This window comes from Dermochelys coriacea, chromosome 20 (assembly GCF_009764565.3).
Source record: "Dermochelys coriacea isolate rDerCor1 chromosome 20, rDerCor1.pri.v4, whole genome shotgun sequence".
In the NCBI taxonomy this organism is placed as follows: Eukaryota; Metazoa; Chordata; order Testudines; family Dermochelyidae; genus Dermochelys; species Dermochelys coriacea.
Window position 1 is genome coordinate 8919898 of NC_050087.2, and position 142448 is coordinate 9062345.

General features: G+C 48.5%; 3 protein-coding genes, 2 long non-coding RNA genes and 1 pseudogene across 6 annotated transcripts; 5 read left to right on the forward strand and 1 right to left on the reverse strand.

Moving 5' to 3' along the window:
• Positions 1–8836: 8836 nt before the first annotated feature.
• On the reverse strand, positions 8837–28050 carry LOC119846041 (annotated as a pseudogene).
• Positions 28051–70130: 42080 nt separating this feature from the next.
• On the forward strand, positions 70131–92334 carry LOC122458331 (maestro heat-like repeat-containing protein family member 2A). The gene is made up of 12 exons (XM_043506397.1): positions 70131–70236; positions 74313–74435; positions 75479–75630; positions 76104–76202; positions 77178–77329; positions 77871–78014; positions 80556–80648; positions 81124–81193; positions 81311–81424; positions 85991–86031; positions 86347–86488; positions 92273–92334. The coding sequence occupies exons 4-12, from the start codon at positions 76130–76132 to the stop codon at positions 92332–92334; spliced, it is 891 nt and encodes a 296-aa protein (XP_043362332.1). The 5' UTR covers positions 70131–70236; positions 74313–74435; positions 75479–75630; positions 76104–76129.
• Positions 92335–92723: 389 nt separating this feature from the next.
• LOC122458367 lies at positions 92724–95272 on the forward strand. The gene is made up of 3 exons (XR_006278386.1): positions 92724–92847; positions 93100–93222; positions 95217–95272. It is a non-coding gene; the product is annotated as an uncharacterized LOC122458367 (long non-coding RNA).
• A 3556-nt stretch (positions 95273–98828) lies between these two features.
• On the forward strand, positions 98829–100259 carry LOC119845988 (maestro heat-like repeat-containing protein family member 2B). The gene is made up of 3 exons (XM_038379035.2): positions 98829–98926; positions 99102–99197; positions 100080–100259. The coding sequence occupies exons 1-3, from the start codon at positions 98879–98881 to the stop codon at positions 100257–100259; spliced, it is 324 nt and encodes a 107-aa protein (XP_038234963.2). The 5' UTR covers positions 98829–98878.
• Positions 100260–111960: 11701 nt separating this feature from the next.
• LOC122458366 lies at positions 111961–119605 on the forward strand. Of its 2 annotated transcripts, XR_006278384.1 has the most exons (4): positions 111961–112061; positions 113188–113350; positions 119159–119295; positions 119496–119605. It is a non-coding gene; the product is annotated as an uncharacterized LOC122458366 (long non-coding RNA). The 2 variants fall into 2 exon arrangements; XR_006278385.1 differs by lacking the exons at positions 119159–119295; positions 119496–119605 and adding an exon at positions 114065–114117.
• Positions 119606–123288: 3683 nt separating this feature from the next.
• Positions 123289–124647, forward strand: LOC122458364 (protein maestro-like). The gene is made up of 2 exons (XM_043506794.1): positions 123289–123609; positions 124497–124647. Exons 1-2 carry the CDS (start codon positions 123415–123417, stop codon positions 124626–124628), a joined length of 327 nt encoding a protein of 108 aa, XP_043362729.1. The 5' UTR covers positions 123289–123414; the 3' UTR covers positions 124629–124647.
• The last annotated feature ends 17801 nt before the right edge of the window (positions 124648–142448 follow it).

Consider the following 142448-nt stretch of genomic DNA (forward strand, 5'->3'; position numbering starts at 1 on the left):
AGTATTTAACATAGTGTTAAATATCAAAATGTGTTTTTAATTTTTAAGGGGGGGTCGCACTCAGAGGCTCGGTTGTTCAAAAGGGGTCACCAATACAAAAAGTTTGAGAACCACTGGATTAGATCCTACTGCATTTCCTTTGTCTAAAACCTCCAGTTATCTTCGCAGAGAAACAGATCAGGTTGGCCTGCAGGACCTACCGATTGTAAAAACCAGGTTGTTAAACAGCTGCTCTGTCCCACCCCAGAGGTGGCTGCATCTCAGTGCTGGGCAAAGGATCCCTGTATAAATAGCCTCTACACCCCACCCCAGAGGTGGCTACATCGCAAGCCCAGGGATGAACTGAGTGACTGGAATACAAGTGACTCTAGTCCTGGGAGTGACCAGGGCTGCTGGGCCTCTTGCCGGGGAAGAGGGCAAGGCCTCACCAGAGATTGGGGCCCTGAAGTGGTACAAGGCCGGGGCAGAGATTCCTCTGTCCGTGGGAGCCCAGTGACTCAGACAGTGCCCCACCCCCAGCGAGCCTTCCCCTTCACTGAGCCCTTCGTGCCAGCCATGGTCGCTCTGAGTCGCACTATGCCACTTGATAGGTCACCTACAATCACACGGTTTCTTTTTGGTGCCTCGACTGGGCAGCAAGTAACGTGCAGTGGATAACGGATTCTCCAGGCCAGGACTATGGACCTGCTCCCTCACTGTGCCAGGGATGCCCCGCTAGTCCCATCTCTGCCTCTAAGAGCCTCCCCCCGCAGTCCCTGGCAGGGAAGGGATTGCCCCACTGCCAGCACCCTGCAGACCTATGTGTGACAGGAGTTTGGGGGTCTCATACCCATCCCTAGGGGGATGGGTCCGTGCTGTGATGGGCATTAGCTGGCAGCAAAGGACTGGCCAAGAATGCCCCCTGTGACGAAGCGGGACTGTTCTTAATGTTTCCTCTGAATATTGTGGTGGTGCCTCAGTTTCCCCTAGGCAGTTCTTAAGTATCTAGGTGGTGGGATAAGGGTGTATGATCGTTGCAGAGCCCTAGAGGGCAGGTGTGTGCAGGGGTCTGGACACAGAGAATGGTTGACACCCTATTTCATGGCAACTGATGGCCTGGCCCTTCCCCCCTGCAAGGTGAGAGCTAAAGGGTTGGAGAACAAAGGAATCCGGTGACCTCCTGGCCCGGGAAAGGGACAAAGCCCAGAGGAGGAGGGGCTGGAGAGAGTTTCAGTTTGGGGCTGGCTGGGGACAAGGAGTGAAGTGCAGATGTGGTTGTCTGGCTCACTACCCCCAAATGGGCCCAGCTGCGGGGTCCTGTTCTCTGCACCTACAAGCTCTGTGTTAGACCATGTTCCTGTCGTCTAATAAACCTTCTGTTCTACTGGCTGGCTGAGAGTCATGTGTGACTGCAGAGTTGGGGGGGCAGGACCCTCTGGCTTCCCCAGGAGCCCTGCCTGGGTGGACTTGCTGTGGGAAGCACACGGAGGGGCAGAGGATGCTGGATGCTCCGAGGTCAGACCCAGGAAGTTGGAAGTTGTGTGAGCTGTGTGTCCTGCAGACAGTCTGCTCACAGGAAGGAGACTTCCCCAGAGTCCTGACTGGCTTCGTAGGAGCAGTTCCAGAGCATTGCCCGGGGACGCCATGACACCCCCACCCCGCCTTCTCGGGCAGGGCAAGGGGTGGGGTGCAGAGTGATCTGCTGTGGGGCCAGGGGAAGGTCTCACACCGTGGCCATTCTGGATCAGAACCGTGTGTGGGGAGACGGGAGCTGAACACAGACGCCCTCCCCAGCTCCCAGCAGCCCCCAGGGCCTCGTCCTGCGATCCCTCCAATGCTGTGGGCACAGGGACCTTCAGCTAGCACCCCCAGAGGGCCCAACAGTAGGGAACCCAGCCTCTTACCTGTCTGGTACCTGCCCATGGCCTTGATGCTGGCCCCAGTTCCAACCAGTTCCCCTACTCTGCAGGGCACTGAAGAAGCCTCCACTGGCAGCTTTGTCTCTGGCACTCTGTGGCTGCTCCAGCCGAGGCCCCAGGGCCCACACAGGGCAATACTGCCCTCCCAGGGGGCTTGTTAGCCAGGGCCATGCAGAAGCCTGGGGTCCAAAAGCCAACCATGGCTCCCCAGCCAGGAGCGGGTTTCCTTGACACCTGGGTACCCCAGGGGGCTAGATCCTAAAGAGCAGGAGGGAAAGATGCAGAAAGAGGAGAGCTGTGCACCGGGCCATGGAGCAGGGGGATGGGACAGAGAGATGTTTAAATCAGAGGGGCGGAGGGTGTGCCCGATCTTCCTCAGAGCCCTGGGCTGGCCTGTGCCCCCTGGCACTGGAGTGGGGGCTGGAAAGTGACTTGCCTTGCCCCAGAGTGCCAAGGCCACTGGCTGTACTGGAGAGGCAGTGCAGCTGCAGGAAATCCCCCCGAGCCAGGCTCTGTGGGGCCGGGATTCAGGCTTGGGGAGCTTTGGGCCGTGTGGAGGGGACTCCAGCACTGGGGAAAGGGCCAGCTCAACTGCCCCAGAGCCCACGGCTTGCGTCACACCCCCATCCCCCCCACCAATGGCCCTGCCCTGAAGGGACCCATCTAGGGACAGAGCGGAGCTCAGGCTCTGTAGCCCCAGTGTGCCAGGTAATGCGGGTGCTGTCCCAACAGGAATTGAACTGAGCCCCTTTCCACAGCCACCACCCACTGAGAGAGACTGCTCCCCTGGGACAGATTCGAACCCGTGCCCCAGAGAGGAGAAACGCCCCCTACCCCTGCCAGCCCAGAATATTATTATTCACCTTACATAGCACTGTCCAGCAAAACACTTCCCAAAGGAGGTCAGTGTCATCATCCCCACTGTACACATGGGAAAACTAAGGCAGAGGGCAGGGAAGGGATTAGCCCAAGGTCACCCAGTGGCAGAGCCAGACATTGCAGTCCAGTCTGCTGCATCCCAATTCAATGCTTTACCACTAGTCCACACTGCCTCCCTTGTTTCAGAGTAGCAGCCGTGTTAGTCTGTATTCGCAAAAAGGAAAGGAGTACTTGTGGCACCTTAGAGACTAACAAATTTATTTGAGCATAAACTTTCGTGAGCTACAGCTCACTTCATCCACTTTCCAGTGGCAAATGAGAAAAGGACAAAGGGCAGAAAAATGGGGGAGGGAGGGATAATTTTTCAAAGGCTTTTTTTAAATTGCTCATCAAAAACCTGAAATGTTTAGAAAGAAGCAAATTTTTTCTACAACACTATCAAGAAAAAGGCCAATTTACCCCCAAAAACCTCAGGCTTTAGTTTAAAGAGGAGCGAACGAAGCAGGGCTGAAATAGGTACAGAATATAATGAAAGGAGGGGGGGGTGCTCCTATTTGCCCCCTCTTTCACCTGCCCCAGTGTTGCAAGAGCAATGGGACGCTCTGTGAAAGCAAATGTCAAGGGAAGTTACATAATTAACCAGGGGAACTCACTGCCCCTAGATGTCACTGACATTGCAAGCCTGGCAGGATTCAGACAAGGATGGAGGGGGGGAGGGGGCGGAGGGAAGGGTGTCAGGACAGAATTTAGAAAACAGGGCACAAGGCCATTGCTGACTGTCAGGATGAGGGGGATATGCCCCCCCCAACTAGTTATGTCATCATTAGCCACTAGGTGGGGGTTCTTGCACCTTCCTCTGAACTAGCTGGGGTGCTGGGGTGGCAGGCCCCATTGATCTGATTTGGGGAAGGAGGCAGCAGGGAGAGGGCAGGGTACTGGGCTAGATGGGGCCTGTGACGCTAGCAGACCAGGTGCTAGCTCATGCCCAGGCCCTTGGGCCTCACTGAACACTGACAAATGCAGAGCTTGACCCAGCCTGTGTGTTAGCCGTGTTAAAACAGCTGCTGATCAGCGTGTGTGGAGTGTTTCGACTTGTGGAATTGCTTGCAGGATTGATCTCTCGCATAACCTCTGTAGCCCGTGGTACAACGTTAGAATGAATGTTTGCATCGTAAACCTCTGTAACTGCTCTACACCACTAAGTTTGCAAGGCAGCTTACATCCACTTAACACTGCGTCTTCACTAAAATTTGGCTCCCGCTGATGTAATTCACCTGCTTTGCCAACTTAATCATGCCACTGCCCCCAGTCAGTGTAGTTAGGTTAGTGCAGTGTCAGTGTACATACTGCATTGCTTACATCGACTGTCCCGCAATGCCCCACACTGACAGTACAATCGATACCACACACCACAGACACAAGGAGCCAGGGGTACACACACACAAGCGCTGTAACTACTATGGCAGCTGCATGCAGGGTGTTTGATTTTGTAGTGTAGCCATGGCCTGTGTAACTCCTCCAAAAAGGGAGAAGCATGAATTACTGTAAAGTGCTGGGCCTGCCCATTGAAACCAAACGAGCCATTGCGAAACATCAAAGACCTTACTGATTGCCTCTGTTGGCAGATATTTCACTGTGTGTGTGTGTGTTCTCCCTGTGTGCTGCCCCAGCTCTGCGTAGACAGCCAGCACAGCAGACCTTGAGTGAACCGCCCAATGACCACAAGATCCGTTAAGGGACAAAGGCACCCGGCCAGGTTTATTGATGACAAGGCATGGTAATAGCACCTGGCAGACTCTACGAGGATACTAAGACATGTATGCCTGTGACAGTGGATGCAGCTCAGTGAATGGCGGGACTTTCCATTTTCCCCCTCGGCTGGCCCAACACATTCTCTCAGAGATACCCTGATACAAACAAGCTTCCCCTCTGACTTAGATACTGCCCGCTGACCAGGCTTGTTATTGTCAACTGTTTTGTACATGTTGGTTTGATTAAAACATTTTTATTTGTTACATTGCTATTTGACCTTATCTTTTAGGAGGACTCAGTGTGTTCCTGTTATCCTTGGAGAATGTTTTTGTGCCATTCTTGATATTGTGGTTTTTGTACCACGCTTCTGGAATGTGTTTGCGTGAGTACTTTGTGCCTAGCACTTTCTAGGAATGCGTGTTTCTGCAATATCAGCACCGTGCTTGCCAGATTCTGGGAACGTGCAAACAGGCAGAGCCTGACGTTTGCTCACAGCCTGACTTTTGCTTTATATTAGCAAAGTTTGCCACTACTTTAGCTTAGGCCTTGTACCAGGCCTTTAATACAAGGGCTTCTATTTTAGGCTCTCTTCCTACTACAGCCCCCATGCCCTTGAAGGGGAGCCAGGTGCCGACACTCGTTCCATCAGTTTGAGCTCTGGGAAAAAGGAATAAAATGCCGGGCCAGAAGGAGCTGTAACAGTGCCGAGCTTGGCACTTGGGGAGGGCAAGATTTCTAAGCATAAGCAAGGGATCCCCAAACAACTCAGCTGGGATTAGCCCGGAAAGAGAAACAGAGCTTGGATGTTACAGCAGCTTCTATTGCCTTTTGGAATCTAAACCTGGGCCTGTCTATCACTAAGGCCGGCTTGCTAGACCGGGGTGCTTCAGGGGACTGTCTGTGGCGGTTGCAGGGCTGGAGGAATTCACAGCCAGTACCTGGTTGCTGTAAGCTCTTTTGAGAACACCCAGCCAGTTTTGGGGCTGCCCTGAGGTTGGCACCCACATCATAAGATGCTCCACACCACATGACACTTAGGGTGACCCGATTTTATAGGGACAGTCCTGATATTTGGATCTTTTTCTTATATAGGCTCCTATTACCCCTGACCCTATTCCAATTTTTCACACTTGCTGTCCGGTCACCCTAATGACACTGGTCAGAGCCAGCGTAACAGGGAGAGGGGATACTGGGCTGGATGGGTCCTGTAGGAACCAGCCAGGCTGAGTTTCCTGCAGGGCAGAGGGAGGTGAGTGGGCCTTGTTAGATGCAGCCTGGGGGGCTGGCTGTGGTGGTGGGGGGTCGGGCTTTGGGGGGGTTCTCTCCAACAGGCTGTCTCTGTAACTGATGCTGATCACACTACGCTGCCCCCTTCTTAAAGCCCAGCCCAGCAGCTGGAGCCCACCCAGTAATTAGGAAATGAGATTTAATTTCAGGCAATGAAATGCCACTAAAGTGGTGGGTGAGCCAGCTTTGGGCTGCACGGTAAGATGATAAGCAGCATCACATGGGCTGGTCGCCTTCCTCGCCTCCCGCCCAGCCCCGGAGGTTGGGGGCCGATTCTGGGGAGGGCTGGGGACAAGATGCTGGGTCCCTGCCCGGGAGTAGGGGTGTGCGCTGGGCATCATTCTGGGATTGCTCAGCCCCCAGCATGGGCAGGCCCAGGGCAGAGGGCACCGGGCTACAGTCCACACCCACAAGGGATGGGCAGGTTGGGGGCAGGGCTGGCTCAGCCTGGGTTTGGTTAACTCCGATCTTTAGATAATATTTGCTCTAGGGCCCATTGGATGCATCAGTGCTGCCTACAGGGGGCACTGCCACTGCATGGGGGTGTCACCCACCCCCACCTCCTGCCTCCCACTGCCCCACCCCAAATCACCCCTGACTCCCCCACCCATGCAGTGTATACAGCTTGCAGTTACTGTAAACCTCTCCCCCTCCCTGATACCCCCACTGCCTCCCCCCCAGCCCTGCTGTAAGCCCCCCAAGTCACCCCGCTCTGCCCCAAACAATCTCCCTCCAGCAGGGTCTGCATGCAGGTCTCTGCAGGATGAGCTCTTCTGCAAGCCTGGTGCAGCGTCACCTGGCCCTGGGTCCCAGCTCTGCCCTAGTCATGATCCCCCCCAATCCAGGCCCAAAGGTCTTGGGGGCCCTGACACAGCTGGCACTGGGAGACAGGAGCATCTTGGCACCCCATTCCCACCAGCCCCCAGGGCTGGGACCAGCACAGTGATCAGCTCCCTCAGGCCCACTGCATGGGCTGATGCGTGCAACCCTCTCCAGCTGCCCTCACCAGGGCCTGGGGCAGAGCATGGCAGAGCCAGGGCAACATCCTGCACTCTACCCTGAGAGGGGCTGGAGGCTGGGCCCACCTAGCACCGACCAGGACCATGGCTGGCTGTCTCAGGCCTGCACCCCCCTCATGCTTCTGGGGACAGGCTGAGGGATACAGCGTGTGTGGCTGGGGTCCCCCTTGCTCAAGGTGCAGGCCCGGGGTGCACACGGAGCCCCGGTGGCAGCCCAGCTGTAAGGGCAGCCATGGTGGGAGCTGGTGAGCCCACAGTTGGGCAGATGTCCCTGCTGGAGCATTTTAATTCCGCGCCCCCAATCCGCCGCCCACCTGCCTGGCAGCTGCGCAGCAATTATCCAAATGGCTGTTAATTGTGGCTGATAATTCCCCACGGGGAACAGGGACGGAAAACTCCGCAGCTGAGCAGATTAGGGCTGGTCCCAAGCAGCAGATCCGAGGTGCCAAGGTCTCTCACCCCGTCCACAGCAGGCATACAGCGCTGGCAGTGCTCATTTGCCCAGAAGGGAGACAAGAGCTGGTCCAGGGGGCAGGGGAAATAGGGCCTGCTGGGCTCTAAGGGACTGACCTGTTCTGGGGCACATTCCCCAGCGTGCTGCGTGTGCAATTATTAGCAGGAGTATGAGGGGAGAGAAGGATGGGCAGAGCAGGGGGGGCTGGGAGGCAGGACTCCTGGGTTCCATGCCCAGCTCTGCCCCCAAATCCATGTGAGTCACCCCCGCTCTGGGTGCCTGTTATTGAGGTTTTGTGTCACACGGGTGCTGCTGGGCATTTTCCAAGCCCCCTGGGGGACTGGGATCATCTTTTGCCAAGCCTGGGGCACTCTGAGGCTGGCAGGTGCTGGGGAGCCATGGCAGGGTGAGATGGGTAGGGGCACAGGAGGGGTGCAATGCAGAGTCTGGGCTGCAGGGGGCGCTGGGCTGGGAAGCAGCCGCCTGCCCCCCCCTCGCCTTCCCTCCCTCCCGTGAATCAGCGAGGGGCACTGGGCTTGAAGGGGGGGCTAGCCTAACGTGGCCTAGGCCAGGCCCAGATGATCACAAACAGGGGCACGCCCAGCCAGGCCGTCCCTGCGCCAAACCTGGCTCAGCCCAGGCCCCAACCCATGGCTGCATGGCCAAGTCAGTGCCCTCCAGCCCCTGCCCTCCCCAACTGCCTGCAATAGCAGTGCTGATCTACCCGCCCCCCCCCCCCGTCCGCTCCACTGGCCTGGCTGGGACACTGCAGGTCGGGGGGGGGAGGGGTCACAGGCAACCAGAACAGTGACTCTGCATCACGAAAATCTCCCGGGACCTGGGTAAGGTGGGTTTGGTCCTTAGCACAGCACAGCTCACAGGCCTGAAGCCTCCCTCCCACCTCATGGGGTGCGTGACCATGTGTGGCTGGCTGAGTGCCCCCTGGGCACCAAGGGAGCAGGGGATGGGCTGGGAGAGGGCAGGAGGGGCCACAGCCTGCAAGCAGGTTGAGAGGAGAAGTTAGACAACCCCCAACCCTCATGAGTGATGGGTCTGATCCCCCACACGGTCACCCCTGGTCTGGGCCCTGATCCCCCATACCCCTCCGGGACCTGGGGCAGGTCCTTGACCTGGCACTGGTCTCTGTCTCCAGCTGGTGGGGGGTGGGGTTGCTGATACAAAAATGTGGATGTGCATCAGCCCGCGATCCACAAGCCGCCTTTTACCTGTATCCGTATCCTCACCGGCAGCAGCTAGCGAGGGCGGGGAAGGGGTCTTGCAGGGAAGGGGCAGCATGGAAGGGTGGGGGCTGGGGGGAAGGGGCAGCTTGGAGGGGGCGGAGTCTCGAGGAGAAGGGGCAGTGTGGAGGGGGTGGGGCTGGGGGGAAGGGGTTTCTCATCATATGCCACTCCTGGGGGGTCATGAGCGTACATGGCAGCAGCAGAGCATGTTGCATCACAGTGGGGTGGAGGGATGGGGCGCCAGGGCCCCGCCAGCTCCAATCCCAAATCCTGCTGCCCAGGAGCTGGTGGCGATACTGGTGCTGCTCAAGCTGCCAGGAAGCAGATGGCCCGGTACCTCCTTGATGTCCTTGAGCATGGGGGGGTCCAGCGGGAGAGCTGGAAGGTGGACTCCAGCCGCGCCTTCCTCTCCGGTCACAGCTGCCCGCTCTGGGGGAGGAAGGGAGAGGGAGTGAGAGGCAGCAGGGAGGAGGTGTGGGGTGGGAACGGGGGGCAGACAGGGAGAGCACGGCCCACCTGAGTCGCTCCAGCCGGGCAGAGGGAAGAGGCAGAGAAAAGAACAGAATGGATCACTGAGCGAGAGAGAGAGAGAGGAGGGGAGAGAGATTGATGGGAGAACATAGCTGCTTCCCCCCATTCGCCACATGGCCACCCCATGCAGTGGTCACCAGCTCCAGCTCCCTGGCGATCTGAGGTCCTGACCCCCAGGATCCTCTGCAGAGGCAGAAGAAGTCTCCCCAGATAGGGAGTAACTCAGGGGTCACCCTCATATGGGGAGGGCATCACCCCACTGTACAGGGGCAGAGGCCACCTCTGTGCTGGGAGTAGGTCACTGCCATAGGGGGGCACCTGCACGATGGTCTGGGCTCCCCTGTGCAGCACAGATCTGCCCCTTGGCATGGGTACAGCTGCTGGCCCCTGGCCCCAGTCCCTTACCCCAGGCATGAGAGAGATGCCCAGGAACTGCATGTTGTGGATGATGTCGCTCTGCTGCTGGATGTTGGCATGTTGGATCAGCTTGGTGAGGTTCTCCTTGTCCACACCTGCACGGGGAGAGACAGGTCAGCGCTAGCACCCCTGGGACGCAGCCACAGCCCAGGCACATCAGTCCGTGGCCCCAGGAGTCCTAGTTCCCCAATCAAATCCTGAGATCCTGCTCTTTCCACCCCTCCCAGAGCTGGGGGTAAACCCAGGAGTCCTGGCTCCCAGCCCCCCTCTAACCCACTAGACCCAACTGCCCTCCCAGAGCTGGGGGTAGAACCCAGGAGTCCTGGCTCCCAGCACCATCCGCTCTAACCCACTGGACCCCACACAGTTAATGATCGAATTTAGGTTCTTGCTGCTCCTCCCTCAACAGGTTCTCCTGGGCGCTGGGGTCAGGGGTCTCTCTAGCTCCTCCTGGCAGTGCAATGGGAGCCCCCGTCCCCATGAGCTGGGCTCCCCCTTCTGCGGCCAGTCAGGTGCAGTGTCAGAGCCGAGGCCTGGCTCTTAAAGGCTGTGAGGCCTTGAGCTAGAGGGAGGGCAATGTGCCCCACCCCCGCCCCCCCAAACTATTTACTGCTGCTTAGTGCAGACAGGAAGGCCTGGCAACTCCACAGCACCCCCTGGCCAGGAAACTGGGCAGCCAAAGGAGCCACATGAGGGCACCCTGGCCTGGGCAATGGGCGCACGGGCAGTGCCTGAGCAGGGTTACAGGAAGGGCCCCAGAGCAGGGCCCTGCCCCACCAAGCCAGCATGGGGCAGGAACCGATGGGGGAAGAGGGACTGTGCCAAGTGTCGGGGTCAGGGAGGTTCCCCAGGCCCTGGTGAGTTTGGGGAAGGGGCTGAATGCAGCAAGAAGCAGGGAGCTGGTACAGGGATGACACAAGGGGTGGGCAGGGGACTGGTCGCAGGAGGCTCAGAGACAGAACATGGTATCTGAACAGCCTGCAGGAAGGGAGGGATCTCCCCCCTCCCTGCAGAGAATGGTCAGGGGGCTGCTCCAGGTGTGTGTCTCTCCATCCCCCCTCCCTGCAGAGAATGGGCTGGGGAGCCGCTCTGGGTGTGTGTCTCCATCCCCCCTCCCTGCAGAGAACGGGCTGGGGGGCTGCTCTGGGTGCGTCTCTCCATCCCCCCTCCCTGCAGAGAATGGGCTGGGGGGAGCGTGGAGGGCGGACACTGCTCGGAAGGCAGCAGCAGGGAGCAAAGGCCGCCAGGTCCGACCCCAGGGGGCAGTGCGGAGCGTGGGCGCGGCGCACTGGCAGGCTCGCAGGCACCGAGAGATGGGCAGAGGGGAGACAGGGCTGTAGAGCCAGGCTGGACACAGGCCCCGGGAAGCGGCTGGCCGGGAGGCGCCCTGCATGGCAGGCGGGCTTGCCAGTCTGAGCAGTGCCATGCCCCACCAGCCCCACAGGCCTGGGCCCCGCCTCCAGGAGCGCCCCCTGCAGCAGCAGCCCCCCAGTGCTCCCCCTGCAGGCTTGTGGCGTTACCATTCTTCAGGAAGATGTAGAGCAGGATGATGCGGATCTTGTCATAGGCCTGCACGCTGGGGTCCAGCAGGACGGGCACGATGATCTTCATGGGGTCTGTGATCTTCTCCCCGTCCCCATCTGTCCCCATGGCCAGGTCCGGGGGGGGAGGGGGCGCACACACAAGGCCCAGGTCAGGCCACTCTGCTTCCTCCCGCCACCGCAGCAGGATGGGAGATGTGAGGGCCCCATGACCCACAGCTCGCCTACCCCGTGCCAGGGCCCCCTCTTCCTTGGGGTCAGCTCCCCCTGCGGTGAGCAACGGGCCCCCAGGGAGTAACCCGAACCCCATGTCCCCCTTCTGCACTCCTGGTGCTGCATGGGGGGGCTGGTCTTGGCTCCAGCAAGCCTGCAGGTCTGAGACCCCTCTCTCTGGGCTGAGTCCATGAGCCAGACTCTGCCCCCCAGCTAGGCTCTGCCCACAGACCCACCTGCTCCACGCTGCACAGCTTCTCCAATGTCTCTTTGAAGTGCCACATGCAGTGCTCGGCCAGGTTCAGGTGCGTGGAGTACTGCGGGGAGAGACCGGGGCACGGGGGGAGTTTACCATATCACTAGCTGGTCCAGAGCACCTGCACCCACCAACCCCCAAGGAGGGCCCCTCGGCCAGAGGGGCAGCCCCAATTGGCTGTAGAAGCCGAGCGTATAGGGATTGTTTTGCCCAGCATTGATGTGCAGCCACCGCTGGGGTGGAGTGGGGCAGCTGGAGGGGAGGATCAGGAGGAGGGAGCAGCTTCCAAAACAGCCCATGGCTTCTCTGTTAGTCACCACGAGCTTGGGGGCTTGGAGATCAACAGGTGTCAGGGTACCTGTGCCAATGGCCAGGAGCTTTCTGTTGGCACATGGCCCAGTGGCACCAGGAGTGGCTCCAACAGGCTGGTTTGGAAGCCCACCAAGGCCCTCTCCCGAGAGCTGCAGCAGCAAGGCACGGGCTTTACCCAAGGGCTGCCCTTGGTGGGGCTAACGTGGCAGCTCTGGGCACTGACAGGCAGGCTGCTGCCCATGGTGCCACACAGCACCTGGGGGAAAAAATGGCTCTGCCCAATGGGACAGGTCAGCAGCTCTCATCAGGCAGTAAAACGGAGTGCCCCAGAGTGCCCTGCCCCCCAGGAGAGTCCCTACTGTCCCTCATCAGCCCCACAGAGCACCCTGCCCCTCCCGTCAGCCCCACTGAATGCCCTGCCCCCGCCCTCTAACAGGCCCAGCCCCGTTACCTTGTTCAGCTCTTTGTGGTACTGCGGCATCTTCTCCAGGATCTGGGACAGGTCGTTGATGTTGGCCTGGAGGGAGGCGGTGGTGAGATCCCGGCCGCTCCCAGCGCTTGGAGCCCCCTGCAGGGCAGAGGCCTCGCCTGGGGACAGCTGCAGCAGCCCAGCCACTTCCCAGGCCAGCTGGAACGAGACGGGAGCCCCACAACCCAAGTGCCCCTCAAGGTGTAAAGCAGCAGTGGGCCGGGGAGATGCTAGCGTTGGCTCCCTGCAGCTCTCCCTGCGCGGTCCTGATCCTGCTGTCTGACCCCGCCCCATGGGCCTTTACCCTCTCCCCCTGTGGGGAGCTCCAGAGCTGAGGCTGGGGGGCAGGGGACTCCACATATACCTCTTAGCCCTTTACAGGCAAACGCTGGGAGCAATGGGACAGCCCCCACCCCGTCAACCACTCCTGGGGCAGCAGGGAAGCCTCCCCTCCCCATCAGTGGCAGTGGGATGGGTCCCCCTGTCCCTCCGGCCTGAACTCCCCAATCGCTCGCTCCAGCCCCCGCCGCACCTTGTCCGTGGTCAGCCTCTTGCTCTCATAGAAGGTGCGCAGCAGCTCTGTCACCTTCCTGCAGCAGGGAGAGGGGTCAGAACGGAGCCAGGCACTGCCTTGGTGGTAGGGGGTGCCCTGTCCTATGCTACAGGGGATGGAGCCCCTGCCCCACGGGCACCAGGATTCTCTGCCTCAAGAGCCTCAGACAGGCTGGGGGGCCCCCTCTTCCTAAGTTACCCCAAGGCAGAGTTCAGTGCACCTCTGGGGGCTCCTGGCGCCCTGCTGGGGAGGCCTGGGGGCAGCAGCAGGCCCAGCAGGAGGTCGGTGAGGGACTCACTCAAGGGAGCTGTAAGGTGCATGGGGAGACCCTGGGATCGGGGGAAGACAGTGTCCAGGAGGATCCCCGAGAAGAGATGTGGACAGTGTCTCTGGAAGGGAGCGCTCAGAGGTCCTTTGGGGTGAGGGGCTGGGTCCAGGGGTCTCAGCACTCAGAGAGGAGTATGTCTGAGGTACAAGCCCCAGCATTGGGTGGGAGGGGGAGTCCTGGCACTGAGCAGGAGAAGGGTGTGTTGCGGGGGGTGGGGGAGTTTCCCTGCACTGGGTGGGAGAGGAGTGTATCCAAGGGGGAGTGGGGTTCCAGCACTGGGTGGGAAGGAAAGGAGAGGGGTGTGTCTGAGGAGCCCCAGGGTGGGGAGGGGTGTGTCTGAAGAGGAGGATGGGGGAAGTCCCGGCACTGGAAAGGAGGGGGAGGGGTGGGTCAATGGGGTGGGCTGTCCTGGCACTGGGTGGGAGAGGTGTGTCTGAGGGGGGAGTCCTGGCAGTGGGCGGGGAGGGGAGGGCTGTGCCAAAGTGGGGGTAGGGGGTCCCAGCACCTGGCAGGGAGGGGAGAGGTGTGCCAAAGGTGGGGGGGGTAGCGAGTCCCGGCACTAGGCAGGGCAGAGGGGTGTGTCCAGGGGTGTCCTGGCATTGGGTGGGGCACGGAGTGGTGTGTCTGGGGGGGGATGGGTCCCGGCCCTGGGTGATGCACAGAGGGGCATGTCCGGTGGATGGGCAGAGGAGGGAGGGGTGCATCAGGGGGCAGGGCTGAGCACGCTCACTCGGAGACCTCAGCAATGTGCATGTGGCATAGCTGCACCCAGAGTTTGTCGTCTTCATCCAGCAGCGCCTCTTTCTCCCGCGAGTCGCTGATGCCCATCGTCTCGTACCTGCAGTGGGGAGATGGGGTCAGGCTGCGGCATCCCTCGCCCGAGCATGGGGGCTGCGGATCAGTGCAGGTGCCAGGGTCACATCCCCCCTGTCTGCCTGAGGAGGAGTGTGGGGCGCCCCCTGCTGGCAGCCAGGCCCTACTTGTAGGCCTCTTTCTCAATGCTGAGCAGGTGGTAGGCCATGGCCTGGTAGGTGAGCTCGTGCAGCAGTGGGGACACCAGGTCGAAGCTCCGGTCCACGATCAGCAGCTGAGAACGGGCTTTGTCGGGGCCCTGGGGCAAAGGAGAGAGAAACCCGCCACCTGCTGCTCTGGCGGAGGGTTCCTGGCCTGGCTTACATGGCACAATCCAATGGGTGGCCTGAAACTTCACCACCCACCCTCTCTGTGGCCCAGCCCCCAACCCCAGGGGGAAGCCAAGAGACACCCCCCAAGCTAGCTGGGACGTGCCCTGGGGTCCCGCCCTGACTGGCAGGGAGAGCTCCCCACCCAGCTGCGCTGCAACGCCCCCTGCAGGGACAGGCTACCTGCCCCTCGTGCAAATAGCAATGCCCCCCTCCCCCAAGCACGTTCTCTGCTCGTGCCTCTCCACCAACGGGAGCATGCCCCTTACAAGGCAGCCCCCTGACTGCCCCCTGCCCCATATGCTGCGTAGGGAGGGGGGAACTACACCAGAAAGGCCTGGCTAGTCTATCATGAACCAACACCAGGCCCAGAGACTCTTTGATACATGGTCCCAGAGGGGGACGATGGGACGTTATCCCTATGCCCCAGCTTGCATCTGAGCTGGGACCCCATATGAGGCTCTAGCTCCCCACTCCCAGCCTGGGTGGCCCCCCAGCATCCAGTTGGACACAGACCACTCAAATGGTCAGCATCTCAGACCCACATCATGGGGAGGTTGGCCCAGCCCCCACTCCCTGCCTGATCAGCATGCACTGCCCTCTTTGTGCAGCAGGTAGAGATAGGAGACCAGCCCTGCGCTCTCATGGCAGACGGCTCTGAAACCGGCTCCAGCAGCCCCAGTGGAAACCTAGGAGCACCTCGGCAAGGGGCTGCTCTTCGCTGGGTAGCACAGACAGTCGGGGGTGGGTGGGGCGGGGACATACAGCCCCTAATGCTTCCCCAGCTGTCCCACCTCACTACTTGGCCCGATTTTCAGCCACGCTTGGGAGCAGAACGTCGGACCAGCCACCACCCACCCGCCTGGCAAGTCTCCACAGCCTCTGGGTAAATGGGTTGAGGCTGATGGGGGAGCACCTCTCTTGGAGGAGTATCGGGCCCCCACCACTGTAGCACTATCATTGCTGCATCCTGCCCCTCCATGCATGTGGTGCTCGGCAGGACTGTCACCCCATTGCAGAGGGGGATGGAGGCCCAGAGAGGCTGGGTGACTCACCCAAGGTCACACAGGGAGTCTGTGGCAGAGCAAGGACATGAACCCAGAGCTGGCGCCATCATTTCTCTCCAGCCCTATCCAGCCTGGTTGAGTTGCTATGCTCAGCTCCACCCCATCCCCCTCACCCCTCCTGGGACTCTGCTCACATCTTTGCCAGTTCGGCTCTGCTGGAGGGATCCCCACGTGCAGATGGGGGCCGGCATAACCACCAGATCACCCCACCCTGCCCAGAGCAGAGGGGTGGTTAGTGGACTGGTGGATGCCACAGCACTGCCTGTGCCAGCTACCCCTCAGGGCTGGCAGCTGGGAAACATCAAGGCAAGAGGAACTAGTGCAGACAAGGCCCCAGGGTGCCGGGATGGCGGGCTGGGTGGCTTTGGAGACCTGACTGCTAGAGACCATGCTACAAGAGACCCTGGGGTTCTTTCTGCGCCAGCTGGCAAGTTGGGGGCACACTGGACTGGCCAGCCGGGATTGTGCTGCATGGAGCCAGCACTGCATTGAGAGCAGGGGCTTGAGTCAGCACTCCCGGCCCTGCAGTGGGGGTGCTGTCTGGAGTCTATTGAAGGAAGCTGGGCAGGCAGGACTCCTGGCTCCTATTTCTGCCTCTGCCACCTACTCCTGGCATGCTGCTTCATGCCTCAGTTTCCCCCATGTAACATGGGGATAGTGCTTTCACCTGTGAAAGGGAGGCTTGGCAAGAGCCTCAGGAATATCCCTGGGGGGACTCACAGGAGTAACAGCAGCAGGGTGTGCACAGAGCAGGATTTTTCCCTCCCCAGCACCGCTATCAGCTCCTGAGAATAGCACAGATCAGACTGGGGCTGCAGGCTGGAGCCAGCTGTGCTGCAGCAAGTAGCTCCGGTGGTTAACAAACATGCTGTCAATCCCTTCCCTGTGTAGATGGTTTGGGCAGCCAGGTGTGTGCCAGGCTCCCCTCTGGAGGCAGGCCTGTGCTGCCAGCTGTGAATTACACAGCATCTGTGCCATGGCAGCCAGCTATCCCAGAGGGGGGCCCCCTGCCTAAGACTGGTAGCATTATCCCCATTTTACAGATGTGGAAACTGAAGCACAAATAGGGGCAGTGACTTGCCCAAGGTCACCCAGCTGGGAATAGAACCCTGGTCTCCTGTCCCTGTCCTGGGCTCTATCCACTAGGCAAACACTGCCTCAGTGAATGGGAAAGTAGAGAGGAACGGTGCGGTCATGGATCCACAGGGTCGGCGCCAGGGCCCCAGCTGTGGAAGTCTCTGGGAGGAAGCCTTTTGCTGTGCCAGACCCCAACAGGTCTCTCTCTTCCTCCAGGACAGGCCACATGGCCTTCCCACCTCCTGAGACAGAACCGCTGGGCTTCACCATGTGAGCCCTGCCCAGCGAGTCCAGCTGAGACAGATCCTGGTAGAGACCCGTCCACTCCGCAGGGCCCGACGCCCCTCAGCCCGGGTGAGAGGGCCACTCACCCAGCGTTGTTAGAACAGTCGGGTTTCTTAGGCACCTGGACCCCAGCCCGGGCAGCCCAGCCCAGCCCAGGTTAAAGGTTAAAGCAAGACGCCGTCCTGGTCAGCCCAGAGCCCGACTGAGCTGCAGCGAAACCTGTTTTCAGGGTCCGGGTCTCTCGCTCAGGGTCTGTCTACATGTAAACCACTTCAGCTGCTCCGCTTCAGAGACGCCGCCTTTCCCATACCCCCGAGCGATGCAGTTGCACCGACCCAATTGCCTCATGTAGACCAGGCCTCGGCCTGACCTTGGTCAGTTGTCAGGCGAGAGCTCCCAGCTTCCCCCACCTATCCCCCAGCTCAAACCTTCCCAACCCTTTGTTCTTGAGCTGGGGGCCCTGCTCCGATTCCCTACTGGGAGCGTCCAGCCAGGAGCCATTGGAGCCGGCACGGTCTTTCTGGCCCCCAGGCTGATCTGGGTTGGATTCTCTTCATTTCACCAAGACAGGGAGGTGACCCTCCCCCCCGCATGACTCTTACCTTCCCCGAGAGTCCTTCCCCTCCACCCCCTGCCAGAGAAGCCATGAAATATATAGGGAAACTGAGGCACGCACCAGATTCATAAAAGATATTACAAACATTCCCAGTTGGTCACAGGTGCACAGTCTCCCAGCAGCTCGGCAAAGGCTGGAAGCAAGAGCAGAGGCAACAGGAGGGAGAGATCTGGGCAGGCCTTGGATTTTACATCACTTTGCTTCTCCTAGGAGGACAGGAGCTACTGGGTTTCCCGTGTGAAAATCCAGGGAAGGGTGGGCTTGCAGCTCCCCTCTGCTGGTGGTGGGACGGGGATGGCAGGAGCTAGGGGAAGCCCACAGGCCAGGGCTGACTTGTGGCTAAGGCTCGGGAGAGCTGGGTTCTATTCCTGCTCTGGCAGACTCCCTGCATGCCTCAGTTTCCCATCTGTAACACAGGCCACCCTGCCTCCCCTGGGAGGCTGAATTCATTAGTGATACCATGGTGATGGGTGTAGGAGCACACACAGACAGGAGTGTCCAGGTGTGGAAGAGGCTCTGCGTGCGAAGCTTAGTTCTGTGACCGAACTGCCCTGTTTATAAACAGAGAGATTGTGCTGGACACACACTTCCCCAGTCAGTGCCTCGGTTTCCCCATCTGTACAGAGGGGATAAGGACACTGGCCTTTGTAGAGCGCTTTGAGATCTGCCCACAGCCAGTGTTAGAGAAGGGTTGGGACCATTAGTCCAGCCACACAGGGAATGCTATTGTTCTGCCAACCCCTCAGGATCTCCAAGGGGGTCTAGACCCCACCCCTCCGCCCGCCACGATCTCCGAGCAGGTTCTAAATCACTCCTCCTTCCTTCTACTTCTCATGTGCTCCCCCTCCCCCGTGGCTCTGTCCTATGGTGAGGGCGTGGCTGACACAGCTCGCTCACCTCTAACATGTTGGGCTCGTATGCCTTGAGCGCCTTGAGTTTGGCCAGCGCCAAGTGGAAGCATGCGCCAAGTGGAAGTTATCTTCATGGTCCCTGCAGCAAAGACAAACCCTGTAGGTCAGAAACAGCTCCTCCCACAGGGGCACACGCACTTCCTGTAGGAGATAACCAGGTACCCTCGCCCTTTGGGCACACTCACTTCCTGTAGAGGATGGCCGGGTACTTCTCCATGGCCCTATAGGGGATAGCTGGGTACCCCTCCCTCCGGGCACACACGCTTCCTGTAGCGAATGGCCGGGTACCCTTCTCACTCTGGGCACACTCACTATCTGTGGGAGATGACCAGGTACCCTCACCCTCTGGGCACACTCACTTCCTGTAGAGGATGGCTGGGTACCCCTTTCCCTGGGCAAACTCACTTCCTGTAGCGGATGGCTGGATACTCCTGCAGGGTTTCACACAATGTGGCAATCTGCTCTGCCAGCATCTCCATCTGCTAGTTCTTTTCGAAAAAGCGGTAGGGGCTGAACCAGTTGTGGAAGGTCTGTGGCCTGTCCAGGGAGTACACCTGGGGGATGGGGGAGAGCAGAGATCAGATCCCAGTGCCAACTGCTTGCAGCCAGGCCAGCTGTGCCCCATACCGCACCCCTAAGATGCGCTGTTGGGGGCGGAGCCGTAGCGAGCCCCTAGTGAGGGAGAGATCCCTTTGCCAGTGCCACTCCTGTTGTGGTAGAGGGATAGCGGCCCAGAGATTCATGCAGCAGCCTGGGATGAAGATGCCCCAGGTTCAGGTCCTTACTTGGCTGCAGACTCCCGGGTGCCGTCAATGTTGGGGGAGTGGGCTTGGCGACACTTCTAGTCTGGCGAAAGTCCCAACATAGCCATGGGCAAACCCAGCATCATGGCGCATCTGCCGCTGTCATTTATTTCACTGGCCGAACAGAACGAGCCATTGGGACAAACATGCTTGGACACCAATAAACAGTATCGGCCCATGAAGGGTTTGCTGGCGCAACAGGATGGGTGAGCCAGCAAAGCCTCCTGACGGACACTCATTTTATACCAGCCAAAGCTTCTCTTGGCACAGCTGGCACCGGTACCCCAGATGAAATCAGATAGAGTGGCGAAAGGACTGCTTTGCCAGCATAATGGCATCTACCCAGGGGCTCTGCCACCACAGCTGCATCAGTTACAGGGATGATTTTTTTCTCTCATGTCCCTGTAACAAACCCATACCAACAAAGCTTTTGTGTGTAGACCAGGCTCATGTCTCTCTGTGCCTCAGTTTCCCCATCAATGCAATAGAGCTGACAACACAGCCCTGCCCCTCAGGGGCATGAGGGTGGAAATCCACTGATGACACAAGGAGGGGATGGGGCAGTTGGGTAAAGGGCAGGTGTGTGGAGTATCGGGCTGTCTTGCAGGCCTGGTATAAACCATCAGTAAGAGCTGGTAAAGCCAAGGAGGCAGGGCCCTCCTCTCCCATACATCTACCATCCCCACCAGGTGCAAGCCAGCGATTCCACGTCTCACAGGGTGTGAGCAGCCGGCTAGTCCCTGCTGCCCTGTGCTGGCGTCAAACCCGGGGCCCTAGAAGGGAAAGGTTCCCCCGCCGAGCCACATGAAACACTAAGGGTGGGGTATCATACGTCACCATCTGCCCCGCGGCCCTGCTCCTCCAAACCCTGGCCACCCCTCACCTGGCTCTCGTAGGGCAGGAAGGCCATGTTGATCTCCTTGAGGGTTTTGATGACCTTGGTGATGCGTGATTTCCTCAGCTCGTTGAACAGAGGCTCAGGACAGGCTGCAAGGCAAAGGCAGTGGGTGGGAGTGACAGGCACAAGGCTCAGGACGCCCAGCACAGCGCCAGCCCCCACGGACAGGGCCAGGATGGGCACAGCAGGGGCAGTAGTGCTGCACACCCGTGGGGAACCTGGGCAAGCCAGCAGGGACACACAGGAGTCAACGATGAGTCCAGACCCCCGAACCAGAGTCAGGCCAAGTTCTTGCCTTCTGCAGCATCAGCAGTGAGGGGGAGCCACAATCTCTCCTACGCAGCCCCTGTCTCACACCCTGCCCTCAGCCCCCCTGCAGGGCTGAGTGACCGGAGTGTACAACTCATGATGATGCACAAGGAGGAACAGGGACTTGGGCTCCCCCTGCCGCTGTAATGGGGAGAAGCAGATGTGACCCTGACACACTGGGTATTTTGGTGGTGTCCCATTCCCCCACCCCAGTTGGGACTGATGGAGCAATGCATGCTGGGAATGGTAGCCAGAGGCCACCTTTCTGGGCACACCCTGCAGGTGTCTGAGAGCCGTGCTGGCTGGAGTCAGGCTCATGGGGGAGAAGGCGGGTAAGGGATAGGTGGGGTCGTTCGTTCTGGCCTGCTGAGGCTGCATCCCCCTGCAGGAGGGCAGAGCGTAATCAGGGTGCTGCGCACTGGCCTGCCGGCAGAGAGAGACCCCCCCACCCCCAGGCTCCAGTGTGCCGCTGGCCAGGCTCCCAGCTGGGGAATCCCCCGACCCCCAATACTCACGGTTGGTGAAGAAGACGTGAGCTGCCTTGTAGTTGAAGGTGGGGGTGCCCTGGAAGTCATTGATCAGAGCCTGCACCGACTGCAAAGCGGGGAGACGGGGGTTGTCAGCACCAGCTGAGGCCCCTCCCTGCTGCTCGAATGGCCCAGCCCATGCCCAGCCCCTGGGGACTCAGGGCCTAGCGTGATGCCATTGGGAGGTGCACTGGTTTTCACCGCCCTGGCTCTGGGCTCCCTCCCTGCCTGGAGCAGAGCTTGTGCCCATGTGCCCGGGACATCCTCAGGGCCCAGCCACGTCTCTCGCTGGCACAGAAGTGTCCATGCCTGGCCACAGATGGGGCCTGGCATTGACCTTGCTGCTGAACTAAGTGGGCTCTGAGCAGTGCCCAGGGAACAGCCGGCTGAGCAGCAATCCCAGGCAGCTGCCATCAGTGCCCGCTCTCTCCCCGGGCGCCATGCTGGGCACCTGCAGCTTCGCCACCCCAGTTAGCCTGGCAGGCTGTTCGGAAGCTGTGCGGACTCCTCGACCGGCCATTGTGACAGGTGAAAACCTGGCTGCCCTGTCCCGAGGCCCAGGCCCAGCTCGCAGTCCTCTCCTACAGCTCTCCCTCCGTGGGCAGCCCCTGCGGGTTCTGGGCTTCATCCTGCTCTGCCAGCGCCCCCTGCCCCTGGTCTCCCTCCACTCGCCTCGCTGCTGCAGTCGCAGGAGCCTCCTCCCCCACAGCCCCTGCTCCCTGAGCCTCTGCCTCAGCGATTCTCCTTCTCTTTGAGTCTCAGCTGAGGTCGCCTCTCTCCGCCTGCGGCACCTGCCCATCCAACCCCCACAGGACTGCACTGCGGAGAGGTCTGGGGGACAGTCTGTGCCTCACGTGGCAAAGAACACGAAGCCCAGCTCTGGGGAAGCAGCCTCTTGGGGAGCCCCGATTGGACCCATTCCCATCCTGACGTTGTGCTGCGCATCCCCCCGGACAGTGCCACCTCCAGGCAGCACTAGGAGCTGCCCTGGGGTCTCACCTGCTCCCCATCCAGCTGCCCCAGGCCCGAGCTCTTACCTCCTCCACTGGGCTGAGCGGGTAGATGGCCTCCAGGCTGGGGATTGGCTCCCGGCTCTTGTTAATGTCTTCCACAACTAAGAGAGAGCAGACACTGGGCGCGGGTCAGTGTGTCCTAGCCACCCGCCCCAGCCGCTCTCCACCGGGATGGGGGGAGGGGAAGCCAAGGGGCACAGCCATGTTTGCTGGCAGCAGGCCGGGGCGTTCCACAGGCTACGATGCAGCAGCCGCTTCGATGTGGGGCCATGGGCTGAGATGCTGCCACAGTATTGAGCAGGGAGGGAATGTCCCTCTGAACTGTGCTGGGGCACCCCGCTAGAGTGCTGGCTCAGCTCTGGGCCCCTCAACCCCAGGGCTCCTCCACCCTATAGCAGAGAGCCAGCAGTCCCCCTTCCCAGCCAGGACCCTGCCCACAGCATGGGGGAGGAGCAGTGAGGAAGGGGAGTCTGAGAAAAGTGGTGAAGAGGCTCCAGGGGCTGAAAGTGCCGGGCTAAGGGAACTAGACCTGGCTGGGAAGGTACCAATAGCAAGGAGGGCATCTGGGCGACCGCAAAGGGGGGAAACTAGATGCAAACATGAATGTAGACAAATCAACTTCCCGACTGTGAGGTGTATCCAAGGGGGAGGGGAGCCCTGGCGGGGGGAGCAGACAGGAGGGAGGGGCCACTCACATGTGATGCCTTCGTCCACAATGTCTGACATCGTGCAGCACGATGAGAGGATGCGCGTGCTGGGGTGGTCCATGATCAGCACCTGGGGTAGCGAGAGGGGAGCGCTCCACTTCGAATGAACTAGTCACTGCCCTGAGCCCAGCCTCCAACCATCATCATCCACGGCACAGCCAAGGGAGCAGAGTGACTGTTAACGGCAGAGCAGGCTCCCGGCCCAGCCCTTCCACAGCAGAGCAGCAGGGCCAGTACCAAGCCTGCACTTGGCTGAGCTGACCGTGCTAAGGACTGTGTGAGGAGCTACAGGGAGAGCAGCTCCAAGCAGAGGGGCAGGTACGAGATGTAGGAGACAAACCTGGGACACCCAGCGATTCAAAATGGTTCCATCCTCCTAGACTGGAGGAGATCAACCTCTTCGCCCAGGTGACACGGTGAGTGCAAGAGGCAGGGACAGAACCCAGGAGTCCTAGCTCCCAGTCCCCTGCTCTGATCCACCAGATACCCGCTCCCCAGCCCTCGGACAGAACCAGGATCAGGGCACAGAGAAATGGAACGAGGGGAGTCTCCATGTTCCCCTAGGAAAGCCCTGTAGGCCATTGGCCCAATATCTCCACCACCTTCCTGCCATGCCGAATGCTCCCTCTGCTGCACCGGCCTAACCCGCTGCTCCACATCCCCCAGCCCAATTCATGTTGGGGGCTCAATAACCTGCCTGCCCAATGGAGCATAGTGCCCCCATGCTTGGTGCTCTCCTGCTCCTCCTCCCACCCAGGCTGGCTCACTGGTCCCAGTGGTCTGATCCGGTGTGTGTGTGGGGGGGAGATATGGGGCTAACTGGACAAGCTGGGTCTGATCCAGTGCAGCGAGAAGGCAGACATACCCAACCCTTGCTGGGGATAGATGATGGGCTAGACGGAGCAGGGATCTGATCTAGCCTGGAAAAGCTCAGGTTCCTAATGAATCCCAAGAGGCTGGAGGGGGAGGAGCACGATATATGGATACAGCATATCCCCACGGGGACACCAGGCTCGTCCTGCTTACCTTCCATTCTCTTTCCTTCTTCACGCTGTGAAGGACAACGCTGAGGATCTCTGCAAGGGAAAGAGACGGGGATTAGTGGTGGGGCTCGGACGGGACGGCTGTGCCCTGAGCCAGGACCCACTGGCTGGTGGAAGGACCCCCTCGGGGAAGTGGCTCAGAGGCTGCTTTCAGGCCAGCTAGCGATGTGCTCCTAGCAGATCCGCCAGTCAGCGATCGTGGTGGGGTGACAGGCTAGATGGGCCATGGGTCTGATCCCCCTTCCTTTCTCCCAGGCTGGATATGAGCACAGCTGAACTAAGGATCTGGCCCCGTGCAGCAAGAGAACAGATCCTGTCCAGCACCTCTTGACTGAAGGGGATCCAGGGACCTTCTACTGTGTGTGGGGGACAACAACACAACAAAGACTTCAAATTCTGAGTCCTGCACATAGAACCCCTCCAAGGCATGCCCCGCTCAGGGAACTGCTGGCCTGTCTCCTGGGCACCTTCCATGGCCAAACTAAGTGTAACCCTTCTGCCCGTCAGAGTTGGCAGCAACAAGGGCTGGGTTCAGTATCTAGGGGTTCCATTCCAATAACACAATGCAAAACCGGCTCGAGCCCCCACCCAGTGACCTGGGACAAATATATACTACCCCGGCTGGGCTTCTTGCCAGTCAGCCGCATTGAGCATGGGCAAGGGAGATTGGTCTAATGCAATATAGTTCACTGAAGCAGAAGGCATGCATTCAGGGGGCAGGCCCAAAGGCAATACTTCCCTTCTCGCAAGCACATAGCCCGAGTGTAGCAAAAAGACTTTTAATAACAGAGAGAAACAATGTTGCATTATGTTGGAGAAACACCACCAACAGGATTCATAACACAACCCATGAGCAAAAACTCACCCCAAGCAAATTGGGGCGTGTCATTTCCCTGCATCCGATGAAGTGAGCTGTAGCTCATGAAAGCTTATGCTCAAATACATTTGTTAGTCTCTAAGGTGCTACAAGTGCTCCTTTTCTTTTTGCGAATTCAGACTAACACGGCTGCTACTCTGAAACCTGTCATTTCCCTTTGGTTCTTGAGTCCAGCAACCCAAAATCACCCAAAGTTCCAAAAGTCCAAGGACCCAAAAGTCTCTGTCCCTGGTCAGGGCAGCCCCAGAGTTTGAAAGTTTATCTGCAGAGTTTTACCTCCCAACCTGGGTGGAGATGGGGGGGGGGTTAAGGAGCACCTTACATGATCCAAAGCTGATTGCCCCACCTCTCCATGGGGCTACTGCTCTGCCAGCAGCCCCCATGAGCTGCTCCAGGCATCTGACAAACTGCTCTGCTCCACCAGCCACTCTGCTCACCATCCTGCAAACTGCAATGCTCTGCTCTGCCAGCTGTCCTGCAAACTGCTCTGCTCCACCAACCCCCTGCTCGCTGTCTGGTAAACTGCTCTGCTCCACCAGCCCCCTGCTCTGTGTCCCACAAACTGCTCCCCCATATATCTTCAGGCTCCCACACTACACAACACTCAGTGATTTCAGCTCTTAGTAAGTTTAGCTCTTTTGTGATATCAGCTTGTAGTAAGGGAGCCTCAGCGCTGGTGCACCATTAGCCCAAAGTGAATTCAGCTCAGCAGCGTGCAACTAGACACCTAATAGAATCAAAATTAGCTCTGACATTCTACAGTGAAAAGAGAGAAAAAAAAAAAGCACAATTAGCATATAAGATTTCAGAGTAACAACCATGTTACTCCCAACTACTAATATTTACTACTAGCTTCTTTCCATTCACTGGGTTTTGGAACCCATGACCCTTGCCTAGCAAGTGCTGCTTAGTTGATGGTGAGTCCCTCCATCATAACAAAAGCCGAGTATAGTTCCACTGTCCTTGATTCACATAATCAGGATAATAACAGTTTATTCCTGTCCCAATAACAAAGAAACTGGGGCTCCTACAGCAGCCAAAGTGACCATCTAGGCAGGGTGGGTGTGCCTATGCAAATGAGATCAGCCCCTGAAGTTCTTTTCCACAACCCACCATGACCTGCCACCAGATGTCAGGGTAGAGCTCATCCTGACTCTGCTTACATCAGCAATTAGATAGTCAGCTCTTCGGGCCAAGCACCATCTTTTTGTTGTGCCCAGCACAATGGTACCCTGACCCATGACTGGCACTCCTGGGTGCTACCATAATACACCTAATAAATAATCACAGGTTTCAGAGTAGCAGCCGTGTTAGTCTGTATTCGCAAAAAGAAAAGGAGTACTTGTGGCACCTTAGAGACTAACAAATTTATTAGAGCATAAGCTTTCGTGAGCTACAGCTCACTTCATCGGAATGTACAGCACCCAGCACAATGGGGTCCTGGCCCACGACTGGTGCTCCTGGGCAATACCGTAATACATCTAATGAATAATGTACAACACCTTGTAAAATGGGGTCTTGGTCCATGACTGGGGCTCCTTGGTGCTACCATAATACATCTGTTTGTTTCACCCCTATGAAGCACCGGATTCTGGCTGGCCCCATAAGGCAATAGCCCCGAGACCCTGACCTGTGCTCTCACTCTCACTCCCACTCCCGATAACGGGTGCGCGTGAGTGCACTGCCCAACACACTATGTTTCCCCCATAACTCAAGCAATGCCTCTCCCTACCCCACCTCTAGTCCATCAGGACTTGGCTGCTTGGTCCTAATGAGGCTCCAGGGGCTATTCTGCACCAGGACGCACTGGCCTCCCTGTTGCTTTCCTGCAGTTCCTTTACACCAGCAGCATGCAGACGCCCTGTTCACCGGGGCACGTGGGGCTCTAGTGCAAGATAAGGGGCTGGCAGCACAGACTAGATCCAGACATGGTGAAGGCAGACACGAATCTGCTTTCTCCACGCAACTCTGCCCAGGCATTTTGACCCTGAACTGCAGTTACAGCCCCCCACGCCAGCCCTGGGCTGCCCCCACCAGCTGTGCCATTGCCCCTCACTACTGACTGGAGCCCTTTCTATCCCAGCCCTTTCCTCCCCCCCATTCCCAGCCAGTGCCCCTCACTCCTGTCCACAGGCCCCTGCTATCCCAGCCCTGGGCTCCCACCCACTTCCAGCTCCGCCAGTGCCCCTCACTCCTGTCCACAGCCCCCTCCTATGCCAGCCCTGGTCTGTCCCCCACCAGCTTTGCCTCACTCCTGACCCGCAGTAATTTCAGTCATGGGTTCCCCGCCTCACAGTTCTGCAGATGCCCTTCACTCCTATCCGCAGCCTTCTGCTATCCCAGCCCTTTGCTCCTCTCCGATTCCCAGCTCTGCCAGTGCCCCTCACTCCTATCCACAGCCTTCTGTTATTGCAGCCTTGGGCTCCCACCTACTCCCAGCTCCACCAGTGCTGCTGAGTCCTGCAGCTATTCCAGTCCTGGGTTCCCCCCCTCATGGCTCTGCAGATGTCCCTCACTCCTGACCCGCAGTCCCCTGCTATTCCTGTTCAGAGACCCCTCTTGAACCAGGGCAGTATGGCCCACCCCAAGTATTCAAAAGTCACGTGTCAGGCCCTCCTCATTGTGCGATTTAGTGAGGAAAAGCTAAGAGAAGAGCTAAGGGTTATTAACACCACCGGCCGTCCTGAGCTGTGGGCCACTTTTGCTTTGTCCCAGTTCTGGGGGCAACCATGGAACATCAGAACTGAATCCACTTTCCAAGGGTCTTTTAAACCCCAGGTCTGTGGTCTGGATTTAGCCACAGGCCCTGTCCACTGCAGCCTGGGCTGGAGATTCAGCAGTGGGTTGGGCTTCTGAAGTAACACAGCTGTCACAGCGGGTCAGGGTCATGCCAGAAGACAATGACTAACACATAGCAACTAACACCTCAGAGTCCAGCATGCACAAGGCAGCCGAGGCCATGCTGATCAAGTGTAAGGCTTTCACTTGCTCTCTCCTACATTCCAGCTGTAGCCTACGCCAGCTCTATGTTGGGGCTGGGCAGAAGTGTACTGCTTCACTACGGTACAAAGTGGCTATGACGTCATTTTTCTCCTCGTGCGCACCCGTTACCCGTTCTGACAGGCTTATAATACTAACTTTATTAGTTTTCAGAGGTTGTCGGAGGGAGGAGAGGGGGAGGGAGGGGGTACAAGGCGGAAGTTTCGCCTAGGGCACAAAATATCCTTGCACCGGCCCTGGCGGGAGTCATCCTGATGGAAAGAGATGACGACAATGACACCCCCCACAAAGTGCCCCTCCTATGGGAGGGGGCAGCCCGTGGGGGTGGGGCAGACAGCCTCCTCCCCCTCCTGGTGTGTGACAGGCAGGTGGGGGGCAGCTATCTGCTCCGACTGACTCCTAATCCTCCCTGAAAGTGCGACACCCCCAGGAGCACCCCACCCTGCCCTCCCAGGGCCCCCCAACTGGGCCCTGCCCCTCCAGACTCACACCCGACCAGATCCCGCCCCCGACCGGGCTCAGACCCCCCGGCTCTGCACTCACTCTTGCACACCACTGCCTTCAGCCCGGACGGGCCCATCTCTGCCTCTTGCCACGTCCCCTCGAGCCCTGTGGGTGGACGTGGGACTCAGCGGTGCGCGGGGCTGGAGTCAGGATCCTGGGTTCTGCACCGGCTCTGCTCCTGCCCTTGGGCTCGCCCTGGCCTCTCCCTGCCCTGCTCTGGGGAGTGTCTGTGACGCTGGGCGACGGCCCCTAGGGACACTGAAATCGGTCCCTGGTGGACGGGCCCAGCCTCTGCAGTGTCACTGTTGGACGGGCCCAGCCCCCCCGTGACTGATTTCAGTATAAAGCACCTGGGGTGCTGGTGGGTCGATGTCTGAAGGCGGATGACGGCCGAACGCCCCAGCCCCCCACTTCTGGCGCTGCGGGGGCCTGGCCTGGGCACCAATGGGCAGGCGCCTGGTGACAGGGCCACGCAGGTCCCCACTGAACCCCCACCTGGTCCCGTGGGGCGCAGAGGGAGGCGGGGGCCTGGGCATGTTAAAGCGAGGACTGGCTTGGGGTAGGGGGGCCTCAGCCCACGCCAGTCAGGGCCCCCCACTGAGCTGCAAGTCCCCCCTCCAAGCAGGGTCCCCCCCCTGCCGTGTCCCTCGCCCCCCCAACCCCCCTCAGCCGGGGCTGTGCCCAGGAAGAGGAGCGGGTCGAATGGAGCCAATGGCCTCTGCCCGTCTCGTCCCCTCGGGAATGGGGTCCGTCAACGCTGCCCGGGTGCGGTGGGGCCGGGGCCACGTGCAGTCACCGGACCGGACTGTACCACTTTGTGCCCTGAGTGGCGGGAAAACATGGTACAGTCCAAGGCAGGGTGGGAAACAGGCTGAGGTAAAATTGTCCGGGGAGCTGCCAATGGTGGGAAAAACCAGTTGGATCCAGTTGTGACTGGGCCATGATCCCCGTCAACAACAAGATGGCGGCCACAAGATGGCAGCTCAGACTCCATCTTGGATTGCTGCTCTGCCTTTACAAACCCCATATTGAATTGAATATACACATATTTTAACAGACTGTGATCCTACAACAAAACACACCTAACAGTATAGAGAGCAGTATAAACAAGTCAGTGTCTGTATGACATTTTAGTTTGTACTGACTTCACTAATGCTTTTTGTGTAGCCTGTTGACTTACTCCCTGGAAGACCTCTGTGTACCCCCAGGGGCACCTGTAACCCTGTGTGACGAAGCAGGACTGTTCTTAATGTTTCCTCTGAATATTGTGGGGGTGCCTCAGTTTCCCCTAGGCAGTTCTTAAGTATCTAGGTGGTGGGATAAGGGTGTATGATCCTTGCAGAGCCCTAGAGGGCAGGTGTGTGCAGGGGTCTGGACACAGAGAATGGCCAACACCCTGTTTCCTGGCAACTGATGGCCTGGCCCTTCCCCCCTGCAAGGTCAGAGCTAAAGGGTTAGAGAACAAAGGAATCAGGTGGCCTCCTGGCCCGGGAAAGGGACAAAGCCCAGAGGAGGAGGGTCTGGAGAGAGTTTCAGTTTGGGGCTGGCTGGGGATGAGGAGTGAAGTGCAGATGTGGTTGTCTGGCTCACTGCCCCCCAAAATGGACCCAGCTGAGGGGTCCTGTTCTCTGCACCTACAAGCTCTGTTTCAGACCATGCTCCTGTCATCTAATAAACCTTCAGTTCTACTGGCTGGCTGAGAGTCACGTCTGACTGCGGAGTTGGGGGGCAGGACCCTCTGGCTTCCCCAGGACCCCGCTTCGTTGGACTCGCTGTAGGAAGCACACGGAGGGGCAGAGGATGCTGAATGCTCCGAGGTCAGACCCAGGAAGGTGGAAGTTGTGTGAGCTGTGTGTCCTGCAGACAGGCTGCTCACAGGAAGGAGACTTCCCCAGAGTCCTGACTGGCTTCGTAGGGAGCAATTCCAGAGCATCGCCCGGGGACTCCGTGACACCCTGGTTGAGAACCACTGGGTTAGAGAAATGTGTATGTGTGTGTGTGTGTGTGTGTCTAGGAATCAGGACTCCTGGGGTCTATCTTGACTGCAAGCGGAGTGGGGTCTAATGGTTAGAGCAGAGAGCTGGCAGGTAGGATTCCTGGGTTCTAGTCCAGGCTCTGCAATTGATTCATTCTGTGACATGGTTCATGTCTGCTTGTGACATGTGGAGCGCAGAGACCTGCCCCAGCCCTTCCCTTCCAGCTGGGTGGTGCAGGAATTAATGGCCGTAGAGCCTGGGCTCCAAGATCCTGGAGCAAAGCGTCCTGGAGAAGGAATTTGTTCCCCAGGCTTGACTGGCTCCCTGCCCCATCCCTCCCTCCATCAATCAGAACAAACCCCTCATGGCAGAGCTGTTGTCTGGTTACCCACAGTGCAGACCCAATCTATTGTGTCCTGGCTGCTGTTCAGCTCAGGTTAACAGCATGGTCTGTTTCTGTAAACTCCCCCAGAGCTTTCAAATGGAAGTGAGAGTCTTTTTCACATCCTGCTCTAAACTGTGAGTAGTGTCGCTCTGTGTGCTGTCAACAGCTGCTGCATTCCTACCCCAGAGGTGGCATCATTTCAGTGCTGGGTGAGTGAGTAGTGTTGTTGAGTGCTGTTGCACATCAGCTGTGCTCCATCCAGAGACGTCTGCATTTCAGTGCCAGGTGAGTGATCCCTGGATAGTGTTGCTGTGCTGTGCGGGGAGGGAGAGCTCAGTGGTTTGTGCCTTGGCCTGCTAAACCCAAGGTTGTGAGTTCAATCCTTGAGGGGGCCATTTAGGGATCTGGGGCAAAAACTGGGGATTGGTCCTGCTTTGAGCAGGGGGTTGGACTAGATGATCTGAGGTCTCTTCCAACCCTGATATTTTATGACACCCTGCTGCTGCACTCCATCCCAGAGGTATCTGCATTTCAGTGCTGGGCAAGCAATCCCTGTACAGTGTTGCTATGCAGAAACTGCGCTCCACTCCAGAAGCGGCTGCAATTTAGTGCAGGGTGAATGAAAGTCCATGTCTCATTTTGCAAAGCATGGGTTCTCTAAGCAAGGGCGCTGTCTTTCCCATGTTCCTGCTCAATAGACTTCAGATTCTTAGCATCAGCGGAGTTACATTTTGAGCAGTGGTGCAACCAGGAGGCAGCTGGGTCATTGGTGGTTTCACCTTCAGTTATACCTATTAGCTTGAAAAGGCACCACACGAATACCTAATGGCTGCTGAGGGGGGCAGTTGCCCCCTGGCCTGCTATTAGCTCTACTGATTCTTTTTAAATGTTCATTGCGCTGCTTCCAGCAGCCACTTTGATTTCGTTTTGTTTTACAGACCCAAGCAAAACGCAACCGGCAACTGCCTCATGCTGGCCTGGCTAGAAGCAGATCCGTGTAATTGAACAGACTCATCCAATTACTGAGCCTTCCCAGAGATAGGTGCTGCCCTCACGATACATCAAACCTAGAGGACCTGCTAGGCTCCCAGTAGATGCAGCCTAGAGCCAAACACAGGCCAGGCAAGGTGGCTTCACCTATGGAGTTCAGGTCCAGGGATTCGGTAGGGAGTAAATGCCCAGCACTGGATGCTTCGGGTTTTGGTGCCCACCCAGAGATGGCTGGGGGCTGATTTTCAATTACACACCCGTGGCTAGCCCAGGCCAGCTGATCTGCACTGCAAGTAAACAGCTGCTCAGCTCGAGCCCTCTGAGCCGGAGTCAGCTGGCCCAGGCCAGCCGGGGGCACGTAACTGCAGTGTAGACACACTCTAAGTGCCTACGAGCCCCGCTGGGAGCTGCAGGTGTTTAGCACCTCTGAAATCTAGGCCCCAGGTGTCTCAACGCGGGCACCCAAAATTAGGGGCCATTCAAAATCTTCTTGCCAGTGTCCCTATGGTCATGAGGAGGCAGGGGAATCTGCTATCTTCTGCTGTCCCTGCTGGCTACAGTCAGAATAGGTCACACTCTGGGCTTTATCTCCCACTGACGCTCATAAAATCAAATAGCGGATGGGAAAGCCTACGAGGCCACAGATTTCGGGGCTGGGGTTCCACCCCAGTGTCCATATCACAAACCCACTGTTGCCTCATGCTGTATCTGGGCCCCTTGGTGACAGCCCCCACAGAGCAGCAAGGGGCTGACTGGGCCACAGGGGCTGAGCTCGCCTTTTCCCCTAGAGGCAGGGCTGCTGGACAGTTTGTATCGTGGGGGTGCTGAGAGCCATTGAACCAGACTGTAAACCCCGTATAGGATGGAAACCACTTCAGCCAGGGGGTGCTGCTGCACCCCCAGCACCCCTAGCTCCAGCACCTTTGCCTAGAGGGCATCTCACCTGGGTAGGAGATGGGGCTGCCTTTGCTTGGCAGAGCGCTGTGACTCCAGTACCCTTCCCCCCCATGCCAAAGCCCTGGGTTGGGATGGGAGTTGAGCAGATTCAAGGGCCTTCACAGCTTGACAGGCGGCTGCTGTCCCTGCTGGGCAGAGGGTCGCTCTGTGGGTACCAGGGCTGTGCTGGCTGGAGAAGCCGATGATTTGTCTCCCAGCAGCACAAGCTGTGCCAGGCTCTGCTCAGTTAAACCTTGAGCTCCTTCAGCCCCTCTGCTAAGCTGCTGTCAGACCATGCTGCAAAGCTCCAACAACCCTACAATAACAAACACACGTGCAGCTCCTTGCACTCAGGAGCAACCCTGCAATAACAAACCAGTGTATGCAGCTCCCTGCTCTACTGAGCAACCCTATAATAACAAGTGTATGCAGTCCCCAGCACTCCTGTGTGACCCTACAATAACAAACCATCATACATACTCCCACATTGACAGGAACAGAGCAGCATATTCTGCTTTGTACTCCAGGGCAACATTTCTCAAATGCGGTCACCAGAGGCTTTTCGTGCGGCCACAACAGCCTCCTAGGCAGTGATGGGGGGCAGGGGGCCAAGCCTCGGCCCTGCCCCCTTTTTCCTTGTTGCTCCTGGATGCCCTGCCCTGCAGTGCCTCTGGAGAGAGGTGGGGCACAACGCTGCAGGAGCAAGGTGAGTTCTTAACCCACAATGGGGGGTGGGGGTCGATGTTGGGTGGCAAGCTCCAGTGGCGGAACTTCAGGGACCTGGCAATGCGGCCCTGGGCTCTGACCACGGGGCAGCAGGTACTGAACCGTCCCCCTGGCTCTGGCCATGCAACCCTGGCCTCCAGCTGTAGGGCTTCAGCCTCCTGCCCCTGGTTCCAGTTGGGTGGCAGCAGGCGCTGGCTCCCTGTTCCAGTCCTGGGGTCTGACCACTCAATGGCAGGCGCTGGCCACAAGCACCGACCCCCAGCCTCAACCGCACGGCAGTGGGCTCCAAACACGGGGCTTTGGGCGCCAACTCAACCCCTTGCTCTGGCCACAGGGCAGCAGGTGCTGACCCCCAGCTCTGGCCGTGGAGCTTCAGTCAGCCTCTGGCCCCCAGTTCCGGCCGTGTGGTGGCAGGCACCGGCCCCAGGCTCCAGCCACACGGTCCCAGCCCCTGGTGCTGATCCTCTGCCCCAGCTGTACAGCAGCAGATTCCAACCCACGGCTCTGTTCTGAGGCTCTGATGACGCGGTGGTGAGAGATGGCTCTGGATGCTGACCCCTGATCCTGGCTGTATAGCAGCAAGTGCTAGCTCCAGCCATGCAGCGGGACTCAGCTCCCCTGGTCCTGGATGCATGGCAGCAGTGAATGTTATTGAACTAGTGTCACTTCCTGATAGCTCGATGTCCTAGAGGACTTTCCTCCACTGCTAGAAACAGGCTGATATTGCTTTTGAGCCAGAAGCTCTCCGGGGTGGTGGTGGGGGGGGGGGAGCTATATAGCGCATACCAAATTGTATAAGTAACATGTGACCCTAAGGCCTGGTCTGTGTACAGATCTTGTACTTGGGCAATTAGTTCAGTGAGGGGTGTGAGTTTTTAGCACTGTAGTCCCCAGTACCACCCCTAGTGTGGTTGCAGTTCTACATCTTTATACCAGTAGAGCTTATTCCACTTCTCCTATAGGAATAGTGATCCCAGGACTAGCACTCCCATACCACCATAACTACCTCAACACTAGGGTGCATCACTTTAACTGTACTGGTATAGCCAGTGGCTCAACCCTTCTATCTGATGCCTTGGCTTCTGACTCTGAAAACATGGTCGTCGTCTTCTGTAACCTTGACATAACTTAATCATAGCATGTGACATTACAGCAGGACCTGCTGTTTATAAATGTAGTACCTTCCCCGCCTGTATTGTCGTCATTCCTGACTCACTCTCTCGCTCTCTCTTTTCAAAAAGAAAAGGAGTACTTGTGGCACCTTAGAGACTAACAAATTTATTAGAGCATAAGCTTTCGTGAGCTACAGCTCACTTCATCGGAATGCATCTTATGCTCTAATAAATTTGTTAGTCTCTAAGGTGCCACAAGTACTCCTTTTCTTTTTGCGAATACAGACTAACACGGCTGCTACTCTGAAATCTCTCTTTTCAGGCTCTCTGTGAGGCTCTTGCTATGGGAAGGAGCAGCCTGGAGAAGAGTTGAAGCTTTTAAACTTTGTCAATATTTTTAAACTTGTAGATTCCCCAATGGCTGTTTAGACATGTTCTTACTGTCCAGATTGAGAAATAAAATCTCCTTTGGTATAAACAGTGTGATGTTGTGTTCTCTGCTTCCAGAAGAGACCATGTCGATGGCCTGACAAGTGCCCCAATGCGCTTCTGAAAAGAGCATTTTCTATCTACTCTTCCTACCCAACAAAGATGGCTTGGGTGGAATGAATCCTTCATTGCCAATGAGGAGTGATTAATAAGACTGGGACTTTTCAGCTTGGAAAAGGGACGACTAAGGGGAGATATGATAGAGGTCTATAAAATCATGACTGGTGAGGAGAAAGGGAATAAGGAAGTTAGGGAATAAGGAAGAAAGGGAATAAGAAAATTTTCAAGGAATCCCTGTTGAGGTTACAGGGACAAACCATCCCGATGAGTCGAAAGAATAGTAAATATGGCAGGCGACCAGCTTGGCTTAATGGTGAAATCCTAGCGGATCTTAAACAAAAAAGAAGCTTACAAGAAGTGGAAGGTTGGACATATGACCAGGGAAGAGTATAAAAATATTGCTCGGGCATGTAGGAAAGATATCAGGAGGGCCAAATCGCACCTGGAGCTGCAGCTAGCAAGAGATGTCAAGAGTAACAAGAAGGGTTTCTTCAGGTATGTTGGCAACAAGAAGAAAGCCAAGGAAAGTGTGGGCCCCTTACTGAATGAGGGAGGCAAGCTAGTGACAGAGGATGTGGAAAAAGCTAATGTACTCAATGCTTTTTTTGCCTCTGTTTTCACTAACAAGGTCAGCTCCCAGACTGCTGTGCTGGGCATCACAAAATGGGGAAGAGATGGCCAGCCCTCTGTAGAGATAGAGGTGGTTAGGGACTATTTAGAAAAGCTGGACGTGCACAAGTCCATGGGGCCGGACGAATTGCATCCGAGAGTGCTGAGGGAATTGGCGGCTGTGATTGCAGAGCCCTTGGCCATTATCTTTGAAAACTCGTGGCGAACGGGGGAAGTCCCGGATGACTGGAAAAAGGCTAATGTAGTGCCCATCTTTAAAAAAGGGAAGAAGGAGGATCCTGGGAACTACAGGCCGGTCAGCCTCACCTCAGTCCCTGGAAAAATCATGGAGCAGGTCCTCAAAGAATCAATCCTGAAGCACTTAGAGGAGAGGAAAGTGATCAGGAACAGTCAGCATGGATTCACCAAGGGAAGGTCATGCCTGACTAATCTAATCGCCTTTTATGATGAGATTACTGGTTCTGTGGATGAAGGGAAAGCAGTGGATGTATTGTTTCTTGACTTTAGCAAAGCTTTTGACACGGTCTCCCACAGCATTCTTGTCAGCAAGTTAAGGAAGTATGGGCTGGATGAATGCACTATAAGGTGGGTAGAAAGCTGGCTAGATTGTCGGGCTCAACGGGTAGTGATCAATGGCTCCATGTCTAGTTGGCAGCCGGTGTCAAGTGGAGTGCCCCAGGGGTCGGTCCTGGGGCCCGTTTTGTTCAATATCTTCATAAATGATCTGGAGGATGGTGTGGATTGCACTCTCAGCAAATTTGCGGATGATACTAAACTGGGAGGAGTGGTAGATACGCTGGAGGGGAGGGATAGGATACAGAAGGACCTAGACAAATTGGAAGATTGGGCCAAAAGAAATCTAATGAGGTTCAATAAGGATAAGTGCAGGGTCCTGCACTTAGGATGGAAGAATCCAATGCACCGCTACAGACTAGGGACTGAATGGCTCGGCAGCAGTTCTGCGGAAAAGGACCTAGGGGTGACAGTGGACGAGAAGCTGGATATGAGTCAGCAGTGTGCCCTTGTTGCCAAGAAGGCCAATGGCATTTTGGGATGTATAAGTAGGGGCATAGCGAGCAGATCGAGGGACGTGATCGTTCCCCTCTATTCGACACTGGTGAGGCCTCATCTGGAGTACTGTGTCCAGTTTTGGGCCCCACACTACAAGAAGGATGTGGATAAATTGGAAAGAGTACAGCGAAGGGCAACAAAAATGATTAGGGGTCTAGAGCACATGACTTATGAGGAGAGGCTGAGGGAGCTGGGATTGTTTAGTCTGCAGAAGAGAAGAATGAGGGGGGATTTGATAGCTGCTTTCAACTACCTGAAAGGGGGTTTCAAAGAGGATGGCTCTAGACTGTTCTCAATGGTAGCAGATGACAGAACGAGGAGTAATGGTCTCAAGTTGCAATGGGGGAGGTTTAGATTGGATATTAGGAAAAACTTTTTCACTAAGAGGGTGGTGAAACACTGGAATGCGTTACCTAGGGAGGTGGTAGAATCTCCTTCCTTAGAGGTTTTTAAGGTCAGGCTTGACAAAGCCCTGGCTAGGATGATTTAACTGGGACTTGGTCCTGCTTTGAGCAGGGGGTTGGACTAGATGACCTTCTGGGGTCCCTTCCAACCCTGATATTCTATGATTCTATGATTCTAAGTGTTATTTACTCCTTTTCATAACACAAGAACTAAGGGTCACCAAGTGAAATTACAAGGCAGAAGGTTTAAAGCAAACAAAAGAAAGTGTTTCTTCACACAACAGTCAACCTGTAGAACTCTTTGCTAGAGAATGTTGTGAAGGCCAAGACTATAACAAGGTTCAAAAGAACTAGATAAGTTCATGGAGGATAGATCTTAAGAGGCATATGAACGGCCACCAACAACTATTAGCCAGGATGGGCAGGGATGGCATCCCTAACCTTTGTTTGCCAGAAGCTGGGAATGATCGACAAGGGATGGATCGCTTGATTACCGGTTCTGTTCATTCCCTCTGGGGCACCTGACATTGGCCACTGACAGAAGACAGGATACTGGGATAGATGGACCATTGGTCTGACCCAGTATGACCGTTCTTATGCCCCCTAAGATCAAGTAGCCCCTTATAGCCTGACCTAGTTATCACAGCCCAAGAATTTCACTGTTACCCTCATATCAAGCCTAGTAACCTGTTTGACTAAAGCATCTTCCAAAAGGCCTCCAGGCTGGATTTGAAGACGCAGCCTAAGAGAAGAAGAATCCATCCCCTTCCCGTAGGAGTTTATTCCGAGGGTTAATCATCACCACTCTGAAAAACGTGCCTTATTTCTAATTTGAATGTGTCTGTCTGCTTTCACCTTCAGCAACAGCTTCTTGCTGTAACTTTTCTCCTCTGAAGAGCCTTTTAGATCCCAGTATTTTTCCCATGGGAGGCACTCCGATACCTCTCAATTGTGTTGATAAACTGAACAGCCCAAGCTCCCTGGGTCTCACTGGAAGGCACTGAAGGCATTTTCCAGCCCTTGAACCATTTCTAAAGCCCCTTTCTGCACCCTCCTTAATTTTTCAACACTTTTTTAAATTGGGGCTCTTGGTTAACTCCCACAATTAACTCAAAACAATTAATTGCAATTAAGTGCACTGTTAAACAATAGAATGCCAATTGTAACACATGAAATATTTTGGATGTTTTCCTACACTTTCAAATATATCAATTTCAATTACAACATAATACAAAGTAAACAGCACTCTATTATTTTTATTACAAATATTTGCACTGTAAAATGATGGAAAAAATAGTATTTTTTCAATTCACCTCATACAGGTACTGTACTGCAATCTCTTTATCATGAAAGTGCAACTTACAAATGTTATTGGGGTTTTTTTGTTGCATAACTGCACTCAAAAACAAAACAATGAAAAACTTTACACCCTACAAGTCCACTCAGTCCTACTTCTTGTTCAGCCAATGGCTAAGAGAAAGAAGTTTGTTTACATTTACAGGAGATATTGCTGCCTACTTCCTAAATTCAGTGTCACCTGAAAGTGAAAACAGGCATTCACATGGCACTGTTGTAGATGTCTGTGATGCTCTGTACCTCAGGGAACACCCTACATCCCCACGTTCATCTTTATAAAATGATTATGTGGTATCCAATGCAAAGTTTGTCATGTTGGGTGTCTTCAGAAGGCTCTGAGCCTGGTTGTTACAGTAATGTTATATTAAGGTTATAATTTCATGTATATAGTTATGAGGCTGAAAATGTATCCTCATAGCTTAAAGCAAGCCCATGCAAAAACATGAACAGAGAGGCAGTTCGCACCTTGTGAGGGCAAGGATGAGACCAGCCCAGCCCAGCCTCACAGGAACAATGGATACTGGCTCAGACAGCAACAAAATAATCTGTTAGACCAGGGATCTCAAACTCAAATCACCAGGAGGGCCACTAGTTGGCCCAAGGGCTGCATCACTGACAGCCGCGCCCCCTCCACCCCTTCCATGAGCCCCCCCTTTCCCAGCCCCATTCCAAACCCTTCCCTGAATCCCTGCCCCTTCCTCGCCTCTTCTCCGCCTCCTCTCCCGAGCGCGCGGCTCCCTGCTCCTCCCCACTCCTTTCTGGAAAGCGCTAAGCGCAACCAAACAGCTGTTTGGTGGCAGGAAGCACCTGGAGGTAAGCAGACGAGCAGGGACGCGGCGTGCTGGGGGGAGGAGGAGCAGCAGGAGGGGAGCTTGGCGGGCTGCAGGAAATAACTGGGGGAGCAGGGCGGGGAGGTTGGTGGGTTGCAGGAAATAAGCCTAAAAGCTGCGTGTTTGAGACCCCTGTGTTAGACCCTGTTGGGTATCACCCCCTTCCTTTGTGTTGTTTGGGACTGCGATGAGGTAATGCTCACCTGACTCTGAAGGTTGGGGGTGGGGGGAACCCAAGAGGAATGAAAGGACATGATAAAAGGGAGAGACATTTTGCCATGCTCTCTCTCTTCCACCAACATCGACAGACACCACCAAGCAACTGAAGAGCTGATCAAAGAGGAGAGCCTGAATGAAAAGTAATCAGCCAGCCTGTGGTGAGAAGCATCCAAATATGTAAAGACATTGAAAGTGTTAAGATCAGCTTAGGATGCATTTTACTTTTATTTCATTTGACCAAATCTGACTTTGTTATGCCTTAACTTCTAATCTTTTAAATCTAGCTTTATAGTTAATATATCTGTTTGTTTATTCTACCTGAAGCAGTGCATTTGGTTTGAAGCCTGTCAGAGACTCCCCTTGGGATAACAAGCCTGGTTCATATCAATTTCTTTGTTAAATTGTTAAACACAATTGTTAAACTGACAAACCCATATAAACTTGCAGTGTCCAGTGGGCATAACTGCACATGGCAAGAAGGAGGTTCCCAGGGTTGTGTCTGGGACCGGAGATATTGGCTTGTGTCATTTAGTTGCATAATCCAAGGAGCAGCTTCCATGCCAGAGGCTGTGTGTGAACAGCCCCGGATGGGGGTTGTCACAGCAGAGTGGGGTAAGGCTGGCTCCCAGAGTCAAGGACTGGAATGACCTAGTGGATCACTGTTCCAGATAATACCAGGGGAACGTCACAGGCTTCCGCTCTTCCCTAAAGGTAAGTCCTATGGCCTCAGTGCCTCAGACTGAGCCTCTGGGCTCCAGCACGCCTGCTTCACACCATGCACTCTGCCCACGGTTTCCAAGTGAGATAGACCCTCTTCAGACCCTGCCCTTGGCAGGGATCGTTGCACCTCAGCATGGCTTTGTCGTAACCCCAGACAGCCTTTTCTAAAGAGGTCAGAGCTTCTTGTGTGTTGGATCACAACAGCAGGAAGCCTTACGGTAGCACAGCGAAGCCATGGTAAAGACAGGTCAGAATTCAGGCAGGCTGCTGTGGTGGTGGTACCTAGCCATGCTCCTCTCTCTCTGTGTCCCTTTGCCAGTCCCCTGGGGCAACTAGTATGTCTCTCCAAAGGCCAGCCTAGATCCTAGCCTGCTGTCACCCCTTTTCCATTGTCTTCCTTCTGCAGCCCTCGCTGAGCTCACATGTTCCACCTGCCACAAGTCTCTGGGGCGTCCTCTTGTCTGCCTGGGTTTCAGCCAGTCCTTAATAATCTATTCACGTCACTCCAGGCAATTGAGACCCAAGCACCACATGTCTCTTGCTTTGCTGCAGGAGCATTTTGACCCTTCTGCATCCGCTGGATAGCAACCCCTACTCAAGGAAGTCCTCACCCTGCCCCTCATTCGTAAAAATATAACCAAAAATTCCCACTTGGCCACACCCTGCAGCAGGGGCTTCTCTAGCTCAATCTTTTGGTTTTTATGATGTTCAACAGTATCACAAATGCCTCAAATTGCAGAGAGGTGGCAGCCGGTAGGGGTTGAGGCAGCCAAGCAAGGACCCTTTGCACAGTGAGACTTTTCTACAGTTCTGGACTATCGGCCCTGTGCTGATTGGCTGTTTGCTCCAAATGCTTCCACCCACCCTCCCACTCCCCTTCCATAGAGCTGCTCTCCTCAGTCACTCCCCCCTCCCAGGAGAAAAATATCCTGGCACTAACATGCCATTTGCTCCCATTGTCTTGTTTGCCCAGCTGGTGTGTTCTACCCCTTCCCCACCCTGTGTCCATCTGGTCTGCTTAGAGTGTGAGCTCTACTGTGTGTGTACAGCACCTTCAGCACTATTGTTATAAACAGGGCATTTCTCAAACAGAACAGGCCTCAAGGAAATGAACCTGTCTCAAAACAAGCTAGGGAAAGAATTTAAGAAAAATACAGCAGAGGCAGCTTTCAGAGGGGTAGCTGTGTTAGTCTGTATCAGCAAAAACAACAAGGAGTCCTTGTGGGACCTTAGAGACTAACCAATTTATTTGGGTGTAAGCTTTCATGGGCTAGAACCCACTTCATCAGATGCATGGAGTGAAAAATACAGTAGGCAGGTATAAATATAAGTAGATGCAGAGAAATCGAATGAAGTGACTGGCATCAAAAGCTCTGTGAAGGCATCTACAAGCCACGCCTCTAGTGCTCCTTCTAAGGGGTGGATCCTCCCCTAGTGTAAATTGATTCGAGGTGGGTGGTGCAAAGATGCATGAGACAAGCACAGCCTCCTCCAGCTGGTGGAGCTGAGGACCAAGTGGGGCTGCAGAGGACATATCACAGAGCCGCTAGAGACTCATGGTCACATGAAGTGTCATTTTGATGGGCAACTGAAATCCCAGGACATGGTGCTGCTGAATTTGTACAAGTGCATCTTCCCTAAATGGACTTATGACCTGCACATGCCAGAGCTGGTACCGTGGGTGAGAAACGAACAGCAGCTCCCTATGCAGGAGGTGGAGATGGAATAACCCTCCAGGCTTAGCGTGGCTGCTGTGGTTTGCACATTCTGCACCCCACGTGGATGCTTGGGTGTTCCAAGCCCCATGAGAACTAGGGAGAACTGCCCTGGACTTGTTAATGCTGTGTCTTTCCTGGGGTTTGTGTTCAGCATTCACGCTGGCTGCTGCAGCATTAGATCTGGCTCACAATTGCCAATGCCCTGGCCGCCAATGTCAGTTTATTTTAATGGCGAATATATCTTCACTTCAATTAAAGTCCAAGTGCCCAGCTTTCTTGCGGGGGCAGGGAGGTGGCTGGATCGAGTTATTGTGCACAGGGTACTGTGCACATTGGGCCTGCAGGCTTTGTTCATTCCCTCCTGCCAGGCTAGAAACTCCTGAAGGTGCATGAGGGATTGTGTGTTTCACCCCCTCCCCTGCCATTTGTGTGTAACTTGAGAACATAAAAACATAGGCTGCCACACGGGGTCAGACCAGTGGTCCATCTCACCCAGTATCCCATCTCCAACAGTGGCCAGTACCAGGGGGAAAAAAAAAAAAGCTGGAAGCTTAAGGCAGGGGAAAGGCCTCGAAGGGAAGCTAGCCTCTCTAGCACCCCTGCAAAGAACAGTCATGGGGAGCGCTCAGCAAGGCAGAGGAAATGGGATTTCAGAGCTGACCCAGCCCCCGCTTCACAGATTTTAAAGGCAGAAGGGATCCAATTTATGTCATCTAGTCTGACCTCTGGATAACACAGGCTGGGGCATTTCATCCAGGAACCCTGGTACTGAGCCCACCAGCGAGGGTAATATTACGGAACCTTAATATAAAGTGTGAAGATTCCCCCTCCGACTCCCACCAAAAAAATCCCCCTCCCCCAATCTCCCTATCTACAACCTAAGCCCCAGTTTTCACCAGGGCTTGCCCCCTAGTGGGAAGGGTATGGCACTTGAGACAAGAGGAGTGTATGTGTGTGATATTTTTGAATAGAAAAATGTTCCCATCAAAAAATGGTGTTTTTCATGGAAAATATCACTTTTTGACAGCTTCTTCCTCTGGGAAATTTTAAAACTAAACCAATTTTTGTTCCATTTTTAATTGCCTTTTCCATTTTGGGTTTTGAAACCTGATAAACCTAGATTTCTTTTTTTATTGTTATGATTATTATTATTATTATTGTTTCCTCTCTCCCCCTCTCTATTTTCTCCTTTTTCTCCACTTGAAAAAAGAGGGGGAAGGGAAGGAGGTAAAGAACTTAAACTGGGGGGAGTATGATCTCTCCCTTGTCTACTTTTTTTTTTTCTTGATTGGAAAAATATGTATAAATGTATTTGTACTATTGTAGCACCTAGCAGCCCGAGCCATGGCCCAGGCCCCCACTGTGACAAGTGCTGTACAAACACAGAACAAAAAGACAGTCCATGGCCCAAAGAGCTTACATTCTTGTGATGCTGGCAAACCAGGTGCCAGCTCATGTCAAGGCCCCTAAGCCTCAAATATACAGCTGGAAACCAGTCTGGCTTATCTGTGTTAGTATTGTTAAAATAGGTATTAGATTTATAGAGATGTGTTTGGACTGTATGAAATGCATGTAAATTGCTCTGTAACTATGAACGTGTTTGCTATGAAACTGGAAACCCTCAGTCAGGAGAGAAGCATTATGAAGTGTGAAATACTAGTTTACCACAAGTGGTGTCATCTCCTGTCCAATGAAAGGTCTACAGACATCAGGCAAACCATTGTGGAACAGCTGTGGACAAAACTTTGTTATTGTTCCTCCTACACCCACGAAGAGGAGACATGCACAAACACTTGTCCCATCAGTTTGAACTCTGGGGGAAGGGAATAAAAATGCCTGACCAGAAGGAACTTTATCTCTATGCTTTTTGAACATGGAGAGGCAAAGACTTCTAAACATAAGCAAGAGATCCCCAGCCGTTTAGCTTGGGTCAGCCTTAAAGGACACATACAAGGGGGAAAGTCCCGGATGACTGGAAAAAGGCTAATGTAGTGCCCATCTTTAAAAAAGGGAAGAAGGAGGATCCTGGGAACTACAGGCCGGTCAGCCTCACCTCAGTCCCTGGAAAAATCATGGAGCAGGTCCTCAAAGAATCAATCCTGAAGCACTTAGAGGAGAGGAAAGTGATCAGGAACAGTCAGCATGGATTCACCAAGGGAAGGTCATGCCTGACTAATCTAATCGCCTTTTATGATGAGATTACTGGTTCTGTGGATGAAGGGAAAGCAGTGGATGTATTGTTTCTTGACTTTAGCAAAGCTTTTGACACGGTCTCCCACAGCATTCTTGTCAGCAAGTTAAGGAAGTATGGGCTGGATGAATGCACTATAAGGTGGGTAGAAAGCTGGCTAGATTGTCGGGCTCAACGGGTAGTGATCAATGGCTCCATGTCTAGTTGGCAGCCGGTGTCAAGTGGAGTGCCCCAGGGGTCGGTCCTGGGGCCCGTTTTGTTCAATATCTTCATAAATGATCTGGAGGATGGTGTGGATTGCACTCTCAGCAAATTTGCGGATGATACTAAACTGGGAGGAGTGGTAGATACGCTGGAGGGGAGGGATAGGATACAGAAGGACCTAGACAAATTGGAGGATTGGGCCAAAAGAAATCTAATGAGGTTCAATAAGGATAAATGCAGGGTCCTGCACTTAGGATGGAAGAATCCAATGCACCGCTACAGACTAGGGACCGAATGGCTCGGCAGCAGTTCTGCGGAAAAGGACCTAGGGGTGACAGTGGACGAGAAGCTGGATATGAGTCAGCAGTGTGCCCTTGTTGCCAAGAAGGCCAATGGCATTTTGGGTTGTATAAGTAGGGGCATAGCGAGCAGATCGAGGGACGTGATCGTTCCCCTCTATTCGACACTGGTGAGGCCTCATCTGGAGTACTGTGTCCAGTTTTGGGCCCCACACTACAGGAAGGATGTGGATAAATTGGAAAGAGTACAACGAAGGGCAACAAAAATGATTAGGGGTCTAGAGCACATGACTTATGAGGAGAGGCTGAGGGAGCTGGGATTGTTTAGTCTGCAGAAGAGAAGAATGAGGGGGGATTTGATAGCTGCTTTCAACTACCTGAAAGGGGGTTTCAAAGAGGATGGCTCTAGACTGTTCTCAATGGTAGCAGATGACAGAACGAGGAGTAATGGTCTCAAGTTGCAATGGGGGAGGTTTAGATTGGATATTAGGAAAAACTTTTTCACTAAGAGGGTGGTGAAACACTGGAATGCGTTACCTAGGGAGGTGGTAGAATCTCCTTCCTTAGAGGTTTTTAAGGTCAGGCTTGACAAAGCCCTGGCTGGGATGATTTAACTGGGACTTGGTCCTGCTTTGAGCAGGGGGTTGGACTAGATGACCTTCTGGGGTCCCTTCCAACCCTGATATTCTATGATTCTATGATTCTATGATTCTAAGCTTCTATAATGATCAAGCTGTATTACCTTTAGAACCTAAAAGACTGTAACTCATGTCTGTGTGTATGTTTACCTGCTTTAAGCCTGTAAATAACTCTCATTTCTTTTTCTTAACTAATAAATCTTTAGTACATTTATTATCGGATTGGCTACAAGCATTCTTTGATATAGAATCAGAAATGCAGTTGACCTGGGGTAAGTGATTGGTCCTTTTGGACTGGGAGTAACCTGAATATTGTTGTAATACTTTTAGTGTGAGGAACCATCGATCACAAAGGCATGCTTTTTGATGGTTAAATCACAAACCAGACTGACCACATGTCAGGAGACCGGGTTGTAGGCGGTCAGCCATAGTGGTCAGAGTGGGAGTCATGCCTAGTGGTGAGTGTCCAAATGACAAAAGCAGGGGATTGAGACAGGGCCAAAACCAAGAAGGAGGTTCAAAGATTAGAACTAGAGTCAGAATCCAAATGCCAGAGCCAAGAATGAAGTAGGGTGACCAGACAGCAAATGTGAAAAATCTGGATGGGGGTGGGGGGTAATAGGAACCTATATAAGAAAAAGACCCCCCAAATCAGGACTGTCCCTATAAAATTGGGACATCTGGTCACTCTCGAATCAAGAGGGAGTCGGAGTCAGGAATCAGAGCCAAGGGTCAGAACCAGATCACCAGGGGCAGGGAAGACGGGAGCAGGGCTGGTTCTGAGGCAGGAGCAAGGCTGGGTGTAGGACAGGATCTGGGCTGAAGCTGTGGAGGAGCAGAGGAAAAGCAGGGCTTGGCAAGAGCTGAGCATAGGGAGGCAGAGAATCACTGAGCACCCATCGAGTGACTGCTGCTGCTGAGTTTAAGAACCAGACAGCTAACGTCTTCAGCCAATCAGGCAGGGTGGTCCAAGCAGGACAATGTCGGAGGATGGTGTCGTGGTGAAGGTGAGCGGAGCTTCATCATTGTGGGCTTGCTTCTGGACAGCACCGTGCCTCATGGTGCCGGAGGTCTATCTTGCTTGGTGGGAACCTGCGGTGCCATCATGGCAATCAAGTCCCTGGTCACCTCAAACGTATCCAGGATGGAAGGGAGCTCCAGCTCCTCCACCTGGCACTCTCAAGCAGGAGAATCCAATGGCACCAGACTTGACGGATCCCTCTGCAAGCTCAAAGTCGATGGTGCTGATCCCTGTGCAGGACGCATGCCGCTTATGCTGTCAGACCCAGTGCTCTGACCATGGGTGAGCCCATGGCCCTCTATTCGTCTTCTTGTGCTGCTTATGTGGCACCGGTGAGTGCGAGCGGTGCTACGTGGACGCTGCAGGCTTCAGCACTGGGGAGTGACAGTGCTATGGGTCTCTATGCCTAGAGTCCTTCCTCAGTGCCATAGTTTCTCTAACAGAGGCCAGAGCGCTGCGTACAGAGGTGCTTAATGCCAAGTCCTGCTAGCCCAGAGCTGGCAGGGGACGGAGGGCTGCCTCTATAAGGAGTTGTTTCAGCCTGAAGTCCCTTTCTTTCTTTGTTCTCAGGCAGAGAACTTTGCAGATCTTGAAGCGATCTCTTTGATGTGCCTCCCCCAGACACTTTAGGCAGGAGTCGTGGGGGTCACCCATTGTCAACAGCTTGTGGCAGGTCCCGCATGGCTTAAACTCTTGGGATGGAGGCATGTGCCGAACCCCAAGAGGGGAGGGAATTGGGGTTGGGGAAACCCCCCACTTCTATCTAACTAATTACTGAAAACTAACACTAACTAATTAACTATTTACAGGTTAACAGAAAGTCCAATCACTAGGGGAAATGTTTGCGGAGGCAAGAGAGACATACAGATCCGACAACCATCACAGGCAGTAAGAGCAAACTGAAGAGGTGACGGGTCAGCCTGAACCTATATACACTGCCATGAAGGCGCAGCTCCGGGGGCTCCACAGCTGACCCAACAGGTACTGCTAGGGGAAAAACCTTCCTACGAGTGTGCACGCAGCATACGCACACCTACTTGGAATCGACATGAGCAAGCACTTGAAGAACTTGGCAGATTCCCCCACAATGAAATTTACCATTAATCTGTGCATTAGATTGGGGTCAGCAAGCACCTGACAGGGCTGTAGCCATGGGTGGGCCTGAGTGGGCTGCAGCCCACCCACTTAGCATCCAGGCTCACCCAAATTGGGGCTGAAGCCCCCCGAATCCACAGGCTGGGACTCCCAACACCAGGTCAGTGTCCATCCATGTCCCGCTCCTGCCAGCGCCATATGCTGCTGCCCTGGTCTCCAGCCCTGCCCTTACAAGGTACACCCCCACCCTCCCCCAGGCAGCCTCATTGTCAAGTGCCTGTTGAGCAGTAAAGGACGGCTGGAGATGGTGGGGGAGGCAGGTCTCCCTACCCCCAACCGCCCCGTCATTGCCTGCCCAGTTTCCCTGTCCTAGCTACACCACTGCCTGTGAAGCTTTTCCTACAGAAGAAGAGTGCTCTCTTCAAATCACCACTCTGCCAGCAAAAATAGCTGAAGACTGGTTCTTATCACCCTTCCCTTGAAACTTCAGCAAAACCTTAAATACAGGCCCTGGGAAAATTCATCTGAAAGGAGATCCCAACAAAGGTGTAGTGAAATCAAGGGGTAGTCAGTCTGTAGAGCAGAGGGTACAGCTTCTCAACCAAGAAAAAAGAAAAGGAGTACTTGTGGCACCTTAGAGACTAACAAATTTATTCGAGCATAAGCTTTCGTGAGCTGTAACTCACGAAAGCTTACGCTCAAATAAATTTGTTAGTCTCTAAGGTGCCACAAGTACTCCTTTTCTTTTTGCAAATATGGACTAACACGGCTGCTACTCTGAAATCAACCAAGAAACAGGCCTTCTATCCCCAATATTCAGCTAAGCTCTATTCACGCTTCCTCTACCACTACCCAAACACAGAAAAAGTCTCATTTAAAAGAGGCTCTCTGAAAAGGCACCCTTTGTACACTGGAAAGTGATCTCAGCAGGATTAGAATTAAATCCCATTTCCTTTACCCTTTTTAATAACACTAGTACAGCTGTTTTAGTCTCCAGAGTGCTTTAGAAGCGTTCCCAATAGCACCTGTGTGAGACAAGTCATCCCATCTTACTAGTGGGTGAAAAGTGGGCACACAGAGCCTGACACATTTCAGGCAAGTCACTTAATACTGAGAAAACTCTAAAAGCTGCCGTTATGCAATAATGCTGAATTTACTACATTTTCTTTTTCATAACAATAGTGTGATGCCACAAACACAGGATAATGACACCATAGTAGGCTCAAGTTCAAGGAGAGGAAGAACTGGGTTACAGCCATGCATATATATGCAGGTTTCAGAGTAGCAGCCGTGTTAGTCTGTATTCGCAAAAAGAAAAGGAGTACTTGTGGCACCTTAGAGACTAACAAATTTATTAGAGCATAAGCTTTCGTGAGCTACAGCTCACTTCATCGAATGCATCCGATGAAGTGAGCTGTAGCTCACGAAAGCTTATGCTCTAATAAATTTGTTAGTCTCTAAGGTGCCACAAGTACTCCTTTTCTTTTTGCATATATATGCAGAGACCCAATAACAATAATCATATTCAACATGCAAATGCAAGCTTTTGCAGCACTGAGTTCCAAATTTATATACACCCAGAGTCAACAGTAGCAGGGGCATGTCTAAATGTAAGTAACATTTAATAGGTTTTTAAAGAACGCAAATGGTTCAGTTCATAACCAGCATTTCCAAAAGCAAGTAAAAACCCATCGCCCCCTTCTAGAAGGGGAAAAAAGATGCAAACTATTAAGACAGTCTGTCGGTTTTTCACAGCGGGGAAAAAAATATCCCGGATACAATGATTTTATCATTTGTCCATGATGTGTCTTTGTATCTGTGATTTTAATAAACTCACCGTCCAGTCACGGCTCCTGCCCTGCGGAGCTAGGACTGGCTCCCCGCTCCCCATTGTGATGGAGGGGCTGCTCGGCCAAACGTGAGCATCGCTGCAACCCCATGCACCAGGTTGCAGCACCCAGGAAGGGAATCCAGGCAGGACAGGAGCATGGGCGGTGAGTTCTATGGGCCCATGGTACCTGGGCACCAGGAATATTCCTGTCCCAGGGGCCCGGCTCCAGCAAAATTTCCCACCTCGCCCCACCCCACACACACTCCCCCTGTGCTTCCCTCAATCCCATCTGCCGCCCCCGGGTGATTTAAAACAGATTTCAGGCTCCCGCCGCCACCCAGCTGTGCAGCAGGGCTGAGCAGCTTCCCATGCGCTCGTTTCAGGTGGCTGCCGGCAGGTCCTTGCAGCCCATGTGAGGGGGTTGTGCCGCTGCACGCTGCCCCTGCCCCAAATGCCCCTGTGGCCAATGGGAAGCTGCAGGGGCAGAGCCTGGAGACAGCAGCGTGAAGAGACCCGCCGGCCTGCCCCGCCTAGGAGCCGCTGCCAGAGGGGGTGCCCCAGGTAAAGCATCAAACTCCCCCATCCACTTCCAGAGCCGGCACCCACAGCCCCTCCACAAACACACCCTTCAGCCCCCAAATTTCCTCCTGCACCCCCACCCCTGCACCCCCACACTCCCTCCCAGAGCCCGACCCCTCGCACCCCCTCCATCCACACTCCCTCCCAGAGCCTGCATCCCCACCTCCTCGTGCACCCCAATCACCTGAACCCCAGACCCCCTCGCCCACCCAAACTCCCTCCCAGAGCCTTAGGCAGGTGTGGGGGGGAATTTGCGGCGAGGGGGGTTCTGGGGGTTCTGGTCACCACCAAAATTTCTACAAACCTGCCGCCCTGCAGGGTGAATGTGGGGCAGGCTTGTTCTCCATCCCCATCACCACCTCACTTGGGCCCCTCCTCCTTGTTTGTCGTGGCATTTTTGTTTTATAATATCAAAAATCAAACCCATGACTTTACTAAATTTAGCATGATTGTGCCGTGATTTTTGATAAAAAATGCTATGACAAATCTTCAGCACGAGTTATTATTTGAGATGTAATGCCCCCTCTGAAGTCTGTATATTTTTGAAGATTTTATCTATTGAGTTTTAACACAAGTGGGTATTACTCACGCAACTCTTTCAAGAAATTGCTTTAGGAAGCAAATAATTAATTTAAGTTGTTCCTATCCCCAAGAGTATGATTCTATAAAATGTTGAAAAATTAAAGATTTTTAGAAAACAACTGACTTAATGACATCAGAATTTTCCAAATAAAACCAAGAAACACTGCATCATCCTTTTCAAATGAATTCAATGCCATTGGAAGAAAATACGTTGCCAGCATTAGAGAGTAAAGTCTTATTTATCTATAGAACAGGTACAGCACAAATGAGTTCCATGTAACCTTGTGCATGTCTTTGTGAGGAAACCAAGTATCACCAATAATCAGTGCATGTTATAACACAGCGGTTCTCAAACTGTGGGTCGGGATCCGTTTTTAATAGGGTCGCCAGGGTTGGTGTTAGACTTGCTGGGGCCCAGGGCTGAAGCCCAAGCCTGAGCCCTGGGCAGCAGGGCTCAGACTTGGGCTTCAGCCCTGGGATCAGGTTACTGGTCCCCCCACCCCCTGCTTGGGCCTGAAGCCCTTGGGTTTTGACTTTGGCCCCTTCTGGCCCAGGGGAGCTACGGCTTGGGTGGGCTCAGGCTTTGGTTCTCCCTCCTGGGGTCATGTAGTAATTTTTGTTGTCAGAAGGGGGTCGTGGTGCAATGAAGTTTGAGAACCCTGTTATAGCAAGTTCTTATCTTTCTCTATTATCGTTTGCTATCCTAATGCCGTGTGGGAAGTAGTTTTGTTTTGCTGTACAGGGGTGGCTTGCTGCATCAGGGCCTCTAGTGGTGGAGCACATACGGGCTCTGGCTGGGAGTTGAGATGTGGCTCCCGCCTTTCCTTTTTAGAGGCTTAGGGCTGGCTATGCTGGCTACACCCACCAGCCTGTGTAGAAAGGCATCAGGTCTAATTCAGGCCCCTTTGGATTTTGTATTGCTACTGGTGGTGCTAGCACTCCTTCAGCCCTTGTGTTTGAGGTATAAGTTCTTGGCCCTTTCAGCTGTGCTGGTAGATACACGAGAGGGAGGAAGGGCTTTTTGTATCCTCTGTTTCCATTGCACACCCACACGGCCAGTCATGGGGCCTGATTTTCCCTCCCTTCTGTAACCCAGTGGTGAGTGTGTGTTACAGGTCCTACCCTACCGAGCTCTGTGACGGGCCCCAGCTACAGAGCCTTGTTTCTTTAGCTTAGGCTCTAGCATCTTGTGCTCTCAATTCTGGAGATCCCCAAGATGGTGGCCATCACACTTACATGGAATTATCTTGCTGCATGAGCCCTACTCATGAAATAAAGTACTAACTGATGTAAATGAACGTGGCAGAATCAGGCCTCTAATAAGTAACAGCTTCGGGATTAAAATAATTTAAGTATTGTCAAATTTCTGTTCTGATCACTCTGTTCACGAAGACTCTGCCAGCCTCTGTTAGGTAGGGCTCACTTTCCTACGACAGGAATCCATATGGTTTTCAAAATGGAGTTTTGCACGATAGGTCCATTTTCCCGCTCTTTTAGTTCTCCTGGAAGTTGTAAACAAGTTCCAGTCAGAACCAATTTTCCTAAGGGGTTTCCCAGAAGGGCTTCCCGCCTTTTCTAAGGGGTTTCCCAGAAGGGCTTCCCGCCTTTTCTAAGGGGTTTCGTAAGCAAGCCTGTAAAAGGCGGCCCTGGACACACCCTCCAGGCTGTCCATCTGAGTGGCAGCCAGGGACGGTCACGGGTCACAGGTCTTACCTGCAGCCTCATCTGTAAAGAGAAGAGAGAGAAGGAGAAGAAACAAGGCTTACTGTCAGAGAGACACATGTTTATCTTCAACTTATCGCCTTGAACCACTGGTTGAGGCAAGGGTGGGGAATAACTATTTAATAGAACATGCAATTGTTTTGGAAGATATCCATGTAGCAATAGCTTTACTGATACCTGCAAGCACGCTCTATTTGACTTGTTGAATCCAAATCTGTTGGAAATTAAGTGCTATAGAAAGAGTCTCCTCATCACTTTAATACCATATGATTTTCTTTCTACTAAATTCCTGGAGCTGCCCCTTCTGAATGCCCCTTAGGTTTTTGGGCTATAAACATTACTTGTTGGGCTGGTTAGAAAATGGGGGGGAAAATTCACAAAGTCTTTAATTTGCATCAACATTTTCCAACCAAAAATGATTAACTCAATTCTCTGGAATTGTGATAGATCTGTTATAACAATTATCAAAAAGTGTCATGTTTTCTCTAGTGACTTGCTAACATATTTTGCCACCAGGAGAAATATGGAATAATTCTAAAGAATTACCACAGATTTACATTGGTGTAACTGAAAGTATACAGTCAATATCCTGTTTCAGGTTAGTAAAAATAAAATAATGCTGTGGGTTTTGCGGAAGTGTACAAGATGCAGATTTATAAAAGCAACATGAAAACAGGGAGTTATGCTGGGGAAAAGGGAAGCCTTATTGAAGCTGGTGGGCGTACTAGTTGTCCTTTATTCAGGATCAGTCAAGCTCTTTTGTGGAATAGATGGCTGACTTAATAGAAGCTACCATCAAGTAAAACTAGAATAGGAGTTGAGCCATACAGTGGAAGGGGCTTTCACTGGGGTCTGAATGCAATGCAGGGGGATGGGGTTCGGGGGGGAGAGGAAGAGAGGGAGTGTGACACCGCAGAAGCACAAAGGAGCCCCAGAGAAGTTTTTGTAGTGTGATCTCAGAAAAAGCTGAGAGAGAAAGAGCGCTTTTGGGTAGACTGCTGGATAGAAAGAGGTTTGGAATTGTGAGTCAAGAAACTATTCCTGCTGTCGTTAGGGAAATAGAACTTTGTGTACATTCTTTGTAAGTAAACAGGATTGCATCAAAAAAAATACCTGACTCCATCATCCATTTCTCCCCCTAATGGAAACAACTCACAAGACCCAAAATATTCACTAATTGCTCAGGTCAAAAGGGATAACAATATTATGAATTCTTTTGTTTTCATGTTCTTAGATAAAGAATAGACCTGCTTCAGTAAAGAACCATAAACGCTGAAAATACTGTTTTGTTGGCTCAGAGCTAGCTCTCAGTAGTTCTAGAAAATAAGAATGTTTGTTGTTACACAATCCTTAGAATTCAATTATTTGCACAAATCATTTTAATTTTTCTCTGATTAGGATTTCAAAATAAGCAGTTCGATATTCTGTATAGTGCTTAGGAAATCTGTAGGATTAAAATCGGCATGTATTCTGTATACATGGCTTTACCATATATGCAACCTCGCATCTACACTTGTAAGAGGACCACATTTCCTGAAGCAGTTTCAAACCACTTCAAGCTAGGAAAGTTTTAAACTACTTTGTTTCAAATGTGAATGGTGTCCAGCTGTGTCAATTAATTTTTTTAAATTATGACCATGATCTACGATCCACATATTAAGAACTTGCTTACATCATTCATATGCTATGATGAATAGGGCTGCTTTCCTGAACTGTGGTCCAGATTTGGAGCTGTTTTTATAGTTTAGACTCAACCACCCTTCTTAAACAAACAGTTTTAACATATCTGGGCCTCCAAGTATGTTAACTTGAACCAGTTAATCTTTGTTAAACACATTTAGGCCTTGGCTACACTTGCGAGTTACAGAGCAATACAACCACCCAGAGCGCTGTACCTCAGTCCCCGTCCACAATGGCAAGGCACGTACAGCACTGTGTCTTTGCAGCTACAGCGCTTCTGGTACTCCACCTCCCCGAGAGGATTAACAGCTGTTGCGCATTGGCTGAGATGCTTTCCTGATCACTCTTGTTACAGTGTGTATGGTAACACCCATTGTTTCATGTTCTCTGTGTATATAAATCTCCCCACTGTATTTTCCACTGCATGCAACCGATGAAGTGAGCTGTAACTCATGAAAGCTTATGCTCAAATAAATTTGTTAGTCTCTCAGGTGCCACAAGTCCTCCTTTTCTTTTTCCAGTGTAAACGGGGAGTAATGTTATTACGCACTGATTGACCTCCGGAAAGTCCCCAAAATCCTTTTAACTGAAGCGTCCTCTCTTGTTTTGTTGCGAACTCCAGACGTGGCAGTGCCGTTTCAAAGCTCTGTTTTGGGGGCTGCTTATCAAGAAAACAAACACAGTCACTGTTGGCTTTGAATGAGAGAGAGGCAGGCAGGGGGGCTCTGTTTGGAGTACCGACAGCTGATGTTTGCTTGAAGAGAGAGGCAGCAGGGAAGGCGGTTGGGGTCCGTTTAGCGAGTGGCTGCTTCGCTCATCTATGAGGAAAAAAGAAACAGCTGCCATTTGCTTTCAGTCAGTGAGAGAGAGGCGGGGGAGTGAGGAGGGTCTGTACTTACAAGACAGCGTGCTGACACACTCTCAGCACCCCAAAAACCTACTCTCCCCCCCCATGCCTTCTGTCGCACTCCACCCCACCCCCATTTGAAAAGCACATCGCAGCCACTTGAATGCTGGGATAGTTGCCCATAATGCACCGCTCCCAATGCAGCCGCAAATGCTGCAAATGTGGCCACGACAGTGGCAGCTGTCAGTGTGGACGGACTGCAGCGCTTTCCCTAATCAGCTGTACGAAGGCCGGTTTAACTCACAGCGCTGTACATCTGTAAGTGTAGCCAAGGCCTAAAACTTGAAATGATTTGACATCAGATTTAAAACCATTTGAGGAAACATGATTCTCCATAAATATAGAAGGGGATTAATTAGTATTAAACTGAATAGATCAGATTCTCAGGTCAGGTAAATTGGCAAAGTTTCCTTGACTTTAGTGAAATGATATGACTTACATTAGTTGAGCGATTGGCCCTGATAACAAATATAAAATTATCATAGAGCAAGCCAAAGTCAAGGAAATGTAATACAGCTACAGCATGAACAATACTATTGACTTGTACCACCATCTGCTGGAAGACACAGAAAATAAAAGCAGTTGGAAGTTGTTCGATACTCCTTCGGGACCAGATTTACTCTTCTTTACACAGATTTGGGCCCCAGTCACGGGGCGACATACTCATGTAACCGAGGAGCAGAATTTGGCCCTAATATGGGTTTAGTCTCTCAGTTAGGCCTGTCTTTTTATCTTATCTATTGATGTGGCATCCATCCCTAGAGTAGAAGAGCAGCTGTCCCATTTCATACAAGATACATCAGTATCTATATTGTTTATTCACAATGTTTTTATCTTTGTTGTACTGTTCCTTTTGAGAAATAAGAAAATAGAGTAAAAGTAAAATGTACTTTTTATCCCAAATCTAGGTGCCATTCCTGATCTTGATTGAACAGGAGAGAGCATCTTTCCTCTGGATTAAGAAACCAGCTGAGACAACTACCCCAGTCCCACACATTCTACAAGGAAATCCAAAGTCAGAGCAATGGCGTTCAGTGAAGGGTTAGCTGCCCTCTTTGAGCATCCTGATAGATGAAATAAAGGACTGGGGGGTCATCATTAAAAGTACCTTAAATGGGAGCTCAATCCCCAGAGCTATGATTGCCAAATCAGGAAAAAACAAGAAAGTATGTCCTCTCAGGGACTGGCATATTCAAGTTTACAAGAGAAATGATAAAGACTGGCCATGATGTAGAAAAATCAAAATTCAAGTTCGCTAGTAAGAAAAGAGCCTGAGTAATAGTCAACTAAAGTATGGAAGGGAACAGTTTACCAAGGAAGTTACAAGAGCCTTTATTAAAATGGAGAGCTACTTTTGTCATTCTGTCTGCTTGCTTCTGGCAAAGGTTGACTCAGGAATAGAGGGGGAATCTCTTGGGGTCAAGCAACTCTGCTGGCTTGGGAAAGTGTGCACTGCATCACCCACTCCTCCCTGTGTGAGACAATCTCTGTGCCTCTGTTTCGACAGTTCAAAACCCTTAAAAATATCTTTCTTTACAGCTCAATATAGAAATTGCCAGAACCTAGTCCTGTCCTTTTTTCTTTAAAAACAAACAATGAAATGGGGATGTCTGCATGACAATGATGTGAATCAATGTCTGTATTTTTATATCTTTATATGCCCAACAAATATATAAAAATTTGCATTAAAATAACAATTAGTAAGTTTGCAAAACTGAGCAGTGGAAAGTTAGGAAATGCCAGGATTCAGGGAGTCTGAGTACTGTCCACGTGCATTTTGACACAGTCTTTAATTGCACAATTGTACTATTTTTTTCCACAGGCCCCTCATTCAGTGATCATTGAAGTGTTGTTTGTTGTTTGCCTTGAGACACTGCACCTGTGTACATACTTCTGCAACGTGAACTCATCAAGTCAAGTTCCCGGTCGCTGACCTTCTCTTCCAGGGGCTCAGTGGCCAGGGCCCAGTATATCTAAAATATCAGGTAAATCCCTGGGATTAGGATTGTGGCTGACAGGGCCTGTTTCTCAGGCACCATGAAGTTTTCTACTACAAGGATGAGGCTTGTCTGTGCAGGAGATAGAGCTTTCTCAGGGGACAGTCTGTGACAGGAGAACAAACTCCCAAAGGAACTAAGGACCATCACAAACCTTCCCACCTTTCCCAAAACAAGGTGCATTTCTTCAGCCTGGCTTCTCTAATAAAATACAGAGCAATGTGTACACATAACCTCACTCCCAAACAAACGAAACATCAAAGCCCTACCAAAACAAAACGGCACACACAATTCTCCCCAGGAGAAGAGGATGAGAGAGAATGAACCGGACAATGCCAAATGTTATTTGTAAGCATGTTGTAGCCATGTCATTCCCAGGATATTAGAGAGACAAGGTGGGTGAGGGATAGGGTGACCAGGTAGTAAGTATGAAAAATCGTGATGGAGGTGGGGTGGGATTGATAGGCACCTAAACCCCGAATATCTGGACTGTCCCTATAAAATTAGGACATCTGGTCACCCTAGCTGAGGTAATATCTTCTGTTGGACCAACTTCTGTTGGTGAAAGAAATAATCTTTCAAGGACCTCAAGGAGAACTCTGTGCAGTTCTTTCACCAACAGAAGTTAGTCCAATAAAAGATATTACCATGACAGATGTTAGTATATTAATAATATGACTAAGGGAAGCTGCTCAGATACTGCATTGATGAGAACAGTATAAAAACCTATATAGAATAAAGTGAAGGAGAAAGAGAGAGCCTCTTTCTGAGGTTTCAGAGTAGCAGCCGTGTTAGTCTCCTTTTCCTTCTCCCTAATGATCCTATTTGCTAACAAATATATGCATTCTTAGTGCTGTTGTGGCTTTGTGCAGAAGTGTGAATTGTCTCAGTAGAGTCTGATGTATTTTATCTTTTAGCAAAGATATCTAAAACAGGGAATATAAATAACACGTTATGCAAACCCACACCACTAGGTGGAAGCAGATATTTTGAGTTGTCATTTATTGAGAAACTATTTCAAAAAGCAAAGTAATGTTCTTGGAATTCTGCTTTAAGCCATAAGGCCACAGCTAAGCAGAGTCATCTGTAGCATGCTGGATTTTTTTTTTTCCATACAAGAACCTGCTTAAAATCCCATTAATAAACCGTGTTATCTTCACTCTCCTATTTGTCTGTGCTGTGACGGAAAAATATAATTGTCTGTTAATAATGGCTTTTATTTGAAGGAAAGAGTTAGAAAACATTTTTGTAAAATGCTTTGAAGAAGAAAAATCTTTCTAGAAATGCAAATTATTATTATTGTTGTTATCGGGTCAAATTTTACAGTCCTTGCTCAGATCCTAAGAGGTATTTAGGCTCCTAGCTTCCATTGATTTCAGTGGAAGTTAGGAGTCTAAATACCCTTGAGGATCTGGGCCTCATACGCTACTCAGAGAAAACTTTGACTGACTTTAACTCAGCCTAGCACTGAGTTGGGTTAAGCCCAATATCTTACTGTACATTGCACAGAAGCTTCTTGCTAGCAGGAGTCAATCTGCTAGCTGTTTTTTCAGTAATGCATTTTCTGTATTTACCACCTTTGTTTTCTTGCATCCTCAGACATTTTGGGCCTTGTACATAATGTGTATAAATGGAATATTTATCATCCTCTCCGACTGTAATGTGTTTTAAGTGATGGTGTATTGTCAAGCTGCATTCAGTATGGGTTGATCTGTTGATCCTCATTAGTGAGAGAAGTGTATGAATTATGAGCCCAAGACCTGCTATAGGCGGATTCCACTGCTCATTGCTGCAGCTCAACTTGCACTGCTGCAGAACACTATTTGTGTGTGTGCACAAGGCTTGTGTTTTGAAAACCTTGCCCCCTGTAAATACACTCAAAGTCAACCTATGATCTTGTAAAATGCAGCCAGTTAACATCACAGTGACCATGGGTGTAAAGCTGTGGCCTCCTTTTGAGGGTCTACTGTTGCCCAAGATTTAAGTCAAGCGGAGGCAGTGTTTGGGTGATGATGTGCTAATTTATGAGCTCCTTGATGCCTGCACAGTGTTTGTCATGGCTTTGCCACACATACTGTTGTTCTGTTATTGATCTTAATTTGTTCTGTGGCATTACACAGTTCACGGTGTTACTTGTCAACATGCAACATGCATGAACACTCTTCCCATCACTGATCCATCCGTAGTGGACTTATATGTAGATGCCTTGCCCTGATGTTAACAGCTGCAATGAAAAAGCATTATTACAATTACCTGTGCTCCTACCTGATGCTGCATTTTTGAAAGGCCCGACTTTATGGAGCCAGGTGTAGACAGTGAGGGGTGCAGAACACCAGCACAGAGACAGGCAAACTCTCTGTGCTGACCATGCCCTTAGCTTCTTGCAGAGTGGTGCACTGTATATGTACTAATAATGGAATAGGCCTCAACTGTGTGCCTCTGTATACTTTCCATTTTGTGCAATTGTACGAGTCCCCAGTTTACAGAATGGCATGGAACAGGGGCTTAGTCACATCAGACCCCGAATCAAGGAGAAAGTTCCCAAAATATGTAGCATTATATTAGTTATCTGCTGGTACCTGGTCAAGCAGGCTTTTTTGCTTGCTTTATTATCCTCTTGTCTGTTTGTTGTACTGTTAATATGTTAATATTAAGGACCATCTTGTTCTCTGTTTGTACAGGTCCTAGCGCAGCAGGATCCTGGTCTGTGAGTCAGTACTGCAATACAAATAATCATGTACTTTTGTACCATGGCCATCCCCACTGGCTTAAGAGATTAGTCACGGAAAATGGAAGTATGTGAACTTGTCATCTGCAGTTTAACTCAGTCCCTTTGTTTCCTGCACTGAGTGTTCTTTCTGCTCAATACACACTCAATGGTAGTGTTGCTGGCACAAAATGCCCGAGGCAGGCAACAGCTGGATTCGTTGCCCGGTGTGCATCACCCAATAATCACAACGGGATGGAGAAGAAGAAAAGTTTATTTGAAGCTTCAGGCGGTACAGGGAGACAACAATCTCAAATCCTGCACACCAGTGCAAGCAGGTTTCAGAGTAGCAGCTGTGTTAGTCTGTATTCGCAAAAAGAAAAGGAGTACTTGTGGCACCTTAGAGACTAACAAATTTATTAGAGCATAAACTTTCGTGAGCTACAGCTCGCTTATGCTCTAATAAATTTGTTAGTCTCTAAGGTGCCACAAGTACTCCTTTTCTTTCAGTGCAAGCAGTTACACATATTTTATACATTCATTCTTTAGCATGCTTATCCAATAGCAAGCTGTCCTAAGTATCCATATAGCCAATCCGGTATACCGGCCAGTTCCCCTTTTTCCTCTTATCATCTATTCCCCCATATATGGAGTTGTTTGTTCAGCTCTATCTAACATTCCTGTCCTGCTTGACCTAATCTTGCTCCAGCCAGTCTGTGCCTGCAATACACTGTTGCAAATTTCTCAGCCTGAAGGCTGTGAGTATCTCCAGGCGGAAAAGGGAAGGGGGGGCCATCTGGGCCTAGAGCGAGGGGGCTTCATTGACACTCATGGTCTTCCATCCCCTTGAGTTACCTAGTGGCCATGCTCGGTGTCCCCAACAACTCCCTCCTTTGAGAATACTCAAAGCCTTGTCTCTGAGTTTTTTCCCTTGGGCTCTTATCTTTTTATAAGGGGACTTTGCATAAGCACTTTGTGGTAGCCCTGAAGGGAATGCATTACCATGTTTTTTACAAGGGCTGTGACACATGATATTGCGCAACATAACACCATTAGTACGATTAAGACAGGAAGAAAACTTTTCAACAACAGACTAAATAAACCACCAAGCCAAGATGACAAACCCCAGCCTGAAAACAAGGTTTGCAACCAATCACTCTCGGGGGCAGTGTAAGCAGCCTGTGCTCCCGCTTGGGCATGGGCCTCAGCCTGTAACACCTTATCATAAATCTCATAATTGCTGTCATTTACATATACACAACATCGGGACCCGACAAGGGCACAAACTCCCCCTTGGGATGCCAAAAGGTAGTCCAAGGCCAGCCTGTTTTGGAGGGAATACGTTCTGAGCTGCTGTACCTCCTTATTTAATGTTACTACTGCTGACCCTAGATCATGAATTGAGTCCTCTAATTTTAAGGCTACTTTTTTAGGCACCATTTGAAGCCTTACAATATAGGGCCTATGCATGCTATGGCTGGCCCCGTAATCAGTGGCACAATTCCCAGTATGGAGCACCCTGTAAGCTTTTCAGTTGTGAGGGAATTCTTAGCATTGCCCTCCAAGGCCACACTGAGTCACCACAGGGTCTTTTCTCGTGACTCAACAGAGGTATCTCGGGTATTCCTAATCTTTCCTTTGGGCAGTGTGGTGGTTATTGAAAGATGAGGAACTCCATAAGCTATATAACAGCTACCTGTCCAATTGGCTGGCAATACCTTGTAAGCCTTTCAGCCACATACAAAATAGTGGCCCTGTAGGGCTCAGTAAGGACTGTTTCTTAGAGGGATTCCTGGGATATTTAAGGCCGCCTTTCCAAACAATTCATATGCCCCCAGGAGGGCTTCCCATCCTCCTGAGTGGGTACAAGGGGGGGGGTATTCCTAATTGTGCTGTTCAAATTGCACTCACCATAAGGACCGCTGCAAATCCACTATTGGCCTGCTATAGTGGAAATATTAACTGAACGGCAATTTATATTTCCTGACCCTCTTTTTGTGGAAGGATCATTCGTAAGAGTTTCCCCAAAAGGGGAGGAACCATTACATCCACACTATTGACCTCCCCTCTCGGTTTTTATTCAATATCCATCGGCCCACTGTGTAATAACACAGGAGCTCCTTCCCACAGGACGCCTATAGTGATCAGATTGGTTTTGGGTAAAACAAAACACTCCCTCAGTGAGCACTGCAACTGATTCTGGTAGGTAGCTTGCTGCAAAGAGTTCTTATCCCAGAATGGTGAGTCCGTTTGATTTCTACTTTCCTGCTCTTTGGTGGCGGCTAATTCTGCTAGTTAAGGGCAGCATGACAAGGGGCACTCCTGTTCTGGGGGAAAGTGGAGTCGGAGAACACACCCAGCAATCAGTTCAGTTTGTTAAAGTAGCAACTTGGTGCGCAAGTAAAAAAAGGAATTATGTTCCCGATATGCACAGTTTAGAAATAACAGCATAGAAAATAACAGGGTTACACGATTAATTATTAATGGGGTCCTCCCGTTCCAGGGTTTCCAGTTTTTGAGTGGGCCCATTTTGGTGCTAAGGTGCCCGCTGTTTGTGTCTCTTAAACAGTAACTTTAGCCCAAGATCGTCACTAGATGAGGAGTCAACGGGGTTGGACGGTCCACTGCTCTGCTGATGAAGAGGTGGGTACTGCCTTCAGACGCGAGTGATGGATCCAGTTCTTGTGTCCCTCGACCTTTGCTGCTGTATGGGAGATCAGCAGGACGATGTAGGTTCCTTTCCACTTTTCCTGGAGAGGCTCGTCTTTCCAGGTGCAAACAAGCACAGAGTCGCCGGGCTGTAAGGAGTGGACGGGAGAGTCCAAGGGAAGAGGCTGGGAGTCTTTAGTATACCTGTGAAGAGACAAGAGAACAGCAGACAGGGAACACATATACTGAGACAAAAAACCATTACCCAGCTCCCACTCCCCTGACAGAACCGGTGTGCCATTCATAGGCCATACCCTCCCAAACATAATTTTAAAGGGACTAAGCCCTAATCTACCCTTTGGGAGAGCGTGGATGCGGAGCAGGACGAGGGGTAAGGCATCAGGCCATCGCAGGGAGGCTTCTTGGCACACTTTTGAAAGATGTCGTTTAAGGGTCTGATCGGTACGCTCTACTACACTGCAGGCTTGTGGTCTCCAAGGCGTATGGAGTTTCCAGGGGATCTGCAAGGCATTCGAGATGCTTTGAACGATCTTTAATGTGAAATGCGTCCCGTTGTCAGATTCCATCCACTGGGGAAGTCCGAAGTGAGGAATGACCTCCTTAACAAACTTAAGGGCCACCATCCTGGCAGTGCAATTGTGGCATGGGAAGGCTTCTGGCTATCCGCTGAATCGATCCACTAAGACAAGGAGATATTTGTACCCTTGGGTCCGAGGAAACTCAGTAAAATCTATTTGCTACACCCGCCCAGGGCCTGGAGTGGGTTCCAGAGCAGACTAAGCAGTCCGCCTGTACCTGGGTAGCCAGGGGTCGGAGTCCAGAAGTTATAAAGTATTTTTCCATCAGTTGGATAAGTGCTTCCCTGCCAGCATGAGTGGTTTGATGTAATTTTTGTAACACTGGCTGAATCAGGCCCTTCGGTAGAAGGACCTTCCCTTCCAGGGAATGGAGCCATCCCTCCTTTTCCTGGAGACCGAGTTTGTCAATTAGCTGTCTCTCCTCTCCAGAGTACTGGGGGGTTGGAAGTTCCCTCACAGATGGAATATGGGCATGCATATGGGCATTTTCAGTCTGAGGGGATATCAGGGTGGCAGCATGCTTAGCCTCTCTATCTGCCCGGGCATTACCCCGGCCACATCTTGATCTTCCCTTTGATGGACTTTACAGTGTACCACCGCCACTTCTGAGGGGAGTTGTACGGCTTCTAGGAGCTGGAGGATTTGGGGCCCGTACTTGACCTGGGAGCCTTGAGCTGTCAGCATTCCCCTTTGCTTTCATAAGCCAGCATGAGCATGTAGACTCCAAAGGCATATTTTGAATTGGTAAAAACATTGACCTGCTTTCCTTTTGACAGTTCAAGCGCACGGGTGAGGGCGACTAGTTCAGCCAACTGGGCAGAAGTCCCAGTGGGCAAACCCTTGGCTTCCACAGTGTCATGGAGGGTTACGATAGCATAACCCGCCCTCCTTTGCCCATTTAGCACAGTGCTGCTACCATCAGTATACCACTCATGATCTGCATTTAGGAGGGGTATATCTTTTAAGTCCGGGCGGCTAGAATATTGGGTATCTATGATCTTTAAACAATCATGTTCCTGTTCTTCAGTCTCTGGTAAGAGGGTGGCGGGGTTAAGGGAGGGGCAAGACTGTAAGGTAACTTCAGAGTTCTCCAGAAGTTTAGCCTGGTATTTAGCCATCCGAGCCTGTGTGAGCCAAAGGCCTCCCTTTGCATCCAATAAGGCTCGGACCATACGAGGGGTATATATCTGTATTATCCCTCCCAGAGTTAGTTTCTCAGCTTCAGCCAGCGTCAGGGCTGTGGCTGCAACTGCCCGCAGGCACACTGGCCATCCCTTTGCCACTTGGTCCAGCTGCTTAGAGAAATAGGCCACGGGACGTTTCCATGCTCCCAACAACTGTGTGAGCACTTCTAGGGCCACCCCCTTTTGTTCATGTACATACAACTGAAAAGGCCTAGTGAGATCCGGGAGGCCCAGAGCCGGAGCTTCCATCAGCTTTCTTTTCAAGATTTTAAATGCCCTGTCAGCCTCTGGGGTCCAATAGAAGGGGTCATGGTCTGCTCCTTTTACACAATCATACAGGGGTCTAGCCCACAGTCCAAATTCTAGGATCCATATCTGACAGAACCCCGCCATGCCCAGGAAGGCTCTGAGGCGTTTACGATTAATGGGAACGGGAACCTGGCAGACAGCCTCCTTCCTCTCACTGGAAAGCTGATGCTCCCCCTGCCTGTACTTTGAAAGCAGCCAAAGGGTTAAAGGGCACATGGGTATAGACCTGCATAGTCGTGGCCGGACGCTCACCCATGCCAGTATGGGAGATCTTAGTCTCAGTAAGTAAAGGATATAATCCCACTGTAGGGGCCCTATCAGGTCGGGGAATGGGGGCTGAAGGGGACACCGGACCTGCCATCACATTTGGGGTGGGGGTCTGGGGACTAACATTAGCCACTACCAAACCAGTCAGAGTCAAATTACATTGCTGTAAGACATCTGATCGATTACACAAAGCCAAAAACAAATGTGCATTCAGATGTTCATTCCATTTCCCCGTTCGCTGACAGAACAAAAGTAACTGGAGGATTGTATTGTAATTAATTGACCCTCCTGGTGGCCACCACTCCTGGTCCTCTAGTTGATATTGAGGCCAGTCAACTGTACAGTATCGTTTTAATTTATTCTTAGTCATCGGATCCGATCTAAATACCTTCCAATTTGCTAGGATACACTCTAGGGGCGTACACTGTGCCCTCCCTCCCGAGCTCTGTCCCTGTCCCATGCCTACAGGGTAACTCTGGGCGTCCCCAGGTTCAAAATAGAGCAGACAATCCGGATTTCAAAAGGTTCCTACCTTATCCGAAGGACCAGTTCCCCACCGTCGCCCGCAGCACTTCTCCACTTATCAGGCGCGTTGCACCGTTGTGCCCTACGGGGCCGGTTGGGCTATGCCCTTCCGAGGCCCCCAGGAATCACACCGGTGTGCACTGGACATCAGTTGGAGTCCTCACCCACTGGTCCCCGCAAGAGATCCGAGCAAGGCTTATGTTGTAGCCTCTCGCCCACCCAGGGACGCCAAAAACTGTTGCTGGCACAAAATGCCCGAGGCAGGCAACAGCTGGATTCATTGCCCGGTGTGCATCGCCCGACAATCACAACAGGGTGGAGAAGTAGAAAAGTTTATTTGAAGCTTCAAGCGGTACAGGGAGACAACAATCTCAAATCCTGCACACCAGTGCAAGCAAAAAGAAAAGGAGTACTTGTGGCACCTTAGAGACTAACAAATTTATTTGAGCATAAGCTTTCGTGAGCTACAGCTCACTTCATCGGATGCATTTGGTGGAAAATACAGTGGGGAGATTTATATACACACACAGAGAACATGAAACAATGGGCTTTATCATGCACACTGTAAGGAGAGTGATCACTTAAGATGAGCCATCACCAGCAGCAGGGGGGAGGGAGGAAAACCTTTCATGGTGACAAGCGAGGTAGTCTATTTCCAGCAGTTAACAAGAACATCTGAGGAACAGTGGGGGGGAGAAATAACATGGGGAAATAGTTTTACTTTACTAGTTTTCATCCATTCCCAGTCTCTATTCAAGCCTAAATTAATTGTATCCAGTTTGCAAATTAATTCCAATTCAGCAGTCTCTCACTGGAGTCTGTTTTTGAAGTTTTTTTGTTGAAGGATAGCCACCCTCAGGTCTGTAATCGAGTGACCGGAGAGATTGAAGTGTTCTTCGACTGGTTTTTGAATGTTATAATTCTTGACGTCTGATTTGTGTCCATTTATTCTTTTACGTAGAGACTGTCCAGTTTGACCAATGTACATGGCAGAGGGGCATTGCTGGCACATGATGGCATATATCACATTGGTAGATGCGCAGGTGAACGAGCCTCTGATAGTGTGGCTGATGTGATTAGGCCCTATGATGGTGTCCCCTGAATAGATATGTGGACAGACTTGGCAACGGGCTTTGTTGCAAGGATAGGTTCCTGGGTTAGTGGTTGCAACAAAGCCCGTTGCCAACTCTGTCCCCATCTGGGCCTAGAGCGAGGGGGCTTCATCGACACTCGTGGTCTTCCATCCCCTTGAGTTACCTAGTGGCCATGCCCGGTGACCCCAACAGTAGGCATGCCCACAGAATAGGGTTATGAAGATGGGTTTCTGGGAGGGTTTGACTTCCTCTACCATGGGATGCTATTGCAGGAAGGAGGTTTGCTGGGAAGAGATGGGGTCCGTCTGACCAAGAAGGAAAAGAACATCTTCATGCACTGACTCACCAACCTTAGGAGAAGAGCTTAAAAGTAAGTTCAGAGGGGGCAGGTGAAAAAAGCCACCAGGTAAAAAAAGGTGATCTTAATAGAGGACTAACTGTTTGGGGAGAAGTAGATGTGGAAAATTTCAGTAGAATTATAGAAGAAATGAGGGAAATCCATGGGGGCATCTGCTTAACATCTTAGATGTCTATACACAAATGCAAGGAATAATAATAATGGGAATAAACAGTAAGAACTGGGAGTTTTAGTACATAAATCATAACTGAGCTTAGCTGGCATCACAGTTACTTGATGGGATAAACCTCATGACTGGAGTATTGGTATAGAGGGCTATAGCTTGTTCAGGAAGGACAGGCAGGAAAAAAAGAGAAGGTGTATTGCATTGTAATCTTGTTCTGAGGTCCAGAAGGAAGTGAGATGCAGACCAGTTGAAAGTCTCTGAGTAAAGATAAAAGAGGGAAAAAACAGGGGTGATGTCCTGGTAGGGGTCTATTTCAGACCACCAAATCAGGAAGAGGAGGGAGATGAGGCATTTCTAGAACAAACAACAGAAATATGCCAAACACAAATCCTGATTATAATGGGGGACTTTACCTACCCAGACATCTGTTGAAAAAGGAATATGGCAAAACCCAAAATTATCCAATAAGTTCCTGGAATGTACTGGGGACAATGCTTTGTTTCAGAAAATGGAGGAAGTAACCAGGGGGACAGCCATTTTAGACTTGATTCTGACCAACAGGGAGGAGCTGGTTGTGAATGTGAAGGTGGAGGGTGATTTGGGTGAAAGTGATCATGAATGATAGACTTCATGATTCTTAGGAAAGGAAGGAGTGAGAATGATAGGAGAAGGACTGCAAAAAACAGACTTTAATGTCCTCAGAGAATTGGTAGGTAGTGACCCATGAGGAAAAGATCTAAGGCATAAAGGAGTTTAGGAAAGCTGGCAGTTTCTCAAGGAGACAATATTAAAGGCACAACTGGCAATGCAAAGGAAAGAGGAAGAATAGTAAGAGGCCAATATGGCTCCATCAGAAGTTTTGTAATGACCTGAAAATCAAAAAGAAATCCCACAAAATGTGGAAATATGGATGAATTACTAAGGAGGAGTACAAAAGAATAGCATATACGTATAAGGACAAAATCAGAAAGGGTAAGGCACAAAATCAGTTATACATAGCAAGGGACACATTTAGTTGGAATTCTTTTTCCATATGGTTTACTGCAAAGAGTGTCATCACTCTGAATGCTTTAAAGGCAACATAACTTCCAAAATCAAGTGTTGGCTCTACATATGGCCATACATATGACACCACACTGTATTAAACACAATAAAAATTAATTGAGTTGATTTGTTTGGCAGGACGTGGAAATGAAGAATCAATTTCAATTCATTGTAAAACAATATAAAAATCAATATTTGTAATACAGTCCAATAAGATTTCATCAAGCTTTTTGATCAACTGAATTAAAAAGCAAAGGAAACCAACCAACCCTCAAGTGTCACTGTGCATTCTCCAAGGCATTTTCTTCTCTTTCTTTGTTCGGTGCTTATATTTTCTATCAATTCAACCAGGAGCAGATTTTCCAATAAAACCAATATTGGAAAGTGTGGCGAACTGAGAGAGGGACAGAACCAAAATTCAAAATGATTTAGAGAGAATGAGAAATTCTACACTGGAGCAAATTTAGCCACTTATTGGACTGCTTACATGTATGGGCCCAGATATTGAAATGTATTTAGGTTCTTAACATCTCTTGATTTAAGTGCGAGTTAGGAACCTAAATACCTTTGAGGATCTTGTCCATGTAATTACAGCACCTACCTGGTCAGCAGCAGTTTATGTGCTATGTCACAGTCACAGCGATGTCACAATAGTGCTTGCATCATCTTAAGTGGCTATCCTGGACATGACAGCCTGAGAGACCAGCTGTCTATCAGTACTGGAGCTCTTTGGAGAAAGGACTGGAGGAAGTATTGAGGAAAGATTAAAACATGAATAAATTTGTGAGTGAGAAGGAGGTAACCGACAGAGGTAAGGGCCAGCATTGTATTCTCTATATCCATTCTATATTCACACACATTTAGAGAGCATAGGCATACAGATAGTTTAGCTGTAACGTTCTCCATTTGTATGAGCAGATCCTCAGGTGCTGTAAACCAGTGTCACTCTGTTGACTTCCTTGTAGCTGTGTTGATTTACACCAGTTGAGGAGTTGGCCTACAGCCTCTGGACCTGGAAATTTTCCTGAGAATCTGAGTTTGTGGTGATTGTTATGGGGGAGGTCTTCCTTCTTTTCTCCCAGTTGTTTTATGTTTATTATGGGTCCTCATTTTGTGTCTTCTGCATCCATGGAGCCAACATGTAGCTGTGGACTTCATCAGAGATGGGGGAAATTGGAACAAAAAATGCAGAAGGACTTCTCCTCTAGCTGTCTAAATGAAGCTCTGCTAATATCTTAAATGCAGGAGAACAAAGCATGGGATCACATTTCTTAGCAACACTAGTGCTCCTCATGCCACACTATCACTACTGCAGCTAGATGGGCAGTGTAGGTTACAGTTATGATTCCGTTTGTATCTGGGTGTTAGAACTGAAGCATGCAATTTGCATAAGGGATGGGCAATCACCTAACCTCAAGCAGTCTTTCCTGGGAAGGGGAAATCTTGTTAGTTCCTCCTTCATGCTTGGAATGCTGTTACAATGGAGACAGATAAATATGGCATTTCAGATTTCTTGTGAAATATTAAGTCTCCTGGAGAATTTCTGCCCGTAGCTAAAAGATACATGGGAGATCAAATCCTGCTTTTTTTAATACACCAGCTATTTCATTGTTTCATAGAGTTTAAGGCCAGAAGGAACCATTAGATCATCTAGTCTGACTTCCTGTATTTCACAGGTCACTAAATTTCACCTAGCAACCCTACACTGAACCCCAAAACTTGTCTTGGACGAAAACTTTTCAGTCTTTAGGAGACGAAACTGTTGTGTGCCATTGGCAGAGGACAGGGGAGACTGAGGTTCCACCAATGCCTGAGGCCCTTGCAGTGGTCGAGAATTGATTAGGTCAGAAGATCCTAGCAGGTGATCAGTGCCCCACCCTCTCGCCCAAAGGTCCCTGCCAATCTGACCAGGAGGAAATTCCTTCCCATCCACAACTCTGGACATCAGTTGGACCCTGAGCATGTGAGCAGGACAGCTAAGGAAACAGGTTCTCTGAACCATCTTAGAGCACTGGTCCACCCTACCAGGTTTCACATCTCCTGCTATGGTCAATCCCTGATGCTTTAGAAGAAGATTGGAGGGACCCACCCCACCCCACTCACAGCATACACCACACCAATTGTGCATGGGGGTGGGGGGGAAAATTCCTTTATGACCTCTACAGGCAACTGGATGAACTCCATTCCATGTGTCTTCTCTGCAAGTATTTAAAATACCATAAAATAAGATTAAAGGCTTTCTTCAAAACAGGGGGCCTAAAGTTAGGCTTCTAAGTTCATCCTGAGGTCTACAACAGTGGCCTGATTTTCAAGAGATACCGAGCCCCAAAAGTTCCCAACAAAGCCAATAGGTAGATCTGGGTGCTCAGGATTTTTGAAAATGAGGCCCTGGCTAAGCAAAACTCTTAAGCATGCGCTTAACTTTAGCTCTATTTCTTGTCTTAGAGTTAAGCATGTGATTAGGATGCTGAATCAGGGTGTAGGTGCCTTCATATAGATTTAGGAGCTTAAGTTTTTAGGCACCCAGTTTTGAAAATGTTGGCCATAAATTATTATTCTGTACGCTATCAAAACTGATCAATTGAATAGTAAAGAGGGAAAGGAAGATTATTTTACATGGGGATCTACTTGAAAGAAGCAAATTTTCTTCATTATGATTTCACCCCAAGCACATTGGGTAGTTCAGCAAACAAACCTGGTCATCAGGAGGGAGGAAGAGGATTTCCATGATTCTCAGGTCTACTTCTCACAGTGTTTGGGCTCCTGCAGAATCTTTACTGGATAGTGAATTAAAGAGGCCAGCACCAATTTCTACTACCAGTAGTAACCAGCCGAATCCTTTTATTTAATTTCAGGTGTTTACAATGAGGTTGTTTCTCTCCTGGCACATATGGATGACCAAGATAAGGGCAAAATTGCCCTCAGGATTGCCTTTATAGCTGAGACCAAGCTGGCTAGCATTGTGACAGCTCTGCTAGAGAAACTGCAAAAGGATGAGGTAGGGCAGTTTCATGAAATTATATCCACTTTACATGTGTCCACACCAAAGTCTGCCTGACTTCATGGAGGTATCAGGGAATGCATGGGGGTAATTCAGTATAGAACTTGGCCTGGTGCACCATCAGTAGAATCAGTATTCACCCTTCTGTCCTCAGGCATAAACTCATCATGCAAAATGCTGTTATTACAAATCAGGATGATATAATGCTCTATAAAGAGAGCATTGTCCTTTTACACACAGTGGAGTACATGGGCTGTAGATAGTAAAAGTACATGATAGGACTAGCAGTAATCTCTTCTAATAATACTTTGCCCTTCTTTAGCATCTTCATCCACAAGTCTCAAAACACTTCCCTAATACTAATGAATTAAGACTCACAGCACCCTTGTGAGAATGGTAAGCATTATCCACATTTATGGATGATTTGTGTCACAGGGAATTAAGTAACTTGCTCAACACCACTTAGCAAGTTAGTAAAAGAATGTGAATAAAACCCAAGTGAACTGATTCCCTGCTCTAAATCCTAGCCAACACTCCTTTATTATGATGACATATTATTGAGATTATAGCATTGAAGGGACTTTATCTATATATTTTCTACTGGGGGAATTATGCAACAAAAAAATAAAAATGATGCACACAATATTTAAAAAGTTCTGCAAAATTCTGCATATTTTATTTGTCAAAATAATACAATATAATTACACCCATTCAAATTATTTTGGTTATTTACTTCAAAATACCTGTCAGCAAGTATGTCTGTATCAATACAGACAACAAAAAGGATTCAGGAAATGTTTTTTGACAAATAGATTCCTTACTAATCATATTAATACAGAACTCTGAGTAATAATTCATTTAAACTGAATACAGAACTGTATTTTTTGCATCCCTTAGCTGCAGTGCAAAGGCTTGGTAGAGTCAGGGGTAATGGAGGAGCTGAGGGAGAGGGAAGTAAATTGCTGGGAAGGAACCTGGGTGTGAACTTGGAGGGTTGCTGGGTAAGGGTGGGAAAAGTATGGAACAGTTTTTTTGGGAGGGGCGGGGAGGAATTTTTAGGCCGCTCCCCCCATGCAGACCCTGTCTGATCCCTAACCTCTCCTATTCAGTAAGGCACATCTGCCCCTGTCTCCATGTGTTCCTGCACCCCCATGGGTCCTTGCACCCCCTGTCCACGTGTCCCTCCATCCCCACTCAGATACCCACTCCCCCCATCCCCATGTGTCCCTGTACCCTCTCCCCCCATCCCCATGTGTCTCTGTGCCCCCACCCAACCACCCCCTGTACTTATGTAGCTCTGTACTTCCTCCCTCATCACTATGTGGCCCTGAACCTCCCTCCCCCTCTAACCCTGTGCCTCCACTCCCATTCAACCCCTGCCCCAGTCTGTGCTCCCCCACTAGCCCTTATGAGCCCCTGACTGACCCCACCCCAGCATCCCACACTGTCTGTCTCCCCATAGCCCCTGTTTCCTGACCTGGCCCGCTGGGAAGAAGACAGGCTCTCTCTCTTCCTTTGCTGATTGGGAGTTGCTGCTTTGTTCTATTGCCACAGCACCCTTTGGTGGGCAAAAGGTGGAATGGCAGCAGCATTTCAGCAGAAGCTTTTTACTGTGCAAAAAAATAAAAATATGTAGGGATCATTAATTATGCACGTGCACAGTAGTGCAGAATTCCCCCACGAGGAATATTCAGACCCCTTTTTTCCATTGATTAATACTTGCCTCCAACAAAGTCCATTTCTCTATTAAGGGCCAACACAAAAGGCATTTTAGTTTCCATTAAAGTACTACGAGGCCAAGACATGCAGTTCAGTTCAGAACTGAATTGCTTGTCTTGGCCTTCTACTCCTTTAATTATTTGAATTACTCGATTAATTATGTTAATTCATTTGATTAATTACTTGAATTACGTAGTGCTTATGTACTGATAAATTATCAGTTACAATTTTCAATTAAAAAAATCCTCCTTACATTTAAAAATTAATGGAAGGAGCTTCTCCCCAGTGGAGCTGTCTGTTATGATTGCAGTTTGCAGAAGCAGGCCTTTAAAAGCAGAACTACTGGAATGTTTAGCCAGTCAAGAGATCAGATTGGCTTTGACCATTCCAAAGTGGTTTATGACCTTGGCATGCAGGTCACATAGATGTATAGACTCACAGGAGACAGAGATGGAAAAAACCTATTGGATCATCCAGTCCATTTCCCTGCTAATGCAGGAGCATTCCCAGCAGCCATTTTCCACTGTTTTGGCCAAACTAATTTGAAAAGCCCCTAAGGACTGAACTTCTGCCACTTTCCTAGGAAGACTGTGACATAACCTAACAGCCCCGTCTCACAGATGGGGCATTTTTCCTGTTATCAAAGTCTAAATTGTATGTCCTTTTTTAGCTTAATCCTATTACTTCTACTTTTACCAAAATATATTATCCTAAAAAATTCCTCTCCCTCCTTGGTGTTCACACCCTCCAGGTAGTTGTATGGTATTATCCTCTCTCCCTCAGAGTCATCCCCTGGCCGCATCTGACACAGACAGCTCTTTCCGTCTGTCTTCAGAAGTAGGGGTCTGCTCGGGCCCAATTTTTAAGCCCAACCTGAACTGGCCCCAGCTCCACTCACCTCACCCTGAGAGGATTGAATCATTTTCCATCCTGGTCCCAACCCTTCCCCCCAAACCGGATACTGCCGCGGCATCCTGCTCATGGGGCTGGTGCAGCGGCCACTATGGGCAGCAATGGCTCCATCCTCTGACACTGCCCCTGCTGCGCTGGGTCTGTGCTGCAGAGAGAGAGAGATGCTATGACTCCTCGGCATCCTCGCTCCACAGTGCGTGCAGTGCAGGAAGGAGGTGGTGGCTGGCAGGAACACGCAGTCACGCTTGTGCCGATCCCAGGGCGAAAGGAGGAGAGCCGACCTGAGCCGAGCCCAAGAGGGTCCAGTTGTTTTCTCATCCAACCTGACCCTGAGGCCTGTGGTCAGGTCCCCTAGGATTTGGATCAGGTTGCAGGGCTCTATCCAGAAGTCACTTCTGCCAGCCCCCTGCATTCTTTCTTGCTCTCGCAGGAATGACTTCCCATTTGTTGATCTCTCTGGGAATGTGGTGCTAGAAAATGCACTAATCCAGATGCAGTCACAACTCAGCTGAACAGAGAGGAACTGTTGTCTTCCTGCTTTGTGCCATGATCCCTGTGTGTAAAAGACCCAACCCACATGGCTCTTTGTGGTAGCCATCACACCTTGCATATACCTGTTGATTTTGTTTTTCACTGTCACCCCCAGGGCACTTGTTGCTTCCCACTTTTCTCCCTCCCATTATGTCATTTACTTCTACCTCCTTTCCAGATGTGCTAGTTTGCAGTTTTCTGAAATGAATCTTGTTCTCTGCTCAGGTTTTTAATTTCTCTGTGTCCCTCTTTATTTTTTCTCTGTCCCAACTGATCCTACAACTCCTCCATAGTTAGTATCATCTGTGAATTTCTACACTGATGGGCCTCATAAAAGACACCTTCGAATGTGCTATGGTCAGTGTAGATCTAACTGCTGAGCTAATTGCCTCTAGGAGCTGTTGAGGACTTACTGCAGGAGTTGGGTATTTTATAATTCCATATTTACAAATTCTGTCTGGAGTGAATAGAGCAAGGGCAAGGTGCTCATTTTTATTGTTTTTTTTTAAATAAATGAAACTAGGTAAGGGGGCAGTGAAGGATGCTTATTCTGGCTCTTTTCTCTCCAGGAAGATTAAACTATGTCAATTGCTCAGCTTCTTCTGAAGTGCTGCTAAATGCGGTGCTTGTGGAGGGCACGGCATGTTTTACACCAATTAAGCCAATGGATTACTTGTGTGAGCATGCAGGCTGAGGAGTCAGTGTGGCCTAGGGGATAGGACTCTGGCTAATGACTCAGGAGACATGGATTCTCTTCCTGGCCACGGACCTGCTCTGTTATGATAAGACTTGGGCTAGTCATTTCATGTTTGGATTGTAAACTCTTTAGGGCAGGGGCTTATTAGCCAAATTACTGTATGGTCATCAAGAAAAACTTTTCCCAATTCTTCTCTTTTATGTTTTGTCCCCAGCAAAACAGAGTAGACATTTACTGTGTCCTGGAGAAAGTCTTACAGCAGGACACCCAGGGCCTAGAGAGAAGGCTACTGAAGAAAATAATGACACTAGCCTCAAACCACATGAGAGAGACTCAGGTAAGTTAAAAGAAAAGGAGTACTTGTGACACCTTAGAGACTAACAAATTTATTAGAGCATAAGCTTTCGTGAGCTGCAGCTCACTTCATCCAGCTTATGCTCTAATAAATTTGTTAGTCTCTAAGGTGCCACAAGTACTCCTTTTCTTTTTGCGAATACAGACTAACACGGTTGCTACTCTGAAACCTGTCAGGTAAGTTAGTTCTCCCGAGATACTAATCAAAGGATCCAAAGCTTTAACTAATTAAAACTCTCTTTTTTGGGGGTAAACTATATACTGAAACAAAAATGTATTCTTCTGTTAGAGGCCCACACGTTCCTCCAGACCAAAGCCCAGGTCCTAGACTGCACTTGTGTACATGCATAAGGTGGAACAACTCACATGCTGAAAGTTACACATGTGCTTAAGTGCTTTGCAGGATCAGGACCTGAGACACATGATCGCAGACACAGAGACAGGCCTATGGTGTCTTAACGAGCAAGTCTTTTCCGAAGTCTACTAGGGATTTTATGTGGAAGGCGCTCTGATACTATAGCGATAAGTGGCACTATAAAGCCCTAAGACAGACAGAATCTGAGCTATCTCCAAAAGCAGCAGCATTGGATTTAGAATATAGTTTGCCAGCAGGAAAACCCATGGAAAAATTCCTCTCTTGTTCCAAAGGAAGTCAGCCTCCTTTTTGGGGACAGTTTATTTTAGGAAAGCTCTCTGAATATCTTGAAGCTGTCCAGTCTGTGTCTCACTTACCGCCTCAGGGAAGGGCAGGGAAAAATATCGTGTGACTACGGTGACCAGTCATCCACCACAAGTAGCTAATAGTGAATAGTCTAACTAAGCAGCTTGCAAGCAACTCAAAGGCTGAAAACTGTTTAGCCAAATGACTCAATGAATATTTATGACTAATGACTCTATCCACAGAAAGTTGGGTTGGTTCATTCACAACTTGTGCACAGAAATAAGGACTTGACTCATGTAAACAACTTTGGCTAGTGCAACCGGCTTCAGTCACCTCAGTCTCTCTCTTTTTCTTTTTGTTTTTAGGAAGCAACAAATGAACTAAAAGTGGCAGCTAGCAACACCTTAGTGACTGGCAGGCTGCTATTTCAATGATGTCATGTACGAGCTGGTGTATCATCTGGAGCTGCTTGAAGAGTTTATTTTCATTACGTTGGGCAACCTGTCATCAGCCTATGGTATGGTAACTTCCCTCTTTTCTTTCAAAGTTATTGTTTTTCATTTAAGGACAGGGGATTACTCTCTCTACCTAAAAATGTTACCGCTAAACAGAGCTCTGTTTGAGTGTGTGTGTGTGTGAGTGCATGTGTGTGTGGAGAGACACAAGATTAACTGCTGTTGCTAGTTTTGGCTTCCAGATCATGAGCCATCTAGCCGGAGGTGCAAGCTCTAATTTATGCCCCTGAGTGAAGTTCCTTAAGGATGGGAATGAGTGGAAGATCAGGTCTAGTGGAGTTCTTCTCCACCCCACTTCCCATCCCACCCCAATGCTCTCTCTCCTTACTCTGGGAGTGAGTTGGGCATTGGGCACAGCTGTACACTGGTGGAGGAGTCCCATAGCGTCCTGCCCCACAGTGTTTCTAAGTGTGTTGTAAGAAGGCGGAGAACAGCTGATTGTCTGTCTTCCTTCTCTTCTGGCCTTTCTCTGCAGCACTTAAGTGTATCCCTTTTGTGTGAATGATCCTGAACGTCATGATCTCCATGTTGGAGTTAGTCAAGGACAGCAGGATGAGACAAGCATTTTGTGGTGGTAAGTGCCAGCACTTCCTGTAGGTGCCCCAAATGGATATTTAGAGGGTCTTGGTACAGATTTAAGTGACTGACCAAGTTTGCAAACAGGCCCTGAACTGTGCTCCCTTCCCTGGATTGCCCCAGGTGCTGCGTTCCTTGGCTCCGTGGCACTCAATGAAGTTGAGAGTGCTCCTTACTTTGCAGGAGGTGCTGAGCATTTGTAAGTTCAGGCCCTTTATGACTCACGCATATCATTTAAAATAAACAGACACAAAGGCTGAAGCTGCCCATCTGCCAGGAGGCTCTTGGGAGAGGAGGTGAAGGGAGCAGTTTTCATTACTGTACATTTTAAAATCCCGTTTCCCACTCCTCCACCCATTCTCTCTCCTTAGTTTCTTGATCATCATCTCCTTTCACCCTCTTTCTCTGTCTTCTCTTCCTTTCCACTTCTCTCTTCCTTTGCTTTTCTGGTGATGCTCAGTCAGGGGTTAATCCTGTGCCATTGAGGGAAATGGGAATTTTGCCATCCACTTCATAGAGAACAGGATTGGGCCCTAATCCTTCTTAGCAAGGACACTAGATACACCTACTTTTAGGGCAAAGTGCTCCCCACTACCTTCAAATCCCAGTAAAGCCGATGGCAGTTAGGGCCACTGAACATCTTTCAGACAAACTGTAACTCAAGATGAAATCATACAGTGTTCGAGTTAAATAAACAATAACTGCAGAGGACGCAAGTCTTCAGATGATGGTAATTGAAAAAAGATGGAGAGATGTACAAAGAAAAAAGCCTTTTAAGAAACTAGAAATGGAATGGGGGAAAGAGAAATAGCTCCAAATTGATATGGGATTTCAGCATCTAGTCCTGAACTGAGCAGTAGCTGCCATGGAATTGGAGGAAATGATAGGCCTGGGTGTCTTCTCTGATAAAGCAACTTCTCCTCATTACTAATATATCCTTTTCACATTGCCTGTCTTCTGTCCTTCCATGTAGTTCTGGAAAAATGCTCAAGGGCAGTAAATGTATATTTTACGAACTGGGAAAAGTGCCCATTCCCCAGAATGAGTGAATCACAATTCTGCGATAAAATTCTTCCCTTATATTGTCATGTGACCAGCAACTGGCTGACCTGTGAGGAGCTGGAGGTGAGAATTGCTGGCTTTCTAAACCTTTAGCAGAAATTGTGATGTTACATTCTGTGTGTCTGGCACTCTTTGTGATGATGGCATTTAATGGTAGGTCCTTTTGGATGCAACAGATTATCATATAGAACATCTAAAACCCATACGTTTATAATGTCACCACATCATGGAAATTCTGTCTGTACCCAGTGTACATGGATTCTAGTTTTATGCACCTGTGCAGATGAACACGGGATAGTGGGCTAAATTAATTCCTGGTCCATTCAGTCCATTCAGCCCCAGTGGAGTTACAGCAGGGATGAGTTGGCCTAGAATGCATACTAATCTGGGGAAATATTTTATCTGGTTTAGTTGTGAGGTGCATTAGAATATAATCCTGAAATCAACCCTACGAGTCCTGGTTCTTTACCAGGAAATATTGAGATAGGACCGTTCCTATAGTGGAACAAGGGAAGTTGCACTCATTAGAAGTAGAAAAGGTGTGCCCACTGGAAGATATTGAATGAATTCGTAGGAACATAAATTCTGTGTCTCATCTATGGAGCTCAAGCGGGCCATCATCAAAGCTCTTGGTCCCATGATGAGCATCCTGCTACACAAAAAGGAGCAGCAAAATCAGATATTTAAAGAGATCTCATGGCTCCTTGAGCAATATAAGGAGGAAATTGATGTTTTTCACGTCACCCAGGTGAGGTACCACTCATTAAGGTAACTGTCTGTGTGTGTGCATGTATGAACTGCAGGAGGAATTTGCTGCCAGTGGGGTTTCCTGGTCTAGATAGTGACTTGTTAGATAATATACACACAAGTTCTGGATTTATACACATGGTGACCCAGGCAAGAAGATTTGTAGGTAAATGCCTCTTATGAAAAGCATCCTCTGTTTCCTGGGGAGGAGAAGGAGGAGATAAAAAACAAAATACCTACACCCCCTCCCCAACAAGATACTCCCTCCTTGTGATTTGCCAGTACATCCTGTCAACTCTGTGTCTCTCTTTTAGATCATAAGCTCTTCAGAGCAGGGTCTGCCATATGTTGTCGCTGGTCGGTACCAAGCCAACTGTCAATGGTTGAAATTTAATAATAAGGAGGCTTGAGGGTCATTGCTTTGGATTATAGAACTAGATTGATATAAAATCATTGCCTGTCTATTTCATCTACCGTTCTATGCAGTGCTGTTGTAGCCATGTTGGTCCCAAGATACTAGAGCGACAAGGTGGGTGAAATAATCTAATTGAAGATATTGTCTCACTCACCTTGTCTCTCTATTTCATCTATCCCCAGTAATACCTGAGCAAGAAGTAAGGGGCCATATTCTGTCTTCAGTGGGGCTACACAGTTGTAAATGAAGTCACGAGAGAGCTATAACTTCTTGGGTAGTTGAAAGCTATCTTGACTGAAGCTTTCTAGTACAGAGTATGTGGTCACTTTGGGGGTTGAAATACCCATGATTTGGAGGGAACCAATGCATCATGGACTTGTTTGATAGCATCAGGGCACTACACAACTGCATAAACATAGTAAAATATGTAAATGACATCAGAGACATTCTGCAAGCTTCAAGCAGCAAAGGAGAAAAGTGTTTAGATGCAGGAAGGAATTAGATTTTCACCTTTTTTTTTTATCAATAACCTGGCAGAGGACATAAGATCATCACTGATAAAGTTGGCAGATGAGATAAAAATGGGGGAGTGGTAAATAATGGAGAGGACAGCTCACTGTTTCAGAGTGATCTAGATCACTTAGCAAACTGGGCACAAACAAACAATACGCCTTTAAATACAGCTGAATGTAAATGGATGCATCTAGGCACAAAGTATTTAGGCCACACATACATGTCCAGTTCTAGTGCCCACAATTCAAAAAGGGTGTTGATAAATTGTAGAGGATATTGACAGAAGAGCCACAGTGATGAAAGGATTCGAAAACATGCCTTACCGTGGTAGAATCAAGGAACTAAATCTATTTAGTTTAAGAAACAGAAAGTAAACAGGTGTGTGATGGGGTTTAGCTACCCCACATTGGTTCAGCAGGGGTTAATCATACTTTGTGGGCCAAGGAGGCCATGCCCCCTCATCTCTATTGGGCATGCTTCAGCTGGACCCAGGGTATAAAAGAGAGCCGCTCAGCTCAGGCTGGGATGGCTGCCGAAAGGAGCAGAGGCGCATGCAGGCTCCTGCAGAGAGACTCCCAGTGCTCCAGGATTCAGAGGCCAGCCGGACTGTGGCTGCAACTGACCCCCAGCCACCCAATGCCAGAGATGGAGGAGAGACCCCAGAATCCCTGAGACTCCCAGCTGCGGAAAAATGGGTGGGAAGTAGCCTAGCTGGAGTAAGCATTGATCCAGTTGATGTAGCGGGCTTTGACTCAGCATGCTTTGGAAGGATCCCCACTGAGTTGGTGGCAGATACCCCTGGGGCAAGACAGGGCCCTGGGCTGGGACCCTGTGGAATAGGTAGGACCCAGTGGAGAAGGGCTGGCCACTAGGCAACACTTCCCTGCCGCAAAAGGTGGTTCTATTGACTCTGGCCACTAGGCCACATTGCCCTACTGCCAAGAGTGGATCTATTGACTTTGGCCATTAGGCCACACTGCCATCCCTAGAAGGGCAGCCAAGTGACTCAGGCTGTTGGGCCGCGGACCCTCACCCAAGGGCTGCTGCACTGATCCCGACCATTAGGCGATCCTGCCCTAGAAGCCAGGACTGCTGTGGTGACTAGGGAGACTAGGCCAGTTGGGCCGCTCCAGATCTACTTCAATTCCTCCACAACCTGATACCACCCTGACGGGGCGGACCTATCCTGTGACAGGGTGACTTAATTACAGTCTATAATATCTTACATGAGGGACTCCTATTATATAATGAGCTCTTCAGACTAGCAGAGAAAGGTGTCACTTGATCCAATGTCTAGAAACTGAAGCTAGACACATTCAGACTGGAAACACGGCATACATTTTTAATTGTGAGATAATTAACCATTAGAGCCATTTACCAAGGGCCGAGGCGGAATCTGACCATTTTAAAATCAGAATTGGTATGTTTTTCTAAAAGCTCTGCTCTGGGAGTTATTCTGGGCAAGGTCTATGGCCTGTGTTATACCGGAGGTCAGACTAGATGATGGCAAGAATCCGGTCCAGCCTTGGAATCTAGGAATCCCCTGAATCTGCTTCAGTCACTACATATGGCTTCTTTGTGTGCCCACCATCTGACTTTCGCCCTCTGTTGCAGAGTCTGAGCCAGGTCTTGGAGGTCTCTGGTGAATATAAGATCCCTCTACCTAAAGGGAAGTTTCAAGCCATCTGCAGTGCTCTGCACAACCAGGTGAGGGGTGGTTTTGCTTGGATCAGTTGAGCTTAGGCACAGCAGATCTGAAGCATATTAACAATAAAAAAATCGATGGAATAATAGTGCAGAGCCTGGGGACTTCCTCATGCCTTACTGATTTCTGCAGGCTCAAGAGTAAGCAGGGAGCGGTTTCATTTTCTTAGCTAATATCCAGCTCAGTTTGTAAAGCAATTTCACCATAAGCCGATTATCGGGGGGAGTCAGAGTTGTATAGTAAAAACTGTGGCTGTGTCTTGCTTAGGTCAGCTCTACTGCTCAAAACACTTTAGCTTCTCTTCTCTAATGTATTGGTCATTGTGTTTGATTTTTGCTGTGCATGCAGTACCATCTCCCTGGGGTTCAGACCTCTATTTGGACAAGTAGGAGGTGGAAGCTTAGAAATTAACTGAACATTTTTCTTTTCAATTGCTTTTGATTAGTTTTTCTTTGACCATTTCCCTTCTTCCCACAGATCTGTTCTCCAGCTAAGCAGCTCAGCATAGAAAACCACAAAGAGTTGTTCCATTGTGTACTTCTGCTAAGTAAGGGGAAGAGACTCTGAGTTACACAGTGGTTTCCTTGTAACTTCCTTACCTTTGTGAGGTATGGTAAGAATAAGAGTTCTGCAGACAGTGAGGATGTGATTTCTTCCCTTGCAGCCCGTTCTTCTCCGGATGAACTGCTAGCATTTCTACACGAGCAGCTGGAGATTAAGCATGAGGCTGTTCGTGTGGTGTCTTTAGATCTCCTGAGAGCTATTGTTGGTGCTGACTGTAAGTAACACAGGAACAACTGTGCCAGTGCCCTCTTGGCTGACATGCTGAGGGTTGAGTTGCAGACTTTCAGAGCTAAAAGCATGAGCTATTATAGATTGAACTAAAGAACCAAGGCTTTGTAGGCACGGCAGGGCTGTAACAGACTCATCACCTCTGCAACTGGGGCACAGAGGCTCTAGAACACACAGTCACCAGTGGTTTGGAGATCCACTAAGGGACCAAATGCTGCCCTAAGTTACCCCCATATGGCCACACAGAAATCAACAGGTTCAACTAAGTGCTGAATGTAGCCCAAGATATTTGTCAAGGTTTTTTTCAATTCAAATACAGAAGTTAACTTGGGGCTCATGCATGTTAACAATAATCAGATAAAAATAAAAATAGTACTCCTGACTCGAGAGTTGTAAGTATTATACACTATAGACTAGATTCTGAGTTCTGTTATACTGGTGTAAACACAGATTAACTTCAGTCACTTCAGTCTATCAAACCCTTTTATAATATTTCCATCATGGTAGTAGGATGGCACTATTTAGAGAAATGGAATTACTTTAGATTTACACTGGTGCAATTGAGACCAGAATCTGGTCCTATGTTTTCCCCACTGATTCCAAAGTTTAGTACTATTCTTAACTAGGGCCCTTTGAAATCCAGGATTAATTCCAATGTGGAAAGTGAGTGTGTGTGGGACAAAGAAGTACTGTACACCTTTCCTTATCTTTCAGTGCCTGAGACAAGAGTTAAAAAGCTTCTGATTGTGAAGGCAATGAAATCCACTCTCAGTGATCAGAATGCTATGGTAAGATTGTGTGTGGAACAGTGAAATATTTCAATTTTTTTCAGTGTTATGGGATGAATGGATATCTGGGTGGAGCTTTCATTCAGATCCAGATGAGAGACTGCAGAATGGAGAAGGCATGTCATTCTCCTGCCTGTGTTAAATATATCCATGTTTCTAATCCAAGGAGACAAAATCAAAAGCATAAGGACTCTCATAAGGACTCTCATATCCTATCTCCTATTTCAGGCAGAAGGGATAACAAGAACTCCTGTGTGTAATCTCTACCCTTGCAAGTGAGGAAGGCAGCTCTTCATTTCATCAGGACGCTACTCAGTTCAGGAAGTGTGGAGAATTGTGCAGCATGGGATATGGTAGCATATGTTTTCAGCGAGTTCAGTGTGTCCACCAGCAAACTGGTATGGAGAGTCCTTAACACTTAGGACTCTGTCCTACCATTCTTGGATGCTGATTGTTCCCCTTGACTTCAGTGGGAGTTTTGACTCCAGGACAGCTGGATTGAATGAATAGAGCCAGAATCTGATCCATTATATTGCTGTAAAGTCAAGAAGAAAAGGAGTACTTGTGGCACCTTAGAGACTAACAAATTTATTAGAGCATAAGCTTTCGTGAGCTACAGCTCACTTCATCGGATGCATTTGGTGGAAAATACAGTGGGGAGATTTATATACACACACACAGAGAACATGAAATGATGGGTTTTATCGTACACACTGTAAGGAGAGTGATCACTTAAGATGAGCCATCACCAGCAGCAGGGGGGGGAAAGGAGGAAAACCTTTCATGGTGACAAGCAAGGTAGGCTATTTGCAGCAGTTAACAAGAACATCTGAGGAACAGTGGGGGGTGGGGTGAGGGGGGAGAAATAACATGGGGAAATAGTTTTACTGTGTGTAATGACTCATCCATTCCCAGTCTCTATTCAAGCCTAAATTAATTGTATCCAGTTTGCAAATTAATTCCAATTCAGCAGTCTCTCGTTGGAGTCTGTTTTTGAAGTTTTTTTGTTGAAGGATAGCCACCCTCAGGTCTGTAATCAAGTGACTGGAGAGATTGAAGTGTTCTCCGACTGGTTTTTGAATGTTATAATTCTTGACGTCTGATTTGTGTCCCCACTGTATTTTCCACCAAATGCATCCGATGAAGTGAGCTGTAGCTCACGAAAGCTTATGCTCTAATAAATTTGTTAGTCTCTAAGGTGCCACAAGTACTCCTTTTCTTTTTGCGAATACAGACTAACACAGCTGCTACTCTGAAACCTGTAAAGTCAAGGTAACTCCACTGATTTTAGTGGTGTTACTCTGGATTTATACTAGTGTAACAGAGACCAGAATCTCACACTGGGTATTTCCATTTAACAGAGTTATCTATGCTGCTCAAACCTCTGATGAGTCATTGAAAATTCTGAAAACACCATTTTTCAGTGACATGTTCTTGTACAAGGAAGCACATCTTTTTGTTTTAAATAGACTCCCCAGAAAACAGAATGATGCCTTGTTCTGTGGCTGTCGAAGCATACCTAATCTATCAACAAAACACCGAGGTTATGCAGGCTGCATCACAGACTGTCAGGAGCCAGGAAAAGCTTGCTGCATATTTCATTCACTACATGCTCTACTCTACATGTACTAGTTTAAAAATATCTTCAATCCATATTTCTATCCAGGGACACAGCCACGGGCCCAGATACTTTGTGCCCCATGACTGAATCCATGATATGTATTAACATAAACAGTTCAACCTGACAGTAAGTTGTTGAAGATCTTAGCTCTGCCTGGTTCCTTTTCTACAAGGTTGGAGCTTGTGGCAATACTTCTTAAGGACCTTTTTTTCTGACACCCCCAAACACCCCCACCCACCCACACACCCCCATGTTAAAGAAGGCTGCTTTTTCTCATCAGGCCAGTTTTGGTCTCCTTTAAACTGAAATCAGTTAGAGAATTAGGCCCTTTGATAGAATCACACTCACTACACACAGAATGACCAAGCTGGTTGGGGCATCAGAACAAAGAGATTGGATCCCCCTGGTTCTGCATGTTTATTTCCCCTGGGCAGAGTCTGAATGGTTTTCCTCAGAGAGAAAAAGATGAAAGAGTTTTTCAAATGTTAAAAAATTTAACACTGTTGGGGGAACTCTTTTGTGTTCAGTGAATCATTCCCTTCACTTTAGGGTTTTCCTAAGCCTGGGATCTGACCCATCAGTTCGGTGTTTCTATTATTCTCTTCCTTTCAGACGTTTCTGCACTTCCAGTGCAGTACAAAAGCAGGCCTAGGTCAATGTTCAAGATGGCTTTGTAAGAGAAGGACACTGATTCTATTGCCAGTGTCTTACTACTAGCGAATAAGTTCTATATAACTATCTCACCACAGGGTACAACACTTCTCACCCAGGTTGTTCAGGAAGAAAGCATGATCCAAACCCTGTGCATTGACATCCTGCAATGTCTGGAAACCTCATTCCATGGAATGACCCAAGTAAGTGAACTGTTGCTACTGCTTCTTGAAATAGGGACATTCTTCCTTACGTTCCTTGTACCCCTCCACAGTCAGCATAATGGAGGATCAGCATGTCAAATTCATGTCAGGGATGATGTGACCCCTTCATCATGGAGTAAGCGGTTCACGTTAGAGAAAAGATATAAAGCAACTTAACTGGAAGGAATCATGTTGCAGAGATCGTCTCTTAATTCTGTCCACTGTCTGAGTGCAACTTCTCCTTAGATCCCCCATGAATACTTCTGAAATGTATAGTTGGTGATCCTGGATTTGAACAGATATTGGGGCTGCGACTGTGCCTTATATAGGTCTGTCAAGTTGTGGGTCCATGGGAAGGAACTAGGAAATGTGGATTCTGTTCCCAGCTTACTATATAAATATCTCCACAATGCTCTAATGCAGATAAAGAGGATTCATCACTGGGTGAGAGCCCAATTGCTCACCAAACAAGGTAGTGTCTTTAAAAGACAGAGTGAGGGGGCACCGGACAGGTAGAGTGAGATAATGGGGAGAGAGAGATGAGGTGATAGGTTAGGGAAGGGTCAGTGATGAATAAAAGGAGAAGCTACATGACGGAGGGATTCAGACAGCAGGATACTGGAGGTGGGAGTACGGAAATAGCTCTGTACTGAACAGTCTCGCTCTTCTCTGCAGGTGTTATGGCCAAGGCTTCTGGAGTATGTGGTGCCAGCTCGGTACACTGGTACTTTGAAGCCTTTCTGCAGATGCCTTAGGGAACTGGCTGAGAAAAAGCAGCAGGAAGGAGAAGCAGTTGCTTGCCTCGACTACAGTGGTCGAGGTTTATAACAAAAACTCTTTCATTTCTTCTCTCCAGGCACTATGAAACGAACAGGTTCAGTCTGCTCCAGTTCTCTCATCTGCAATCAGGAGGCTAAAATGAATGAGGGATGGTCTTGTGATTACAACACGGCCATGGGAGGGAACTAGGAAATGTGGATTCTGTTCCCAGATTGCCACCAAAATTCTGATGTGACCTTGGGGAAATCACTTGATCTTTCTCTCTCAGCTTCCCCATTTGTGAAATGAAGGAGTAATTAATGCCAACCTCACAGAGGTGCTGTGAGGCGGAATTCATTCATGTTTGTGAAGCATTTTGAGATGCTCAGACTGAAAGCACTATGGAAATGCAAATTATTATCAGCTGTATTCAACATTGGTGGGCATGTTGGAAATGGATAGGTGAAGAACATCAGCAGGACTCTCTGCAAAGCCTGGCATAATTAACACTATTCTGTTTCTTTCCCTAGTGCAACTCCCTATACCCCAGGGGCTGCTGGTGCGACTCCTGGTGAGTAGACCATGAGAATAGGTTTTCTGTGGAATGGGACAGTTAACTATACAAATTATCTATATAGCTAGATGCTTGACTTAGGCTTAGGAATGTGTATGATTGGGTCTGTCTCTCTCCGCCCTCTCCTGAGACACACTGTTCTGCATCCTCCTACTAGCTAGAATGCTTTCTTCTTCAGGAAGGCACTGCAGTAGAAGCAACAACTCTATTGGATGGTCTCCACAATGAGAGGCTCTGAACTATTCCCTCCTTCAGGAACAAACTGGTATTGTGCTGACAAAACTTAGCCTGTTCTTTCTCTCTCATTGACAGGTAGTAGCCTCATCCCCTTATGAAAGAGAAGGACATGGATGTGCTGCCTTGCAGTTACTAAAGGCTCTGCACCAAAATATCCATGCAGCAGTGGGTGAGATGTGGGTAGTAAAGATCCCATCCCTGCTGCAGTTCATTGAAGGTAAAGTGCTAGTTACGAGGAGTGTGGTCCATGGAGCCTAGAAGGGAAACCAGAAAATGCAGCTCTGTATTGAATCATAGAATCATAGAATCATAGAATATCAGGGTTGGAAGGGACCCCAGAAGGTCATCTAGTCCAACCCCCTGCTCAAAGCAGGACCAAGTCCCAGTTAAATCATCCTAGCCAGGGCTTTGTCAAGCCTGACCTTAAAAACCTCTAAGGAAGGAGATTCTACCACCTCCCTAGGTAACGCATTCCAGTGTTTCACCACCCTCTTAGTGAAAAAGTTTTTCCTAATATCCAATCTAAACCTCCCCCATTGCAACTTGAGACCATTACTCCTCGTTCTGTCATCTGCTACCATTGAGAACAGTCTAGAGCCATCCTCTTTGAAACCCCCTTTCAGGTAGTTGAAAGCAGCTATCAAATCCCCCCTCATTCTTCTCTTCTGCAGACTAAACAATCCCAGCTCCCTCAGCCTCTCCTCATAAGTCATGTGCTCTAGACCCCTAATCATTTTTGTTGCCCTTCGCTGTACTCTTTCCAATTTATCCACATCCTTCTTGTAGTGTGGGGCCCAAAACTGGACACAGTACTCCAGATGAGGCCTCACCAGTGTCGAATAGAGGGGAACGATCACGTCCCTCGATCTGCTCGCTATGCCCCTACTTATACATCCCAAAATGCCATTGGCCTTCTTGGCAACAAGGGCACACTGCTGACTCATATCCAGCTTCTCGTCCACTGTCACCCCTAGGTCCTTTTCCGCAGAACTGCTGCCGAGCCATTCGGTCCCTAGTCTGTAGCGGTGCATTGGATTCTTCCATCCTAAGTGCAGGACCCTGCACTTATCCTTATTGAACCTCATTAGATTTCTTTTGGCCCAATCTTCCAATTTGTCTAGGTCCTTCTGTATCCTATCCCTCCCCTCCAGCGTATCTACCACTCCTCCCAGTTTAGTATCATCCGCAAATTTGCTGAGAGTGCAATCCACACCATCCTCCAGATCATTTATGAAGATATTGAACAAAACGGGCCCCAGGACCGACCCCTGGGGCACTCCACTTGACACCGGCTGCCAACTAGACATGGAGCCATTGATCACTACCCGTTGAGCCCGACAATCTAGCCAGCTTTCTACCCACCTTATAGTGCATTATTATTTATTATTGATGTGTGTTGTGCCATTCCTGTTGCAGTACATGGGAACAGTGGGGAATTGAAATTGGGCTTCTAGGCCCACACTTTTCCTTCATCTGGATAACTGTGAACCACTGGGGTAAATCCAGAGTTGAACCACTGAGGCCAATTCAATCAGGGCAGAATCAGCCCAGGAAGGTTTCAGCTGAATGGAAATTTTACAACAGTTTCCCCCACACCTTTGCTAGGTTATTATTTGGGAAGGTCAATATGCATGAAGCTGGAGGTTAGTGAAAGATTCTGGGGTTACATATAGAGTCTGATTTTGCAAACTGACTTTTTCTGAAAATTAAACTCCATGTTTACTTTCAAGGGGGATTCAATTAAAAAAAACACAGAGTTTTTCTTTCTGTAAGGAAACCTGAGCCATAAAAGCTAGGTTGGCCAAGTGGGTGCCCTAGGGAGAATCTAGGTATTGTGGGCCTAATATTGTCTTTCACCAATTTTACAGTGGTATGACTCTATTGACCTCCATGGAAAAAACCCTTCAGTCAGTGTAGGCTGCATCTACACGATGGGGTTATGCCAGCAGAGCTCCAATGACGTAGCTGTGCCAGTCTAGTCTCTGTGGAGTAAGACAGACCCTAAGTGCAGCACAAACCCGATATGTTTCTCATGAACGTCAAACCCCACAATGTTCAAGTGGGTTTGATATTCAAAAAAAGATTTTAAAAAATGAGCTGTATCTTCCCTCCTTGCTGTGGTTGTACAGAGTCCCCAATACTACATTGTGCTGACATTAAAGAAGGCTAGCTTAGAGCTGGACACTCAGAAACAGGGCCAGATTCTCAGCTGATGTAAATCAGTATAATTCCATTGACTTCAATGAAGCTACACCGATTTACATCCAGTTTGGATCAAGTCCAGAATCTCTTATTCTGCAGGAAAGTTTGTATTCATATCAAACCCAGTCTTCTGATGTGCTGAACCGTTTTGTGAGGTGCTCAGCACCCTCAGCTCCCATTAAAGTCAAGAGGAATTGGGAGTGCTCAGCATCTCACTCCTGCTGGGTTGACTGACCCTGAATGAAAATGCTAGCAGGGTACGTAACATCTGATGAAGTGAGCTGCAGCTCACGAAAGTTTATGCTCAAATAAACTCATTAGTCTCTAAGGTGCCACAAGTCCTCCTTTTCTTTTTGCAGATACAGACTGACACGGCTGCTACTCTGAAACAGGATACTTTCTGTTGGTCCAACAAAGAACGTTGGCTTAGGTCCCTGTGACGGTGCAACGACTCACCCCTACAGCACCCCCTGCTGGCCATCTGAGAATTAGCTCTTCAGCACAGAGCACCCTCTGTAGGCCCGTGTCCCTCCCAGACCCCGCTGCCCTTTTTACCCAGGGTGCTGCCCCCTGGCAGTACTCAGTCTCTATGGGTCTCCCCTCTCTGGGGAACACCCAACCCTCTAATCCCCACCTTGCCTCAGTCTGGGCTACTGCCTGTCATCATCAAGCCCCTGCACCCTGGGGCAGACTGCAGTGTAAGAGCCAGTCATCACAGGTGAGGGGGTTTGGGTCTGCTGCCTTTCCCTGCAACCCAGTACCCTTATGGGCCTTGGACCAGGCCTGACAACCTGGGGAGTTGCCAGCCTAGGGCTTCCCTGCTCCTCTGGCCTTTTCCCAGCCCAGCCTCATTCCCAGTACCCTTTCTGCAGGCAATCAGGCCCTGCTCCCTTCAAGACTAGAGAGAAAGACCTTGTCCTACTGGCCCACTGCCCTCTTATAAGGGCCAGCTGGGCCCCTGATTACCCGGCTACAGCTGTGGCTGCTTTCCCCATCAGCCCAGCTGTTGTTAATCCCTTTCATAGATTCATAGATATCAAGGTCAGAAGGGACCATTATGCTCATCTAGTTTGACCTCCTGCACAACGTAGACTACAGAATCTCACCTACTCACTCCTGTGAAAAATCTCTCATCTCTTTTAGAAGGACTGATTGCAAAGGAGATACCTGGGATGACTTTTCTTGCTAATGTAGGTGATATTATTGTTTTGCCTCCTCATTTATAGGAAACAGAGAATTCCCTGGACCATGCATGGTGGGAGCATATGCTGCTTCAGGTACAGGATGGCTTTCAGATGTATTGTCAGTCCTCCCTCCCTTCTCCAAATGTATCAGCTGGGGAAAAATTAACAATAAATTATTCATTATAAGCAGAGCTGGTCAAACCATTTCATTTGCAACTTTTGTTCAATGAAAAATGGCCTTTTTATTTTCATGGGACATTTTAAAATTTTTCAGGGTTTGTTTTTTTTTTGTGTTAAAAAAAAAAACAACAACCCCCACCTGAATAGAAAATGTTTAGTTTTTTTTTTTTTAAACTGAAGTTGATTTTTTTTTCAGTTGCTTTGCTGTTTGTTTCCTCTTCCCCCCTCCCCCCCCCCCAACTTTTTCAGTCACAAAGTGGAAGAGGGGAAAAAAGCACAGGGATGAGGGATAAAGGGAAGGAAAGGGGGAAAACAAAGAATTGAATAATGGTCATTTTTGATTTTGAAAAGCAAAATATTTTTTGTTTTTTCACTTTTCATTTGTGTGTTGAAAAATCCCACTTGTTTTGTGAAATGGACTTACTATTGTTCAACCAGCTCTAGTTATAAATCCCTCTGTATTACCACTGGGAACAACACAAAACTTAACCAGAAAACCAGCATGCTAATGGTGCTAATGCATCACTGGGGGACATCTAAACGATTTTTTTTTCTATTTGCCTCTCAAAAGAAAATTTTGCCCTGAGAAACCCAAAAAGGAAAAGAGACAAGACAAGGTTTGGTGACTGTATCTCATGGAGAAGCCTTTCTGGTCAGAAAGAGCTCTTTACAGCCTCATGTAAATCCAGACAAGGAACATATTTATGGCGAGTGCTGAAAATGAAAGGAACGTACCTAGTGACAAAGAAGCCCCAGAAGGTTTGGAGTTCTATTTGGGGTTGGATTACACTCTAGAATTTCCCATCCAGATCCAGCCTCATTTGAAATTCTTTGGGCTAAAAAAATCATCTAAGATTAGGCTCTCTTGTGAGGTTTCTGATATTTCCTGGCTGCTGTTCAAAATCTGGTCCCTGAAACAGCAAAGTGCTGAGAGTTACTAACCTCTGGCTGACTGCATTGCGAGTTGAGGGTGTGACCCCGGGTCCTTTGGGTGCCCACTGGCAGAGGCCACAGGAGTGCATAAGGTTCCCAGGATTCCCTGGATCTGATCTCTATATCATCAAAGGGTGTCATGTAAAACCTTTACTGGATGCCTGTGCCACACTGCTCCTCATAATCATTGCGCAGGGACTGGATGGATAATGTAGAAGGCGTTATGGTTGTCTACTGAAATTGATGCTTTGAAGGTCTGTGAGTTGGGGCTGGTCACCAGAAGGTGGGGATGAAGTTTCTTTCAGGCAGGAGATGCTTAGCTGCCTGAATGCTGTATGTAGACTGAGTAATTATTCACAGTGGATGCTAATCAATAGAGCAAAATTCTAATCAAGTGATTGCAAAGTCTCCAGAGGAGATTTATACAAGAAAAACAAACAAACAATAGGGGGTACCCTGTTTACAAGTGGACAATGGATGCTTGGAACTATATCTGGAGGTCCAGAGGTATCCTGCACCAGGTATCCTTCACCTATTGGACGAATTGCCAGCTGGCTTGTCTTATGAATGGAGGATCACATTTGGTCTGGGTGTGTCATGCTGGGAGAGAGATTTGGGGGAGCTATCCCTTGTGAGACAGGGGACTGTTTGGTTATTTAAGTTGAAGCTCTAGAAGTCTGTTAGGATTTTATTTTTATGTAACCATTTGTTTACATTAATTTTTCTTGCTGCTTCTCAAGTCTCTGATCTTTGTGAATTAAACTCTACTTGTTTTCACTATCAACGTATCTAAGTGTGTGAAATGGAGTGGTGATGCTGAGGTGAAACTGGTAAGGTGGTGTGTAGCAAACCTCTGAATTCTGTGAGTGTCCAGTGGAACAGGGGCTGGACATTCTGGGGATGCACAGGGGTCTGGGCGGTTGGAGTGTACCGATTGCTTATCTGTAGAAGGACAGTGGAGCCTGGATGGAGTGAGAACGGCGTGCTTGCGTTTCCTGTGACTGGCAGAGTCAGGAGCTGACACTTGGCAGGCACAGAGAAGGCTTCCTCATGCTAAGGGCAGGTGGTGGTGAGGTCCCTCACAACCCTGGGTACCCTCGGGAGGTGTCATAAAGGGTCCATAGCACTACAGAGAAGGTGCCTGGTCCTTCGTAGTCCAGGGCCCTTTGGTCAAAGTTGACTAGACCCATCCACTGGCCAATCACTCCTCAATGGTCAGATGTCTTGGCTCCATCTCATTCTCCAATTCACTGTCCCTCTGGGTTTGGGGACCAAGAGGAATCCTCAGGCAAAGGTTCAAGAACAACCCAGACCTCCTCTGCCTGTTATCGATGTTTATAGTGCTCAAGAGGGAAATAATCTTCCCGTGACACCTTAATATTGGAAAGTTTACAACAGAACAAGGAAACAAAAACCAACCGAACAAACACAACCCCAAACCCTACAACAGCCCCCAAATTCTTGCAATTAACCGTCTGCTTTAACTCTTGTTTTATACTCAGTTCCTAAGAACATCTCTGGAGATGATAGACGACAGTGCCTGGAGCAGCCAGATGACCCTTGAGTTGAGCCGGCAGATGGCCGGCTATGCCAGACCCTCCAAAGAGAAGGTTTGTTCTCTGTTAAGGCTTAGTTCCTAGTTACTTTCCCCTGAAATTCTGATTGGAGGGCTGCATACGGCTTCTCTCAAGGCTTCTTTACTTGATATTCTGCCTATAAAATGTGTTTGTACTTGTTCCTTGCTCTCTTGCCCCCCAGCCCTTCCAATAGTTGCTTGGACAGGCTGCTTGTCTGTACTGCATTGTTGGTTCTCTGGCTGGGCTAGATGATGGGATGTTTCTGCAGCATGGGTGCTTGGACTTGGCTATCTTGTTCCTTCCTGAGTATTGCTGAGCTGGGTCTGTACTGACAGGCGCGCTGTGTTACTGATATCTCAGGGCTGGTCTCTTTCTTTCAGAGCTTCCTGTATAAGGCGCTAGGAATGTCCTTAGCAGTTTGTGAGGACCTGGTCCATGTGAAATCACAGATTCATACACTTCTGACAACAACAGATTATATGGAAGCCCCTGAGAGACAGGTGAGGACTCTGCCCCTCTCCCCATTTTACCAAGTAATCCCTGAATGCTCCCAGTGGGGCTCAGCTCTGAGTTGGCCTGGGACAGATGCCATTTTGCTTCCTATGCTCTTCATTGCTATTTCACTCAGCCCCCGCTCCCCATGTGTCTCAGGCCTGATTGGCACTTTACGCCACTTCAGGTGAAAGGAATGGACTTGTGAGATCTATCAGACACCTGGTTCGATCCTAACCCGTATTTTTCTTGCGTGACAGGGAGTCATTTCCATCCTCGCAGTCTGTGCTGACCGCCACTTGGACCTCACCTTGAACGCACTTCAGGAGTTTGGGGCTGCAATGAGCAAGGTTAAGATTTCTGGGTTCATCAGCCACCTGAAAGTAAAGGAGCCAGGGGGTTCTCTCAAACGTCCTCTCCCTCTAAAGCAGGAGCAGAAGCCCCGCTGAAGTATCTGCTCTGGTCAGCTAGCATTGTCCCCCAATGTATGCGTTCCTCGTGATGCCTGCAGTTAAGCAGAGAGGAGCACAATGTGGAGCTGGGGTTCTCTGAAATGATTTTTATCGTCTGATGTCTCATGGTTTGAGTGCCCCTCCCATGCACAATGTGTTGGATCTACATCAGTTGCTTGCATGGAAAAGCATTGAAGGTATTTTTAGCTGTTTTTTATTCCAGGTTAGTAGCTGGAAATAAGGAGGTGTTGCAAGCAACATGTGGCTAACCAACCCGCTATAGGTAAACCACCAGTGGTCTATGGATGACAATTAAGGAACCTCTGATTCAGAGCAGTGGTTCTCACACTTTCCAGATTAGTGTCCCTCTTTCAGCAATCTGATTTGTCCTGTGTACCCCAAATTTCACCTCCTTAAAAACTACTTGCTTACAAAATCACGCATAAAATTATAAGTGTCATAGCACATTATTCCTGAAAAAAGACTGCTTATTTTCTCATTTTTATCCTAGAATTAGAAAATCAACTGGAATATAAATATTGTTCTTGCATTTCAGTGTGCAGTATAGAGTAGTCTAAAGAAGCCATTGTATGAAATTTGAGTTAGTAACTTTGCAAGTGCTTTCTTTGTAGTCTGCTGTAAAAGTAGGCAAATATCTAGATGAGTTGATCTACCCCCTGGAAGACCTCTGCAGACCCTCAGGGGTATACAAGTACCCCTGGTTGAACACCACTGATCTAGAGGATAGAGCAGGAGACTAGGCCTCTGGGCTTCCATTGCTGGCTCTGCCATTCACTCACTGTGCAGCCTTAGGCAAAACATTTAGCATCTGATCTTGTACACACCAGTGTCAATGACTAAGCTCCTGTGTACTTCACTGCTGTCGGTTCAGCCTTTTCGGCTCTCTGTGTCAGAGTTACCCAGTGGGAACAATGAAGATGGGGCGGTGAGTTCTAGGGGCTCATGGTGCCCGGGCTCCAGCAATATTCAGGGCTCGGGGGCCCAGCTCCACCAATGTTTGGGGCTGGGTCTCTCCCCCGGCCCCACCTGCCTCCGCCATGCACCTCCCCCAGCCCCGCCTGCCTCGCCTGAGTGTCCCCCAGCCCCCACTTGCTGCCCCTGCTCACTGCCCAGATCCTGCAGTTCATACTGACTCTGCTCTGCCGGCTTCGGGTATCAACTGCTGCCGCAGGGTCCTAGTGCCACCCCAAGTCCCTCCACTGGCGCCAGGGCAGGCTGCCCCAGCCCTGAGCCCCTTCCACATCCCAAACCCCTCACCCCCAGCCCCAGCCCTCATCCTCCCGCACCCTAACCCTCTGCCCCAGCTCCACAGCCCTCACCCCTGCACCCCCTCCAATTCCCAAACCCTGTCCCAGAGCCTGCACCCTCACCTGCACACCCACCCCCTGCCACAGCCCAGAGCCTGTCCCCAAACTCCCTCCCACAGCCTGCATCCCAGCCCTCTGCCCTCCCTCCCAAAGCCTGCACCCAAACTCCCTCCTGTACCCCTGCCCCAGCCTGGAGCCTGCACCCCAGACCCCCTGCCCCACCCAAACTCCCTCCCAGAGCCTGCACCATGCATCCCTCCTGCACCCTAATCCGTAGTCCAGGGCCTGCATCCCAGACCTCCTCCCCACACCCAAACTCCCTTCCAGAGCCTTAGGCAGGTGGGGGATGGAGTTGGGGGGGGGGGGTTTCTGGGCACCACCAAAATTCCTACAAACTTGCCACCTCTGGCATGGAGATACTAATAGCTCCCTACCTCACACAGTTATTATATTGTTTTAATACTTTTTGCAAGTGGTTTGAGATCTTTGGCTGAAAAGAGCTTTGCAAGTGCAAGCTGCTCTTGCTGCTGTGAGCAATTCCTCGGTCAGCAGCAGATCAGAATTGCAAGGCCAAATGAATCGGAAGAACTTGTCTAGGACTACCACCATGGGACAAGAGGCAAGACTCGCAGCACCCTGATGCTGACATACAGTAACATGGCTGTCCACGCTCCAAAAGAGCAGCTTCTCTCCCGAATAGAGGCAGACATCACAGGAAACTACCTTCACCATTACAGAACCAGTTGTCAGGTAAGAGCTTTTGCTAAAACTCTCCTTAGAGCAATAATTTGTCACACAACTCAAATTTAAAACTATAATGGATGGAGCGTGAGCTGTCACATGTTGTATCATTTGTTGCTCTTCTTTGTGTTTTCTTTAGTTTTTCTATATTCTTCTGAAATTCTGTCGAGCAAAGCTACACAGTAATTCAGATGCAGTCACACTCAGGCTATTCAGAATAACCCTCTCACTCCCTAACATGTATGTGTATCTAGCTCTATCTTTTGCTACCCAAGAGAGCATGGTGCTAACTTGTATTTAGTTTATTTGCTGTCACTCTGTTTCTTGGACTCACTACTTCCCTTACCTCTTCTCTGTCATCTCGTTTGTCTGTGTGCTCATTATTTCTGTTCCCTAGGTGTCTGACTGCTGGTACTGACTCTCCTCTCAGTGCAACCTCGCCACGTCACTTTGCCATTCAATTCTGCCCTGTCTAACTGAGACTCTCATTTAGCCATTGTCAAAAAAGTTGATCACAGTTGAACCAAACGGATACCTTCCAGGAGTTCACAAATGCAAATATTCCGAGGATGGCCCCTGATCTTGACCTCTGCAAAACACCCCCCTCTGGATACATTTCCTGCCTTTTGGAAGATTTAACAATAGTGAGTTCTCTCTGCTCCATATTCACCAGCCAGGCCATTTAGAGGATGTGTGTTATGTGGGACTATAGACATTGAGGTTCAATAAGGATAAATGCAGGGTCCTGCACTTAGGATGGAAGAATCCAATGCACCGCTACAGACTAGGGACCGAATGGCTCGGCAGCAGTTCTGCAGAAAAGGACCTAGGGGTGACAGTGGACGAGAAGCTGGATATGAGTCAGCAGTGTGCCCTTGTTGCCAAGAAGGCCAATGGCATTTTGGGATGTATAAGTAGGGGCATAGCGAGCAGATCGAGGGACGTGATCGTTCCCCTCTATTCGACACTGGTGAGGCCTCATCTGGAGTACTGTGTCCAGTTTTGGGCCCCACACTACAGGAAGGATGTGGATAAATTGGAAAGAGTACAGCGAAGGGCAACAAAAATGATTAGGGGTCTAGAGCACATGACTTATGAGGAGAGGCTGAGGGAGCTGGGATTGTTTAGTCTGCAGAAGAGAAGAATCATAGAATCATAGAATATCAGGGTTGGAAGGGACCCCAGAAGGTCATCTAGTCCAACCCCCTGCTCAAAGCAGGACCAAGTCCCAGTTAAATCATCCCAGCTAGGGCTTTGTCAAGCCTGACCTTAAAAACCTCTAAGGAAGGAGATTCTACCACCTCCCTAGGTAACGCATTCCAGTGTTTCACCACCCTCTTAGTGAAAAAGTTTTTCCTAATATCCAATCTAAACCTCCCCCATTGCAACTTGAGACCATTACTCCTCGTTCTGTCATCTGCTACCATTGAGAACAGTCTAGAGCCATCCTCTTTGAAACCCCCTTTCAGGTAGTTGAAAGCAGCTATCAAATCCCCCCTCATTCTTCTCTTCTGCAGACTAAACAATCCCAGCTCCCTCAGCCTCTCCTCATAAGTCATGTGCTCTAGACCCCTAATCATTTTCGTTGAGGGGGGATTTGATAGCTGCTTTCAACTACCTGAAAGGGGGTTTCAAAGAGGATGGCTCTAGACTGTTCTCAATGGTAGCAGATGACAGAACGAGGAGTAATGGTCTCAAGTTGCAATGGGGGAGGTTTAGATTGGATATTAGGAAAAACTTTTTCACTAAGAGGGTGGTGAAACACTGGAATGCGTTACCTAGGGAGGTGGTAGAATCTCCTTCCTTAGAGGTTTTTAAGGTTAGGCTTGACAAAGCCCTGGCTGGGATGATTTAACTGGGACTTGGTCCTGCTTTGAGCAGGGGGTTGGACTAGATGACCTTCTGGGGTCCCTTCCAACCCTGATATTCTATGATTCTATGATTCATTGCTAACAGCTGTTTTGCATTTCGTTTTTCAGGTGCTGGGCATCACTGTTACGAACAAGGTAAATTCTAAATAATCTTCCCTCAGCTCTTGCCTTTTCTATACACAAGTTGCTTGTTTAAATTGCACAGAGCTTGATTTCCTTGCTACATCAAGCAGGAGTCCTGGCTCCTCTGGTGTAAGTGGACCTGGATTTCTTTCATGAACCTGGGTTTTCTCTTCTTCTGAGGTGGGTGCAGAGCCAGGGTCCTCTGCCTTCTGGGGTCTGTGGACACCTCTCTCCTCTCCTGAGGCTAGATTTAATTCCTGATCTTTATCTTCTGGACTCTGGTTCTTCTTTCCGTTTCTCATCCACATCCTCTTGTTTCTCCTTCTGGATTATGTAGGACATGTACCTAAAATTAACCCTCATCCAGAATGTCACAGAGATTAGCTGTGCCATTTTGGAGACCAGAGACTCCCAGAAGTTCGAATTCTCTTACAAACTGGAGCTCCTTGGCTCCATGCTGGTGAGTGATTAGGAGCTTTGAGGGCTGAAGTACAAAGGAGTTTGTTGTAATGTAATAAGACTGGTTTTCCAGGTAGATGTTGTTTTATCCATTGGCTGTGACTGTACCACTGCAGTCTCATGAGCTACCTGCCCGACACCCAGAATGCTGCTGGGTCCACTCTGAGCTTGGCAGGGATGCTGACCTATCACAATAGGGGCTGTAAGTGGAAGGAATGGCTTGTGTCTGGGGAGTTATCTTTCTGTCCTCTGTATAGCCTGCAGATGGCCCTACGATCCATTTCTGAGGCAGAGAGCCTGCTGAGCACGGTGTCTGTTTATTACAGGTCTGGCATATGGCCCTGTTTCAGGGTGTGAGAGGAAGGCCTCGCTGCCTTTCAAATCCATTTCCCATTTTTTATGTCCCTATTCATGCATTTCAGGACTCCATTAAAAAGGAACCACGGGATTCCCTGGCATCTCCAGTTCGCTACAAGGCAATTCTTGCCATTGGACATCTGAGGTAGGCTATTTTCTGCCATATTTCCTGGCACTGTGATGACGTCGTCTTTGTTAATTCATGAGTGTCAGGTTGGGAGCAGTCTGATGCCTGCAGGGTTTGGCTCACATGCTGCTCACCAGCAGAACTTTAGTTCTTGAGGGTTTGAATGTGTCCATTTGGAGGTTTGTGCTTGAAAGACACAAGCTTCGAGGTTGAGGTGCATGCAGTACAATGGAGGAGAGTTCAGATGGGAAGGGAGGTGTCTGGCTAGCTGGCATGGGGAAGGAAGCTTGTGGGTTTCTCTAAAAAAGGCGACTTGAAGCTTTAGCTTTACATCTAGATGAGCCAGTATTTAATAGTTGCAAAGAGGTGCTCAGCTGCAAAGTGAAGGGTTGTTTGCATTTGGGGTTTTAGATTGGGACAATCTCCAGTCATTGGACCCATTTCTTTTACTGAGTCTAATGCGCGACTTTTCTCTCTTTCTTCTGCCAGCAAACTCAAACCATCTTTGACCTTGGAGGAAAACTGTGAGCTCCTTGATCAGTGTTTCAAAAGTTTGTTTCCCCTCCCTTTCCTTGGAGAAGATGATGAAAGAAGAAGGCGAGACAGCAAAGAATGCTCTGCCTATACAGGTATGTGACAACAATTCTCCTCAGGCACCATCCAGTGTATTTCTGCCCAGCAGGCACTGGGTGATGGCAGTCACACATGGCCTCCCTTGCAAGGTTATGGTTAGCTTTCCCCAGCCCCCTCCTCCCCCCACCAAATTATCTGTGCTGAGCCTCACTCCTTCTCTTCTGGTTTCAGTCACTGTACATAGAGTCCCTGGAAGCCCTTGGCAAGCCAATGAAGACTTTGCTGGAGGAAGAACCAACCGCAAACTGGTTCTGGAAAATGTTTCAAGTGAGTAGACCATTGAACCATGGTGGAGATTGTTTGTCTGTTTGTTTGTTTGTTGTGTTACAGCAGGGAAGAATCAGAGATTTAGGGGGTCAAGCTTCAGTTGTGGAGGTATTTTCCACAATGGAGTGAATTGTAGGGGAAAAAGCACCAAATTCTTCCTGGGATAAGCAGGCATGTGCCCCGTTGAAATCCACAGAAGCTATGCCATTTTATGCCAGGGCTGGATTGGGACCAAGTTCTTACAATGTCGTTCACACTACTTGGACCGGCAAGAAAATCACCACTGCAGTAGCCAAATCCAAGAGAACCAGTTGAAACTGATCACTTCTTCAAAGAGGAATTCATTCATACTGAGTTACGCCCTGTATATGGAAACTCATTCAGAGGAGACTTCCTGTTCCTCAGACATGAACAGAATATCTTGAAGAGCTGAGGGGTGGGGAGTTTGAGGCACCTTCAGTATAAAAATGAAGTTCTAAAAGGAGCTGGGCTGGGGCGGACTTCTCTGCTCTTCTTCAAATTAAGAAAAAGAAATGCTTCTCTCTGTCATTTTGCCACTCAACATGGGAGAAGTTGCCCAGGAAACAGAACACAGCAGCAGACATCAAACAGCATGCAATGTGGTAGACCGCTCCCATCAGACAGTCTACAGTAGACATCACATACATGGGCCCAGATTCATCTCTCATGTAACTCTTTTGGCTTCAATCACCCAGAGGTGAATCTGGTCCCTGGGACTTCCATTAGACATGTAATTCCTTTGCTCCATGGAGGTCAGATGCTTTGGAGAGGGATTTTAGTGACAATTAAACCTGTTTAAGAGGAACTTTTGGGAGGGATTTTCTGGTACTAACTCTGTCCATTCCCCTGCTCTACCAACAGCTACTAGAGACATGGCTCCATTCAGGGAAGGAGTGGGAGAGAGAAAGGGCCTTGCAGGCCAGCATCCAGCTGCTGACTGCCTATCAAGAGACAGTTCATAGCACAGTGAGTATAGCCTTTCTCTTCCTTCAGCTGACTTTCCTGCTTATATCCGATCTGACACTCAAGGCAAATGCATGAAACGCTTCCAGGGCAGCAGCTGGAATCTCAAAGTGACTAAGATCCCTCTGCTTCCATAACAGAGGTTTACACAACAATGCTGTGACCACACTCCAGGCAGACTGCAAGAAGTAGAGGGCAGGCAATCCCCCAAACTGATGGCTTATTCTAGAATTAGATTCACCAAGTCAAGAGCAAAAGAGCTTCCACCCTAGTTAACAAAATGCCAAACATGGTCCCCTTTTGACATTCCAGACCTTGGCTCCCATCTAAACAGCCCAGTAATATAGTGAGGGGTTACTGAAAACCTGATTCACCATATGTGAGGTTCGCCCATCATAAAGGACCAGATGCTTATCCCCAGATCAATGTGAATCTCGGGTCTTTCCCAAATAGCATGCTGTCAGCCAATCCTTAATAATTAAATTGAAGATTGCTTCTTAAAAGAAAAGTTACAAATGGTTAACAGATCAATATCCATACAAGTGACTTTCAGTGTTCATAGTTGAGGATCACAACAGTGATGGAATAAACTGCTGGCTTGTAAAAGTCTCTCTGGAATCATCCCAACAGATCAGAATCCAAAGGCAGCTTAGATGTAAAGTCTGTTAGTTTTTCCATGCATTTTCCAGGTTTTTCCAAATGATGATTTGGAAGCTCTCTGTCCTATGGCTTGCTTTCCTTGTTCAAAGTTTCAGCAGACTAGAGATGACAGGATGAGGCCAGAGCCTTCTCTTTTCTAGCTATCCTAGCAGGCTGACAAGCCTACCTCACAAATGGTTACAGCAGGACCTTCCCCCAAGAAAGACTAGGCAATGCACATCGCCTCTTGTACTTTGCTTTGATTCATAGATACTAAGGTCAGAAGGGACCATTCTGATCATCTAGTCCGACCTCCTGCACAGCGCAGGCCACAGAATCTCACCCACCCACTCCTACGAAAAACCTCACCTATGTCTGAGCTATTGAAGTCCTCAAATCGTGGTTTAAAGACTTCAAGGAGCAGAGAAGCCTCCCTCAAGTGAACCATGCCCCATGCTACAGAGGAAGGCGAAAAACCTCCAAGGCCTCTTCCAATCTGCCCTGGAGGAAAATTCCTTCCTGACCCCAAATATGGCAATCTGCTAAACCCTGAGCATATGGGCAAGATTCACCAGCCAGATACCCAGGAAAGAATTTTCTGTAGTAACTCAGATCCCATCCATCTAATATCCCATCTCAGGGGATTAGTCCTATTTACCTTGAATATTTAAAGATCAATTACTTACCAAAATCCCATTATCCCATCATACCATCTCCTCCATAAACTTATCGAGTAGAATCTTAAAACCAGATAGATCTTTTGCCCCCACTGCTTCCCTTGGAAGGCTATTCCAAAACTTCACTCCTCTGATAGTTAGAAACCTTCGTCTAATTTAAAGTCTAAACTTCCTGGTGGCCAGTTTATACCCATTTGTTCTTGTGTCCACATTGGGGCTGAGCTTAAATAATTCCTCTCCCTCTCCTGTATTTATCCCTCTGATATATTTATAGAGAGCAATCATATCTCCCCTCAACCTTCTTTTAGTTAGGCTAAACAAGCCAAGCTCCTTGAGTCTCCTTTCATAAGACAAGTTTTCCATTCCTCGGATCATCCTAGTAGCCCTTCTCTGTACCTGCTCCAGTTTGAATTCATCCTTTTTAAACATGGGAGACCAGAACTGCACACAGTATTCCAGGTGAGGTCTCACCAGTACCTTGTATAATGGTACTAAACCTCCTTATCCCTACTGGAAATGCCTCTCCTGATGCATCCCAAAACCGCATAATCTTTTTTCACAGCCGTATCACATTGGCAGCTCATAGTCATCCTATGATCAAACAATACTCCAAGGTCCTTCTCCTCTTCCGTTACTTCTAATTGACGTGTCCCCAACTTATAACTAAAATTCTTGTTGTTAATCCCTAAATGCATAACCTTACACTCCTCACTATTAAATTTCATCCTATTACTATTACTCCAGTTTACAAGGTCATCCAGATCCTCCTATATAATATCCCGATCCTTCTCTGAATTGGCAATACCTCCCAGCTTTGTATCATCTGCAAACTTTATTAGCACACTCCCACTTTTTGTACCAAGGTCAGTAATAATAAGATTGGTCCCAAAACCAATCCCTGAAGAACTTCACTGGTAACCTCCCTCCAACCTGACAGTTCGCCTTTCAGTAGGACCCGTTGCAGTCTCCCCTTTAACCAATTCCTTATCCACTTTTTGATGTTTGTATTGATCCCCATCTTCTCCAATTTAACTAATAATTCCCCATGCGGCACAGTATCAAATGCCTTACTGAAATCTAGGTAAATTAGATCCACTGTATTTCCGTTATCTAAAAAATCTGTTACTTTTTCAAAAAGGAGATTAGGTTTGTTTGGCACAATCTACCTTTTGTAAAACCTTTGAAGCTAATCTTCTATAATACACAGCAAACTGAATGCATCCGATGAACTCAACTGTAGCTCATGAAAGCTTATGCTCAAATAAATTTTAGTCTCTAAGGTGCCACAAGTACTCCTTTTCTTTTTGCGAATACAGACTAACATGGCTGCTACTCTGAAACAGTAAACTAGTTACTGATTCGCATAAGGTGATTAGCTGTTCTTCCATTATAACACAGATAGTTAAGCTGAAGATAATGTAGAAATTACTAGTTTCCTGCAGTATCTTACGTCTTTGATTCTAAGGTTAACTGAACACCTTGCATATATAATGAAGACCTGAAAGAGAATTGGTATCTACAAGTTAATTTGGTTACATTGTGAAACTTCTAACCACGTATAGATCAACACCGACAAATACACTTAGCATCTATTGTTCATTTTTGAATGAGTTGATGATTGCTAGTCTAATACATTACTTTGAAATTCACATGCAAGTGAACTGTCTTGATACAGTAGAAGTGCCTCTTGTTAAATTATTATGGGTCATACACAGGTTTCAGAGTAGCAGCTGTGTTAGTCTGTATTCGCAAAAAGAAAAGGAGTACTTGTGGCACCTTAGAGACTAACAAATTTATTAGAGCATAAGCTTTCGTGAGCTACAGCTCACTTCATCGGATGCATTTGGTGGAAAAAACAGAGGAGAGATAGATAGATAGATAGATATACACACACACACACACACACACACACACACACACACACACACACACACACACACACACACACACACACACACACACACACACACACACAGAGAACATGAAACAATGGGTTTATCATACACACTGTAAGGAGAGTGATCACTTAAGATAAGCCATCACCAGCAGCAGGGGGGGAAAGGAGGAAAACCTTTCATGGTGACAAGCAAGGTAGGGTAATTCCAGCAGTTAACAAGAATATCAGAGGAACAGTGGGGGGTGGGGTGGGGGGGAGAAATACCATGGGGAAATAGTTTTACTTTGTGTAATGACTCATCCATTCCCAGTCTCTATTCAAGCCTAAGTTAATTGTATCCAGTTTGCAAATTAATTCCAATTCAGCAGTCTCTCGTTGGAGTCTGTTTTTGAAGCTTTTTTGTTGAAGTATAGCCACTCTAAGATCTGTGATCGAGTGACCAGAGAGATTGAAGTGTTCTCCAACTGGTTTTTGAATGTTATAATTCTTGACGTCTGATTTGTGTCCATTCATTCTTTTACGTAGAGACTGTCCAGTTTGGCCAATGTACATGGCAGAGGGGCATTGCTGGCACATGATGGCATATATCACATTGGTAGATGCGCAGGTGAACGAGCCTCTGATAGTGTGGCTGATGTGATTAGGCCCTATGATGGTATCCCCTGAATAGATATGTGGACAGAGTTGGCAACGGGCTTTGTTGCAAGGATAGGTTCCTGGGTTGGTGGTTCTGTTGTGTGGTGTGTGGTTGCTGGTGAGTATTTGCTTCAGATTGGGGGGCTGTCTGTAAGCAAGGACTGGTCTGTCTCCCAAGATCTGTGAGTGATGGGTCGTCCTTCAGGATAGGTTGTAGATCCTTGATGATGCGTTGGAGAGGTTTTAGTTGGGGGCTGAAGGTGATGGCTAGTGGCGTTCTGTTATTTTCTTTGTTGGGCCTGTCCTGTAGTAGGTGACTTCTGGGTACTCTTCTGGCTCTGTCAATCTGTTTCTTCACTTCAGCAGGTGGGTATTGTAGTTGTAGGAATGCATGATAGAGATCTTGTAGGTGTTTGTCTCTGTCTGGGGGTTGGAGCAAATGCGGTTATATCGTAGCGCTTGGCTGTAGACAATGGATCGAGTGGTATGATCTGGATGAAAGCTAGAGGCATGTAGGTAGGAATAGCGGTCAGTAGGTTTCCGATATAGGGTGGTGTTTATGTGACCATCGCTTATTAGCACCGTAGTGTCCAGGAAGTGGATTTCTTGTGTGGACTGGTCCCGGCTGAGGTTGATGGTGGGATGGAAATTGTTGAAATCGAGGTGGAATTCCTCAAGGGCTTCTTTTCCATGGGTCCAGATGATGAAGATGTCATCAATGTAGCACAAGTAGAGTAGGGGCATTAGGGGACGAGAGCTGAGGAAGCGTTGTTCTAAGTCAGCCATAAAAATGTTGGCATACTGTGGGGCCATGCGGGTACCCATCGCAGTGCCGCTGATTTGAAGGTATACATTGTCACCAAATGTGAAATAGTTATGGGTCAGGACAAAGTCACAAAGTTCAGCCACCAGGTTAGCCGTGACAGTATCGGGGATACTGTTCCTGACGGCTTGTAGTCCATCTTTGTGTGGAATGTTGGTGTAGAGGGCTTCTACATCCATAGTGGCTAGGATGGTGTTTTTAGGAAGATCACCAATGGACTGTAGTTTCCTCAGGAAATCGGTGGTGTCTCGAAGATAGCTGGGAGTGCTGGTAACGAAGGGCCTGAGGAGGGAGTCTACATAGCCAGACAATCCTGCTGTCAGGGTGCCAGTGCCTGAGATGATGGGGCGTCCAGGATTTCCAGGTTTATGGATCTTGGGTAGCAGATAGAATACCCCAGGTCGGGGTTCTAGGGGTGTGTCTGTGCGGATTTGTTCTTGTGCTTTTTCAGGGAGTTTCTTGAGCAAATGCTGTAGTTTCTTTTGGTAACTCTCAGTGGGATCAGAGGGTAATGGCTTGTAGAAAGTGGTGTTGGAGAGCTGCCTAGTGGCCTCTTGTCCATACTCCGACCTATTCATGATGACGACAGCACCTCCTTTGTCAGCCTTTTTGATTATGATGTCAGAGTTGTTTCTGAGGCTGTGGATGGCACTGTGTTCTGCATGGCTGAGGTTATGGGGTAAGCGATGCTGCTTTTCCACAATTTCAGCTCGTGCACGTCGGCGGAAGCAGTCTATGTAGAAATCCAGGCTGCTGTTTCAACCTTCAGGAGGAGTCCACCCAAAATCCTTCTTTTTGTAGTGTTGGCAGGAAGGTCTCTGTGGGTTAATATGTTGGTCAGAGGTGTGTTGGAAATATTCCTTGAGTCTGAGACGTCGAAAATAGGATTCTAGGTCACCACAGAACTGTATCATGTTCGTGGGGGTGGAGGGGCAAAAGGAGAGGCCCCGAGATAGGACAGATTCTTCTGCTGGGCTAAGAGTATAGTTGGATAGATTAACAATATTGCTGGGTGGGTTACGGGAACCATTGTTGTGGCCCCTTGTGGCATATAGTACACAGTTTGCCTGGTCTGCCAGTGTCACAAATGCATTCTTGGTTCTTTAGCACCCTGGGAGCATAAGGAAAAGTTCTACTTAATCAGCTAAGAACATAAAACATAAGAATGGCTAACCTGCCTCTGACAAAAGAATGGTTCATCTGGCCCAGTCTCCTGTCTTCTGACTGCATTGTGTGAAGAAACATTTCCTTTGGTTTGTTTTAAACCTGCTGCCTATTAATTGCATTGGGGGACCCCTTGTTCTTGTGTTAGGTGAAGGGCTAAATAACACTTCCTTATTGACTTTCTCTACACCAGTCATGAATTTATAGACCTCTAGCATATTCCCCCTTAGTCGTCTCTTTTCCAAGCTGAAAAGTCGCTCTTTTTTCATCTCCCCTTGGATGAGAAGTTGTCCCATAGGCCTAATTTTTGTTGCTCTTCTCTGTATTTCTTCCAATTCTAACTCATCTTTTTTGAGATGAGATAGCCAAAACTGCACGCAGTATTCAAGGTGTGGGGATCATGTAGATTCATATCGTGGCACAATAATATTTACTGTCTTCTTATTGATCCCTTTCCTAAGGGTTCCTAACGTTTAGCTTTTTTGACTGCATGTTGAGCAGATGCTTTCGGAGAACTGTACACAATGACTCTGAGGTCTTTCTTGAGTGATAACAGCTAATTTAGACCCCATCCATTTGTATGTACAATTGGGATTATGTTTTCCAATGTGCATTACCCAGTACAGTACAGGAATCGGAGGCACAATGTTACCAGATGTGCCTGTTACTTTGGAGTAGGCTCATTGATTAGGGTTACTCTTCTTGGGGGTGGGGATGTTCTGTAATTCTATTAATGTGCTGCTTATGTCACTTGTGTGTTCATATGGAGCTCTACTCCTTCCTTCTGCAAGTCCCCTCCCAATGAAGCTACCCTGCAGGACCTAGGTTCCCCAGGGCTAGGATCCTCCAGCCCTAGAACTAGATGAACATGTGTGTACACACACACACGCTAGCAGAGCAAGTCAGAGCGGACCAGGTCAATCAGCACTCTCCAGCTGGTCCCCTCATGTCCCTGTACTCAATGGGCTGGGTTAAGTAGCACTTTCAGCTGTTCCCCTCTTATGTGCCCCAAGTTTAACACATCCCTGTCACACTTTCACATTTCAATTGTACTGGTAGTAACCCACTTGATGAGCAAACCCCACAGTATTTTTGGGCACTACAGGGATCTTTAGCTTAGGTAAAAGCAGCATTGCTGCAGAGTAAATGGGGGAAGCTAAAAACACAAAAGAGTAAAAATCAGAGAGAGGAGGGCTAAACAAACATAAGTTACATTTTAAAGGTTAATACCTGAGGTAGAGAAAAGAACAGAGATCGTTGGGGGCGGGGGATCTCACCCACTCCATGAGGCTTGAACTGGTCAGGGTTCCCAGGTGATGGTGGTAGCTCAGGGTCCTGAGTGCTGGAGACAGGCAGAGCCCCCAGCACGATCAGTCAGGAGATGGAATCCCAGGGGAATTGATGCAGAGTTTGGGTCTATACATCAGAACCCTTACTTGGGCATAGGTAGGGGGTTTTGTAGAGAAAATACAATGGTTCCAGGGAGAACACTAGATTTACTTATAGGTAAACTGACTCAAGGGTTTTCTTTAGGCTAGACAATAGGAGCTGATCACTCTTGCCTATGGGTGGTGGTTTCTTCCAGGGAGCTCACAAGGCAACTAGGCTGCTTCAGTATTTGGGGATATTAATTAAAGATTTATTACTAGAATTGGTCTGATGATTGCTGAGCTGAGTGTGTGCAGGGGTAGGTTCATTATCCTCTGGAGCAGGGTTTCCCATGATGCAGTGTGTCCCTGCTTTTCTGGTCCCAGAGTTCAGTGCGGTTCTCTGTTCCTCATTTTTTATGCTAATCCTATCCCATCTTTCATGCAGATGAGGCTAGGGGAGTTGTCTCTGTTCTTCATTCTGTATGCAAATGGAGATGTCTTAATCTTGTCACCCTTGTCAGGAGGGGTCTAGGTGTGTCTCCCTACACCCTTCATTGTTCTCTGCAAGCCTTTTCTCTGATGGGTTTTGGTTCAAACAGAGACTGGTGGGGGCGGGGGTGTCCTTCATGAGTCAGACAGGCTAGATACTGCACCCTGGTTCCCCAAAAACACAGAGCTGGCTGATCTCAACAATAAGGATGGCAAGTGAAATCTAATCCAACTGGAGAACATTCATTCTTTCTTTTTTCTTTAGACTCAGGAAACTTTGGATCTCTGATTGGACTAATAACACCATATAGCTGTGATTCATTGGCCACGTCCCATCAGTGGGTGGTTGACTGAATCAGCTGCCTTCTCTGTATACAAGGTGAGGAGACCATTAGCAGCTATAAGGAATTCTTCACCTTTTTTCACCATTGTAATGTCCATTTTTCTGCCTATCTAGTTCTTTCTGTCCTGTCTGTTGGCGCTTAGATAACAGAATGGTGGGCATCTTGTAAATACCTCATTAGAAGAGAAGATTCTGATGTATAAAGAGCCTAGCACACTTTTGCAAACTGTACAAATAATAAGTGCTCAATTCCTTAGGGTTTGTCTCCACAGGGACACTAAGGAAAGTTGATCCAAATTAACTAAAGGTGTACATTTAAAGGGCATGAGTTAAATGGCATTAAACACGTGTATGGATGCTCGGATTCTGAATTAAAATGGGCCTTATTAATTATAGTGAATTCCATGAATTAAACTAACCTGAATGAAGGCCACTTTAATTCTAAATAAGTGTGTCCCCATAGGTGTTTAATGAAGTTTAACTAATGCATTTTGAAAATGAATGTGGATTAGCTTTCTTGAATATCTCCATGGAGACAAGCCCTTGGTACTAAACATTTTCATTCTCTTTACCCTGCCACTGGCTGTATTGGAGGGGTTTCCTGGAATCATTCTGTAAACAAAAAGTTCTTCCAGCAGCCCTCGGTCATGAGCATTCAAAGCTATTGGAGGAAGTAGAGGCCATTTTTCCCCTTTGTGAAAGAGTAGGATATTCTTTTCACCTAATGGTTAGATGTTAAGGGATAGAGCTTGGTTATCGTTTAGTCATTTCCAGTTAGGGTGACCAGACAGAAAATGTGAAACCTTGGGACAGGAGGTGGGGGGTAATAGGAGTCTATATAAGAAAAAGACCCCAAAATGGGGACTGTCCCTATAAAATGGGGACACCTGGTCACCCTATTTCCAATTATTCTTAATCAGTCCTAAAAAACAGTGTTGGTGAGTCAGAAACAGAGTAAGGGACTCCAATCTTTGAATGTAGAACATAGTAATCCCAGCATTGTTTAGAAGTGACTGATGAGCCTGGGTTTCCTGCCGAAGGTTTTTGTCCATCCCCATCTCTTTTACAATGAGAGTTTGGTGGAGGCATTCACCTCTACATTGGAACCTCTGATCTACCTGCATGAGTTATACTTGAATAGGAGATTAGATTTAAATAGTGAGAGCAGAGAGGCTAGTGAAACCAGACACACACAGAAAACTGCTCCAAGCTGAATATAGTGCTTGTTCAATCCTGGGATCATTCACAATAACATACCACTACTGTTAACTTTCAGACATTTTAGGGTGTAATCCCGACTCCATTCCAGTGAACAGGGGTTTTGCCATTGACTTCAATGGGGCCAAGATTTTACACTATGCTGATGACAACATAGCACATGGACCCTCCTGTATAAAGATCCATGTGGTAGGGGTTCAGTTTCCGTAATCGTTACAGTACTTTTTCTTCTTTTCTCCACTCCAGGCCAGTCCATAAACCTGGGCTCAGCGGAGGAGGAGCTGAGATGTCTCCATGAAGCACTAACAGCTCCAGACCCCAAGGCTCTGTTTCAGGCATCTTCCAAAATGGCCAGGGTAACTGACTCAGAAAGCTTGTGCGGATGTGCTAGTGACCGGGTACCATTCATTTGACATTTACTCTTTCATGATGCCTTTCCGTACTCTGAGCAAGCTGTGGGAGCGGGGCACTCATTGCTAGTAACCAGCAAGATGCTTTTCATAGATGTGTGCTCTGAATGCCATGTAAAAACCAGATTCCATAGAATGTTGCAAGCCCATGAAAATGTGCACACATGTACCTATCCAGCAGGGCCGGCTCTTGCTTTTTCACTGATCCGGAGCGGCGAAGCAAAAAAAAAAATGAAATAAAAGAGCCACCATGCTGCCCTAAGATTGGCTGGAACACCGCCCCTTGCAATCTGCCACGCCAAGCACGAGCTTCCTCGGCTGAAGCCTGGAGCCGGCCCAGCCATCCAGGAGAAAAAAACTGTTAGTGGAACATCAAGCTGAGAAACCACCCAGGATCCATTCTGTCACCTTGTGGGTTTGCCTTAGCCTATATTTGTGTACACACCTCTCTTTACTTACTTTTATATGTTGTCAAAAGATGCAGTGTATATAAGAGAATACAGACTGGAAACTTACCTCCTGCATATCCAGTACAATGTTGTACTAACTGTGCACAGAGTCTTTGCCTCTAACCTGATATCATTAGTGTAGAATACAAAAATGTAGTCTATAGACTAGAGAGAGAATTTGAATCACAAATGGCTAGCTAGACAGGAGGCTAATTCACAATTTGCTGATGCATGTATCTTTGTTTCCATTTTTAAAAGTGCTGGAGCCAAACACCATTGCGGTCTCTCCTGTTTTTGATTTGTACCCAGGTTTTTAGTGAGTACTTTCCCACGGAACAGGCCACAGACTTTATTGAGGCCACATTGGATGGTCTGCTGTCTGCTAGCCCCACCTGTGCCACGGCAGCTGGACTGTGGATGAAGGAGTGTGGAGATGCCATGCTGGATAAGGTAAAACTGGGAACTGGAGAGCTTTTCTGCCTAAACTCTAGGCTTTTCGATCTTTGCCCTCATGTATAAGGAACAAAAATCTTGCTGTTTCTCCCCCTCGGACATAGTCGATTCCATCTCTGTTCCTATCCTAAGATAGGCAATGTCAAAATCCAATAGCAGTAGACAGAGATAATCCAAGGGAAAAGGAAGATGGTTGGTTGGTTATTTATTGGTCTAGCTTGTTGCCACAGTATTCAGCCAAGAAAGGCTTGAGAAAACGGACTCTGGGGAAAATACAAAAAGACAGAATGATCAGCACTTGGAGGCCTCCAGTTATTAGGAGGCCTATCGCTAAGGGCTACATGGATTAAAAAGAGCACTGGGCTATTGCCACCCTCTTGCCAGGTTTCCAAGCCTGGGCTGCAGCCCAAGCAGGAACAGCTCCACTTTTAGCCCCATCGTGCAAGCCCAAGGGCCCAGGTTGACCTGAGCTCTGAAACTCACTGCTGTGGGATTTTTTTTGCTGTGTAGACGTACCCTTTAAGAAGAGAAGGAGGGAGGGAGAAAACTCTAGTGACTTTGGGATCCACTATGCCTTATTCTGAAGCCCAGTGCATTAGGGCTAGATGAAAGGAGCACTCCACAAATCTTCTAACAAGGCTGGTGAAAGGCCTCTGGGCAGGGAACCCTCGCAGCAGAACTGCCATGTGTGCACAGTGTTTTGAAGCTGTGAAGGGTTAGGGATGAATATGAGCAGTAGTCACCTGTTCATAGTCCCAGACATTTGCACTGTCTTTAAAGCACTTGCATATTTTGTGCTTGTGGTTGTTTGAGCTCTGCATTCTTCGAGGCAAATGGTCAGATTTGGCTGCTTAAATCACACCTGCCAAATCTGGGCAAGCAAAGCTGCCTTTTGTGCATGTGAACTGGTTTATGTAATGCATAGCTGGGCACCACCACATTAAATTACCTGGTATGTCTGTGTGTGGCAGTGTCAATTTTTACAGTCGTGTGTGGGCAATTTGTGTTGGTTCAAGTTACGCAGACGTATTTGAACATTTGTTTCTTGAAGTGAGGCATTTCTAAAAAGGCAGCAAATGGCTAAATAAAGGTTTTGATTCTGTAGACTGAATGGAGAGAAAGAAAAGGACATTTCTTTCTGGTTTTGTTCCTTCCAGGTGCCAGATATCCTGGCTATACTATATCACCACATGCCTATTATCCAGGAGGGCAGCTTGACACAGTTCCTGGTGGAGGCAGTGTCCATTCTAGCTCACCATCACCGAGAGGCAGTGATCTCCAGCCTCCTCAGCAAACGTCTGCCGATGGACAGGTATATACCACTACCTATTGCATTCATCTTGGTAAAACACGGATCCCACAGCTTTACTAGGAGATGTAGGGCTTCTTTAAGCAGCAGACCGTTTGGGATAATTCCTAATGGTTAATAGCCTTGGTCTTTCTGCAGGAAGGTCCAAGAACATGTTAAGGTGGGGTGCGGAGAGAAATTAAGTGTCAGTCTGTTTCCATTCATTAATAGCTGCTCTGATATCCTAAAGACCTATCTTTACTGGTATAACTGGATTGTATTGTTGGAAACATCTACCTCTCTAGACACCTGAATTGACCTCACTCTGGAAATGAGCAGTGGCTGTTGGTTTCCTGGTAGCATGACAGCTTCAAGTGCAAATCCCTTGCTGATTACAAAGACTAGGGCCAATATTATCATCAGACCTCTGCTTGGTATCAGTGAGGGTGTGGCTGCTAGAGTAGAGTTGTCATCCTTGGTACTTAAAAGTGGACTGGAAGCAGATCCATCATTTCATTTAAAGATCCCTAACTGAGTTATCAGTGCTGGAATCTAAGACCATAAGAACGGCCATGCTGGGTCAGACAAAAGGCCATCTAGCCCAGTAGTCTGTCTTGTGACCGTGACCAGTGCCACATACCCCAGAGGAAATGAACACAACAGGTCATTGTCAAGTGATCCATCTCCTGTTGCCCAATCCCAGCTTCTGGCAAACAGAGGGTAGGGACACCATTTGTAAAGGGGACATAGGATGGCCATGAATATTGGTTCTCATAGTTGTATGTCCAGTTAGTAGGAATCTGGCTTTTCTTTCATCCACTTGCCTTCCAAACCCTAGGTCTTTGGGAGCTACATGCTCATGATTCCATATTGACTGGGAATGGGGAAAACAGGAACTGAGGTTGGCGCTCTGTGTCCTGTCCTTCTGACGTCTAGTATTAATGGTTAGGCTGCAGGAAGACTAGGTCACTTAACTTAGTTCTGTAACTGGAAACTCAATATTTAAACACGAGGAACGTTGAAGGAGGACAGGACTCCTAACTCTCTCATCATAGGTAAGGAGAACATTTGGTCTTTACTAAAATATGACACGTTCAGTCTGAGGCTCAAAAGTGTCCAGGGCTCACCTGTAACTTCTGTTAAACTGCAGTGACACCATTGAGCTGTGGAGATCTCTGGGGGGAGACCCCTTGCTTGCCACTCAAGTCCTATAACTCCTAATAGACAAGATAAAGACTCCAACAAGAAAAGAAGGCAGCATCAGCTCAGAGACTGAAATTGACAGGCATTTGGCAGCTGCTGAACCTCTCTCAGTAAGTTAATATATTAGGATATTAGGAAAATATAATATATTAGGATATTAGGAAAAACTTTTTCACTAAGAGGGTGGTGAAACACTGGAATGCGTTACCTAGGGAGGTGGTAGAATCTCCTTCCTTAGAGGTTTTTAAGGTCAGGCTTGACAAAGCCCTGGCTAGGATGATTTAACTGGGACTTGGTCCTGCTTTGAGCAGGGGGTTGGACTAGATGACCTTCTGGGGTCCCTTCCAACCCTGATATTCTATGATTCTATGATTCTATGAATGAAAGATGTATCTTTCAGGCTTTCCTGTGCCCTGTGACAATCCTGCTGATGGAAAGCTGGAAGTGTGGTATAATATTGCTGTGTGGGCACTTCTCCTCTGATGTACTGTTTCCCTGAGTCCGGCTCTGCTGTCTGTGGAATAAATACGGCAGTTTTAGAGTACGTGACTGATTTTACTTAATACTATCTGGCCATTAGAAAGTCTTTGGACCAGGTTTCTCACGGTGCTTTGCAAATCTTCCTTTAGGGACTCACAACATGGCTTGGTAGGTCATATACATTTTTACAGATGTGGGAAACTGAGCCACGAGTTCAGCGAGTTGCTTGCTGTCATTCCAGTTACTGTCAGAAGGGAGAATTTAGTACAGCAGATATCAGAAGGGGAGAGAGGGTGTGAAGGTGTTGGGAAGAGAACTCCTTTTTTACCATGCTCTCCTTTCAGGCAACATGTGCCATCTTTGAGGTGGTGTCAGCACTGCAGTCGAGCAAAAGCTGTGGCAGGAGCTGCTCCCAGAGTTGTTTCCTGTTTCTCCTGCAGCAGGTCAGCCAACCCCTAGGACAAAAGCTGCCTTTGCCACGATAAGCAGCCCCATGCGATTCCGAAAAGGACTACAAACCTTACTGAGGGCAAGCCCTTGCCGATAATTTAGAATGGAAGGGAAGAGAAACAAAGAGAATTCCAATAGAGTTGTGTGACGCTCCCCAAGAGTTCCCAGGGTTACGAGGCACCTTACCATCACATGCCCTTCGAGTGAGGAAGTCTTGTCTGTGCCTGCTGTGGGTCAGTTCCCTGAAACTACTAGGCTCTGGCAAAACAAACACTGCTATCCAGGCCTCCTCAGACCTCAGTCTCTTTGTACAGGTTAATGATAGGCACACACCAACCCCCGAGTCTTCAGACCTTTTATTCATTGAACTCCCACAGAATTATCAGGCCTGCTGTTCCCAATGGAACAGAACACACCAGTTTATTACTTCTACTTTAGACTCTATACTTGATACTTTATTACTTATACTCTATACTGCAAAACACACAGCACTTAGATATCTTTCTAGTGAAAACAAGAACAGAGATTATCGAAGAACAGAGATTCCGGTGATCGTGAGTAAGAATGCAAGCAAAAAATGGTTGCATGTAAAATGAAATCATAACCTGCTCCTAGAAACTAAACTTAACCAACAGGTTAACCTTCTGTCTAAAGATGTTTCTCACCCAAAGTTCTCAGCCAAGCCTGATAGCGACCCCTCTTTCATCAAGCAAACTCGCTGTCCATCTACTTCCTAAGTGAAAGATGTCCCCCAAATATACTAGAGCAAACCTTTGATGTGTACCCCAGAATTGGGTCCCTACCCCCTATCTACTTCCTGCTACTTTTCTTTCTTTGAAGTTCTCAGTCCTTCTCAACTGAATGTGAACCCTACATGCTTAATGTACATGTAAACAAAGAGATGGATAAACATTTCTTGCCTGAAAGAAAACCATTCTGACAACTTTCCTAGTGACTAGTCCCGAGACACAGATCCTAAGAATGTAATTTTCAATGCATATACGTGACTCTTTACACAGCATCTGTACATGCGTTTCACAATGATATTGGTGACATGGGCTTTTATTTGAGACTCATGGGGCAGTCTTTTAGTGAACTAGAATGTACGTACTAGACCCCTCAGCACCCACTCTGTGCCCCTCACCAGTTAACACTAAGATTCCTGAGTCCTCAGCTCTAGTAGCCCATTAACGTACATTTCCCACCAATCTCTCAACATTATTAGTTTCTCTTCTTGTTGTGTTTCTTTATTCCATGCCAACAAGGTGCTCAAATTACAGACTTAATGGTTTTATAATGTCTCTGAATTTTCCTAGGAAACCAGGATCTCAACTCTGTGTTCACGGATGGTCAGCAGGTATCAAACAAACATAAGGAAGTACTACTTCACCCAACACACGGTCAACCTGTGGAACTCATTGCCAAGGGATGTTGTGAAGGCCAAAAGTATAACTGGGTTTAAAAAAAAAAAAAAAAAAAATATTGGATAAGTTCATGGAGGACAGGTCCATCAATGGCTATTAGGCAAGGTGGTCAGGGACACAACCACAAGCTCTAGGTGTCCCTAGGCCTCTGACTGCCAGAAACTGAGACTGGACAACAGGGATTGGATCACTTCATGATTGTCCTGTTCTGTTCATTCCTTCTGAAGAAGCTGGCATTGACCACTGTTGGAAGACAGTGTACTGGACTAGATGGATCATTGGACTGACCCAGTAAGGCTGATCTTATGTAGTGGCCACCGTGGTTCAGGTTTTCAAGATGGATGCCTCAGTTTTGTCCACAAAACTTGAATTTGTTCACATGGATGGGTACCTAGCTGGCACTGCAGACACAAGTGTATATTCTGCTCATGCTGTTGGCCCATGTGCAGGCCCATTTTAGGCACCTGTATGTGACGGGGTGGTAGGCTGTGCCCCAGCCTCTTCCATGAACACAGACTGCTCTGAGTCCCTCCAAAGTGTTCTAGGGATGCCTGCTCCTGAGATCCTGGTGGTAAGGCCTCTGATGACTGTTTGACCCCAATGGATGATCTTAAGTCACCTTTATGCTTGACCTTTGTTTTCTTTCTCCTCCCTCTTGTCTCTCAGGGGACTTCTCTGTGGCTTGTACTTTCATGTCTAGGTTCCTCCAGCCTCTTTACATATATTTCCTCTTTACCTGGCCCTGCAGGTTTTATTTCCACCTTCCTGGGCCTCCATACCTGCCTTGGTGTCCCTGTTAGAAAGGGATTCCAGTCCATGCCCAGTAGAAGGCAGTGAGGCAATCCATCCACTACCCCTACATGTTTCTGCCTAAACTTCCCCTTAATTTTCAGAGTCACCTCTGCCATTGGGCAGAATTTATTGTCCCCATGGACCTAGTCAGTTCTGATCCTATCTGTGGGAAGTATCCAGTGGGGTTTCACTAACTCCTGCCTGATTAGCAAAACAGGATTATTTTAGTCCATTAGTCCCTTTGGTGGCTCCTCCCTACCCATACCAATATGGTAGGTACTTTTTTTTTCTTCCCTGCCTGGGAGTCTTGTCCCAACCACAAAACTTGGCAAACCCAGTCCATTGTAGGACAGTCTCTTTTTAAGATGTCTTTCACATCCATGTTGGAAGCACACTGTTAGCCAAGCTCCCACTACAGTTCCTTGAGGCTCCTCCCTCTTCTTCTTGCTGCCCTTCCCAGCTGTAGGCATTGTGGTCCTTCTCAAATCTAGTCCCTTAAACCACTGATTCACTCTGGGAATGTCCGCCTCTGCAAATTCCTCTAACTGTAACTGTGGGGTCTGGATGAACTGGCGCCACAGAACCCATACTCAGGTATGCTCAAGGAGACTCTGAAGAAACTTCCAGAATCATGTAGTCCATGATCTCCCCCAATTTGAGTATCTGGCCTTACCAATGAGTGGCCCAATCTTTTAATTTCTACCCAAATGCACAGAGGCATGATCCCTCAATCCATCTTTCAACTCTACATTTCTGGCAGTACTCTTCGCTGGACAGGCCCCACCTAGTCCAGCATGGCTGCCTTAATCATGGCATAATCTCTTGCCCGCTAATCACCAAGAGCCATATATATGCTTCCCCGGTTAAATAAGGTGTCAGTCGAAGGGCGCACATTGTTCTGTCCCTAGGAGGTCTCACTGCTGCTCCTTTAAGGAGTAACCAAAACACATCAGGGTTGTTCGCAGGTCCCATTTTACAGTCTGATCTCCTGTGCCTGGTTTCCATTTCCTGTCATAGGACTTGCCAAATTTTGGAGGAATTGTTGCCAGACCTGGGCTTGCTCCCGTATAAATTCCTAATGGCACTTTTGCTGTTAAACCTACCAGGCAAGGAAAGGCTATTTTTCTGCATGGTGGGATTGTTGGAAGGTCGGAGGGTCTTCTACACCAGTAGTCTCCAAACTGGAGTGCGTGAGATGATCCCAGGGGGTGCGTGGCAGCAGTAGCGCCGCCGGAGGGCACTCCGCTTTTTTTTCTTCTTCGGCGGCAACTCTGCACATCCACAGCTGGTGTTCCCCTTCATCGGCCTGCCTGCGGCAGGTCTTCCATTGGTGGCACATCTGCGGCAGGTCACCCTGGGGGTGCATGAGGTAAAAAGTTTGGAGATCATTGTTCTACACCAGCAGTTCTCAACCAGGCCGGTTTTAGGTTCCAAGGTGCCAAGCAGGATTGGCATTAGACTAGCTGGGGCTCAGGGCAGAAAGCTGAAGCTCTAAGCCCTGCCGGGCTGGAGCCCTGAGGCCCAGCACCTGCACTAAAGCCCCGAGCCCCTGCACCCTGTGGGGTTAAAATCTGGAGCCAGGCGCCCCAAACTCTGATGCCTGGCAGGGCAGAGGCCTGGAACTGAGCCATGGAGTATTTCTAGCATGTTTGAGAGTTGGGGGAGGCTCAGAAACAGAAAGGTTGAGAACCCCTGTTCTACACTTCTCTTTGCTGCTTCATCACCCATTTCAGTGTTCCCTCCATCACCCGGACTGCCAAACCTCTACACTGGCTTCTCCAACAGGCTCTCCATTTGCATAGATATCAGGGAAACCCCTGATGAGCCCCCAGCTGTGACAGAGAGGGGTATTGCACCCCTACATCTTCCACAAACACAGACCGCATTGAGACTTTTTTCCTTCTAAGCACCAACATATAGTCTATTTAATCCCCCGACCAATACATAGCACCTTTATATTGTATCTCAACTTTCTAAACCCTTCTCCAAAAGTCGGGTGGGGGTAAGGTGTTTCCACTCAGAAACCTCACTTTGTTAGGCTCTCCTAGCTTGTTGTCTTTCTGTTTCTCTTCAAGAGACCAGATAACAAGTGTGAAAAGGGTGGGGGGAGGGGAATAGGCAACTAGGAATAGGCAATAGGAGGGGAATAGGTATAAGAAAGATAAAGCCCCAAATATTGGGACATCTGGTCATCCAAGTTTCTTTCTCTGTCTGTTCCTCTCAAAGGGCTCCTGCTCATGTCCTTTTATACAGTTTCCCTGTTAATGGAATGATTGGTTCCTTGACTCACTAGCCCCAATCTGACCTCGTAATCAGCTACACCTCTATCCAATTAGGCCTTTTGTGAGGAACCGAATTAGTATAACTAGTGACCAGAGTGCTGACTCAAGTGCAAACCCTCAGCACTCTGTCACATCATATCTGGAGATATGACCCCAAAATGTCCATTAGTGATCACCACACTCTATGCCCCCTGTTTTTGGGGTCCTGATCATGTATCTTTTCCATATCACTGTATTCTGCTAGTGCCCATACTCCTTGCAGAAAGGGAAAAATGACTGCAAAATTTTGTCCCTAGCAAAACTAGTCCTATGACATGTATGAGACTGAAACTTACCTCCCAGCATCAAGTCCTTCCAGGGACACTGGTGTCCAGGATATTGCCAATGGATGAACTGTCGACTGAACAGCAGACCTGAGAAGTAACCGGGGCTTCCTGACTCTCTGTTCAAGCTGCACCTTCCTACTGATTGCTGCAGTTCTGTGCCCCAGGCTTTCTATCAAAGGATTAGAGTCTGTGCTTTTCAAGGGTGGGAATGAGAGACTGGTGAGAGCGCTCAGGAAGCAGAGAACATGGATTCTTCTGGAAAACCCAAGACTCACCATGAGGGAGTGTGTCTGCTGGTGAGGTAAGAGATCTAGGAGATCCTTGGGAATCAGTAGCAAATAGAGTGGCTGAGAGGGAACCTCCCGTTTATAGCTTTGTGGGGGGGTGTTCCAGGTGGAAATACTCAGCTCCCACTCCTAGATATCAGAGCTATATGCTCAGAGCAGCTGAGTTTTTTCAAGTGTGCAATCTAGCCCAGGAGTGGTTTCTTTTGTCTTCCAGTCTTCTGCTAAGATCTGGACTCCTAACACCTGAGATCATACAGAGCCTCCTCCCCTGGGTGAATTCCCCCACAGAAAACCCCAGAGTCACCAGCACAGCTTTCCTTGCCCAGGTAAGACACAGGGCTCTGAAGAGCAGTTTCACCATTAGACTGTTGTGTGCCTTTCTTTCGGGAGTTGTACAGTTCAGTTCATAGGCGTAATTGTCATTTTAGACAGTAGAATAGGTCCTCCTTTATATGGAAACCTCACCAGGAACTTCATGATACCTTTCTGAGTCCTTCTCTCTCTGTTGTTTTTATTGCCGTCATTGCCTATACTAGCTACACAACCACAGGTGCTGGCGGAGAGAGATACAGACAGAGTTTGGATGACTAGATCTCATCTGTCAAGTCCTAGTGCTGATCCTAACCAACAGCTCTTGATTTTGGTTTAGCTCAGCAGATCTTCTGAATGAATCTAGTGTCCTAATACTACCAACCAAGCAACCTACAAATACATTAACTTCTATCTTAGGTTCTCATTACTATAGTATCTGAGTACCTCAAAACTCTTTAATGTATGTATCCCCACAACACTCCTGTGAGGTAGGGAATCGCTATTCTTCCTATTTTACAGGTAGGGAACTGTTGCACAGAAGGGCTAAGTGACTTGCCCAAGGTCACCTAGGAAGTCTTTGAGGGAGCAGGAAATTGAACGTGGGTCTCCTAAGTCCTAGGCTAGTGTGATAACTGCTGGAGCATCCTCCCTTTCCACAGCCTTCCTCTAACATCTGCATCATATTTCCCACTTATGCTAAGCAACTATCTGCAGGGCTCATCTGGTTCTAAGAAAAACAATCTGTGCCTGTGATGGGCTGTACCTGGGCTTTGAGGCTCCTTACAAGAGGCCCCATGGTCCTACTACACCCCGCCCCAGGAAAAGAGACCCAAATCAGGGTGTGTCTAGAGAGGCCTCATGAAAGCAGCCAATCCGAGCCCATCAAGCTCAGCTAAAAGGAGCTGAAGGGCCTTAGCAGGTCAGTTCCTGGCAGAAACTGGAGGGGCAAGAAAGGGTGCTGCTCTCTGGCCAGAGAAATTCAGGGGACAGCCAGAGTTTGATTTTGGCAGCCTTTACTTAAGCTGGGTTTGCAGGAAGACAGTCCCGAAGAACTTTAACGCTGAGGTGAGGGTGAAGCTAAATGTGGCCAGTAGGAAGAAGCAACAATGAACTGAAATCAAGCAGTGCCTAGCTCCTGTGTATAGGGTCCATGGTTTGGAACCCAGAGTTAGGGGCAGGCCCAGGTTCCCCTACCACCGACAGTGGCGTAAGCCCCACAGAGGGGACAATGCTAATGGAGAGCTTGAACAAAGGGCAGAATGTAAAGGACCAAGAGTTGGGGCTGGAGATCCTAGTGAGGGCAATGGGACTGTTCTTGACTACCCCAGAAAGGGTTCATTTGGACTTTGGAACTCAGCCAGAGGCCTGAGCCACAGAAGACTCACTGAGGACAGCTGGCAGGGTGCACCAGGGGTGAGAAAAGGACTGCAATACCATACCCAGCCACTAAGAGGCTCTCAAGAGGTGAGTGGATCCCTATTATAGTGCCCAAAAGGAAAGCTCCATGTTCTGTAGACCTTTCTCATTTGTGTGGAATACTAAAGTTACAGTGTATTATGTGCCAAGTATCAGAGGGGTAGCCATATTTGTCTGTATCCACAAGACTGGGGCTGTATTATTGTATCATGTCATTATTCGGAAATCCTAGCAATGTAGGGTGGAAGGGACCTCATATAGTCAAGTCAGGCTCCCTGTGCTGGGGCAAGACCAAGTAAACATCCTGATGGGTTTTTCTCTGATCTGTTCTGAAACACCTGTAATGCTGAGGATTCCACATGTAGAAATGTCTAGCTTAAGTTCCTTATGCTCCCATTCTCCTTTATAGGCCAGTCTTGCTGGTTTGACTACATCTCATAGTTGCTCCATTTCAAAACCAAAATACTTCAGATTTCAGCCAAAATATACCAGTGCCAAAATATTTTGTTTGTTCCTGAAAGCTCAAAAATTTCCAAGGAGGTAGGTGGGAATTTTGACAAGCTCAACATAAAAGGCCTCTATTAACAGTAAGGGTAATTAACCCTTGGAACGATTTACCAAGGGTTGTGGTGGATACTTAGTTCTTGGACAAGTTTTAATTCAAGATTGGATGATTTTTTTAAAAGATATTTTTCATTGTAAACTAGAGCATATCGGGGGGGAAAAATTATGACCTATGTTATACAAGCAATTAGACTCGTTCGGGAGTTTTGAGTGTGTCATCTGCGAACAGCTTGGAGTCCACTGACTTTATCTAAGGGGTCCTCAAAAGGTTGTTGTTACCATAGAACACTGGTTTTCAACCTGTGGTCTGTGAAGTCCTAGGGTCAACAGATTATGCCTAAAGAAAAGTAGTACTTGTGGCACCTTAGAGACTAATTAGTTAGTCTCTGAGGTGCCACAAGTACTACTTTTCTTTTTGTGGATACAGACTAACACGGCTGCTACTGTGAAACCTGAGATTATGTCTAAGATTTCCACCTCTATTCAAAATTTTTCATTAGTCCGCAAATGAAAAAAACCCACTGGTCTAGATAATCAAAATGGTTCCTTTGGGCTTTGGAATCTATGACTAAATTAAATTTCCATTGTTTCGGCATCTCTTAAGAGATAACACGAGTCTCCACTGTACATCAGATTTATTTTTGTGGTACCCATTGCTTCTATCCCCTCCTCTGCCTCTTCTTTGACACAGAGCACAGTGATCATTTAATTTGATCTTTAAATGTTCAGGGTAAATAGGACTAATCCCCTGAGATGGGATATTAGATGGATGGGATCTGAGTTACTATAGAAAATTCTTTCCTGGGTATCTGGCTGGTGAATCTTGCCCATATGCTCAGGGTTTAGCTGATTGCCATATTTGGGGTCGGGAAGGAATTTTCCTCCAGGGCAGATTGGAGAGGCCCTGGAGGTTTTTTGCCTTCCTCTGTAGCATGGGGCATGATTGACTTGAGGGAGGCTTCTCTGCTCCTTGAAGTCTTTAAACCATGATTTAAGGACTTCAATAGCTCAGACATAGGTGAGGTTTTTCGTAGGAGTGGGTGGGTGAGATTCTGTGGCCTGCGCTGTGCAGGAGGTCGGACTAGATGATCAGAATGGTCCCTTCTGACCTTAGTATCTATGACTGTGAGCACTGCTGGAATGCTGTGTCCAGATCAGGTGTCCACAATTCAAGAAGGATGCTGATAAATTAGGATTCAGAGAAGAGTCCCAAGAATTCTCAAAGGATTGGAAAAGATACCTCTATTGATAGACTCAAGGAGCTCAATCTATTTAGCTTTACAAAGAGAAGGTTAAGGAGTGACTTGGACAGTCTATAACTACTCACATGTGGAACACGTTTTGAGAATGGGCTCTTCACATTAGCAAACAAAGGTATAAGAAGATTCAATGGAGGAAAATGAAGCTAGACTAATTCAGACTGGTAATAAGGCATTGGTTTTTAATGGTAATTTTAATTAACCATTGGAACAATTTACCAAGGGTTGTAGTGATTCTCTGTTACTAGCAATTTTAAAATCAAGATTGGCTATTTTTCTAAAAGATACACTCTAGTTCCAACAGAGACTATTTCGGGGAAGTTCTATGTTATGCAGGAGGTCAGACCAGATAATCACAATGGTTCCTTTTGGCCTTGGAATCTAAGTAACTAGGAATCTAATAATAGGATGACACAGGTGTATTATGGCACTGACTTTGGCTCATTGTATCTCAAACCTGGTCTGAAATATAGCTATAGGTCTCCGGGGGGTGGGAGGGAGAGATGAAATTCCCACAGCTTCATAACTGCTAAAGAAAACGTATTAGAACTGTGATCAGTGATAAGTGGTGTTTAATGTTGTATGTTTGTACAGGTGAAAAAGCACAAGAAGTTTCTTATGGTCATACTGATCAGGGTCTTAAATGATCCTTTCAGTTCTGAAGTCATTGGCGAGAGCATGAAAGCAGTGGCCAAAGTCCTGAAGGAGCTGAAAGAGAAGGACATAGGTTCTTCCTTCAGAGACCTCACCCAACAGATCCGGACCTACTTTGACAATGTATGTGACCAGAACTCTCCAGCCCCAGTTCAACCAATCTTGATTAGTCTCCATTTACTCCCTGGGCACTGCTCATGTAGAGTGAAGAGATGTTTAGGCCCCAGGGAAGAGAAGTGTTTTACAGAGGAGGAGAACATTAGGAAGGTGGGGATGACATCCCTGCTCCCACAGTCTCCCCCTTCTGTTCTTTTTTTTTTTCTTGCCACTGAGAACCTCAAAGAAAGTCTGAATACTAGAGTAGGTAGCTAGATAAGCATGAAAAGGGGGTTCCAAGGTACAACAGAGAGTGTTGGGCCTGCTCTATACCATTTTTATGTGAGAGGGCTGGAATGAGGATTCCATTTTGCAGAGAATTTTAAGATTTCAAATTTTGGTTTTGTTCCTATTTATGGGAATCCCTCTCCCCAAACTTCAAAACTCTTTGTGAAACAGAATTACTATTCTCAACCTAGCTCTATTGAAGGCCTTGGGCCCGGGCAGTCTGCTCTCAGATTATTCCGGTGCTGGGAACCCGGGAAACGGTGGGAGCTAGAGGGGCCAGGGAGTTGCAAATTTGAGAGCCAGGGTCCCAGAAGCTGGGGGCCTGGAAGCCCACGATCCCAGTCAGCCTGCTAGATCGGCTGCCAAGGAGCTGGATGGGTGCACTGGCAAGACAGCAGGCAGGTTTCTAAGGACCCCTGCCTGGCTTCTGGCGGAATTTCATCAAAATGGAACTCTCGCTAAAATAGTTGGATGAATCAGCAAATTCGAACAAAAAATTGGTTCATGAGTGTTTCCGACTAGCTGTAGTTGGAATCCCTTGACTTTAGCGTAGAAGAGATGGCTGTGCAAGGTATGTGATGTGATTGTCCCTTAGTTACTAACTTGTGGGGCTTTCTTGGCTGTAGGAGGATGATGCTCTTCATTTATTGGCCTTTGTCCTATTTGGCATCCTGGCCCGCCTGACAAAAAGAAAATGGAAGACCTATTTCGCCGACCAGGTTAGACAGAGCTGGGTCACACTTCTGCTGCACCTGTAAGACCCGAACCCCCAGGTTTCAATGGTAAGACAGAGAGTGACTTAGTAAATAAGCCAAAGGAATCTTCCTTCCAATGCCAGGGGAGCTCTGCTATTCCTGCCTGCTGTGGAGGCCAAAATTCTCCTCTCAGTTCATTGCCCTCCTGCTGAGTCGGTTCCCACCAGGTTGGTCCATGGCTGCCTCAGTAGAATCCAGGATAGGTCATGGGTCTGAGCCCAACAGGTCTCTGTTCCTGTCTGTCTCTGCACCCCAGGCCCCTGCCTCCCCAGAACAGAAGAGAGACCACAGCTAGGCCTGGTGAAGCAGCTTTCGTCAGTAGATCTGTTCCAAAAAGACATTGATGCTACCTCTAGGTTTCAGTGAAAGTTTTCCCCTCTATTAGTCATTCCTGCATGTTTTCTGCCAATTACATCCAGATGAATCCCCTTTTTATCCTGGAATAGATGAGCAGTCAAGCAGATGAGTTCCCTTTGAATGACCATAGCACTCAGGAGGGAACAATTAAATGGTGTGACACGCTTTCTTTTTTTCAGGAATGCAGAGCTACGTTTCACTTCTGTGCCCCGTTTTTGGGACTGAAGAGGCTCCAAACTGCAATTAATGAACACCTTGATGGCACAGTCAAGCTGAAGCCTGAAGAGCTCCAGGTGGACATTTGCAGACACCTTGTGAGTGAGCTGTTGAAGTGTCTGAGATTCTTGACTGGAGTGGCGTGTGGTGGTGTAGAGGTGTGGGGGGGGGATGTGTGATGGGTAATGGAAATAACGGTCAGAGTGGGATATATGACTGAGGATGACGGGAAATGTAAATCTGCCACAGATCCCCATTTTTCCCACTTCTACCCAGCCACCTGTTCTTTCTCTGATTTACCTGTGGTGTGTAAAGCATGTGCTGGCAGTCAAAGGGGACTTCTAGCCAGAGAGAACTCATGTGTCCCTAATTTCCTCTAGGCCAAAGAGAATGCAGAGCTGCTAGAGAACTTGTACAAATCACCATCGCATACTTCTGTAGCAGCTGGGAAGAGATCCGGGCAGTTGCAGCCAAGTTAGTTGGTGAGAGATTATGCCCACTGTCCCTTTTGGTATTCCCATTGAGGGAGACAGGAAAAAAATCCCACTGTGCAGCACTGAGCTGCCATTAATCTCTCTGCCTCAGCTTCCCATACATAAATGGAGATGTTAATATCCCTACCTCTCCAGTGTGGTGGTCAGAGGAAGTCATGACTTGCTATAAAGTGCTTCGGGATTGTTGCAGGGAAAGCATGGTGCAGTCATTTAGTAGTAGAGGCTGGGACACTGTCATGTAGGGCATGTTTACACTTGGAGCTGGGGGTGTAATTCCCAACTTGATGAGACATACCCGCACTAGCCCTGAGTGCTAAAAATAGAGAGTAGCTGCAAGGGCAGGAGCAGCAGGAGGTTTCATCACCCCAAGTATGATCCATTCAAACCCCAAAGTCTATTCTCAAGGTGGCTAGCTCCTCCCACTGCTCATGCTGCTTTAGCTACATTCTAATTTTAGCATGCAAGCGCTGCCCGAGCTAGTGTGGGCCTGTCCCATTGAATTGGGAGTGATCCCTCTAGCTCAAAGTGCAGGCCCACCCACAGTGTTGTTCAGTGCTCTTCACTACTACTTCATGATTGGGAGGCATGCAGCCCACCTGCCCTCAGCGCCTGCTGTTTCAGGTTCCTGGCCACACCACCTTGTCAAGGAGGCAAAAGGTTCCTCCTCTTTGGCTCTGTGCCCTCTTCTCCCAAGCATACCCATGTGAGACAGGCAGGCATTGTGGCCTAAGTCTCACCTATCACTCACCTAGTGGGATCCCTGCTTAGAACTCACTTATTCCTGGCCCCAGTCCTTTACTCAGACCACTAGACCAAGACACTAGCTTAGTATATCTCCAATAACTGACAGCAGTGGCAAGAGGAACACAGACTCCTTAAAGCAAATAGGTTTTGTGTAAACATTCTTTTTAAAAAAAAAAAAGTCTCAACTGCTCTAGCATCCTCTTGCCCACACCTCACTCTTAGGCCCACAGTAGGAGAAGCCAAAGACCTTTCTAGAGACTGCTAATATCACTTTGCACTCAACAAGGGAAGGTTTTGTTGTTGTTTTTTCCATTGTGTATTTAGGAATCATCCTGGAACATACAGACACGCAGCGTATGAAATGGCTGGACCTGGAACATCTGCTGATGTGCAAGTAATAAATACAGCTGAAGTTCCGCTCATCCGTGAGTTATAAAGGAATTTAGTTGACAAGCAGCAGTAACTGATACCATTGGTGCAAAGTGCATCAGCCACACATCAAAGGACAAATTCACTCTTGCCCAGTAGAAAGTCAGCTTTAATTTCCCCTGAAGGAGGAAGCTGCAGAATGTGTGATGTGAGTCCGTGCATCTCCTGGTTGTCCTGGCAAGGCCCCCTCTGCGGCCAGTACTATCCACTCTTTGGGCTTAATTGGCTCTCTGTGGACTCCCCAGGTGAGGAGAAGTTGTAGCCACTTTCTGCTACCACAAATTTCCCACCAGCAATTTTTTTTCCAGTAGGTGCCCTGCATCCTGCATGAACCAGCTTGGCTGGTTCTGTTAAATTCCAGGGTTATTGGAGCTCAGACAGTGGCTCCTGAATAGAGATGGAAAATAAACTTAAAAGTGGAAGCTATTAAAACAATGGACCTTCTTCCATTTACAGCAGAGTGGATGACTTTCTGGTCGAATCAGGATCTCCCCGCTTGTTGGGAGCATGGAAGGGAGCCAATGGAGGAACCTAAAGCTTTGTTTGTATTGGAGAGCTTCTGTAGCGTGGTATTCAGAGGTAATAAGTCTCTAGCTATTTCGGGCACAGGTGACTATATGAAAAGTGAGGCATATTCATCTCTCATGTATTTTCTATCCCAATAGAATGACTGAGCCCAGTTTCACATTTTACCATGGGATCATTCTGCTCCGGTACTTCAAGATTCTGTGATCCCGCTTAGCTGTGATTTGTCTGTTCACTAACATGTTGTCCTCTGTAATTTCAGCTCTCCAGGTCCTCGAGAAAGACCCAAGTCCCTCTGTCCAGCTGGTGGCAACTGAGATCATAAGTGACATCTGTCCTGGCTGAGTGCTTGGGGAATGAAGCGGAACGGAGACAAACAGAACAAGGTGCTCCAGTAGTATAAGGGCCCTACCATCAACCCCACCCTTGGCCCCGTAAGCCCTGCCCACCAGTCATTGGAAGTCCCAAGCCATGGGGTCAAGGCGGACACATGACTGGAAGCAAGGTGTGTCATGTGACCCCTCTAAGAACTCCTCCCACTGTTCTCTACTAATTGTGATGGGTTTCGCTCTGATAGGAACACCCCAAGAGAAGATTTGACCAATCAGGGGGAGTTCCGAGGCAGGGTGATCTGTCTGGAAGTGGTTCGTGTGACCCCTCTAAGAATTCCTCCCACCACCTTCTACCAATCACAATGGGTTTTGGCTGCAGAGGATCGCCCCAAGAAGAGATTTGACCAAAATGGGGCAGGTTCTCCGACTGGGTGAACTTCCCAAAAGAGGGTCATGTGGCCCCTCTAAGAACTCCTCCCAACGCCCTATGCTAATCAGAGTGTAGCACCATCACCCCATAAGTCCCAGCACCGGGCAGAGGAAGCCATCTCTTACCAAGAAGACGTATTTTAGAAACTGTGAAAAGGCTGAAAAGAAACATGGACTCCTTTACCACCCCTGTGAGAACTTCAGATTTTGTTTTAGCCCTGAGGACCTTTGGAGTTGTGTGGAGAAAGTGCAACAGCAGTGACAGTTCCAAGGAGGGCCCTTTGACTCAACCGTTGACGGATACGTCAAAACCTGACACCAAAATCCAAACCTTTGTGAGGTACCCCGATAATGGTGACAGCCTCTCATTGTCCACCCCCTTAAGTTGGAAGGCGATTTGTGGCTTGCGGGAGTCACAAGGTGAACGGGAAAGACATCGCTCAGGTAAATGAATGATTAAGAAGCGACGGTCGATCATGGGGGTGTAATGGGGTTAGGAATCGACCTGGCATTGCATAAATCTAAAAACAGGGGCAGTGGGGTGCTTACACTGTGTTTTGTCTGAAAATCTCTCAACAGCTCGACAATGCCTTTCTAGAGGCCTTTGAGAAGTTACACATCGGTAGCCATGTGGGAGTAAATCTATCGCGCATCAGCTGTTTTTGCTCCTGTCTGAGACGCAGATTTCAAGAGGAAAGTCCAGAAAAGGACAAATGGAAGAATGAACCAGCTCAGACTCCCTCATGGTAGGGGTCATGGCATCCTTTTTTACAGGTGGCTGTAAAAGGTTGTGTTAAACCAGGCAATTAATAAAACTTATTTAAATGTCTCAGAATGAATGTGTCCCCCTCCATACTTGTGTTCATAAAAGACGGTCCCAGGAACAGTCATGTCTCCACAGACGGCTCTGTTAAAGAAAATCTATTACACCCCTGGGAAGTTGGAGGCTTTGGTGGGATGAATCCTCTTTTTCAAGTGGACCAAAAAGCATCATAAAACTTTAAATAGAAGACAGGTAACAGCTTGGCTTTCACACCAGGATGCTTACGCTTTACACAAACCAGCTCGAATACGTTTTAAAAGAAACAAGACTGTTGTTTCCGATGTGGATGCACAATGGCAGGCAGATTGGGTAGATATGCACAGATTCTCCAAACACAACAGCGGTTTTAAGTACATCTTAACAGTGATAGACATTCTATCCAAATATGCCTGGGCCTTAGGCCTAAAAGACAAGATGAGTGGTGAGGTATCCAAGGCCTTTAAAGCTATTTTTAGCGAAGGTCGCGTGCCTCAAAAATTACAAACTAATCGGTGGAAAGAATTTTGAAACAAACCTTTTAGCAGATTGTTAAAATTGCACAGCGTTCACCATTTTGTTACTAACAATGAAGTCAAAGCGGGGGTTGTGGAGCGATTTAACAGAACTTTAAAAAAATGTGGAGGATGTGGAGATATTTTACAGCCCATAACGCCTTTCACCACATTGATCTGTTACTTGACTTTGTAAAGAGTTACAACCAGAGCTTTTACAGAACTCTACAAACCAGACCCGCTGATGTTAACCCTTCAAATTCTCTGAAGATATGGAAAACAGTTGATAGAGATGGTTTTAAAATAAAACCGGTTGTTGCCCCTTTTAGAAAAGGCGACCACGTGAGACTATCTAAAACCAAAGGAGCTTTTGAAAAAGGTTGTGAACAGACATTTACCATTTACATTTACCAATGAGATATTTATAGTGGATGAAGCCTTAACCAGGAGCCAGAGACCTGTTTACCAATTAAAAGATTGAGGGTGAGACAGTTACTGGATCTTTTTACCCTGAAGATTTACAAAAAGTTAACCCCAAACAAGACAGGATTTACAGGATCAAAACAGTTTGAGCAGAGAAAGGAAAAGGGAGAAAAAAGCAGCTCCTGGTGAAATGGTTTGGGGGGCAGGTGATAAGTTTACCAGCTGGGTGGAAGCTTCTCAATTCTGACATTTAGACACAAACAAACAAAAAGATTCTTCCTGCAAAGACAGAGAGAAAAATGAGCGACGGCAGGTTTTACGTGACTTTGCCCAGCAATGCCAGCTCTGCAGTTTTTCCTCAAAACACCAGCTTGAACTTTACAATACAGCTAATTAAGCCCTTGGATCTCCTGGGTGCCTGGGAGGTGGGGTTAGTGGAAATACTATACCAGCACAGCTGGAACACTATCAACGAAGACACCCCTTTTGAAATCCCCTTTGGAGATATGGCATGGAGTTTTATCCTACGACGAGGTTATTACTCATCCATACCCGAATGATTGGATCATATGAACAGTACCGTGGCTTGTCATCCCGCACCGCCTGAGATGGTCATGAACTACGACCCTGTGGGTGAGAAAAGTTAGCCTTAAATCCCCTGATTTTACTTTTATGTTTTCTACCAGCAGGGAGCTAGCTAACATTCTAGGTTTGGGCCCCAAACGCAGCGTCCAAAAATTCCCCTTCTGGGCAGACATCACAGGGGGGTTTAATTCCTTGCATCTGCACACAGATATTGTAGAACACCAGTTTGTGAGGGACTTTTCTGTTCCCCCATTATGCTGTGTCCCTGTCTGAGGAAGGAACAACGAGTTTGTCACCATCACCTATGATAAATCTCATTATGTTCCTGTCAGAAAACACCACATCAATACCATTACCATTGAAATAAAGACAAATCAGAACACATGCATCTCATTTCGCTTCGGCAAGGTGATCATCAAGGTGCACCTGTGTCCCTGGAGAGAGCGAGGTTTCTAAAAACCTTATGGCGATCCTAAAAAATTACAACGATCCCACCATCTACAGGGACTATTACAAAGCCTAGGTGGGATATGCCCTTCCTGGATATCACAGGGCCCCCGTGATGTATGGGGCTGGCGTGGGTGGAATATTCTGTAGCCTCTTTCGAAAAGCCATACCGCTTTTGAGGAGGAGGCTAGAGATGATTAAACCCCACGTAAAAGCTGCCGCTCAAAACATAGCTACAGACATGGTAGGCCATGTCTCCTGCACTGTTCTGAAGAAGGTAGGGAATACAGCTTCACAGGAAGGATCGGGGCTGATGTACATTAAAAGGAGGAAGAGAGAAATGTCATACCTGCGATGCACAGGTCCCCCAAACCCCTTTAAAAGAAGGGCTGGCCATAAGCGAAAGTCCAAGAGGAAGTCTGGGTGAAAGAGCAGTTTTCTCTCCGCTTGGTCAAACAGATATATTTTAATCAACATGGCTTTTGTTCACTGCGGGTCTGAAGAGTGCACCAAATCCGAACTAGATTTGTTTCAAATAGCCCCTACGCAGACCAGCATTGAGAAAAGCATCTACGTTGAGGTGCCGCCTCTGTCGTCTGTTACGGAGTCAGCCCCCATTGACTTGTTTTATAGCAGGGAATGGCATAGATTATATGGATTTAAACAACTCGCTGCTGTACCTGTGTTGCAAGATTGTAAAAGGAGACAGAAATGAACTCGCCATGGACGCCAAAGTGGGCCTGGTGAGTTACCCCGGGGCCTCTATTTTCAGTCAGTTGGATGTCACGCTGGGAGACAGTCTTGTAAGCCAAAGCAACAACTGTTACCCTTACAGGGCCTTTATCGAATCGGTGCTCAATTACAGTGACGACACCCTTGCCACGCAATTTTCCGCTGGCTTGTTTCACAAAGACACTGCCGGACAACACAAAGAAATGGAGTTGGATGGCGGGAATCTAGGGTTTGTGAGGCGTGCAAAGCTGACGGCCCAGAGCAGGACAGCAGAGCTGCTTGGTTGTCTACACAGCAACCTGTTTTTTTTCAGGAAAAACTTTTTGTTGAATGGAGTGGATGTGAAAATTAAACTGACGCGCAGTAAAGACGCCTTCTGTTTAATGGGCAGTGCAGCCGAAGGCTTTAAATTGTGCATTGTATCCATATCCCTTTTTGTGAAGAAAGTACGTGTGGCACTGAGTGTTCGTCTTGGTCACGCGGAGTCCTTGCTTACCGCTAATGCTAAATATCCCGTGGACCGTGTGGGAATGAAAGTGTTTGTTTAGCTTCCCCGTGGGCAACAGGGTCAATAACCAAGAGAACCTGGTTTTTGGGACAGTTACCCAGAATGCTTGTCCTAGGGTTTATCCTATGCCTTTAGTGGAAGTTACACTAAAATCCCTTTCATTTTAAACATTATGATATTAATTTGTATGTGAAAGGTGAACAGATACCAACCAAGCCTCTGCAACCAGACTTCGAGGCAGGACGCTGAGTGAGAATACATGAATCTGGTACAGATGCTGGTAAACACATGAAAGATCGTTCTCTGTTAATCGACCGTGAGGAGTTTCCACAGGGTTACACCTTGTTTGCCTTTGACCCATCTCCCAACCAGGAATGCGCCGATGACTATTCCCTGATTAAAACCGGGAACCTGAGAACAGAAATACGTTTTGGGAAGCCTTTAACCATCACCGTCAATCTGATCATGCATGGGTTTTTGACAACATCACAGAGAGAAATCAGAGGAGAGACGTTCTGTTTGACTATATGTGAACATGGACACCAGGCAGCTCTCATGTGTCATATCAACAAGCCTTACACGAAAAAAAGAATTTCTTAGATTGGCTCCCTGGTGACAAGCTGTCTCCGAGACTCCTAGGTTTGGTGGTCAACACGCATCCACACAACTAATCTGGTGAACACTGGCTTGCCTTGTGTTTGGCAGAGCATAACCGTGGACAGTTTTTAGACTCATACGGGCACCTGCCGAAAAGCATTTTGTTTCCTAAAAGCATTATGAAATTTTTAAACAAAAATGCCACAGGCATTGTGTTTCACAATAGACAATTACAAGATCCCCGCTCTGTCGCCTGCGGCTATCACTGAGTGTTTTTCTTGCATCATCGGAGCAAGGGTTTATCTTTTGTCCGGATTTTAAAATTGTATTCTAACGACAGTGCAAAACGACCGGATGGTGATGAATTTTGTAAAAAAGAAATTTTATATTCTTGGGCATGCCTAGCCTTGCTCAAAATGTGTTTCAACAAGCCCAGACCTGTGTATCTTTCAATGCTTTTTATAGCCATGTTATCCAATATTCTCAGGTATAACAGACAATGCTTTGTTTTGCATTATCCAACACATTTTTTATAAAGTAACTTTTCCCACAGTTCCTAGGCCTCATGAGAATTGCAGAAAAGGGGCATTTCCATCTCCATATCCATTTTAAAAGCCATAGGGCAGGGTTTTAAACCCTTCTCCAAGGACCCTCTTGTTGTAAATGACTTTCTGTGTTTTCTTAAGGGTTTTTGTCTCTATTTACCACTGATTTTTGTTCCTTACGATAGAGGGCTGCTGCACTTCTCTCTTTTTTTTGAGGTGTTTTCTCGCAGGTCCGTGCAATAGTCCAGGACTAGATCTTTCAAACTGTCAAAGCTGATCTTTTGACAGTTTGCCAAGTTCAGGGTAATACTTTTGACTTTCATACAGGCCTTTCCTCCCAACAGCTTATACCCGTATGTTTTCGGGCCTGCCGACACAAACTCGGTGATGTGTTGATCTGGCGGGATCTCGCTCGTGAGGGAATTTTAAGAACAGTTTAGCGATTTGGCATTTAGCAGGGTTAAACCTGATCTCGTGTTCGCACAAACGCACGCCTTCTTTCTGGTAGAAATCTTTCATGTACTTACTTTGTTTTTCTTCATCTGTGCACCAGCTGGGATACCCTGAAGCCTCTTGTTTCTGGTGGAGGTGTCATTTGATGTTCTCTGAAAAAAGTTCATCAGATTATTCATTAAAATGCCAGATTTCATATATTTTAGCCTCCGTGAACCCCTTCACTATGGCCGCATTCAATTCCACTGTGCACCAAGTCCCCAGGATGGCCCTTTCCTCGTCAGTATGGATGCACGTCTCCTCCTGCTAGGTTTCCTCAGAGGTTCGGCATAGCGGGAACATAAGCTTGCCACCCACTCTGACAGGTAACAATGGGGAAAAAGACGACTTGTTGGGGGTACACTTTAACTTTTGCAATTCCAAAATAATTTGCAAGGGGTCCAAATTTGTCAAACTATATCGGGATGTCAGAGAGGGTATTCTTTGGTTGTTTCAGATAGTCGGTCTTGAGCTGCGTCTTGTAATAAAGAAACCCAAAAGTTGTCCCCGTCATAGGTTTTGTGCTTTTTCACAATGACAGGTGGCACAACCGTGGAAAAGAACACCCATTAAACTCTAAGGCTGTGTGTACCCTGTCAACATTGGCATAACCGTCTAAAAAGTAGGGGCCTACCTGTAGTTCCCCACCCTGTAAAGCATGCCGTATTTGTATAGTTTCTTTGTGAGAGGTATACAACAGCCACTGAATCGATGGGGTCAAATATCTTTTTCTGCCTGTGATAATTGTCTGGAGGGAGAAGAGCTACCATGTTAGGCTCCATAAACATAAACCTGTACATAGCCATGCAGACAGATGCCAGTGTTATGTCCCAGAATAGATCTATACACTTTTATCTCGGAGGATTTACCAGGGTCTCTCTCTACTATATCTCCCTTCTCCATCATTTTCATAATCTCTTTTCTGTATAGGATACAAGCCTGTCTCAAAATTTTGACATCCTGCTGACAGTAATACGCGAGCTCTTTCTGCAAGTCAAACGTCTCCTACCTGTGGGCCTGATACCAGTTGAGAAACTGCTTTTTCCTTGGGCATCATGCTTTCTACACCATAGTGCTCCACACCGGGCATAGGCCCCATGTCATTTTGATTTTCTAAAGTGTTAAAAAAATGTGGAAAATACCCTTTGCACCTTTCAAACCCCATTGCCTGCGGGAGCTTGCTAAGCTTCATGGGCAAGAAGTTTAAAGAGTCTATAAAACGAATGCCCAGGGCCTTAACTTCCACACACACTAGTTTACTACCTGAGTGATCAGTTCTAGGCACATCTTTTCCTTCGGTAACTGTCTAATGATGAAGTACGCATCGTAACCTTTGGACTTGTGCACTAGGAACATGTAGACCTGGAACGCTTTACCAATAAAGGTCTGAACAAACATAGACACTCATCACCCTTAAATTCCCAGGACTTTTCCGGCTTCAGGGACATAGCAAAAATGTAATTGGGAGTGTGCAATGCAGTCTTCTATGTGTATTCAAAATCATAACAAATATACTTTTCTGAGGATTCGGGCTTTCTAAGGCTGTCCATAAAACAGAGGTGACAGTCTACATCACCAGACATCAAACCCTGACACTGCTTACAGCGCTTCCCTTTACACCTGTGCCACTTGTCCACGTAAGACTGTCCCTTATCGCACAATGTTTTAGACAGCATTCAACTTGTTTTGTCGATGCACCGTCGATGTGTCTGTCTAAACACTCTTTGGACTGACCATATAGTCTACAGCTAGGACACGTCAGCTGCATGTCCACGCTGTCTGAGCACGTTATGCTCAAGCAGAGGCGGCAACGATACCTGCCAGAGTGGTCGTGACTGTGCACCGTGTGGTAAAACTCACCATAATTTTTTCCTCCGAACAACTTTTTCAAAACCAGAACCCCATAGTAATGCTCATCGTGCAATAGGATGAAATTAGTCTTGGGGTACACTGGGCCCCTCTCGTTTTAAAAAAGCCCCTTTCGCCGCATACAGCACCCCTGTATGTTGACTCCTAAATGCTGTTCAAACATTGCTGCGTCACTGAGCATAATCTTTTTTTTGATCTGACCAGCCCAGTTTCTCATGCAACTTTCTCGTCCCCGCTAACGATTCCGCATCCGTAGGTTTATGGTCGGACATGACGGCTAAGAGCCCACCCGCAAAACACAGATTGGTACCTATGTAAGTCAGGGCTACTAAACATTGTCTCTTTCTTTTTTATGGATGATTTGACTACTGAGGATAGTATTTAAAACTCTACGAGCATCCCCACCCCTGTTTTTTACAACTGTCACAACGAGGCGCAATGTCCCATCGACATGCAACTCTCTATTGCTCTGCAGCGGCTTTGAGGTCTGATTTGAAGAAATCCTCAGCAGACACCTCATCCCTATTTCTTCAGACAGAAAACAGGTTAGTTAAATTACAGCTCTCCAGATGTAACTGAAAATAATCATCAGGGCCTACCCTACCATTAACATCATCGAGAACTAACTGTGTATGGCTTCAACAACCTGCTGAGCTGAATTGATTGACAAAACAAAATTTCTCACAATACACTGACCCCCCTAAATGTAGGTAATTCACGTTGCCAACTTCTCACTCTCTCCATATACACCTCTGCATTTTCAGGGTTACTTGTGGGTTCCTCTACGGGACCATCAGCAGCATTTTCTATATCAGATGCTATTTGAGAGTCAGACTCCGAGGTGCTTCCATGAGGGTCATCGGGAGTAGATGGGGACCCATCATTCTAGAGTCCTCTGGGGAATTTTCTAAACCAGACTCTGTGTGAGAGTCTGATTCCACCTGCCCATTTTCAGACAAGCCAGTTTGAGAGCCTCCAGTCGAGGGCATCTCTTTGTGTCCCCCCCCCATTACCTCTTTAGCCCTTTTTAAAATTTTTACAGTGATCCTGGCCTGGAACTTTTTGGCAGCCATTTGTTTGACCACCAAGCGCTGTCCTCCCTTTTGTTTACACCTGAGCTGATGTGTAGCCTTGAGGGTGCCCCTTTTACCCAGGCCCCTTTCCACAACTAGTCACGCCTGTGCAGAGCCAAAAATTGAAGTATTTTTCAAAAAGTCACCCACCAAAGCTTTTGCATTGTTGATGTGCTTTCCAGCCCTCCTTTCTTTTAGACTCCCCTGAAGATACACTGTTCACTGGTATTCTGAACAAAGCGTCATATTTTCCCCAAACCTTTTTAGAATACTCTTCTTTTAGAACCTCGAGGATACAACGTCCATCGGTCTTCTGAATGACGCATCATAGGTGGGTATTTTCACTCAGTTTTCTCAGGGCATGGTATGGAGGTGGCCGCTGAGGAACTGGAGTTGGTTTTTACCAGAGCTTTTTGTTTTATCCTTGGATTTGATGTATATGAGATTTGGACTGCCCTGATGCTTCATCTGCATTCTTGTGCTGTTTTGTGTTAAAGGTCTCAAAGCAGATTTCTGGTTCTTTGGCTGTTCTGGTGGAGGTGTCCCTGTAGCTCCAACTACAGCAGTGTCAGAAGAACTGCACATGCCTGATTAGGCGGGAAGGAACATATTACAAAACTTAACTTTACCATCTTTCTCACCCACACCTGTGTATTTACTTAAAATACAAAACCTCAAAACTACACACACAATATATTTACGGGGCTGCATCCATCCATCAGTCACTGATACTGGTGAATTTTTCTTTTCAGCTGTCTCTTTTCTTTTAAGCTTGTTTACCCTCTGGTCTAAGGGTCTCATGTTTTTGACCGTACTGTGGAACAGACAATATTATTATTTTTTTATTATTATAAATCACGTGAAACTGTCTTGTAAACTTAAAACTTAAACTAAAAACATTAGGATGTTTTTCTATTTAAAAAGTCAGAGCTTTAAAACAAAATAATCCATTTCAGGCTGTAGAACAAACAGGAGTTTTGAGTTTATTTCTACCACTTTAAAACAAACCCACAAACTTTTTTTTTTAAATACACTTCATTTTGCAAAATAAAAACCAAACTGCTTTTAAAATCAACTTTTAAAATCCAGTTTAAAACACAGTTTGCAACAAAATACTTTTCAATAAACCCACATGCATTTAAAAACCAATTGCAGAAAGTTACCTTCTACTACAGGATGAAGTGTTCCAGGCACATACTTGTTCTGTTCTCCCTATGACCCATAGCATTCAAACAACTCCTGGGTCATATTTAAACTGTCCAATAGCGCTCTACCAACTCCAGGGGTTATATTTAAACTGCCCAATAGCATCTGCGAATTCCTGAGGTTTTATTTCATATTAATCCAAATTCACTCACCTACCTCCCTTACTATGGGTGCACACCCCAATCAAATTTATCCCTATAGCAACAAGGCTAAGTAATCACAGTTACCTTCGCTATTCAGTGGGGGTGTGGTTAAAACCATTCAGTTCACAAGGATGAGTCAACTCTATTGTACTCAAACGCATGTCTGAACCATCCCTGTTTTGTTTTAGTGTTTGTAAGCAGAGTCAGGATAAGCTCTACCCTGACATCTGGGGGTAAGTTGTGGTGAGTTGTGGAAAAGAACTTCAGGAGCTGATCTCATTTGCACAGGCACACCCACCCCACCTAGCATGAGCCCACAGTAGCCCAAATGGTCACTTTGGCTGCTGTGGGATCCCCAGTTTCTCTGTTATTGGGGCAAGAAGAATAAAGTGTTATCCTGATTATGTGAATCAAGGACAGTGGAACTGAACTTGGCCTTTTATGACGGAGGGACTCGCCATCAACAAAGTAGCACTCGCTAGGCAAGGGATAAGGATTCCAAACACTGAATTGAAGGAGGTTGAGGTTAGAGATTTGTATTTAGTGGTATGAGCCCCTTCCCCCTCTTGGGCCTTAGATACCCATTGCACTTTCTTTTTTCCCCTCTATTGTGTAATATCAGAGGTAATTTTGATTCTATTAGGAGTTTGGTTACAGACTGCAGAGCTGAATTCACTTTGGGTTAATGGTGCCCCAGCCCTGAGGCCCCCCACTACTTAACACAGTATTTAGTGATTTTGGCTTGTAGTAGGAGAGCCCCAATGCCCCACTGGTGGGGACTTGACCCAGTTTGCATCGTGTCATTAGAATGGAACCCCTTGATACTCAACCCAGCCCTTATTCCTGCCAACTCTGATGAGCAGAAGGGTTACCCTGTAAACACATTTTTAGGATTTGTTCCCCTTCCACAACATTCATTTCAGCTTTTTGCTGTAAATGGGTCTCTTTTACACAAAGACACAAGAGCTAGGTTCTCACAAACCTTTTTTTTTAATTTAAAAGACATACCGCTCCTTGAAAACAAACCCAGATGCTCCATTAAAACTTTTAGCTCACTTAAGGGCCAGAGACTTTCTAACAGAAACACAGATAGTCACAAAGCCCTTTTCAATAGATTTCTTAAAATTTACAGTGACCAAGTGTTATATTGCATGTTTGTCCCCTCATCGTTCTCTAACTTAATCCTTTTAGATTTCTTACAAATAATCTTTTTCTTAAACAGGGTTCTGTCACTTTTTGTGTGGACCAGACAGTCAATGTAACGCTGTAAGCAGGCATCTTCCGATTTGGGCATTTTCTTTAAAACACGGTCAGGGTCTCCACTGAATTGCACAGCATTTCTCAAGGTCACCCCTTGTGCTAAATGTTCTTGGGTTAGGCACAGACGTTGAAGAGCATAACCTATGGCAGCAATAGTGTTCAATAAGCTTTCCAAACACAGCTCAGCACACAGGCCCCAGAGCTTGCAGTTTCTATCCATTGAAGTCCAAGTCACACAGTCATGGTACCATTGGGCTGGGGCATCTATGACACAGCCCTCAGAATTTTCAGAAAGCTTTTCCCTAAGACAGTGATTAAGAACAGCATAAACAGCAATGTGTACAATAGTCCGCATAACATTTTTACGCTCGTGACATGGCACTGGCTCAGCGAGTTCCATGCCAAGCCTCCTCCTAAACTCATAGCTGTCATCCTTGGAGTCATAGTCAACAATTTCTAGCAGCGTTGAGCAAAAACAAGGTGGGCCCAGTTCACCTTCACTGCTTGATGCAACGCCGTCCAGGGCCTCCGGTCCTCTAGAAAGGCATCGTCACGCTGTCGAGAGATTTTCAGACAAGAAACAAGCAGAAGTTCCCACTGCTTGTTTTCAGATTTACACAACCCCTGGTTCCTAACCCAATTACACCCAATCATCGACCGTTGCTTCTTAACCATTCATTTACCTGAGTGACATCTTTTCCATTCACCTTGCCTGCCAGTGCTTCCCCCAAACCAGGATCGCCTTCCTCCTCCAGGGTGGCAGAAGATGAGAGGCCACCATGCTCAGCGGGGTGTTTCATGAGCGGTTGGGCTTTGGGTTCAGGTTCTGGCATATCCATCAATGGCTGGGCCAAAGGAATTCCCTTGGCTTCTCCCTCATCCTCTTTAGAACTCTCGCTGCTGTAGGGCTTTCTCCATACAACTCCAAAGGTCCTCGGGGCTAAAACAAAGTCCAAAGTTCTCACAGGGATGGTAAAGGAGTCCATGTTTCCTCTCAGCCTTTCCACAATTTCTAAAACACGTTGTCTTGTTAAGAGATGGCCTCCTCTGCCCAGCGCTGGGACTTATGAGGAGATGGTGCTGTACTCTGATTGGCAGAGGGCGTTGGGAGGAGTCCTTAGAGGGGTCACACGACCCTCTTGTGGGCGGTTGACCCCATCCCAGAACCCGCCCTATTTTGGTCAAATCTCCTTTCACGGCTGTCCTCTGTGGCCGAAACCCATCGCGATTGGTAAAGGTTGATGAGAGGAGTTCTTAGAGGGGTCACACGAGCCACTTCCTGACAGGTCAACCTGCCCCAGAATTCCCCCAATTGGTCAAATCTCCTCTCAGGGTGATCCCCAGCAGCTGAAACCCCTCTTGATTGGTAGAGGGCAGTGGGAGGAGTTCTTAGAGGGCTCACACAAACCCCGGAATTCCCCCTGATTGGTCAAACCTTTTCTCAGGGCATTCCTGTTGGGGCAAAACCCATCCTGATTGGTGGAGGACAGTGGGAGGAGTTCTTACAGGGGTCACATGACACACCTTGCTTCCGGACATGTGTTGCCTTGACCCCGGAAGTCATACCCCCATGAGGTGAGACTTCCAATGGCCGGTGTGCAGGGCTTACGAGGTCAAGGGGTGGGGTTAACATATGATTGATGGTAGGGCCCTAAAACTACTTACTCCCGCTACCCAAAATTGAAACAAGAGAGACTATAATACTGGAGAGAAAGAAAGGAATGCTTTAAATTCTTGTACTGTCCTTTAAATTTAAATGCTTTAAATTCTCTTCCTCTGGGTTTATAAAACATTAATTTGTATTTTTTATTTTACTATTTTTTTTTGTTTTATAACAAAATACAGCAACTATAATACTGGCCAATATTATACATTTATGAATATAATACAACTATAATACTGGCCAATATTAGCCATTATCCTCCTGCTCAGATTCTGTAAGTGAGAGAAGGATCAGGCCCTGTAAAGTAGGCTGGGTTGATTTTTTTTTTTTTTTTTTTTTAATGATGACTCAAAGTGTTTTTATTACATATCAGGACATCTAGTCATTCTGATGGACATGCAGCCTCTGGACAAACTCAGTGATAAGCTTGTACATTATATTGCTTGCTCAGGGGTCATTACTATAGAAACAGCCAAGTACTGGCCCAGAGCCTCAAATACACCCGAGCTTTAGACTCTGGGTTGTTCTAAAGTATGCGGTCTTGTAAGAGCCATTGCTGTACGGGAGATTGCTGTAGCACAGTGGTCGACAATGTTTGGCATGCAGCCCCCCAGGGTAAGCCCCCTGGCAGGCCGGGCCAGTTTATTTACCTGCTACGTCCGCAGGTTTGGCCGATCGCGGCTCCCACTGGCCGTGGTTGACCGCTGCAGGCCAATGGGGGCTGCAGGAAGCCGTGGCGAGCACATCCCTCACCCCGCGCCGCTTCCCACAGCCTCCGTTGGCCTGCAGCGGTGAGTCACAGCCAGTGGGAGCCGCGATCGGCCAAACCTGCGGACATAGCAGGTAAACAAATTGGCACAGCCCGCCAGGGGGCTTACCTTGGGGGGGGCTGCGTGCCAAACGTTGCCAAACCCTGCTGTAGCACAAGGCACACTCTGTGTCCCTGTATGGGCTGGTTACTCCCTCCTGCCCTGAAGGGCTTGAATCAGCCCTGGGAGAGGGCTAAGAGTGCCAGAGGGCTGCTGCTACTGGGAAAGCAGCGAGCCTCGGCTGATTGGGGAAAGAGCCACAGAGGTGGTCATGCCCCAATCAGGCCACAACTGGCTTGTATAAAAATGCTGGGAGCCAGGAGCTCAGAAAGGCTCTCCCTAGGCTTGGAGGGTGTAGGGCCTGGCTGTCTGCAGAAAGGGTAGTGGGAGTGAAGCAGGGCTGGGGAAAGACCAGAGGAGCTCCAGGCTGGCAACTCCCCAGGCTGCAGGGCCTGGTCCTAGGCTCACAGAGGTAGTGGGTGGTAGAGGAAGGCAGCTGGTCCAAACCCCCCTTGACTATGATGAGTGGCTTTTACACTGCAGCCTGCCCTAGGGAGCGGGGGTTTGATGATGACTGGCAGTAGCACAGACTGAGGAAAAGTGGGGATTAGAGGGTTGTGGGTTCCCCCGA

What these genes read in the sequence shown, in the direction of transcription:
- LOC122458331 (XM_043506397.1), top strand. Translation starts at nt 76,130, where the DNA reads ATGATCCTGAACGTCATGATCTCCATGTTGGAGTTAGTCAAGGACAGC. An exon ending in GCAGTGCTCTGCACAACCAG is followed by an intron (nt 80,649 to 81,123) that starts GTGAGGGGTGGT and finishes TTCTTCCCACAG; the next exon opens with ATCTGTTCTCCAGCTAAGCA. An exon ending in GGCTGCTGGTGCGACTCCTG is followed by an intron (nt 86,032 to 86,346) that starts GTGAGTAGACCA and finishes TCTCATTGACAG; the next exon opens with GTAGTAGCCTCATCCCCTTA.
- LOC119845988 (XM_038379035.2), top strand. Translation starts at nt 98,879, where the DNA reads ATGATGAAAGAAGAAGGCGAGACAGCAAAGAATGCTCTGCCTATACAG. An exon ending in AGAATGCTCTGCCTATACAG is followed by an intron (nt 98,927 to 99,101) that starts GTATGTGACAAC and finishes TTCTGGTTTCAG; the next exon opens with TCACTGTACATAGAGTCCCT. An exon ending in GGTTCTGGAAAATGTTTCAA is followed by an intron (nt 99,198 to 100,079) that starts GTGAGTAGACCA and finishes CTCTACCAACAG; the next exon opens with CTACTAGAGACATGGCTCCA.
- LOC122458364 (XM_043506794.1), top strand. Translation starts at nt 123,415, where the DNA reads ATGTTTGTACAGGTGAAAAAGCACAAGAAGTTTCTTATGGTCATACTG. An exon ending in TCCGGACCTACTTTGACAAT is followed by an intron (nt 123,610 to 124,496) that starts GTATGTGACCAG and finishes TCTTGGCTGTAG; the next exon opens with GAGGATGATGCTCTTCATTT.